Consider the following 143,448-nt stretch of genomic DNA (forward strand, 5'->3'; position numbering starts at 1 on the left):
GACTATACTTATGTTTCCAACACTTCCAATCGATTCTTCTACATATCCATCTGTTCTGCTGCTGATATATAGCAATTTAATTTTTTCTTTGAAAATAACACTTACAGCTCGTCCCTTCTTCTTACCCATCCTTTCCTTCTCGTTATTTCCTGGTGTGCGGGAGTCAAAGCCTGACACAGGGCAGGAAGGGATGTCACAGAGAGGCACATCAGCACTGTGTCCATCAGTGTCAAGGACACAGGGTGCTGAGGAAGGAGGAGGAGCAGTGGAGCCAGCATGCTTGCTGGCCCTCAAGGACATGGGACACTGGGTGTGGGGGGGACTCAGATGGCAGCTGAAGAAGTTGACATTTTAGGGAGATTGTTATATTGAGCAAATTAGTAAATTGACTAAGCATATAAGTAAATATATTGATATTAATGAAAACAAAAGGTATTTAAAAACATGGAATGAGGAAACAATAGAAAGAACTGAGATGTATTGGATTACAGTGGAAGTTATGTTACCATAGTGATACATACATTAACGTATAAATGTATACACACATACATAGGTATAGAAATAGTTATAGATATATGTATGTGAAGACACATGTATACATACATATATTCCCAGCTCTGCCCACTGAAAGGACCTAGAAGCAATGACGTCCCAGTAGCAATGAGCACACCCAGCACCCTATTTTGATTTCCAAATACCATACCCCACTTAAAGGAAGCAAGACACCTTGGAGAATAGTCTGACTCCAAGGGCTGAGGCAGGGGAAGTACAAAATAATTCTGGAACATTTTCTTGACCAGAAAATAAGGAAGTGCACAAAGAATGATGAGAACAAGTAAAAGGAAACAGGAACTGCCTAGAAGAAGCCTCAGCTGGTCAAAAATGGGACAAATTGAACATCAAATAAATAATGATAGTAATGGAGTAGAACCCAGTGAATAAAATAGCAATCTGTAAGTTCATACTTATATTAATTAATAAATTAGTAATAAACAAGATAGTAGAACACTTCCTTACAGTAGCAGGGCAACTAATAAATGGGGAAGTAATGATAGAAAAGGAAAATCACCATTTGGTAACTATCTCAGTTGTCTGAGATATTCAGACACGAGTTGTCTGAATTCAAACAGGATTTGTCAGTAGAAGCCAATGCAAGAGAGGAAAATTGAAATAGAAAAAGGATATTGGCAAAATATCTTCCCACAAAATGCTAATCAACTACAAAGGGAAAGATGGTGCCTTTGCCATGGAGACACCTGAAGGCCACCAACATGAGCAGGTGATGAAGGTTAAGGTCACCATGGGTGGGATGGGTCAACATCATGTGCCTTCTGATGTGATGCACTAAAGGAGCAGAGCGTCAATCCCATGATATTCCTGCCAAGAAACATCAGATGGACCCAGATCGAGGGCCGTCCTACAGACTGTAGGGCCTGCACTCTTTACAACTATCAAGGACATAAAAGGCAGGGAGAGACTAGGGAATCTCTCAGATTAGTAAATGCTAAAGAGACTTGATAACTAATGCAACCTGTGTTTCTGAGTGGTATCTGCAATGAAAATGAAGGAGACATTCGAGGAAGAGTTGGCAGAATCCTAATGGAGTCTGACGTCTGGACCGGAGAGTTATGTCAGAGTATTCTTGAATTAGTGGCGATGCAGAAAGATGTCTTTGTTTGTGAGAAATGCACATTGGCTTATTCAGGAGGGATGGGGCATCTTGTCTACAGCTTACTCTCAAATGGTTCAGAAAAAAGACTAATGAAAATGGGAGTAATAGAGATAGAGAGAGGGTGAGGAAGCAAATGCAGTGAGATGCTGATTGTGGGGATCTGTTTTAGGGCAATAGGAGAGTTCTCTCTGTAATTCTCATAACTTTTCTGTGAGTTTGAAATTATTTCAAAATAAATTATTTTTTAAAAAAATAACTGAAGTTATGCCTTCAGTGATTCTATTGTTCACCTTCAAGATTCTTACTAAAGTGTATTCTTATTAAGTGATTCTTATTAAATTGCAGGATTACTCTTTAAAATTAATCTGGAGTAATTAGGTAAATCCACAGAGACAGAAGCAGATTGGTGGGTGCCAGGGCCTGGTGGGGAGGGTGTAATAGAGATGGCCGCTTAATGGGAACAGGCTTTATTTAAGGATGATGGAAATGTTTTGGAAGTAGATAGAGGTGGTAGTTGCACAACTTCATGATTATACTAAATTCCACTGAATTACACACTTTAAAATGGTTTGTATAATATTTTATGTTATGTGAATTTCACCTCAATAAGAAAATTTCCAAAAACAAATTAATCTGAAGTGAGTTTCTGTTCCAGTTGTTGGTTTTGCTGGCCATCATGCTTATCATTTCATGTGTTGTAACTACAATTTACAGGTCCATTTGGAGTGGGATGTTGTATGCATCTCATGTCTCTGTCCCCCTCCCCTGACCCCTCCCCGTCCTCCAACCCCACGCTCCCCTCTCCAGTCTTAGTGGTTTCACAGTTGCCACCACGTGGCTCTTTCCTGGGCTCAGAGCCCAGAACCAATGGAACCCCCTGCAGAGACACTGGAGAAAGGGCAGATCTAGTCAGAGATCCAGGAGCGCCTGGGCTGTGACTGTGTCCTCTGCCTCCCACAGCAGTGGTGCCAGTTTCAGCTTAAGGATTTCATCAGCCTCCCTCAGCTAGTAGGAGGAGGTGGGTCGATGCACATCAGTCCCTGACTGGTTAGTTGGCTCCAGGCCCTTCCAGGGCGTCAGTTGGGGACACAAACATCAATGGGTGACCCTGAGCTTCACCCACTGGCCATTTTGGTTTCATCACCGTTTCCAGACCTTGGAAACATTGTTCTTCTATTTGAACCATAATGCGCTTTTGCTTTTTCCTATAGTCTCCATATTGCTGTGTGAATGCCACAGAGGTTTTCCCAGGAGGAGCTCAATGCAGCCTCTTCACCCAAAGTCAAAGGAGAGTTTCTCGAAGTGGCTGGAAAGCCACTTCTGTCAGAGTCACAGGTGGAGGAGTGAGGACTGTGAACCACCGCCCTTCACCAGGCCGACCAAAGAAGCTCCCGAGTGACTCTCAAGTTTGAAAACTACTTAGTTTCTAAAACAACTGAGACATGCTAAGTCTTGTGAGTATTATTGAGGAGTAGAGGAGGAAAATTTTTCTCCTACTGTCTTAGGTTCTCTGGCACAGCTTAAGCATTAACCTGAAATAAGGTATTAATAGGAGAAAAAAATGCATATTTTATTAAACTTTTTTACAGGTACCTGGGGGCCTTCACAAATAAATGAAGACTCAAAGAAGTGACCAGAGCAGAAAGCTTTATACCTTTCAGACAAAGAAACGACCCACTTAGGAAGAGATGACAAGACGAGGATTTGGGCAGGGGCAGTAAACTGCGGGGATGGGACTAGAAGCTGTATGGGGGAACGGGGGCCGAGAAGGGTTGGTTCAGTCAGTGTGTAAGCACAGATCCGTCTCAGCGCCCATCCCAGACTCTGGTGATGAGGACATGACTCTCTCCTGTGCAGGGAGGGCACCATTCTCATGGGAAACTTTATGGACTGTTTTTAGGAAGAAAAGGGAAAATCAGAGCCCTTCCTTGCATCTGCTGTTTCTCAAGTACTTTCAGCTCAAAAGCGTTGACATGCCGTTATCTGTGGCATACTTTGTGGTGATGTGTCCTGAACCCCTTCAAGGGGCAGTGTGTTCTCTGGCCTTCAAGGCCTCGACCTGAGATTCCAGGTCAGCGGAGTTCACTGTAGATGAGGTCCAATCCAGAGACGTCACTCAAAGTGACAGGGAGGTTTTAGGATTCTGCACCTGAGGCCTGCTGTCTGGCAAACCAGGATTTATATTTTCCCAAGCAGAGTTGATGGACACCCCAGGCGTGGGGAGACTTTCCTTTGCACCCCCAAAGACTAGTGCAGCCTCAGGGCCCAGGAAGGCAGCTGGAGATGGACTCAGTGTCCAGGTTGGGCTTTATTGTCACATAGGTTCTAGAGCATTTGTTGATTTCTAATTTACCAAGGAAAGAAATATCATCTAGTTTGGGGATGTTGACAGTGACAGGTAACTTTGTGGAGAGCTCCCCTATGCGGGGCCCTGAGCCTTGGTGTGTGTGGATTATCCTCCTGAACCTACAAGGTAGTTACTGCTAAGATTCTCATTTTACAGATGAATAGACTGAGGCTTGGGGAGAATAAATAGCTTGTCCAAAGCCACCCAGCTCTCACGACCCCAGGACTGTGACCCAGGGTTGTCTGATTCCTCAGCTGTGCTGTGCCCACTGCATCTTATCGGGAGGATGAGCCACAGTGCATGTCTACCATGGGAAGCCATGTGACCGCAGTCAGGTCTCTTGGATCCAAGTGCCGAACTCAAGTCCTTGATGTAGTGAAACTTCCATATAATTCAGATGGTTCATATCTCCTCAGTTGACAATTTTCTTCAGTCGGTTTTCTCCAACATCAAATTGAGCATTGATCTCATTACAGAATTTAGAAGAAATGTTCATGTCATATTAGGATGACTAACTGTCTTGCTTGGCCTGGACTGAGAGATTTCTTACAGGAAGGGACTTTTAGTGCTAAAACTGGGAAATTCTCCGGCTAATGGTGCACGTTGGTCACCCTTTACAAAGCTGCCCTCTCTGACTTGGCTCTAGACTGGGAACATTGTAATGTAACTGATTGGAATTGGAGAAGAAGCAGAAAGCCGCTGAGTGAGCAGTCCTTGAACGCTGAGTGCCAGACCTTCTTTCTGCCCTTCCCTATGTGTGACCAGGATTGTCCCCATGGACCAGGACAGCGACGCTGTCTCCTCTTCATGCTCAGCATCATCCCTTGGCAACAATGTGTGCATTTTCCATTCTCCAGCCTTGATCCAACAGTAATTTCCAGCTTGTCTTTGTTTTTTCTGTTTTTATTTCTTTTCAGTCACACTGGTTTCAACTGCATGGAAAGAAGGTAAATGCAGACAGTATTGTGTCCCCCTTTCCCCTCCTCACACAGAGATGGGCTATGGCGTTGGAGTCCCGATGGCTCTCCAGGAAATGAATGCATCAGGACATGGTCTTGACCAAAAGAACTAGAATTACTGACCCTGAGAGTACCTTCAGTCTTAACCATCCCTAAACTCCCCTCTCTCCTGACCCTTCAAGGCTCCTCCCTGTTCCTCCTCCCCACCCCACTGCAGCTCCTCCACAGCCCTGGGAGCCTCCTCCCTCCAGTCTGCACAGCCTCACTGCGCGTGGAGGGGAGCCACCTCTCCACAGACCCCCGGTCACAGGAGGATGGAGCCTCCTCTTAATGGCTGGAGTCTGGAGACCTGAGGCCTGCGCTGTCTTCAGGGTCAGAAATGAGAGCTTGGAAGGGAGGGGACACACTGCAGCATGAGGGATGTGGGTGGGAGGGAAGAAAGGTTTCCTCACTTGCAGGCTGTCTGTCGATTACTTTATTCACCTGGTAATTTCCAGGTGCTGAGTCTGGCTTAGTTTACAAAAAGAACTCATTGGATCTCAGAACACCCTGAGGAAGGTGCTATTTTTGTCCTCACAGATTCCGAGCCTGAGGCATCACTGCGCAGGCCCTGGAGTCCCTTCCCACATATCTTTATAAAGAGATGGATCCTCATTTGTCTGTAGGGTTAGTCCTCTCCGGGGCAGGAGAACTGCCAATTATCCATTTCTCAGGCCTGCACTTGGACAAGATCTTCAGGGAGGCAGAAATGAGGTGATGCCAACTTTGTGATCCTCAATGTGGCAATGCTGTTGAGGATAAAGAATGTTTTGGTGAAGAGGTGTTAAATTTCCTCTATTTTACACTGGTCAAAAACAAATTGTACCACAAATGGGTTGTGCCCTTTAAAAAGCTCTGAAAAGAGTAAAACAAAAAATCCACCTTGTTGGTGGGGTCATCAAACTTGGTCATCTGTGCCGGGTTGTGTCCTCAAGAACCAGGAAGTTAAGACTATCAACAACGCTGCAGACCCCTGGGATGCAGACCCCGCAAAGCCTGGTGCTACCCAGGACCCCTCATGTTCTCTTCTGTTTGCAGGGCCTGGCGACTGTGGGGACCACCTCACAGACGCTTCAGACAGGCTTCTCAACTCTTTCGGGCCCAAAGTTGTCTGTGTCCGGAGTGTCCGTTTGACGCCGTCAGAGAAAGTCCTTCAGGCACATCCTGTCCACAGGGGAGTGTGCAGGATTGAAGTTTGTTTGCTGATGTTGTCATTTTCCAGGAAGGAATCCATCTTGCCTCTTCCGGGTCACCCTCCACCCAACCCCCAGAGGCGTCTAAAACAAAATCTGACTCTTTCCTTTAATGGCATTGAAATATACGTAAACACAATTAACCATTTTGAAGTGTGCAATTCACTGGCGTTTATGACGCTGACACTGCTGCACAACCACGTCCACTCTTCAGTTTCAAAAATTTTTCATCACCCCAGAAGAACACCTCGTAGCCATTAAGTAATTGCTCCTCATTCTCCCTTCTCCCCATTCCCTGGCAACATCAATTCTGCTTTTTCTCTCTATGGATTTTCTATTCAGGATATCTCATAGAAATGGAATCAAACCATATACAGCCTTTGGTTTCTGGTTTCTTTCACTTAACAGTGTTTTCAAGGTTCACCCATGTTATATCATGTATCAGTACTTCATTCTTTTCATGTCTGAATAATATTCCATTGTGTCTATATGCAATAAACGATTCCCTTTAGGATTTCTTGTCGGGCAAGACTGCTAGCAGAGAACTACTTTGCTTTTTGTTTAACTGGAAATGTCTTAATTTCTCCTTCATTTTGATGGAAAATTTGGCTCGATACAGAATTCTTGTTTGACAGTTATCCTTTCAGCACTGTATCATCCCACTGCCTTCTGGTCTCCATGATTTATAATGAGAAATCCTCTTTTAATCTAGAGGATATTTTGTAATAACACGTTGCTTCTCTCATGCTGCTTTCAAAACCCTCTCTGTGTTTTGGACTTTCAACAGATTGATTATAATGTGTCTTGGTGGGAATCTCTTTGAGTTGGACCTTTTTGGAGTCCATTGAGCTTCTTGGATGTGTAGATACATGTTTTTCATCAAATTGAGAAATTTTCTCCTGTGATGTCTTCAAATATTTGCTTTCTCTTTTCTTCTTCAGAGACTCAGAGTGTGTATGTTGATATCCTCAAAGGGGTTTCACAGGTCCCTTGAACTCTGTTCACTTTTCTTCGTTCTTTTTTCTTCTGTTCCTTATATCGCGTACTTTCAATTTTGTTGTCTTCAAGTTCACTCATTCTTTTTGCTACCTGCTCAAATCTGCTTTTGATCACCTCTAGTGACCTTTTCATCTGCTATTGTTTTTTCACTCCAAAATTTCTCTTTCATTCCTTTTGTAATTTCTATGTCTTTACTGATATTTCTTACATGTTTCTTACATTGTTCTTGTGACTTCCGTTAATTCTCTGTCCATGGTTTCCTTTAGAACTTTCCATGTTTTTAAGAGTGTTATTTTTAAGTGTTTGTTAAGTAACCCCATTGCCTGGGCTACAACATGGATGGTTTCTGTAAATTTCTTTTTTTTTGCCTGTGAATGTGGCCATAATTTCCTCTTTCATCTCTGCTTCATAATTTTTTTGTTGAGTACTAGACATTTGGAATATTGTAAGGTGGTAACTATGGGTATTAGATACTCTCCTCCTCAGGATTACAGTTGTTTCTTATTGAGGCCTACAGTTATCCATTTGTTCAGTGACTTTTTCCAAAGTGTTTTTGCAAAGACTATATGCCTTGTCATGTGTGGTCACTGAAGCCTCTGTTCCATTTTCTCCACAGTCAGCCAGTGACTTAGAGAGTTTCATTAATTCCAGCCTCTTTCCTCATCAAGCACTCCCTGGATGTTGCAAGTTTATAATAGACTTCAGAGTTCTAACATAGTTGATTCTACTAGTTCTTACAAATTCAATGCTTTTTTAGCTGGAAGGACCAATTCCGATAGTTTCTCACACCCTCATCTTTATGATGTCGCTCTCCTGACTCGCATTTTCACTCCCTGCTGAAAACCCATCAATGATGCTATGCCATCAGATAGCGTCTACTCTACTTAGAATGACTTTGAATTATGCTTCATGGATTCACATTCATGGATTTCACCTCCCTTCTAATCACTTCTACCCCTCAGTCTCTCCTCTCTGTGCTTGAGCCATAGGAGACTCAATTTTCTTGAGCCGTAGTAGACACAAAATTATTTAGCAGGTCCAAATTTTGCTCTTACTATCCCTCTGCCTGAAATGCATCCTTCTATCCCTACCAGATTCATCTGCCCTATATTTAGAGGCCACTATTTGTATTTCATTATGCTATCCATGGGGTAACTCTTCCATGAAGTATTCCTGATTCCTTCCTCAGGTGGTCAGCTCTCTATGTCCTTTGTGCCTCTTTCCATACACTATAAAAATCTCTAGGTAGAATTTAAAGCATATATTGCCCTTGCTTATTTGTTTATCTCTAACAGAACGGTAGACCTATCTTCAGGATCAAAGAATATTTCTTGCATGAATGACTGAGGGAATATCTGCAGTAACGAGGCTACAAAAGGCATTTGTAAGGCAGGAATACCTTAGAGCATTTATACCTGAGGGCAGTCTTCAGATTTTAACATGGAGGCCACTTTTTCATCAATTCCAGATCAAAGTCAAACACAGCCCACAGTGGTGGATTACACAGATGTTGCAATCTTGTGACTAAGGGCCCCTGCCACTCCAGACCTGCTACAGAACTGGAACTGCCAGGAGGTTCCTTGTTGGATGAAGAACCGCCTAGAAAGTGCTGAATCAAAAATAGGCCTTGTTTCATTTACCAAAATCTTGTTCTGAGGCTTGTGAAAAAGGGAGTACAGAAGGGAAGACCGGGTTTGGGTACGCAATGAAGGAAAAGTTTTATGAGAGACTTAGAGATGAAACAAACAGGCATCTCCTGCATCATCATCCTTGCAAATGTAAGAGGGATGAACTATTCTGAAAATTTCTCTTGGTTGACCATTTATATGGTTTAAAGCTTGCTTTTCTGTTTGATTGTCCCTGGCACTAAGGAGACCTTGAGGCTAAGAGCAAAACTCATAGAAAGGGGCCTTATGTCTGTCCCTTGGTGGGTTTATTTCCTTCCTTTTCTTGTTATAACCCAAAGAACCCCTGGCCTCTTTCCTGTGTGCATGAAATAAGCTAGACACTAAGTGAGGAAGAGAGGTGGGAGATCAGGCGATGAAGTGTGGAGGGACCATGCAGGGAGGAAAGAGAAGTGGGTTGAGAGCATTCCACATGTATTTTGTCTCACACTAGGTAGAGATGGGCAGCCCTCTCCCCTCTGCCTTGTGTCAAGAAAGGCAAGCTTGAGCTTCTGGGCCAGACTGGTCACTTCACACCCAATCTTCCAGGGCAAAGGGAGGCAGAAACTGAGGAGTGACACAATCATGTCAGGGGTTTCTTTCCCTGACACAGTGGCCAGCCAAGGATACCCACCACTCGGTTGGCTGCATTTAGGTGTTTCTGGGGCCCCAAACACAACCTGATCTCAAAGACTAAAGTGCCTTTTCCAGAATCCCAGAATCATAAGCAGAGCTTCTTGGGAGACTTGGAAACCACAAGACCTGGAATCCCAGGGGGAGGAAAAGTCTTCTGGGGTGGAGCCGGGAAGGTTCCTGGGGTGACTGTCCTCTTTCAGAAGAACAGACTTTCCTTCCCTTGTCCACATCTGGCCTTTCACTTCTCATAAGCAAACCCAATGTGATCTAGTTTCAAGTCATTGGTGGAGGGAGGCTGTTGCTGAAGGTAGAGTGACTCCAAATGCTCATGCCTGACTTCTTCTCTGTCCCAACAGCCTCACCTGTATGAGTGAGAAGGTGGAAGCCCTGGATGGACCTCTCGGGTTCTATTTCCTTGGGAAATTTGGTCAAGTCATCTCTTTTGTCTATTGGCCAAATTCCAAATATCTAACTATTTCATACTCCCGAAGAGCCACACAACCACCTCTTCTCATTGATGCCTATTTCTATGGTTCTTCAAAAGTAGGTGTGTGGGGGGTACCTTCTGATCCTTCCCCATCCACCCAGTCATGGTTATGTGGCATGATGTGCATGGGGTAGTTTTTATGACTTTTGAAATAAGTTAGAGCAAATGTCCTGGTGCATTACCACAGGGTGTAGGAGAGTCAGTGTGCACCAGTGACCAGTTCCAGAAACATTCAGGGGTCCTATTTTTAGTGGAAACTTTCTTCCTGGCATTGTAACATAATAGATCTTTGGATGTGAATATACGTTTTATTAAAAGTATTTTCTGTACTGTGCCTTTCATCCATATGATGGACATATAGTCCGCCAAATATATAAATTTTATATTATTGATCTTATTACAGCCCTTTTGGATTTACTCGTATACGGTCATTTGTCACTTAATGATGGGGCTGTGTTCTTATAAATGTATTGTTAGGCTATTTCTTCATTCTGTGAACATTGTAGAGTGTACTTACACAAAACTGGATGGTATAGACTATTACACACCAAGGCTATATGGTCCTAATCTTAAGGGACCATTGTCACATATGTGGTCCATTATTGACTGAAATGTCGTTATGTGTATTTATATATGTTGTTGTTATAGATAGTGTATAGTATCCATAGTACTCTAGATAATCCATTAAGAAATTAGGCAGTAATTTCATTTTGAAATGAAATCTATGTGGTTGGTACTATTGACCTCACTTTACAGATGAGAAAACTGAGGTTTAAAGGAAACAAATAACTTTCCCAAGGCCACCCAATTACTAACTGCCAACGAGCACTCACATGCTAGATCTTCTAGATCTTAATCTGTGCCCACACACACTCCCTTAAATCCTGAGGACAAGCCACAGATGCATCTCAGCTGTGGGTGTCACGGGTTTGCATTGAGCTATTTGGATCTCAAGTACTCTTCTTGGGTCCCATAAAGGGTATAACATCCATAAGTTAAGATGGTTGATTGTCACCTAAAATTTTATTCAATCAGTTTACTTCAACATCAGATTGATCACTAATCTTGTTACAGAATTTACAACAGGATGTGTCAGGTCAGGCTGAGATGAGTACCTGTCCTCTTTGCACAAGAGAGAGCGTTTGCTGGGATGTGGGACTTTCAGGGCTAAAACTGGGAACATTGGTCCCCTGGTCAGAGCTGACCTCTCTGATGGGGTTCCAGAGTGGGAACATCGTACTGTAACTGAGTGGAATTGGAGAAGAAGGAGAAAGCAGCTGAATGAGACAGTTGTTGAATGCTGAGTGCCAGACCTTCTTTCTGCCCTTCCCTCTGTGTGACCAGAATTGCCCACAGGGACGAGGACAGCGATGCTCTCTCCTCCTCATGCTCAGCACCGTCCCTTGGCACTCAGGCTTCTCTTGGCAGTGTGTGTGTTTCCATCCTTATGCCTTGACCCAGCAGTACCTTCTAGCTTTTCACTTTGTTTTTCTGTCTAGGCACCTTTTCAGTGGCAATTCGTGTCCCTGGAAGAAAAAAAGCTAAATGTGGGCAGTATTATTTCACGTTTCCCTATCTTCACTCAGAGACTGCTTCTGGGTGAAGTACAAATTGCTCGCTGGGAATCGCATGCACCTGCGACACATTCTTGGCCAAAAAGTGTCATCTGTATTTTGCCACCTGCTTCAGCCTTCCCAATCGCTAAATCATCCTCTTTGGGAGAAATTCTCAAGACTCTCTCCCTGCTCCTCCTCCCCCTCCCCCTTCAACTCCTCCACAGTCCAGGGAGCCTTCCCAGAGGTCCAGTCTGCACAGCCTCACTGGGCAGGGAGAGGAGCCGCCTCTCCACAGAGCCCGGGTCAAAGGAGAATGGAGGCTCCTCCAAACCACTGGAGTCTGGAGAGCTGAGGGGTGTGTCCATCTTAATGAGGGCACTGAAGAGAGAGGGGCGACCACAGCATGAGGAATGTGGGTTAGAGGGAAGAGGGAAGAGGGAAGAGGGTTTCCTCACGATGCAGGAGACTTCAAATGTTTTAAGTTATCTGTGCTTGTGAGGGGCGATGTGTGGGGTAAGCCCTTTACCTGCCTGAGCACATTTGACCCTAGAACAGCCCTGCGGTGGGACAATCCTTATCCTGACAATGGTGAACGTCACCTGAGGCCTGTGACCCAGAAACACAGGGAAGTTAAAAGACCATCCTTCCCCATCTGACTCAGAGAAGACTCACAGACACCCCCTCGTTTTCCTAGGACAATCCAGACACGGTCTCTCAGATTCTCGCTCTGTCTCATCAATGATTAGCTAAACTGTTTTCCCCCACTTCTCAACTGGAACAAAATGCTTGTTAGGTTGTCTTAACCAAACTCTAATTAAGCTCTCTCCCCCCGCAGCACCCCATCTCTGACTCACCCCTGAGGGTACACAGGCATTGCAAACAGAGCCGCCTTCCGTGCAGACCCTTCTGGAATCGGCACCATGAGGAGAGACATTTCCTGGTCATCTGTCTGATCACACCTGGTCCTCCCCCTCCTCCTCTCCAGGCTCCTGTCCTCCTCCCTATAAAGGAAGGTCCTTTCTCCTGACCTTTGAGATACTTGCCCATCATGTGGTCGAGGCAGTCTACTTATTGCTGTAATTGTGTTGAATAAAGGCTCTCTTTTCCTAAGTCTGCATTTGGTTCTTCATTTGAAAATCCTCATTTCTCCGTGTTGGAGCCTCAGGCGTCACTGAGAGGGATTGAAGTCCCTCCCGACGGGGCTTTAAAATAAGATGGATTCTCATGTGTCCGAGGCCTGTCTTGGGGCAGGAGACGGCCTAGTTGGGCTGGCTTTCTGCTGACCTTTCCGGAAATGCTGTTGATGATCAAGAATATTTTGGGGAGGATGTGTTAAATTTCTTGTTTCCCACCAATCAACAACAAATTCTACTACACAAGCGTGTAGGTCTCTACAAAAGCTCTGAGAGAGTGAAACAAAAGGCCCACGATGTTCGTGGGGTCACCAGACTCGGGTTTTGATGCTGCATCTTGTCTGGACAACCAGGGAGTGAGGAGGATCAAAAAGGACACGGCCCCCTGAAAGGCACAGCCCTCACTGGCCTGCTGCCGTCCTTGGCGGCTCCGGGTCCTGTCCCTCTGTCTGTAGAGTCTGGGGCACGTGGGGGCCTCTTCACAGATCTTCCAGCATGTTCAGTTCCCTCGGGAACAACATTCCCTGTGTCTGGACCATCCTCATGAAGCCAAGTCATGCTGGGATTCCTTCCTCAATGAGTGCTCAGGATGTGGGTTTCTGTGCTGACGTCGATGTGGATTTTAGGCAGGCGTCCACCTTGGCCTCTTCCAGTTCACCCTCCTCCATCCAGCACAGGCATCTAAACACAATCCGACTCCACTTCCACCCTCGGTGAGAACCCTGCAATGGCTCCCTGCCTCCTGGATAGAGTTTACCCACCTTTCCGTAGTTTACAAAATCCTTCATGATCCGGCCCCTGGATCTCTCCTCGCCTCTAATCACTTCTCCCCTCTGCCCCTCTCCCCGTGATGAGCCCTCACACACTGAGTTTTATGGACACATCAGACCCTTTAGCAGCTCCACGCTTTTGTTCACTCTATTTCCTCCACCAGGAATACGTTCTTCCACGCCTCCCAGACTCAGCAGGTTTTTCCATCTGAACCACAGGACATGGGTTTCTTATTCCAGGCTTAGCTGTCTATGCAGTGGACCCAACACACACAGCCTCCCTCTGGCCTGGCTCACCACACTCTGCACCCAGGCTGCACACAGCCTCCCTCAGCCTGCACACACACAGACTAGGCCGCCTCTCCAGGTGCACACACACTGACACCTTGTGTCCCAGACAAACACACTCAGTGGGGAGGAGACTCTGAGGTCAAACCCATGCCCCCCTGGAGCAAATGACCATGAGCTGAGGCTGTCCCTGATTAGCTGGAATCCTCTCTGATGCCATCAAACCTGTTGGATAATGAGCCCCCACCTTGGCAGAACCCGATGCCGGACACTCCAGGGACAGGACTGGGGGGCAGGCTCTCAAGGATCTGCTGGATATCCTCTTTCACTTCGTGGTGGGTCTCCCGGGGCCCGTCTGGGCTGTATTGTAGATGGATGTAAAAGTCACAACAACCCACAAACCCCTCCTCATGCACCTTGTCCTCATTTGCAAGGGTTCCATACCCCACACAGCTGCAGACAGGAGAGCAGGATGCAGTAAGATGTGCAAAGACTAAATGAGGCCAGTCCCCTGGGATCCTGGTACCCTGGCACTGGTGACAGAGGACGGAGGAACGCCTGGCATTAGGAGTCCCCGGACAGGACTCCATGAGAGCTCCGTCTCTCCGTACCCCCGATATTGCCTGCGTTCTGTTCTGTCTCCTCTCTCTGAGCCTTGGTTTCCATCCCTGCAGGTGGGAACGATAACAACTGACCCACACAGCTGTCGGGGGACTGCATTTCACAACAGGTCCAAAGCGCCCCGCTGGTAAGAGATGCTTGTCAGCGTTTCCCCCATGCTGTGTTCTTACTGGTAGCACAGGTGTAGGCAATGCAGTTCCTCAAAATGAGGCACTTTAGGGAAGTGTCATTATGAGATAGTCTTTGGCGACTTGAGTCTAGTAGCTATTCCAAAAAGAAAGTGCCTCTTCGGAAACGCTCAGGGCAAGTCCCCTTGGCCCTATGCCCAGAGTCCTCCCATCTGTACAGCAGGGACCCTTCTCTCCTCTGCTCCTTCTCATGAGCAGGGCCCAACTGGCCTCTTCAGAGGGATGGAAGGAGTCCTAAGCCAGCAGTTCTCAACCTTGGCCACATGGGCACCCCCTGGAGATTTTAAATCTCAGATGTCAGACCCACCCCAGAGATTCTGATCTACGTGGTCCAGGAGCAGCCTGGCAGCAGAAGGTTTAAAGCCCCTGCCCAGGTCATCCTCATGTGCAGCCAGGGTTGAGCATCTCAGCCCTAAACCACAGTCTCAGCTGCTGGAAATCACGGCAGCCTGGTGTCAGCCCCACCCTGCCCAGGGTGATGTGGACGAGGGGGCCCTACTCCCACACCAGGCCAGCTTCTCGGAGACCCCTGTGCCTGGGCTGTGCCTCATCCCACAGCCTCTGTCCAGAGCCCTGTCACCCATGGCTGTGCCTTCCGCCTCTGCCTGTCACCTGGATCTCACTGTGTCTTGCTCGTAGACTCACCTGTACACGTTAGCCAGTCGCCTGCCTGGGCCCTGTAGACTGTCACCTACCCTCCTGCACCCCTGCCATGGCATTTGGCTCTGCCCACCCAAGCATGCTCCTCCCCTGAGCGGCAGAGTACCCCCTGAGACACCTGGTGGTTCTGTCTGCCCCTGTCATCTGCCCAGCCCTCCCCGGCTGGAGCCCCAGCATCCACTGAGAGACTGGTTCCCTGCTAGCCACATCCACACCGATTCACTGCTCATATACGGAGCCCAGCCTTGTGCTCAGAAAGGGCCATTTCCTCTTCCCTTGAATGGAGCCCATGGCCAGGAGCCAGTCTGGATATGGCGGTCATCTGTGAGGTATGGCTGCTTCCTGAGGGGGAGGGGGTATTCCCAATGACAGAGAAGATTCCAGATGGAGTCTGGTGGGTCCAAGTTTCTCTTTATAAAGGTAGGGCCATTTGTAACCCCTCTCTGTATCCCCAGAGCCAAGCACAGAGCCTGGCTTGGGGCCAGCATCTGATAGAATGAATGAATGAATGAATGAATGAATGAATTCAGGGATCTGTGTTGGTTCCCAGGCACTGGACATTCTTGCAGTTCTTAGATGACCAACCTGCTGCTTTGTTCCTCTGATGTATATTTCACAGCCACGTGTCAGCTCCAGATCGCAGCTTCTCCCACATCTGCTCAGATCCTGGGCCTGGTGCTTACGTTTCACTGCATTGTCATTGTCATAGGGACAGACTCGCTATCACGGGTGACCCTCAATGCTTTCCTGGATCATTCAGCCTGAGAGAGCTGGGTGAGTGCGGGCAATGATGGAGAGGATACTGGAAACAGCTAATGTCCCAGGGACCCTCGCTCCTCTGCCCCTGGCAGGACTCAGGGGTCACCCACACCCTGTGGAGGTTGAGATTTCTCACCGCAGCGCTTCCAGGCTCTCCGTCAGCCTTAGTCAGCTGACAGCTGTGGCCACGACCTTGTTGGAATTATCCATCCCCTCGTCCTGGGGGCTCCCCTGCAACTGCTGCCCTGATGGGTCTCACCCTGCTCAAGTCACACCTCCGGAAGTAGGCTCATCTCATCAGGCCCCTCCCAGTGCGGAGTCCTTAGCCTGAGTTGGAGGGGCAAACGTTGGCATTGCCAGGGCAGTGTGCAAAAGCTCCCATTCTTACCATGCCTGATCTAGGGGCCCACCATCTGGCTTCTGTCCCATTTTCTGGCAAATCCACAGCTCCTTAGAAATCACCTAATCCCTTTGTTTCTTCTGAGATCCTGGGGTCACCTGTCAATCCACTTCTCCCTGGAGACCACATGCAAACAGACCTCCTGGTGGCCCAGCCCAATACCCCAGAGTTCATGGGGGCCCTGAGGAGTCTGCTCTCTTCCCTAAACCCCCAGCCCATGGTTCTGGATATGATGTCAAAACCAGAAGGTGCACAGATTACTGGAGAAATGGAGGCAATCACCTTGAATTTTAAAATTACAATGCTGTTCGCATTCTGGTCTTTCTCGAGACTTCACCCCGCATTTCCTGTGTTGTGCAGAATCGAAACATGCCAAAGGACACCTTATCTAATCCCTAGAAGGTTCTGGAAGCCAGAAGGCAGAGCCCCTGCCCTTTGTCATTCCTTGTGACAGCCCACCCTACTTGTCAGCTTAATTTGAAGGGATCCAGTGCTTAGGTGAGCCACTGGAAACAATGACCAAATGGACACTTGATTGAAAAGAGTCCTTTATTCAGCTTGTGCTCTAAATGGAAAGGCTAAGATGTACACCACAGGCCTAAGAAGCTAGTTCATAAAGGTCAAAGGAGAACGTCTACCTAGAGAGAGCTCGGCTGCTACTAGTATCTGGCTCACGGCGGATGCAGGAGTTTAAACACCGGCACCTGCTTGCCTGACATTTTGTCTCAGCCCCGAACCTGTTTCTGGGAAATCCTGCCTCCATCTTTCTGCAATCCCACCTCAACCCCCCCCCACTGTGTGCCGGGCCAGAGTGAACAGAGTGGAGGTGCAGCTGGGTGCCAAGCTCTGGGCACGCATCTCTTCCTCCCTCACGGGTCCCGAAGCACACGGGGTCGATGTCTGAGCACTGTGTGCGTCCTCCTGGCTTCACATCTTAGAGCTCAGAGGCTGGTAACTGGCAGCGCGGGTGTTCCTCCCCAGGGTGAAGGCTGCCACAACCAGGACCATGACCAGGAAGACCCCAGCAGAGACGGCAGCGCTGTGGTAGCTCCCCTGTGTGCTGGCCTGCTCCTCCACGTTAGCCGGCAGGGCTGGGAAGGAGAGGGACCAGGAGAAGAGAGTCGGGATCAGGATGAGCCCAGGGGAGAAGATGAGGGACAAGTAAGGGTGGTGGTCCCAGGGCAGGTGATGCCAATAAGAACTGTTTGTAGGTAGGAGGGGACAAAGGAATGGGAGAGACAAGTGCTGAAGGGGAAACTGAGGCCAGACCCCAAAGGGCAGCTGAGGGTCAGGCCAGGGAGATTCAGTGTCTTGTCAGCCAACGGAGCCGGAGGAGGTTTCTCAGTGGGAAGTCAGAGTTGGGCTTTGGGAGATCAGAGCTGGCTTGTGGCTCCTGATGGGCAGGAGGGGAGATAGCTGGGGCACTGAGACCAGTTGGGGAAAGGGTACAGAGTCGCAGGCAAGAGGTCCCCAGCCCCCCAGCTCCTGCAGCGTCAATGGGGAGAGAAGGGAGAAGAGAGAAGCGAGCAGCGTCCCCGTCACCCATCACCTTGCCCCGCCGTCCTCCTCTCTGTAGCTCCCACTCCCAGCAGGGTTGCCGTGCACTCGACTTATTTGGCTTATTTCTGAATTGGGGCCCCTCCTGCTGGAATGGGAGCTCCACAGGGGCAAGGATTTTGATCTGTTTCTGTTTGTTTAGTCATTCGTCTCCTAGCACGTAACAGGCCTTCAATAAATACGCATGGAATGAATGAGCGAGGAAAGAGCCTAGATCACCCAGACGTGGGGATGAGCTGAATAAAGGACATGAGGAGAGAGAGCCATCAAAGATGCTCCATGGGATGGAGCCCTGTGATTGAAGGGAGGGTTTGTGACAACTACTGTTAGCCCACACCTGCCCCTGTCATCAGTGCCACCACGTCTCTTGACCTGGGCCCGGCCTAGACCGGAAATCCTGGGAATCACTCTGCAAACATTTCCTCACCCACACCCACAACAAAACAGCACAGCGGGAAAGATGATCCCCATCCTAAATGAGCACAATGAAGCAACCTGTCCAGTGTCTGGCCCTGTGAGCAGTCAGAATAGATCAACCCTGCCGACACCCCCACGGCCTCCCCGACCCTGATGTCATTACCCCTGGGACTCACTTGTTGTTATCATCATCATGAGTAATAATGTTATCACTAATGTTGTTAATATCAGCGACAATAACAATAGAAACAAAAACCACCATTCCTTGCACCCAATGCCTTGTACCAGGCAGAGGCCAAGGCCATTTAACGTTATTATTTGTAACTCTCTCAAGAGTCCTAAGAGGGAAGTGTTAACGTGTTTGCTTTACAGACGAGGAGCGTGAGGTTCTGGGAGTTCAGACCCAGAGGATGAAGGTATCAGCTGTGTCTGTGTCCCAGGTCAGAACTCTCAGGACAAAACCCTGCCACGCGGCTGCCCCACAGACCAGGAGCCCTTGGAACAGGGCGGGGATCAACTCCGTATCGCCCGGCAGAGCACAGCGTGCCTGGCACACAGTAGGTGTCCAATGTAAGGTGGAACACGACACCAACAGAAACACCCTGAGTCCCCATTGGGTCACAGGCCTGGGCCCTGGCTGGCAGTGGGGTGAGAGGGCGGCCACCTACCCAGGCTCCTCTCCTTGGTGTGCGGGCCCTGCAGTCGGATGGGCCCCAGGACGACGTCCACCTTCTCCTGGTAGGAGCCCACGTCCCTCTTGGCCCTCACCACACAGCCTCTGTGGCAGCGGGAAGAGGAGTCGTACGCCTTGCACACCACCATCTTACACTTCAGGTACAAGGAGGGGAAGCGGTTCACAAAGTGGAAGGAACTGAATTTGAAGCGGGCGATGCGGGGCGACGGCGGAGCGTAGGATTGGTAGGTTTCATCCTTCACACACCTGGAAGAGGAGCAAAGTAACCCATGAGCTCTCACCAACGCACTGCACTCCTCGTGACGTGGATGCGCCAGGAGTGGAACTTCACAGCGCGGCCTCGAGGCCACGCCTCCTGCTGCACCTCACCCTCCTTCCTTCAGGACGTGTGGTTCAGACATTGACTGCCAGCCCTGTGGGAAAATCCTGGCAGTTCTGGGACGTCAGCAGCGTCTTAAAGCAGCAAATCAGCCCAGGGTGTCCACACAGAGAGAAGGCCCCATAGCGCACAGTGGGTGCTCAGTGACCCTGTGCTCACTGGCCCCAGGTAACCCAGGTGAGTCAGAGGTAGCAGGGCCCAGAGAGAGGGCAGGAAGGATGACATTTCCTGCCCTTTCCTAGTCTCAGGGCCAGGCAAGGTAATGCTCAGCTGCTCTCTGGCGTCTTTGGTGCCCACCCTCTCCAGGGCTGTGTCTCCTGACCCACCTCCACCTGCCCTGTGCCCTGGGCAGCCGTACCTTCCCCATGGGCCGGAGTATCCTCCAGGACCCCACCTCCTCGTCCCCTCGGGCACCTCATCTCCACCGATGTTAAAAGGAAAATAACCTAAGAATCCACTGGAAGAGATTTCACTAAGCTATGGTGAAGGTGCATCTCCCAGCGACTCCCAGTGGAGAAAGCGGCTGGCGCTGGACTGTGTGCCTCTCTAATGGGAGGATTTCAGGTGATGCGGGAATGAGAAGAGCAAGGGAACTGGCCCATGGGGTTTGGGTGGAAAGTTTTTGTGGCGAATGGGAGCTGTCACCAGGGCAGCCTGGCTCTGCCCGGAAACGTGACGCAGGGTCCATCGCTGTCTTCCTTCTGCCTTCAAGAGCTTCCTTCCTCTACTCTCAACTCGCATTCAAATACCAAGCCTTTGTTCCCCAGCAGTCACTTTAGCAGCAATGGTGGAAGAGAAAGGACCCAGAGACCCATTAGGAGGTCGGGCAGTTGTCAGTGAGGCCAGGGGAACTCAGGGGCCGCAGTAACTGCATTTCCCATAAAACAGCACCAGTCAGGGCAGTCTCTGTAGCCAGAGCTCCGTAACCCCGGCTGCACTTCAGAGTCAGCCCAGGAAATTTTTAAGAACAGATGTCTGAGCCCCACCACAGGCCAGACAGACAGAACGTGCAGGTGGGCCCAGGCATGGCTGTGCTTGAAGCTCCAGGTTACTCTAATGGGCATCTGGTGGTGGAGGGCCAGGTGTAGCTAAGGAGTCCCTGTGCTCCAGGAGCAGTGGGACATAGCTACTCCCACAGGCACATCACCTTCCCCCAGAAAATTGCATTATCTCATGTACATATATATGCCAGAATTGACAAAAAGAATTCTTTCGCAAAGAACTAAACCACTCATTCATTTGCCTTAATCTCAATCATTTGACATGAATTCAGAAATCACCTTGTTACTGTTTGTAGAAAGAGGAGCTGAGTAAGCTTCTCCCCCATCTTTGCCGCCAAGGGGCTGCTGTAAATTGAACCAACTGCATAGACTGTGAAAAAGACAAGCCTCAACACCCAATTACTGAATTGACATATTCAAACCGTGCCTGGGAAGAAATGCTGTTTTTTGTGTCTCAGGGAGGTGTGAAATTTACCCTCCCAACCCTAATTCCGAGGAGAGCCCATTACCCTGTCAGTACAACTTCTACATGAGGCAATTGTTATGAGGTGCCAAGGTCAAATTACAAGCCAAGAAATGGTGTACACACCAATGGGCAGAGACGGAAGCGTAGGGATTACAGGTCCACACCCAGGGGCCCTAGGACCCTCCATGAGCTCAGAAGAGGACAGGACTCACCAGTCCAGTCATCCAGGGAAGCAGGACTATTGTGGAGCAGCCTTACCTGGCACCATTGACCCCAGCCTGGGCGCCACTGGCCTCACCTCTGCATCTCTTGATGGACCATGGACTCTGAGAACGTCCACTCTCAGCTGATAGAGGTCAAGGGACCTTCTGCTGCCTTCGATGCAACATTCCTTGTGGACCCCCGGTTGTGCATGCTCTTTGCCCAGGGCCTACCTACTCTTTCTCATTTGCTCCTCTCAACAGCTCATGATGTGGGCATCGCTATGCTCACTGGATGGGTGAAGAAACCGGTGCAGACAGGTGCGGTTGTCTGCCCTGAGTGATGCAGCTAAGGTGTGGCAGAGCTGGCATCTCCACCTCCATCAGCTCCAAAATCAATGCTTTTCCCACTACACGCGTGTCTTTTTAATACTAAGGCTTGCCTGGAGTTTGGTCACCCGGGGTCTCATCCCAGTTTACAGCTAACTTGATTGGTGACCACTTGAGTCATTCATTTCTCCAGACACTCATCCCCCTCTTGTTAACCGGAGATGATAACCTGACTGGTTAAGCTTCACCTACTGGGACCAAAATCTACATTCCTTGAGCCTTTGGGCTACCCGTGTTTGAGTTACCAGGTAAAGGTTGAAGTCCACCCCACGAAGACACTCCTTACCCGCTCCGGATTAGATCATAAGTCAGAGACGTAAAGTCATTGGAATATGGCGACGCCACACAGGTGTCCACAAATAAGTCCAGGGAGGCGTCAGAATGGAGGATTTCAGCCTGAAGGTACAAATTCTGGTTCAGGTCCACATAGTGTGGGCTGCTGGTCACGGGATACAAGAATAAAGAGGATGTGTAAAGGGAAATGTTCACGTCAAAATTGCCATACTGGACTTCCTCGACCTCGATGGTGTCATTAGCAATGTACATTGTGTCAACCCAGGTGTTCTCGAGCATTCTGCAGCTGACGTGAATGTGGAGGTCCTTGTTTCTCTTGATGATGCCCCTTGAAACTGCTGCTTTGAGGACGTTGGAATAGGTGATGGTATCATTATCTACCTGGGAGAGGCAGGCAGGAGAGCAGAGTCAGGCAAATGTCACCTGCTAAGGAAGTCTCATTGGTGATTTTGGTTAGAATGAAAGGGAAGTGACTCAACAAGACTTCAAAACCCTCCCAGAACCACACAGAGATGGCGTATGCCTACTGCCAGGGTTTCCATTGCCTGGGATGGTCACGCTGCTTAACTAGCAAGACTCCTGCCTTTCACACATCCCCTTTCCTCCATCATAGGAGAGAGACCACAGTGTGGGCCAGGTGTTGGGGCCTCCTGGGAGCTGCTGCTCATGGGAAGATGGGGGTGTCTGGACGATCCCTTGCCCTGCCGTATGACTAAACTCAGTTTGGACCACATGGCTCAGGCCCTTTCTTGCTTGTTCTGTTTCATCCTCACTGTTGTTGTGAGAAATCAGGGGAGGTGGTCATGTACTTGTGGGTGGGGCTGTTGGGAGTAGTTTTCACTGTGCTGTGTGGATGGGTCAGTCGCTATTGCAGCTTGGTGTCTGAAGACACTGGAGCTGGAAGCAACAGAGATCCAGTGTGATGGCTGTAGCAGGTCTCTGGCCTCTGGGGTAAGGACTTCCCCGGAGGCTCAAATGGACAAGCGGGTGGGCCACAGCAGCGCTGGAGCACTTCCTGTCACAATCTGCCTTTTCACTCCCCGGACCACGGCACCATTTGCTACTGTGCCTTTCACCAAATTCATAAGAATGTTGGTCTCTCACGCTGTTTGACGTGCCTACCATCTCATGAGTGACCTTTCTGGGGATGAGAGCCTGCTCCTGGTGGTCTGTGAGCATCACAAGGAAAGGATGATGTCTAAGCATCTCTCTTCTCCCAGAGCTTGGTATAGTGTCAACAACAGCGTCAGTAGCGTCAATAAATATCCATGGAATGGATGAAAGGTATAGGGGACAGAGGCCCCGCGAAAGCACTGTGATGAATGAAGGATTGAGCCAGGAGCAGCAATCCCAAATGCCAAGAGGATACAGGCGACCAAGGCCCCTGGAAGCTCCATGATCAAGATCATCTGGCCCCAAGTGAGGTGAACACAAGTGAGGCATCGCCAGGTGGAGACTGGGGGGATCTCTTTCCCTCCCACACGCTATGATGATCAGAAGCAAACCTCTCCTAGCCAGGTGCGAGTTCCCTCAAGCCATGGGTGCTTTTGTTAGAATGAGTACAAAATAACACCATAACATCCACATAGAAGTCCTAAAATGTAAGGCAATCTTATTAACAACAACAACAAAAAACACAGAGACATTTGTCAGTCACATTTAGTCCTGTATGCTGTCGAGAGCTAAACCCCATCCCTGGCCGTTTAGGAGATTAGACAATTTCTCTTCTGGAGCCACACCTGTGCAAGTGAAATACAGTTATCCTTCAGAACGGGGTGTGTTGGAGAGGCTTTCGCTTCATGTCTGCAGTTGCAGAACCCAACTCTGAATTTGTCTCTTCCAGAAAAACATGTGAAAAGAGAAAATTGTAACAAGTAGCTTAAAGTGGTTTTGTGAATCGTGGTCCTCTTCCCTTCTCTCTGATCACTGGCTTCCCTTTTCTCCCTTTCCAGGGCAGAAAGAGGTGCCTTCAGTCCCAGACCTGGGGCAGGGCCTGCCTGGCCGGCAGGGGGCGCCAGAGTCCACCCGTTGGACTCAGGTCTGGGAAGGACCTAGAATGGGCTCTATGCCCTCCATCTACTCATGGTAAGCACACTATATTTTCTGCCTTTATGTTTTCTTAAGAAAATTTTTGGTTTTATATTTGAGTGCCAATTGTTGTCACAATAAACCATATAAATGTTGGCACCTTGTTACTCATTCAAACACAAGCTGAGGTGCCTTCAATTTAACTCTGTACATTAACGAGTTTTCTTAGAATCCACGTCTCTATGGTTTCATGGACAAGCTAAATTCTGAATCCACTCCAAACAATGCATGGGGAGTTCAAGTTTACTTCTTGATCATAAGAAGCAGTTCCGATTTTAGATTAAAATTCCTTATTAGCCGTCTGCTCCGTTTGGAAGGAGCTCATTATGTCATGGGAAGACGTGCAGATAAGTCAACTGTTGTTCCCTTGGAGCCCTGGACTCTTCCACTCTGGCCTCCCTCTCATGTGGAGGGATACCTCATCTATTCAGCCACAGCAGCCAACATCTGTCGGACACCTGCTAAACAGGGCACCAGGAAAGTTCTGGCTACAGGTCATGCCATCCCGCCTTTGAATCCTGGCTCCACAGTTCAGGATCATGTGACCTTGGGCAAGTGGCTTAACTTTGTAAGCCTCCATTTCCTCAGGATTAAATGGGGATAAAAGTCACCCTGAGAATTCTGACAGTCACAGAACTCTTAGTTCAGTGCCTGGCATACACATTAACTGTTAATAATCTGAATATAAAGGCTTAGGCTCCACACCAGGGGACTGGGAGTGTCAAAGACGAATAAACTATTGGCCTTGCCCCTGAGGCACTCCGTTTGATAGGGGCTACAGGTATTTAAATAAACGGAGGAATAAGAATGTGGCATGTGCTGCCCATGACCAGCCAAGTTAGAAGAATCAGGCTGGGCACGTTGCTTTGGCGGCTCCTAATGGAGATGAGGGAACATAGATGGGGTGGCTCAGATGTCAGAGTCTCCAGGCTGCACATGTGGAACTAGGAGGGGTGATCACCTTTGGTAGACCAACTCCCACTGACTAAAGTCATGACAAACCAGAATCCAACACGATCAATTTACAGGGCCAAAGAGGAAAGCCAGGTTGAGTAGAACCTTTGCATGGTGTATGTACCTTCTCTGCACATGTGTGTCCCCCATTATATGTACTTGAGTATTTCATGTTGTGTACTTACTGCAGGCTTAAGCCAAATAAAAGGATTTGCATTGTGTCTGTGCCCTGACAGCAAAATCTGGAAATGACTACTAAGATGTCAGCCAAAAACGCAGAACTTAGAATGGATAATTTAAAATAACTTTACATAAAATGACGCGCAACCATTCTAAGTGTACCCTTCAGTGAGGTTGGACAATAATCACGCCCACGAGACACAGAACATTTCCATTCACGCAAAGGGCTCCCTCTGCCCCTTTGCATTCCATGCCTTCCACCAGGTCGACTGTCTGTCACTATCCATTTATTCTCCATTTCTAAATTTTACAGAAATGGAGTCCGCGAGCAGGTCCCCTGGTGCGTCTGCTTCTTTCACTCCGCGTGACGTTTCTGAGATTCTCAGAGTCTGGCGTCGGCTCTACCACTTCGTGGCTGAGCGGCCTTGGGTTTGACCCCTCGAAGCCCAGCCTCCGTATTTTTAAAGTGGGATGACAATGAGAGAGGACTTGGTGGGGTTTGGGGAGTGTGACATGGACTAATCCCACTGTCTGTTCACTTGTAGGGTGACCAGCATCCCAGTTTGCTCAAGATTGAGGAGTTTCCTGGGACACAAGACCTTTCCATGCTAAAATCTGCCAAGTCCCAGGCAAACCAAGGCAGTTGGTCACCCTACACGGTGACAGCTCAACAAATGGCAGCTGCAGAGGCCAATTTACTGTGAAGCTAGTGAAGCTTAAGCTTCAGCCCCCTCCCCGCAACGCGCACAGGTTCTTCCAAAGCAATCAGCGTATTGCACAGCCATGTGTTTTTGTAGGATTTATAAAAGTAAGATATGTTTGCATTCTTCTGCTTAATGAGGCACCCGCCTCTCTCATCCACCCCAACCCCAAAGTGTGTAAGCTTCAGGCCCTACAAAACCTGGAGCTGCCCCGGGAGCTGCTGTCACTTTTGCTGACATGAGTGGCCGCCTGCCAGGCACCCTCTGTGCTGGACAGTGCTGGAAAAGCTGCCTACTAACCTCCTTGCCTTCCTTCCCTCTCTTTGGAAGTGGCTGCAGCCACGTCATGGCACCAAGAAACAGATGTATATCCCCTCCCTATCATGCTTTGGTTATACCATAATCATGTCTTCTGGTCCCCAGAATTCAAGAAGCACAGCGCACATCACTATAGGAAAGCTTGCTCAGCGGGAGACAGGGTGGGAAGCCCCTGGCTTACCTGCTCGAGGGTGCCGCAGCCTGAGTAGGGAATTGTGAATGTCACCTGGCTCGACGTTATCTGGGGCCGACACTGGTAGCTCCCGTTCCAGCTGAGAATGACAAGGTCCCCGGCAGAATAGCCCAGGGATTGGAGGTAGCTTCTGCTCACGCTGGCTTGCATGTGATTCGACCGACAAAGCAGCTCTGGTGGCCGAGGCAGAGAGTGCAGTCAGTCAGCGCCCCCGAGTCCCAGCAAGTGCCACCAGGAGCTGCTCCCACATAAAGGCACAGAGATCAAGATGGCTGACAGTCCGCACCAGGATATGCATCCCCACTACCCCACAGTGGAAATATGGCTGAAGTCGGCCTCATTCTCATGAGAGCCCTGTGAGTGCACAGGGACTTAGGATCCCTCTGATGGGGGAATGGAGTCGGGAGGTGAGATGTTTTGCCCAGTTACCATTTATCCATAAAGTAAAGTAACACTCCAGTTGAATTGTGGGGATGTGAAATAAGGTCCTTTGGCTCCGGGAGCAGGGCAGTGCTCAAAATCCTGACTGCAGAAGGGAGCTTGGACACCACCTTGCCCAGTCCCTGCCCATTCTGCCAATCAGTACACTTAGTTCAAATCACAGCCGTTAGCCTCTGCTGGGGGTGGCTGAGTGACCAGCTCAGTTCATCTTCAGACAGCAGCCAAATGTGCTAGGCGTCAGGACATGGTCCAGCGTCCCACACTCTGGGAAGGTCACAGGCCTCAAGGTCACCTCTGCTCTTTGCACCATCTCACTATATGCTGAAAGCATCATCCTGCACCTTCTACTTAGTCTCTGATGACCACAGTAAGGCCAAACCCTGCACATCGGCTAGTTCTGGCCCTTGACCTCGTTTCTGGGCAGCCAGAGTCCCAAGACCCACTGCTCTCGGCCCCTTGGTGACCTGACAAGGCTGCTCTAGTTTCTTATTTCACAGCCACAGAACGGTTGAGCAGCAGAAGGCTCTCAGAGGTGCCCCTACTCCCAGGGAGCCCTCATGCGGGGGACTTACTGGTGCTGTCATTGGAAGGACTAGAGTAGAAGTCGGCCTGGAAGCCTCTCCTTGTGACACTGCCATCGCTGATGAAGCGAATAGACATGAAGTTTGACGACGAGGTGAAAGAGCCCCTTGACCCATCACAGACGCGTGCGATAAGAGGGGAACTGTGGTGGGGACCATCGAACACCTCGATGTAGTCGTAGTTACAGCCTCCTTCAAGCCTGCAGAGACAGAACACACAGCTCTGGCTTCACTCTTAACCGGGATTCGATGCAGGGGGCCAGATCTCAGGGAGGGGTCGCACCTCTGTGCCAGAAACTCTGACAAAAGTAAAAGGAAAAGGAATAGATTTTCTTAAATCTAGCAGAGATTCATCTTCCCATGACCTCCGTGCAGGGGTCTTAGTCCTACCTTTTAGGGTGCCACTTATGAAATCTACAGCCCCTCTCCTGACAGCCCTCTGTGTCATAAAAGGAAGGGATCACATGCTGCCTTAGGTGTTTTCTTCAATCAGCAAGACCCCAGTTTCCCAAAGAATAAAATAAATATCCAGGAATTCATAGTGATAGAAAAAAATACTTGAACAAATAAACATTGGGCAAGTCAAACAGCCTCCCTGAAGCTCCGGTTCCTTATTTTCAAAGGTGAAGTAATCCTATCCACACATACTGACGAGAGCTGGTGTGAGGCTCAAATGAAACAGTATATGGAAAAGGGCCTCATAAAATGTCACAAATGGTGGGGTCCTTGTTACTAAGATGTTGGCTAAAGTATCAGGTGTGGTCAACCTTCCTCCAGAGAATTTCATAAGTCATCAATCCTAAATGAACTATAATGATGTGGAGATTAAAATAATATTATATCTGTGCAAAGCCCCGAATGAATTCCTAAGGCAGAGACTCCCAAGGCCACTGCCACCAGAAATCAAGAGAGAAAACTATTTCGTTCAGTGATGGCTGTTAGAAGAGAAATTACGGTAACCACTTTCCAGGACCCTCGAGAACGCTGGTGCCTCTGCATGGTCACCCCCTCCTTGGACCGATCATGTATTAATGTGGCTTTGATGATGTCTCCTCTGCTTAAAACGATGGCCCCCGCTCTCCCTTGGATGAGGAACAGACACTAACCTCTGCAGCAGTGGTTTCCCCACCTCCGCCTGATCCCAGGAACTCCCCCCATAAAAGGAGGGAGTGGAGAGAAAAGCCACAAAAAACCTCGTGTGGCTGTCAATAGGCTTCTTTGCATTATTATTACACCGAATAATAATACCTCCTATTGGATAACATTTTCCAAGTATTTTCATATATTTCTCTCCTGTGACCTTCCCAGTGACCAGTGAGGGGAGGAAAGCAGGTACCTTATTCCCCTCTTTTGACTGAGGCTCAGGACAGTTAAGTGATTTCCTGTGGCCACTCAGCAAATTAGTGACAGAACTGGGACTTTAAACCAGGGCTCTTGTCCTGGCCCCACCTCCACGGGCGGCCTCTGTGTTAGGGCAAAAATTGAACCCACAAGAAAAAATGTCAACTCTGCAAACATCTCTCCTGGGTGTAGGTACCGTTTATTCACTCCTAAAATGTCACGAGGCCCCCACACGATCTGCTTTGCCCCCACACTCACTGGACATCTCTGAAGACAACAGTCACGCGGTAGGTGTTTTGGACTTCGATGTCCCACACACACTTGGCGTTGTTCGGATAGTTCCCAGGATAGAATGGGCTGGAGAGGTGCCCTGAAGGTTGGGACAGGAAGCCTCCGCAGGAATAATTTGCTGTCAGAACAAAATGGAAATGCTGATGCCCCCCAGAGCACACTGCACGGTCACCTGGGGGACATGTGTAAACAATTCCCAAGACAGAAACCCGACAGGAGGAGGCCTAGACCTGGACTGGCCACGGAGGGTCAGTGGGACGCCCTTCCCACCCTTAGGGAAGTCATCTCCTCATCATTCTCGTCATCCTCCCCCAGTGTCACTGCCACCGAGGGGAAGGCAGAGGGGATTTGTCAGGGAGCTCAGAACTTACTGGTTGGACGGGTGATGTACATGGGAACTGTTGACAAAGAGAAAAGACAATGATCAGTTTCTTGGCATCCTTGACACAATTATGACAAAAATACTTGAGTGCTTGCTTGTGCTGGGCCAGAAATGTGCCAACCCTGGGCTCACAGTGAGATGCTGGATACAGGCCATGCCCTCAGGGAGCTCACAGCCTGGAGAAGGGGACGGAAAAGAGCCAATCCCAATGTAGCGGGATTGTGTGTACCCAGCTTCAGTGATGAAGCAGGCCCCATCCAGCCCACAATGACCAGGGTCTAGCGCCCGAAGGGATAAGCAGCCTTGGGTTCCTGTCCTCTCCTAGGGACTGACCAGAGACCAGAATCTCATGCTGGCCAGGCTACTGAAGGACAAAGAGAATCCTAGAGAGAGGCCCAGCTCTCCTCGGGTTGTGATGTCAGCTACAGGGGATGCCACCTGTTAGAGAAGGCACAAGGACAAACACGCCCTGCACAGTCCAGAGGCCAGCAGCAGAGAAGGGCAGTCAGACGGTGAGATGGAAATCACGGGTACTCACCAGAGGTTGTTGTGTAGTTTCCTAAAAAGGAATAGAGGAAAAGCATCAGTCACTAAAGTGTGGCTGGAAGGAAGGGACGAGGCATGGACACACCCATGCGACTCATGGACTACCCCCTCAGTGAGTGCACCATGGTCCACTGAGTTCTTGCTGTGAGTCCTGTGTTACTAGGAGGAGGTCTAAGTGGTTTCTCCAGCTGTTCCCCCAGCCCCATCGTTGCTTGGGGGTCATCAGTGTCACAGTCAGGGATTACACCATCATTTATTCATCATTTCCTACTTGTCCAGCATTGTTCTAAGGTTTTACAACCATTACCCATTTAAATTCTCTGATCACAGTTGGAAGCAAGTACTATCGTGATCATTTCTTCTTAATAAACGAGGAGACAAATACAGAGAGGTTAACTCACTGCTAAAGGTCATAGAGCAAACGAGAGAGTAAGAACACACACAGCACACCAGCTGTGTGTCCAGCATAATAGTCTCAAGGCACAGAAGCCCACCAGAGAGAACGCAGCCCATGCATGGTCTCCTGGAGTGAGTAGGCCAAGGGGACAAGCTGACAAGCTCCTGCCTGTGCCCTCCCCAAACCGAGCCACAGATGCCATTAGCCGCCTGTCCTTAGCTCTCACATTGAGGCAGGTCAGAGGTGCAATGGGCCTTCCATGAATGACATCACGTGATACCTGAGCAAATGACTCCAGCATCTTCACGGTGGGCACAATTATGGGAGAACCAGCCTCGGTTCCGGCACTGCCAGAGAGTAGATTCCGTTCCTGAGCACACCACATCGTCCAGGGTGATGGGGCCAGAGCCATGGCCAAAATAGGCGTTTCCCAGGGCTGATACTGCATATCCACACCCCAGCTGTCTGCAGACCACCTGGGCATCCTGAATGTCCCAGGAATCATCACATATTGTCCCCCAGTGGCTGCCGTGATAAATTTCCACAAGCCCGGCACATGCACCAAAGGAGGAGTTGAAATTGACTAATCTCAAACTGGCATCTGAAAGACACATGCCATAAATATCATGGCCACGTCCCACAATACATCTCCAAGGCTGAATAACCCATGGGCCTGCCCTCATCCCCAAAGTCACCAAACGGCACCGATCAGGGTACGGACAGCTCCATGAGTGAGCTGGAAGGGTCTCCAGACATCACAGAGCTCAGACCCCTCACCCTCCAGAAGGGGAGGTGTTGGCACAGCAAGGTGAGTTACTAGGTCCCCCAGGGAGTTGGTGGCAAACCCAAGGCCAGGTGGGTTCCCTATTCTCCACAGCTCGCTGCCTTGGCTTACCACAGTCACAGCCAGAGATAAGGAGAGTGGGCAACGGGTCACTGAAACCCTTCTTGGATTTCCCGTGGGAACCATGATACACGCAGAAGAGGGGGCTGCATAAGTACATCGAGCCTCGAAGGTCAGGTCTAGTTTCCACTCACCTCCTGGAAAGGAGTTATACCAAGCAGAAAAGCCGGTGTTTTGGACACTGGCATCACTTCGGAATTGAACAATTATTCTGTTGTAAGAAGATGTGAATATTTGCCTGGTGCCATTACAGATTTTCCCCAGCAAATTATTGCTGTTCAGTGACCCATCAAAGATTTCAACATAATCATAATTGCAGCTACTGTGTAACTCCAACCTGTACGGGACAATGGATTCATGTCAACACTGAAGCTTCTATTGTTCCTATATTTTATAGAAAGTTTGGATTCACGTGTGATGCTATTGACTCTAAGATTTTCTTCTTGCTCTTCCTCCGTTAAATCAAAGCACTTCCCAACACTGCCTGATGCTCATGGTAGGGAGCAGAGCAAGCTGAAATCTAGTCCAGGGTACGTGAGAGCGAAAAACACCCCAGCCCAGGACACAAAGCAAACCACAGGGTGTGCAGTGGAGGACCCATCTTTCACCAGATGACCTGAGTGTTACTTACTGCAGGTGGTTGAAGCCCAGGTTTATGCGGTAGCCAGAATTCACTTCTATCTCCCAGACACACTTAGCATTGTTCGAGTAATATCCAGGGTAGGATGGGCTGGAAATTGTCCCACTGGCACTGAATAAGAAGCCACCACAATTTGAAGACGGTCCTATAGAGGAGAGAGAGAGGGACGTCCTCATTGTGGCGGGTCTTCAGATGCGTTGTGATGAGAAATTGTCTTCTGGGTACGAGTCCTCAGGTTTCATCCTCTGCACTTATAACACGACTCAAGTTTTCCTTGAGTAAGTCCCCTCTCTCAGGCCTGGCCCCAGGCCACCCCCCATCACGGGCCTTCATCTGAGTCTCTACTTCCCCCATACGGCCTAGAACAGTGATTCTCTGGCAAGAGGTGACCCAAGCTTCAGAAGGAGCGTGTATCGCCTTGCAGCAAAAATGCCAGGAAAGCAACAGAGTGACTGCTGTCGTTGTTCAGTCGATTACAGGGAGGGAGTTGGGGATAAATCCTGGCTGAGTGAAGTGCTGGCCCATGGAGAGCACTGTGTACTGTAACCATTCCCTCGTGTCTCCTGGGACACGAGGTTCTGCCACCTGGCAAGCAGCGACGTAGAGCGGGCTCAGGAGCAGGGCTTCTGCCACAGAAGGCCTGGGCTTGCATCTCGGCTCTGCTCTCATCAGCCCCAAGTCTTGAGCAAGTTACTTAAACTCTTTGCCTCAGTTTCCTCATCTGAAAAAGGGGGTGATAATAGCATCTGTCTCATCAGATTCTTATGCGTATCAAATGAGATAATACCTGTAAACCCTTAGAACAGCGCCCGGCGCATAATAATTAGCGCGCGACAATATTAGCTCTCATGATTTACCAGAGAGTGATAAATAGTATTAAGCGTTGAAACTTTTTGTTGGTTGGTTTATTTTAATAGATCATTTAAAAATGTTTTTGTACTCAGTGGTGATGTAAAGTAAAACTGATGTTCTTCCTTATTCATAACTCTTTTGGTTTATTTTTTCTGGAGTGTACAATTCAATGGTTTGTGGTATATTCAGAGCTCTGCAACCATCGCCGCAGTCAATTTTAGAACATTTTCATCACTCCAAAGAGAAACCCTGCCCCCATTAGCAGTCACTCTCCATTTTCCCTCAACACCCTCAGCCCCAGGCAACCACTAACCTACTTTCTGTCTCTACAGATTTGCCCATTCTGGACATTTCCTATAAATAGAATCATACAACATGTGACCTTTTGTGACTGGCTTCTTTCAGTTAACATAATGTTTTCCAAGTTCATCCATATTGTAGCATCTATCAGGACTTCATTTCTCTTCATTGCCAAGTAATATTCCATTGTATGGATATACCATATTTGCTTATCCGTTCACCATGGTGAACATTTGGGTTGTTTCCACGTTAGGGCTGTTAGAAATAATGCTGCTCTCTACGAACATTTGTATATAAGTGTCTGTGTAGACACATGCTGTCCTTTCTGCGTATACTCCTAGGAGTATAATTGCTGGGTATTTGGTAAACTCTACGTTTAACTTTTTGATGAAGTGTCAAACTGTCTTTCAAAGCAGCTGCACCACTGTACATTCCCACCAGCAGTGTCTGAGCGTTCCGAGCTCCCCACTGCCTCACCAACACTCGTTGTCATCTGACTTTCTGATTCCAGCCAACCTACTGGGTGGGAAGTGCTATATCTTTGTGGCTTTCATTTGCGTTTCCCTGATGACTAACGACGTTAGGTATATTTTCATGGGCTTGTTGACCAGTTGTGCGTCTTCTGTGGAGAAATACCTGTTCAGATCCTTTGCTCATTTTTTAATTGAGTTATTTGACTTTTTATTATTGGTAAAAGTTCTTTATATATTCTAGATGCAAGTCTCTTATCAGATGTATGATTTGCAAATATTTTCCATCATTCTTTGGGAAAACAGTGTTTCTTAAAGGTAATTGGGACTTTAGAATATGCCTACCCAGAAGTTCTATTTCTATGCTGGGAAATAATCCAGGATAAGGCCAAAGTTTTAGACACAAGGATATGCATACAGATTTCTAAAAATATAATAAAGACTATTATAAAATAAAATAAAAATCTTACTGTATGCAATTACCTAAGTATATAAGATATAATGCAAAAGAATCAATTCTTTTGTCCTACAATTAGTAATTGTTTAATAAATAATGGTATATCCATACAATGGAAAAATGTGCAGCCAGTAAACTTTATAGTGTAGAAATAATTTCAATGCCATAAAAATGCTAACTTTAAGGCCATGGAAAAACTACTTCTTATATACTCAAGTGAAAAGGGATGTTATAAAATAGGGTATAAGGCATGCTGTGATTTGTGCGTATGTGTCTATATGTGTATGTGGAATATACATCAAAATGGCGACAACAGTTATATACTCATCCATTCATTCATTTGCTCATTTATTCTTTCTACAAACATTTATGGAATGCCAGCCATGACACTGGAAAATAAGGATGCAATCAGGAAAAAGGCAGACATGGTTCCGGCCCTCAGGAACTGCACAGTTTGTCAGAAAAGACAAGCACGAGCTTTTGCAAACATACTTCTGAATTTGTAATTCCCCAGCTTAAAACTTTTCCACAGTTCCCTCTGCTCTTAGGATAAAGTCAGGAGTTTTAACCTGCGCACTAAGCTCTGAATGATCTGGCCCTCGCCCAGCTCTCTGACAGTCCCTCCTGCCACCACCTCTCACTCATTTGAAAAGCCAGGCTCCTTCCCACTCAGGCCTTCAACGCATTCCTTCCGGCTGGAAGGCATTTCGGCAAGTGACCCTGCTTCTCTTGTAACCCTCAGCACAAGCGTCACTTCCTAAAGAATGTCCCCAAATCTCTCGATCCAGTAAAGTCTCTACTAATATGGCCTCTTGGCACACTGAACTTTCCCTCTGAAGCACCTGTCACAACTGCAATTATATCAGTAAGTTGATATTAAGTATTTAATTCTATGAGCTACCCAAGGGAGGTCAGTTTCTCTTTTTCATCATTCTGTAATTTCACAACCATTCTTAAGGGCAATTTGACCATATGCCCAGTAAAGATCTTAAAATATTTAACATAAGAAGAGTTAGTATTGATTAAGTACTTTCTATGTACCAGGCACTATTTAACTTAGGTCCAGTAAATCTATCTCTGTCTTAAAGGGAAAATCGAGAAGGTACGCAAAGAGTTATTTATAAAAATTTTCTTCATCACAGGGTCATTTATAATAATAAAGAAATAGAAACAACTTAAATGCCCAACAATTGGGGATTAAATAATTTATGGTCATAGCTGCACAATGGAAACGATGCAGGCATTCAAAATGATGGGAAGAGAAGATTCAATGACATGAAAAAGTAGCCATATCATTTCCTAAGAGCAATGGAAAGCTCTTGAACCATGTCCATATCATGAGGTAAAAATTACTTGTAAAATCATGGTTCTTTGTGAAATTATCCATTTATAGTCTCCCTTCTTCCTCCCAAAGCTTTGGAGATAGGAGAAGAAATACAGCCTTTAATTCTATCCTTTAAGAATCACTTATCTCATTTGCTTAAAAGAAGGAGAGGTAGATCTCCTTAGTTCAAACAAGAGTCATCTACCTAGTGGGGGAGACATGAAAGTTGCCTGTGTGCAAGCCGGTGGCCGTGAGTGCAGGGTACGGTGGGGCAGCCTGGGTAGGCAGTGCATGCAGGCTGAGATGGGCTGTGCATTCTAGGCATCTGCTTCATGGACAGCCAAGCCTGGGCATAAGAAATCCATGCCCTATGGTCCAGGTGGGAAAAAGTGATACTTACCCTCAGTGGTTGTAGGGAATGGGTGCCGCCAATCTAGAAAGAAAATGAAGCAATTTTAGGATTTCAGTAGATAATTTTTTAATTCATGGTCATTAGTCTGATAGAGAAAGTTAAATCCTTTTCATACAGCAGGACTTCTCAGTGCCTTGACCATTCCAATTTGCACCGTAGATGGCCAAGAAGGGCCAGTGTATGTAGCACTTCCCAATATACTGTCACTGAAAACTTTCAACGGCATAGAGAACATTAAGGGGACTGTTCTCTCAACACTAAGGAATTCTTTAACAGACAGACATTTGTAGAGGTGTCATTGGCCATGTTTCTAAAATGGTCACAATTATCCATGGGATGACTTGGACAGTCATTTTCATCTGAAATAGGCAGAGGACCGAAACCTCTTCCCTCGCAGCCTCTCTGGAGCAGCGCTGGCAACAGGCAGAGGCAGGAGGCCAGACAGGCTCTCCAGGCTGAGCTCAGTGAGAACGGTGGTCCTGGGAACTCGGCTGGTCACCGTAACCAATTCCAGACCCTCCAGGAGAAATCACTCCTGAGGAGGAGCCTGCTCCTCTCCTACTTCTGGAAATCTGAGAGGGTGGCTTCCAGAGAGGACCCTTGCCTAGGGTGGCAGGACTCGCCAGGACTCCAAAGCAGACACTAGACCCTGGAGGAGGCCCATAGCTCAGCGTCTGGGCCAGCATCCCGCTGGAGACAGGCGGCCAGCCGCCCAGGATCAGACCTAGGACTTGTTCTCCAGGGACTCCTCCCTCTGCCCCACCCCACCCCTCCCCGCCCCGCCCACAGGGACAAGGAGCAAGGAAGGGCCCACCTCGAGCCTCCTCCTATCACTTTCGGACCCAAGATGGATCCAGAAGCAGAGAGTGGGCCCCAGGGAGCGTGGGCCCCAGGAATCTTTACCTGTCGCGGGCGCCACACCTGGGCTCGTGTTGGGCCAGGCGGCTGGAAGTGCAACAAAGGGAAGGCAGAGTTAGACGTCAGGGAGAGAAGGGTTCGAAGAAGGCTTGTGGCGGCACCACGACAGCGCTTCCACACGTGGATCCCGCCCCTTGCTCCCCGTGTGTGCTGCACCAGCCTCCTGCTCAGCTGCCTCCCTGGGGACGAAGGCCCTGCCGGAGATCAGCCTGCTCCCGCCGCCTCTCTGAGCCCGGCCCGCCCTCTCGTCCCTTGGAAAATCTTTGCCACCTCCCTCCTCTGAGCCACGGACTCACTGGCCCGTCCCAGGGGATGCCCAGACGCCGCGGCTCGCACAGAAAAGGCAGGCGCCGCCGGGCAGAGTGGACCAGGAGCCGATCGGGTCTCCCGGTCCCCGGAGCCCCACAATCACTCATTCCCCTCCCGTCCCCTGGGCACCGTCTCTGCCAGTCGTGGATGCGGAGGTGACCCTGCTGAACCTGAGGGTGCTGCAAGGAGTGAGGGATGGAGGGAATCCGGCCTGCTCCCAGAGCCCGTCAACAGAAGGTCGGTGGCGATCCACCTCCATCCTCCCACAAAAGTCTCCCCGGCCTGGGCCGGGCCAGGGCAAAGGTCAGGGAACGCGCGGCCCGTTGGCTGAGTTTCTGGGGACGCTGTCAATGCGCCCCGTGAAAGCTCACACTGACGTCAGGACGGGAAGACGCAAGCCTCGGGACTCCCAGGACTAGTTAGGAAGCGCGTGGCGTGCCGCGTGTCTCGGTGACAGAGGGCGAGAATGAGGCGACCCGTAGGTTCCGCACAGAGCAGCGGTTGGCCCGGAGTGAGGAGACAAGGGAGGGGGGGACAGGGAGCAGAGGGACTTCCCGAGGAAGTCGCTGGGTACTTACACGGCACGAGTGTGGACCGGGACCGCACGTCTGCGAGAAAGAGAAGGAAAGTCGGACGCAAAGCGCGCAGGGGCCCCAGCTGGTCTCCGAGGTGGAAGAGGCGCAGGGGCTCACGCCGAGCTGAGGCTGCTGGCGCGCCCGCTGCGCGCACACCGCCCCCCAGCGCCGCGAACCTGCGGGTCCTCCGGGAGCTCCGCCCTCTATCCCACCGCCAGTGCCTGCCTGCCTGGCTGGGCCTGGGGGCTTCCTCCTCTCCGGAATAGGACGGCCCCTTGGCACGCCCGGGACAGGCCGCCACGGCCACCGCCTCAACTCCCCTGCGTGGCAACAGCAAGGAGGGGTCCCAGCAGTTCCGGAGGAAGAGCCCATTCCGGCGGCCCCGGGGCAGGGAGTCTTAGACTAATCGGGCCGCCCCCGAGACCCTGCTGGGGATGGAGCTCCAGCCCCAGCGGCCTCGCTGGCTCATCAGCATTCCGGGCTTCAGCGACCCGCCACTGCCCACAGCCCGGCGGCCCCCTTCCCCACTGCTCTTCTCGCCCTCCCCGGTTCACGCCGGAGCCTGGAATCCTGTTCTCTGAGTCGGCTTCTGGGAAGACCCAAAGGAATGCACCCGTCAAGGGGTGAGGGTGGTATATTTTCCAATGGCACCCTCCAAAGCAGTGGGCGGAGAAGGAAGGAAGCCCCAGACAAAAGCGGGTGTGGACTGAGCGCTCGACCCTGCTGAGAAGGAAGAGGTTCCTTGTGTCTGCCTGCAGAACAACAGGAAACTGGCAGTGACTTTTCTTCTCAGAGCCCAGGCTGCCAGAACCTCAGGCTGTATTGACTGTACCACCTAGCTCTCTCAGTAGAGGCCCCAGTGGGGTGCACAGGTCCTCTGATGCCCACAGGCAGAAGGACCACAGTTCCTCCATGTTGAGAAGGAGCCAAGGTGGCCTAATATGGGCTCAGGAAAGGGCACAGGCAAGGATGCTGCCCCAGAACTTTTGCACTTGACTCTCCAGGCCCTGCAGCCAGAGACCCAGCACCCCAGCCTGGCCAGGCATCAGCATGCATCAGTGAGAACCAGAGGGGTGGGCACTGAGCATGGGCAACAGGATCTCCCTGGAGACAGGACACCCACCTCCACCTTGGAGCTCTTTGAAGATGCCTCTGCAGGTTGATTCCTTCCCAATCTCAGGGACATTGTCCGTGGAAAGGATACACATTCAGTCATGAGGCCTTGTTCAGAGAGCCTCCCCTTGGGAGCTGAGTACCCCCACCTCTTATAACTTCTGCACCTCTTCTGGATCAGAGATGAACCTATGGGTGCAGTAGGGTAATGAGCCCAGAGGGATTCCACATAACAAACATTACCTTCCACTGCAGTTGTCAGGGGTGCCTCCGTGGAAATCAAAGAACCTGCAAAGTGGAGAAAAGGAGAGGTCATTCCAGGAAGGCCCTCGTTCAAGGAGGGTTGGCCCTCTGCTTCCTCAACTCTGAAACAAGAGGTTGGATGCTGAGATCCAGAAGCCCCGCCCTCTCCTAAAAATCTATATTTCTTTCTTGTGAAACAGCACTCATCTCTCAGTCACTTTACTGGCCCTCATTCAATGCTGAGATGCCACCAGGGACACTCTTTGCTCCTGTCATCATCCTCCCACCTCCTCTATTCCTCTATTCCACAGTCTCCATCCAAAAAATCGCCCAGTTGATTAACAGCCCCACCTGATTCACAAGATTGTACTTCAAATACCAACTGCCTATTTCTATGGCTCAAACACACCCCTAAATGACAAATGTCTATCATCCCTGAGATATTCCTGAAAGGTGACACCATCCAGGAACACTGACAGTTTTCCAAGATGCATCCCTAAATGCTGTAATAAACTCTCCATCCCTGTGTTCTGAAGGGCAAACACTTGCTCTGTGGCCAAGCCAGCACTCAGCCTCAATTAGCCAACAGCAGCAGCAGCAGAACTGGCTGACCCTGCCAGTGAGCAAAGCCCAGGAAGACAAGTAAAGCAAAAAGGTCTTACCGTCGGAGGTAGCCTGGGGGTTCCACTGACCTAGAAAGAAACCACATTCACCTTAGAAAGGAGGTTCTGCTGTTTGTACATGATCTGCTACAGTCAGATACTGGCTTGAGCTTCACCTAACAGTCATGCCAGGGGGCGCTGTGGTTCAATCTTGGGTTTGTGTGTCGCTAGCATTCTTGCAGTGTTTGGGGTTTTGCAAGAGCAGATGAACACAAGTGGGTAGGATACGGGGGGCTCAATAATTTTAGGTGTAATAAAGTACATGTCTATTTACCAGGCTCCCTAACGCTACAGTCTCTAGTCACAGGATGTAATCTATGCTCAGAAAGGCAGGCTGGACCAGAGAAGGCAGTTTAAACTGGTTGTCAAGGATTGCGGGTGGCTGCTGAATCCACCCCCCAGTCTGAAATTGAGTAGAGTCAGCACTGGGAATTGCCACTCCAGGCCCCCTAATTAAGTAAATATTTTGGTGTCAGCTATCCTGTTCCTTCTGATACATACCCTGAGAAATTTTCACTCTATCTTGAAGAAAACCAAAATCTAGAGAACCCTGGATCTTCACCACCAGTGAGGCCAAGCTAAAGCTCTCCAGGCCCCCTTCAGGTTAACCCTCAGTGTACTGTCAGCGTCCATCGGACTCAGTTTCGTTTTTTGAGTCTCTTTTTTTGAGCAAGTCTAACTGTATTTGTGAAGATTGATATTTTATGATTTTTATATACTTTTAAAGGTCTTCCAAAGTGGAAAAAGAATATTTATTCATTAAAAATATAGGATAAAACTCATTCTATACTACAGTTACTATACGGATTCATTGGGTCCTTGTACAAATCCAAGATACATTTTGGGTTATAGTGATCTCATTTTTCCTATATCTTGAAACATTTTTCTACTTCATCATTCAACGAATTAGTTCCTCAGTTATTAGTTCATCAATTCTATTATGAAAAAGACATATAATAGGAATATGGAAGAATAGTGGCCTAGAAGGAACATAAAACAGTGAAATAAATCGTCACTCTTTAGTGCCCAAAATATTGCATTATCTTTCAAGAAGATATTTGTGTGTGTGTGTGTGAGGAAGATCAGCCCTGAGCTAACATCCGATGCCAATCTTCTTTTTTTCTGCTGAGGAATGTTGTCCCTGAGCTAACATCCATGCCCATCTTCCTCCACTTTACATGGGAGGCCGCCACAGCATGGCTTGATAAGCGGTGCATCGGTGCACCCTGGATCCAAACCTGCGAACCCAGGGCCGCGGAAGTGGAGTGTGCATACTTAACCACTTGCGCCACCGGGCCGGCCCCCAAGAAAAAATTTTTTTAAAAGACTGGAGACACTGTCTTTATAGCACACTTTTAGCTTTTATTAAATGTGGTTACAAATTCAGAATTTTTCATTTTCTATTGGCGATGGCAAAGAGAAGAAAATTAACAAAGGAAGATGTTTCACAATAATTAGATGAAACAGAAGAGGAATACAAAGAGACAAAGAACACTACCCTAGATGCTACAAATGATGGTGAAATTGATTGTACAATTGAAATCTCAGACTATGAGTCTTCAGAGGATGATATGCTAAATGAAATTCTGCAAATTCAAGAGACGAGGAGTCAGTAATATAATTCTAAGTGCAAAAAGAAAATATGATCCTGTCACTGACTTCAGTGGGAAGGATTTCATCCATGATATTTTGCAGCAAGAACTCGAACCATCTCATTTTGCTAAAAGGACTAGAGATACCGCCCTTTCATCTTTTATGAGGCTAATGGGCCCAAATCTACTTAATACAAAGAGATCTGCTATGTTTAAATTGTTATTAAAATTTCTAACAAGGTTGATTTCACCATCCCTTGTTTCTTACTTCATGATATAGGGAGGGTTAAGGCATCGGATAAACTTCCCAGATACTTTTTAAAGTCAAGTCCTCCCAGGAGCAGCCATCAGGGCTCAGAGACTTGAATTTCTCTGACAGAACCAACAGGCCAGTGAGGGTCCTTGATGTCAGAGAACTGCACCACTGGAACAGTCTCTCCACCTGGAATGTGGGGCCCACAAGGGACTCTTCCAGCTGCCCTGCCTGATGTTGTTGATGGCCCATTAAGAGGGCCAGTGAGGCCAAGTGGCTACACACCCCTGAAAATGAAGAAGCAATTCACAATAGGAACAGGCAGCCAGAGAATTCTTTCAACAGACACCACAGTACCAGGAAGGGTCTGCCCCAGCACATCCCCACCTCATTTCCGACATACCATCCCTACTCCCACATTCAAGGGCAAGCTGACAGACATGCCTGAGAGAATCCTCCATTCAGAACTCTGCTATTTGAACACGGTTCAGAGGACACCATGCGATTCCCACTGCCAGGCTCCAGGCATCTTGCTTAGTCACTAGGCAGTCAATGTCAGAATCTGCATCCAGCTCAGAAGCTCTGAGCTCCAGAGTCTTGACAGCACTTATCCACAGCACCAAACAGAACACTGAAGGTGTCTCTGCTTGGGCTGTGTCCATGCATTTTGAATGAATCCTCTTGCACAGACTTATTGAGACCAACTTGCACTCTTCCAACAATTAACCACATAGTTACAGATGATAGCGGCTGCAATTTTGGGAACGGTGGTAAATCGCCTGGAGAAAGAAGCTTCTACTTGTTTGTTTTCCAGGAAATGGAAACAGACTGTTCTCTAGCACTGGGGATCAGTGTTCAAGATAGCTAAGCTGTCAGATTGGACCAACTAGGAGCCACAAAGAGTTCTCTCAAGATATTCCCCAAAGGCCTACTCACTTCCCAAGGGAGCTGGTACCTGTTCATCTGGACTCAGCCATTGCCCCAAATCTCCCAAAGTACCTATTGTGTACATCTGGACATTGTGTACACTATTGCTCACCTGGAGGAAAAACTGAAGGACTTGAGCATAAAAAAAAGCAAAGTATCATCAAACAAGCCCACTTCTACCACATGGAACACTCCAGTTATTCTGGAAGAGAAGCCTAAGAAGATTGTATGGCGACTCCAATGGCACTCTGGAAAGTGCTCTGGAACTTAAGCAAATGTTTACTGAAGAGTTATTACATCTTCATAGTTTGTTGAAGACAATACCATGTGTTACTATTTATACGCACTATCTCTTTTAATCCATCCTCTAACCCTGTCATCGCGATTTACAGATGAGGACACTGAGGCACAGACGTTATAAAAGTTGCCCAAGGACACACAGACTCCAGCTCTACTGTGCATGCTTTTAGCTATCATCCCGAGCTGCCTTTTGTCACAGCCACTGCCTGCTACCAGCCCACTGCTTGTGGTTCTTGCAAGGAAGGTGGTCCAGGCCAACCTACCTTCCATACACCCGCCACAATTGGGTTTCCAACTGGCAGTCACCCAGCAGCCTTGACTAAGACTCCATAGTTTTTTCCCACTGATTTTACAGCACCATTCCAGGATAAGAACCTTTTTGATCATTGTGGTTTTCAATTTTAAGAAGGTTTTCATTTTTCATCTGTCACGAGCAACCAGGTTATTTCATTCTCTCAGGTACGATCTCTTCTCTGTCATACAGTCTCTCCCATGTAGTGGGTTTAAGGATTTTGTGGATGGGAGCCTTACCTTAGCCGTCTCCATGCAGTTTCAGTGTCCCCAAGCCAATGGCCAGCCTAAGGGGATGGTACAGAGGGACAGGATGCCTCAAGTGGAGATGGTCCCAGATTGCTCATTGCTTCATGGGTCAGTTCACGATGTGACCAAGGATGAGCGCCCCAGAGATTTACTCATGGATATATCTCTGGATTTGCCTCCACCATCTCCATCCAGATTTAGACAAGGACTTAGAAGGCAAATAAGAACTGGAACTGACTGCAGCTGTCTACACACAAGCTCCTCACCCATTTGCCGCAAAAGACAAAAGGGGTTCGACCACCAATGGCAGGCAATACTTCCAAAACTTCGTTGATCAGAAGTCTTTTTTTTCTAGAGCTTCAGAAAATGTGTCAAGGGCACAGGTTGGGAAATGGGACCTTGAGATAGCCTCCCATTGGGGCACTACTCTGGCTAGCTACAATATTAGGATGGCTAAGCCTGCAGGAGCGGGGGTATCTTACTGCTGGGGGAGGGTGGCTGCAGTCAACCTAAGTCTATATCTGTTCCCTCAAGTTCCTGACAGCAGCGACAGTGAATAACAGAGAAACACTCTTCCCTCCTGCTCTGTCTGGCTGACTCCTACACGGGCTCTGGACCTCAGTTCACCTGGGACTTTCTAGAGACCGCTCTCTCTCTGATGGCTTGAGCACGTCTCTCTTGCTGTGTGCCTCTTGCTCCAGCATTTATCACGGCTGTAATATTAACTGAATGGTCAGTTGATTAATGTCTATCTTGCCATTAGACCCTACGTCCCTGAAGGCAGGGAACATGTTCCCCTGAAACAACACAGAGAGATTCCATGCTGTGGTCTTTCCTGCTTAGAAGGGTCCTGGTAGGACTGGTTCTTGCCGCAAGAGGTGGCAAGGATATTAAGGCCATTATGAAAGGTATGTAAAAGTTTGATGCTAGCAATGCACCTTGGAAAAGTCTTTATATCAACAAGTCACACTTCTGATGTAGCCAAGAACCATCTGGGAAAATGTTAAAAACCTAAATTCACTTGACATTAAGTAAAATATAGACATTAAGAAAAAATAAGTAAAAATAGATAGTGCTTAAAATATATATACATATCTTCTGTCACTTCTCTTGGACATTCTTAGCAAAGTCATGCTTTCATAATTCTATTGCAAACACAAAAACTTAATTCAGTACTGGGCCATGCAGCATTGTTGCTCAATGTGTGGTCTGCAGGTCATCCTTATTTTTGGTTCTGTAAAAATGCAGATTCCTGAGCGCCACTCCAGGCCCTCCAAATCAGAGACTCTAGATGAGGGTAAGGCAAATTCTAAGGACCTCGCATTCAAACAAATAACCCAGTTGATTTGGATGTGCAGTGAAATTTGAGTCAATGGCAAAATAAAACAGAGGAAGAACATAACTGTATGACCACACGGTCCATTTATGCTAGACCTTAAAGATGTTTCTATTGCCTTTGTGTTTCTAGAAGGGACACAAATCACACTGTTGTGCAGACCTCATACCATTAATTAAAGTTCAGTGAGGCAGTACTTATTCTTAAGATTGAATGTGTAGAATGGAAAATAAATTATACACAAAATACAGCATATTCTTTTCAGTGTACTTACCAGGTGTGCTGAGAAGACCTGATGGGGAAACTATAAAGGAATAAAAGAAAAATCAGACACGCGTGTGGTTCATCCACAGGGATCCTGACCGAGAAATCCACCTTTGGACCCTTGCTTTTCTGACACTTGACTCTGAAATAGAGACATAGCAACTTCACGGGTATCAATGTCAACAGATCTATAACCTGTTTTTGAAATTTAATTCAAACCGATAAAGATTTCTGGAGTCTCTCGTGTGTGCACCACAACATGCCAAACGAGTCCCAGGAAATGTGGTGATTATAAAAAAGGGCTCTTGATACCTTAAAAACAAGTTCAATGAAACAACACTCTTTAAGATTTTGTGCATTTGTTTCCGCACATTTCCTGTTGCAGATATTTGCTTATTTCAGTAAAATAGAAATTAACCTTTCATCACTGTAGAAAAACAAATTATGCTTGTGCAAAAATGCAGACCCATTGCTTTTCTTATTTATGTGAGAAAAGTTAGCCTACGCAGCTTGTCTTAAAAGGCATGAGGAGTTGAGGTTGAGGGCTTTGATTTAATTTAGCAGTTCTCAACTAACTGAATGGAACGGCTAAAAGCACAGATTAGTAACTCTTTGGTCATTTAGCCCAAAAAGTTAAGTGATTTTGTGTTGACAGAGACAGTGGGAGATAAAAATCTCTCTCCTTTCCCATAAGATGACAGAGATGATATTTACTGAGACTTACTAGCCTTCATAGGGTTATTGGGAGAATTAAATGAGCAAATGCAGATAAAACGTTTATCGCCCGGACTGGTACATGGTCAGCACCCAACAATGTAGCTACTTCGGCAATGAGATTATGATGAACACTATGATTATACAATTTCAATCACTCGTTATCTTAAGTATTTCATTATCTCATTTGGTCCTCACGGCAACCCATGATGGAAGGGTTCCCTTATATTAAGAGAAGTAAAGTGAAGCACTTAGAGGTAAAATAAGTTGCCCAAGGTACCACTTTTATTTCCATTTTCCTGACAGAAACACCAAGGTTGGAGAAGGATAGGCATCCTTACTATTGTGCCTCTGCCCTGTGCTGCATCATTTGTACCACCTTTTGGAGGCCCACCTGAGCAGATGACGCTGGCGTCTTCCCCGTGGCCGCAGTTGTGCGAGAGCCAGCCGTTGTGGGGGCAGCTCCACAGGTAGGACTCGTGTCCCGAGCAGCCCACATTGTCCAAGACAATAGGCCCTGAGCCCTGACCAAAGTGGGCACTTCCTGGCGCTGACAGAGCTGGGCCACAGTCGAGCTGCCTGCACACCACGTTGGCGTCATGGGTGTCCCAGCCGTCATCACACACGGTGCCCCACGAGCCCCGGTACAGGACCTCCACCCGGCCCTGACACCGGCCCTCTCCGTTCACCAGCCTCAAGGCCACATCTAGAGGAAAGCACAGAGATTTCACTGTCTGTCCCTTCTGAGGGACAAGATGCCCGGCCTGCGTGAGATGCAGAGCCCTTCACAGTGAGCGGGGATCCAGAAAAGACTGGACAATCAAACGGATTCCTCGCCTTGTTTTTGTGTTTGAACTTAACAAGCTAAACATTCTGCCTCTTCAGTGGAGTTTGGGCAACCTTGTATCCTGAGGGGCTTTCGTGGTGACATCACTTTCAGTTCTCACTTCTGTCCCCGTCCTGACCTCTCAAGTCCAGTTCCAAGCATGAAAAGCTTGTCCTGCCCGTGGCACAGCCCTTTCCCCCCACCATGGGAGCACCCACCGTGTGCCCGGCACTGCCATGGGGACTGCTCCCCACTCAGAAAGTAGAGCAATAACATTCCGGCTGTCAGCGAGAGAGCCAGGCTTGCTTCTAAAAGGCCTGTGTCCCTGCACACTTGGGACATCTCTTCTCCTCCCTCACACACACCACACGGCGCGGAGTTTTAAAGTTTAATCATGGCAGACGGTTTTGAGCATTTCCTAAATGGGAACCTCTGCTCATATTCAAGAGCTTGATATACGTCATCTTAGTTCATCCTCAAAACAACCCTGTGGGGAAACTGAGGCTCAAGAAGGTGACCCCAGATCAACTGACTCGTGAGTGACAGGGGCAGGATACGTACTTAGGCCGTTGCTCTTAACCATTTCACCTTTCTGCCTCCTGATATTGTTTTTAACATTTGGACTATTTGGCCCAAGTCACGCTCTGTGCTTTGGCCCAAGCCGGCACACTCATGCACTCACAGGACTAAATGAGAGGAGGAAATAGTGAGCAGGAGAACGTATCACCTAAGGCAGAAGTATCCACCGTATGCCCATGATGTGATAAAAGTTCTAGAAAATGATATTAAAAAAAAGCGATTACATCCAGAGAGACTCGGTTAGATGCTGCTGTTCCAAACTGCCTCTGCTGCCCTCCTGAGTGGCTGTAACCCCTGCTGGACACCCAGTAGGGCTACCTGGGGTGCCGAGATCTTAGGAGGGGCGTGTGGCTATGCATAGGTGGGAGTGGAGATTTGGGACTTGGGTCCTGTCTCCTGGTCAGAGTGGAAACTCGCAAGGAAGGGCCTGAGGCCTCAGGGGGACCCCATCAGAGGAGGCCCTTCCTGTCCTGCATCTAAAACCCAGCAGGATTCTCTGCAGCGGTCCCTCCTGAGTCCTTGTGGCTGGCCTTGGGTCTCACAACCACCCTGTCCCAGCGTTTAATTACCAGTTGGCGTCTGCGTCTCCACAGAAGTGGTTTCCATGGTTGTTGCTGAAAATACAAAGAGAAAAAGGCCAAATGAGAGCTCTTCTGAAAACAAGCATTAAATCTGATCCCCTTGCTCGTTTGAGCAGAGAAGGGGGCTGCACCACACTTTACTTTGGAGGGTTAGCTGGGCCCGTCACTCATTAATTAATTCACTCAGTGAATATGGGCTAATCTCTGACCGCACATGAGACACTGCACTAAAAGTTGGGGAGAAAGAAGGGATCCACCAGAGAGGGTGAGGCTCAGACCTCTGGAGCTCAGAGGCTACTCAGCAGCTAGACTTGGTAAGCGGCCAAGAGGAGCAGAGAGTGGAGGGGGGCGGGACTCTCAGATGGAGCAATTTGTGGGCTTGGGAGAAGGGCAAGAGCAATCCAAAGAGGAACGGGCATTTCCTGGTGCAGACAGAGCTGGGCCACAGTTGAGCTGTCTAGGACCATGTTCACGTCACTGATGTACCAGCTGTCATCACACACCGTGCCCCGGGAACCCTGGTACATGACCTCACCCCGGCCCTGACACCAGTCACCTCTGTTCACCAGCCACAAAGCTAAACCCGATTTGGTCCCTAGAGGAAGGCACAGCATTTCTCTTGTATGTTCCTACTGAGATACCAGGTCTCCAGCCTCTAAAACATTCGTAATTCTTCCCAGTAGACAAAGATCCCTGAGAGAATCACTATCTGGGATTGAACCTTAAGAAGCATTGAGCTAGAGTTCTTCATGCTTCAAGTACAGTGACTGCTCTGCCAAAACCCAATCCATGAGACCCTCTGAATTAAAAATATACACGTCTCAGCTTGCATCCTGGAGAGGACCTAGAAACTATTGACATGTTTCTTCTCTAGCGTACCATGGGCAGAGCCCGAACTCCCCTGAACCTGGGACTCATGACTATCCATGGTAAAGAGTTGCCTGATGACCGCAGGATGTCCTAGCAGCAGCTCTGACACTCATTTGGGGCTTGAGGTTGGCTTGGAGAGCATTTGACTCTTGGTCCTCCTGGCCATACACTAGGTCTTTGGGGCCAGAATGGCCAGGGTCAGCACAGAGCTGTGCAGATGGGACAACTGGCACTGTGGACAAGAGACTGATCCCACGGCCATAGACCCAAAACATTCACGATCATGGAGACTCCATGTTCTGACTGACCCTTCCTCACCCACTGGAACAAAGACTGTGAAGGAGGCTCCCACTTAAGCCAGGTGATCTGGTTTACAAGGGACCTCCCTTTGCGCAACATGCTCACAACACTCTCTCTCACTCCATCCCCTAAAAGTTTTCCTGAATAAAAGTCAAACCCATAAATATACTCAGCATCATGACCTGCAGAGATGGACCCATATGAAATTATCCATTTCCTATTGCAGCAGTAGTCTCAGTATTTGTGATAGTAGTCTCTGCATATACAGATTGTAGAAGGAGAGAAAAGCAGAAACTCTAAAGTTAAATCTTCTCTGAGGAGACTCAAGGACTGAAATAAACTAGAATCTGCTGAAGACATGTCATTTTTGATCTTGAATGTGTCTTGCTGTGTGACTTTGGAAAAGTCAAGGAGTTGTCTAGTCTTCAGTTCTTCTACTCTAAAAGGCTATTTTTTGGAGGAAACATCTCTGCATAAACCTACTGACCCTGATTCTGATGTTCCCACATGTGACCTATGCAAGGCTCCAGGGGATAGATGCAAAAATGACTTTTCCCTTCCTGATGCTTCTAATTGATTATTCTTGTCTAATTGCATTGGCTACTACCAATGACTAGTACATCTGGTATTGACATATGTACCATCAGGATTCCCAACTGATCCATGCTGACTCCTGGGTGGGGGCCTTGGTGTGGAGGCTGTCCTTCCTCTAGTCCTAGGGCCAAAGTTTCCCATAGGAAATGGGCAGTGACTTTCCTTCCCAAAGCCCAGGCTGCCAGAACCTCAAGCTGTTTTGACTGCACCTCCCAGTTCTCTCACTAGACGCCCCAAGGGGGTGCACGGGTCCTCTGATGCACACAGGCTGAAGGACCATGGATCCTCTAATGTTGAGAAGGAGCCAAGGTGGCCTAATATGGGCTCACGGAAGGGCACAGGCAAGGATTCTACCCCAGAAGGTTTGGACTTGCCTCTCCATGCCCTGCAGCCAGAGACCCGGCACCCCAGCCTGGCCAGGGATCAGCATGTATTGTTGAGAACCATAGGAGTGGGCACTGAGCATGGGCAATAGGACCTCCCTGGAGACAGGGCACCCACCTCCACCCTGCAGGTCCTTGGAGATGCCTCTGCAGGTTGATTCCTTCCCAATCTCAGGGACATTGTCCATGGAAAGGATACCTATTCGGGCCTGAGATCTTGTTCAGATGGACCCCCCTTGGGAGCTGAGAGTCCCCAACTCTTATACCTTCTGACCCTCTTCTGGATCAGAGATGAACCTTTCGGTGCAGTAGGGTAACGAGCCCACAGGGATTCCACGTAACAAACATTACCTTCCACTGCAGTTGTCAGGTGTGCCTCCGTGGATAACAAAGAAGCTACAAAGTGGAGAAAAGGACAGGTCATTCCAGGTTGGCCCTCATTTGAGGAGGGTTGGCCGTCTGCTTCCTCAACTCTGAGACAAGAGGTTAGATGCAGAGATCCAGAAGCCCCGCCCTCTCCAAAAAGGCTATGGATCTTTCTTGTGAAACAGCACTCATCTCTCTGTCATTTTACTGGCCCTCATTCAATACTGAGATGCCACCAGAGACACTCTTTGCTCCTGTCATCCTCCTCCCACCTCCTCTATTCCTCTTTTCCACAGTCTCCATCCAAAAATCACCCAGTTGATTAACAGCCCCACATGATTCACTAGCTTGTATTTCAAATACCAACTGCCTACTTCTATGGCTCAAACACACCCCCAAAAGACAAATGTCTATGATCCCTGGGATATTCCTGTAAGGTGATGCCATCCAGGAAGAATGACAGTTTCCCAAGATGCACCCCCAAATGCTGAAATAAACTTGCTCCAAAGTGACAACTTGGAGGGTCACACTCTCTTCGGGAGCCCATACTCTTTTCGTGGTTGGATTACCAGAGTCACCTCCTGTGCGTAGTGGCATGTGCACACCCCAGGCCACATGGCAAATGCCAGAGGTAGCTCTAGAGGTGGATAATTTAACTAGAAACTCTGCCTTGGGGGACACACATGGACAGCATCTTCAGAGGTTTCTTTGTGGCTTCAAGAACCCCTTGTTGCTTGAACACCTACCAGCACTCAGTGAACACAGGAGGAATGGGGTGCTGGGATTCGCTAGGTCAAGTCAGGGAGAATTTCTCTCTTCCACTGAGAGTGTAAATCTCTTTTGCTTGTCATTTAATCCCCAATACAGAGAACATATTGGTTACTCCTCATTCTGATTTTGGTATAGACTTAAGTTTTAAAGACCAGAAGTTCTCAATCCTTCCCCCTTGCTTTTAAAAAGAGGAGAAAGCACCACTTAGGAAGGCATTTGGTAATCTCAGGCCAGGTACGGTCATCACGCTGCTCATCAGAAGGTGGGTTGACATCAGTGAGCTTTGAAGAGGACTGAGATGGAAACCCGCCTCTACTACCTCCACCTTTAGGACTTTATGCAAGTCACTTGGCCTCTCTGAGCCTCCATTTCTTTATCTGTGAAAAGGCACTGTAATACCTGCCCTCTAACCTCAAATAAGACATGACTTAGAGTAGAGCAGGTAAATTGCATGCGCCAAACGTTGAGAACAGCAGGAGCCCCATCCTCAAAGTAACACAAGTGACAGCACGATGCAACGTCTGCACCACCTGAACACAGGACTCTGGTATCTTCCCTGTGGCCACACTCCTGGTCGTAACACCTGCTGTGGGGGCAGTGGACAGGTAGGGCTCCCATCCAGAGCAGTACACTGCACCCAAGAGAATGTTCCCTGAGCCATGACCAAAGTGGGCCCTGCACGAGGACGACAGTGAATGGCCACAGCCGAGCTGCTGACAGACAACGTCTGCATCCTGGGTGTCCCAGCTGTCGTCACACACGGGGTCCCAGTAGCCTTGGTACAGGACTTACACCCGACCCTGACAGCGGTCACCTCCATTCACCAGCCTCAGAAGCAAACCTGCATCGACACGGTGGAAAGCCCTGTCTTCCCCTCCTGGCCCCCTGATTTTCACCCCCTAGCACTCTGTGTTCTCCTCCTTCCTCTGACCACTGCCCTGTCTCCTTTGCCAATTGTTTTCCTCTCTTGGGACCTTACATATCGCTGCTCTCCCAAGCACTATCTTAGCCCTCTTCTTACCCTGTCTTTTCCCCCTGAAGGACCTCACATACTCTGAGAGCTTCCCAGGAAGAGGACCCCTAATAAAACTCTCCAGTGCTGATCAGCCCTCATAACCCCACCCTTAAGCTCTAGACCAGTGTTTCCAGTGGCCTCCTGGATATCCCAGCCTACCATCCCATACTCAACACAGACTCTCCCCCCTCCAGTTGAATCGATGGGGTCACCATGCTCCACAACAACTGTGTTGGAAATTTGCTTGTCACATTTGATCCCTCCTTCTCCTCATCTCTTATATTGAAGGTCACCTTTCACCTTATCACCAAGGTCATCTTTACTTTTATTCCCACCACCATTTTGCTAGGTTAGACCTTCCTTCTCTTAAGCCTGGCCTGCTCCAGGGGCCTCACAGTGATCTCTGTACCCGTGCCCCTCCTTTCTCTGATCCATTCACATTCACTGATTCAACCAGCATTTATGGAGTGCCTACTTGGTGCCCATACCCATGCTGAGATGATTTATCTGTCTTCCCCAGACTGTCCCAAATTTGATCTTCAGAAAGTACAGATTTGATCAAGTCACTTTCCTGCTGAAAATGCCTCAAGGTACTCTCCACTCCCATAAGGATCAAGTCCAAGATGGTATTTGTCCAATACTGGGCCTTGACCTACCTTTTCAAGCCACCTAGGAGGGGCTCAGAGAGCCTGATTCCCACAATAAAGATGACCGCAACTTCGTTTACAGTGGGCACCATGTTCCTGCCTGACACGATCCTGCTAAGTCACCCACACTGATCATGCAGGGAAAACAGAGACGAGGTCCTGAGGGATCCAGCCCAACATCCTGACAGCAGGAGCCACATCCTGGGTGTGGCTTTTCAGTGGTTAGTTTGAGATGGTGAGAGATTTGTGGTCAGGGAGTGACCAGAGAGGCTAGAATTGGATGGAACAGACGGGGGCAGGTCGTTGCTGTGGTTATTGTAAGAGGAGGGGTCAGGGAAAGAGGGAGGGAAGGCAAATTGGACTATTTCTGGGGTATTCCCAAGGTGCATTTGGGCTTCCTCAGCCTTTCTTGCTGCCCCCTTCAGGTCACTCCTGTGAATGCAGAAGAGCCCTCCCTTTCCCTGCCTCAACAGGTCCCTTGCTGGGCGTCAATCACCAGAAAGCTGTCCCTCGAGTCCCTCCTAGGCATGCTCTCAGGGCATGCTCTGAAAGGGCAGGGATTGGCCTCAACTCACTGAGCCAACAACTCACTGGCAGGGTCAGCTGTCCTGAGTGAGCACTCAAAGGACCCTGACATGTCAAAGGGCACACACTCTCACTGTGGAGTAGGAGGAGAGATGGATACATTTACTGAGACTCATGGACAAAGGAAAAGGCACCTGTTCTGGGTTCAAATCTCTGCCTGGCCACTTACTCACCATGTGACCTTAGACATGTAACTATTGACAACTTACCTAACTGTGTCCCGTTTTCCCCATCTGCAAAAAGGGGGTAATTATGCTACTCACATCAGAGTGTTATTGGGAAGATTTCATGATGATAGCACTTGCTATGTACAATAGCTGAGCACTGATGTGTCAGGCAGTATTTTAAGTGCTTTTTGAATATATAAATTCATTTGATGTATGAAAATAATTTTGTGTAGGATACATAGCAAGCACTGGGAGAATGTTAGCTATCCTCAGGAAAAATGTCACGAAGGTGAGACGAGTCAGTGACTCTCTGATTTCTCCTGACACCAGACTGAAGCTAATCTCACGCAATGAATGAATGAATGAATGAATGTATGAGAGGCGAGAGTAGAAGGAAGGAGAATGAAAGATGGGCCTGGCTGACTGTGTGCCTGGGATGTGCACAGGGTCTTGGCACCCCTGGACCCCTCCCTCTCCATCCCTGTGCTCTCAAGGGCAGACACTTGCTCTGTGGCCAAGTCTGCACTCAGCCTCAGCTAGCCAACAGCCGCAGCAGCAGAACTGGCTGACCAGCTAGTGAGCAAAATCCTGGGAAGATAAATAAAGAAAAAAGGTCTTACCATTGGTGGTAGCCTCGGGGCTCCGCTGACCTAGCAAGAAACCACATTCACCTTAGAAAGGAGGTTCCGCTGTTTGTACATGATCTCCTACAGATATTGGCTTGAGCTTCACCTTACAGCCGTGCCAGGGGGTGCTGTGGTTCAATCTTGGGTTAGTGTGTCTCTGGCGTTCTTGCCGTGCTTGGGGTTATGCAAGAGCAGATTCAAAGTGGGCAGGATACAGGTTGCTCAATAATTTTAGGTGTAATAAAGTACATGTCTATTTACCAGGCTCCCTAACGCTACAGTCTCTAGTCACAGGATGTAACCTATGCTTAGAACGAAAGGCTAGACCAGAGAAGGCAGTTTAAACGGTTGTCAAGGAGTCTGCGTGGCTGTTGAATCCACCCTCCAGTCTGAAATTTGAGCAGAGTCAGCACCCCCAAGCCCCATAAATAAGTAAATATTTTGGTGTCAGATATCCTGTTCTTTCTGATACATACCCTGAGAGATTTTCAGTCTATCTTGAAGAAAACCAAAATCTAGAGGACCCTGGATCTTTACCACCAGTGGGGCCACACAAAAGCTCTCCATGCCCTCTTCACTTCAGGTTAACCCTCAGTGTACCGTCAGGGTCCGTTAGACTCAATTCTAGTTTTTGAGTTCCTTTTTTTGAATAGGTCTAACTATATTTCTGAAGATCGATATTTCATGACTTTTATATATTTTTAAAGACAAAAAACAATATTTATTCATTAAAAACATAGAATAAAATTCATTCTCTCCTACAGTCACTATATGTATTCATGGGATCCTTGCATAAATCCAAATACATTATGGGTTTTAGTGATCTCATTTTTTCCTATATCTTGAAACATTTTTCTACCTCATCATTCAAGGAATTCGTTTGTCAGTTATTATTTCATCCATTACAACAAAAGACATATCATAAGAACATGAGAGAATGACAGCATTGCCTAGAAGGAAATTAAACAGTGAAATAAATGACCATTCTTCAGTGGCCAAAATATTGCATTATCTTTCAAGAAGATATCTTTTTAAAAGAGTAGAGACACGGTGTATATAGCACATTTTTAGCTTTTATTAAATGCAGTTAAGAATTTAGAATTTTTCATTTTCTATTCGCGGTGGCAAAGAGAAGAAAATTAACAAAGGAAGATGTTTCACAATAACTAGATGAATCAGAAGAGGAACACAAAGACACAAAGAACAGTACCCTAGAGGCTACAAATGATGATGAAATTGATTGTACCATTGAAATCTCAGACTATGAGTCTTCAGATGACATCTTAGATGAATTTCCTCAAATTCAAGAGTCGAGGAGTCAGTAATGTAATTCTAAGTGCAAAAAGATAATATGGTCCTCTCATCCACCTCAGTGGGAAGGATTTCACCCATGAAATTTTGCAGCAAGAACTTGGACCATCTCATTTTGCTAAAAGGACATGGGATGTACGTTTTCATCATTTCTGAAGCTTATGTGACAAAATCTACTTAATATAAAGAGATCTGCAATGTTGGAGTTGGGGTCCTCTTCCTGGAAAGCTCTGAGTACATGAGATCCTTTACAAGGAAAAGACAGGATGAGAAGAGTGCTAAGACAGCCCTTGGGATAGCAGCGTTACGTAAGGTCCTGAGAAAGGAGAAAAATTGGTGAAGGAGAGGGGGCAGCGGTCAGAGGAAGGAGGAGAACAGGGAGTGCTGTGTGGTGAAAATCAGGGAATTGAGGCTTGGTTAGACGCTGCTGTCCGAACTGCCTCTACTGCGCTGCTGAGTGGCAGTAACCCCTGCGGGACACCCAGTGGGGCTGACTAGGGGGCAGAGATTTTAGGAAAGCAGTATGCAAGGCAGAGGCTGGCATGGAGACTCAGGGCCTGTCTTCTGGTCAGAGTAGAACCTCGCAAGGAAGGGGCAGAGGGCCCAGGTGGACCTCATCAGAGGAGATCCTTCCTGTCCTGCATCTAAAACCCAGCAGGATTCTCTGCAGCAGTCCCTCCTGAGTCCTTGGGGCTGGCCTTGGGTCCCACAACCTCCCAGTCCCAGAGTTTCATTACCTGTTGGCGTCTGTGTCTCCCAGTAAGTGGTTGCCATGGTTGTTGTTGCTGAAAATACAAAGAGAAAAAGGCCAAATGAGAGCTCCTCTGAAAACAAGCATTAAATCTGACCCCCTTCTCATTTGGGCAGAGAAGCGGGGCTACATCATACTTCACTTTGGAGGGTTAGCTGGGCTCGTCACTCATTTGTTAACTCACTCAGCGAATATGGACTAATCTCTGACCGCACACGAGGCACTGCGCTAAACGTCGGGGAGAAAGAAGGGATCCATCGTAGAGGGTGAGGCTCAGTCCTCTGGAGCTCAGAGACTACTCAGCAGCCAGACTTGGTCACCGGCCAAGGAGGAGCAGAGAGTGGGGGGGAGCGGGACTCTCAGAGGGAGCATTCTGTGGGCTTGGGAGAAGGTCAAGAGGAATTCTAAGAGGAACAGGCATTTCCTGGTGCTGACAGAGCTAGGCCACAGTCGAATTTCCTGCAGATCACGTTGTCGTAGTTGATGTCCCAGAAGTCATCACCCACCGTGCCCCAGGAGCCCTGGTACAAGACCTCAATCCGGCCCTGACACCAGTCACCTCCATTCACCAGCCTTAGGGCCAAACACGATTCGGTCCCTAGAGGAAGGCACAGCATTTCGCTTGTATGTTCCCACTGAGATACCAGGTCTCCAGCCTCTAAAACATTCGTAATTCTTCTCAGTAGACAAAGATCCCTGAGAGAATTACTACCCGGAATGGACTCTTAACAAGCCTTGAATAGAGTTCTTCATGCGTAAAGTACAGTGACTGCTCTGCCAAAACCCAGTCCACTAGAGCATCTGAATTAAAAATATACACGTCTCAGCTTGCATCCTGGAGAGGACCTAGAAACTGTTGACATGTTTCTTCTCTAGCGTACCATGGGCAGAGCCCCAACTCCCTTGAACCTGGGACTCATTACTCTCCATGTCGAAGAGTCACCTGGTGACCGCAGGATGTCCTAGCAGGAGCTCTGACACTCGTCTGGGGCTCTGAGGTGGGCTTGGAGAGCATCCTACACTTGGTCCTCCTGGCCGCACACCAGGTCTTTGAGTCCAGAATGGCCCGGGTCAGCACAGAGCTGTGCAGATGGGACAACTGGCACTGTGGACAAGAGACTGATCCCACTGGCCACAGACCCAAAACACTCACAATCCTGGAGACCCCCACTGACACTTCCTCACCCACTGGAACAAAGACTGTGAAGGAGGCTCCCACTTAAGCCAGGCGCTCTGGTTTACAAGGGACCTCCCTTTGCACAACATGCTCACAACACTCTCTCTCACTCCATCCCCTAAACGTTTTCCTGAATAAGAGTCAAACCCATAAATATACTCAGCATCCTGACCTGCAGAGAAGGACCCATATGAAATTATCCATTACCTATTGCAGCAGTAGTTTCAGTATTTGTGATAGTAGTCTCTGCATATACAGATTGTAGAAGGAGAGAAAAGCAGAAACTACAAAGTTAAGTCTTCTCTGAGGAGACTCAAGGGCTGAAAGTAAAGGAGAATCTGCTGAAGACATGTCATTTCTGATCTTGAAATTTGTCTTGCTGTGTGACTTCGGAAAAGTCAAGAAATTGTCTAGTCTTCAGTTCTTCTACTCTAAAAGGCTATTTTTTGGGGGAAACATCTTTGTATAAACCTACTGACCCTGATTCTGATGTTCCCACATGTGACCTATGCAAGGCTCCAGGGGATAGATGCAAAAATGACTTTTCCCTTCCTGATGCTTCTAATTGATTATTCTTGTCTAATTGCATTGGCTACTACCAATGACTAGTACATCTGGTATTGACATATGTACCATCAGGATTCCCAACTGATCCATGCTGACTCCTGGGTGGGGGCCTTGGTGTGGAGGCTGTCCTTCCTCTGGTCCTAGGGCCAAAGTTTCCCATAGGAAATGGGCAGTGACTTTCCTTCCCAAAGCCCAGGCTGCCAGAACCTCAAGCTGTTTTGACTGCACCTCCCAGCTCTCTCACTAGACGCCCCAAGGGGGTGCACGGGTCCTCTGATGCACACAGGCAGAAGGACCATGGATCCTCTATGTTGAGAAGGAGCCAAGGTGGCCTAATATGGGCTCACGGAAGGGCACAGGCAAGGATTCTACCCCAGAAGGTTTGGACTTGCCTCTCCATGCCCTGCAGCCAGAGACCCGGCACCCCAGCCTGGCCAGGGATCAGCATGTATTGTTGAGAACCATAGGAGTGGGCACTGAGCATGGGCAATAGGACCTCCCTGGAGACAGGGCACCCACCTCCACCCTGCAGGTCCTTGGAGATGCCTCTGCAGGTTGATTCCTTCCCAATCTCAGGGACATTGTCCATGGAAAGGATACCTATTCGGGCCTGAGATCTTGTTCAGATGGACCCCCCTTGGGAGCTGAGAGTCCCCAACTCTTATACCTTCTGACCCTCTTCTGGATCAGAGATGAACCTTTCGGTGCAGTAGGGTAACGAGCCCACAGGGATTCCACGTAACAAACATTACCTTCCACTGCAGTTGTCAGGTGTGCCTCCGTGGATAACAAAGAAGCTACAAAGTGAAGAAAAGGACAGGTCATTCCAGGTTGGCCCTCATTTGAGAAGGGTTGGCCCTCTGCTTCCTCAACTCTGAAACAAGAGGTTAGATGCAGAGATCCAGAAGCCCCGCCCTCTCCAAAAAGGCTATGGATCTTTCTTGTGAAACAGCACTCATCTCTCTGTTATTTTACTGGACCTCATTCAATGCTGAGATGCCACCAGAGACACTCTTTGCTCCTGTCATCATCCTCCCACCTCCTCTATTCCTCTATTCCACAGTCTCCATCCAAAAATCACCCAGTTGATTAACAGCCCCACCTGAATCACAAGCTTGTACTTCAAATACCAACTGCCTACTTCTATGGCTCAAACACACCCCCAAAGGACAAATGTCTCCGATCCCTGAGATATTCCTGTAAGGTGATGCCATCCAGAAGAATGACAATTTCCCAAGATGCACCCCCAAAAGCTGAAATAAACTCACTCCAAAGTGACAGCTTGGAGGGCCACACTCTCTTCGGGAGACCATACTCTTGTGGTGGTTGGATTACCAGGGTCACATCCTGTGCATGGCGGCATGTGCACACCCCAGGCCACATGGCAAATGCCAGAGGTTGCTCTAGAGGTGGATAATTTAACAAAAAACTACACCTTGGGGGACACACAACGGGCGGCACCCTCAGAGGTTTCTTTGTGGCTTTAAGGACCCCTTGGTGCTTGAACGCCTACCAGCTCTCAGTGAACACAGGAGGAATGCAGTGCTGGGATTCGCTAGGTCAAGTCAGGGAGAATTTCTCTCTTCCACTGAGGGTGTAAATCTCTTTTGCTTGTCATTTAATCCCCAATAAAGAGAACATGTTGGTTACTGGTCATTCTTTTTTTGGTATAGACTTAAGTTTTAAAGACCCGAAGTCTCCAATCCTTCCCCCTCGCTTTTAAAATGAGGAGAAAGAGCCACTTAAAAGATATTTAGTAATCTCAGGCCGGGGATGGAGATGATGCTGCTCATCGGAAAGTGTCCACTGAGTGGACATCAGCAAGCTCTGAAGGGGACTGAGATGGAAACTTGCCTATACCACCTCCACCTTTAGGACTTTATGCAAGTCACTTGGCCTCTCTGAGCCTCCATTTCTTTATCTGTGAAAAGGCACAGTAATACCTGCTCTCTAACCTCAAATAAGACATGACTTAGAGTCTGCATGCACGGAATGTTGAGGACAGCAGGAGCCCCTGTCTTCAGAGTGGCACAGGTGACAGCACGAGGCAATGTCTGCAGTACCTGAACACAGGAGTCTGCCGTCTTCCCTGTGGCCACATTCATGGTGGTACCAAGACCCCCCACTGCCTGTCTGTGGGGGCAGTGGACAGGCAGGGCTCCCATCCAGAGCAGTACACTGCACCCAAGAGAGTATTCCCAGAGCCCTGACCAAAGTGGGCCCCACCCAGGGCCGACACTTAATGGCCACAGCCCAGCTGCCACCAGATGACGTCTGTGTCCTGGGTCTCCCAGCTGTCATCACACAAGGTGCCCCAGTAGCCTTGGTACAGGACCTCCATCTGGCCCTGACAACGGTCACCTCCATTCACCAGCCTCAAAGGCAAACCCGCAGCGACACAGTGGAAAGCCCTGTCTTCTCCCCCTGATTTTCACCACCCAGCACTCAGAGTGCTCATCCTTCCTCTGTCCACTGCACTGTCTCTTTCACCAATTGTTCTGCTCTCTCCAGACCTTACATATCACTGCTCTCCCATGCGTTGTCTTAGACTTCTTCCCACCCTGTCTTTTCGCCCTGAAGGACTTCACGTACTCTGAGAGCTTTCTAGGAGGAAGACCTCAAGTAAAACTCTCCAGTGCTGATCAGCCTTCACAACCCCACGCTTAAGCTCTAGACAAATGTTTTCTATGGCCTCCTGGACATCCCATCCCACCATCCCATACTCAACACAGACTCTCTCCTCCATTTGAATCGATGGTGTCACCATGCTCCACAACAAATGTGTAGGAAATTTACTTGCATATTTGATCCCTCCTTCTCCTCACCTCCTAAATACAAGGTCACCTTTCACCTTAACATCATGATCATCTTTCCTTTTATTCTCACCGCCATTTTGCTGGGTTAGACCTTCCTTCTCTTGAGTGTGGCCAGCTCAAGGGGCCTACAAGTAATCTCTCTACCAGGGACCCAGCTATTGAATCCATTCATGTTCACTGCTTGAAACACCACTTATGGAGTGCCAACTTGGTGCCAATATCCATGCTGAGATGATTTAACTGTCACTCTCACAATGTCTCAAAATTGATCTTCTGAAAGTACAGATATGTTAAAGTCCCTATCCTGCCTAAAATCCTTCAGTGAAGTCTCTGCTCCCATTAGGATCAAGAACAAGTTGGTATTTGTTCAAGATGGGGCCTTGCCATGCCCTTTCAAGACACCGTGAGAGGCTTAGAGACCCAGATTCCCAAATAAACATGACAATAAAGGGGTGAGGGTCGTCCATTTTCGAACGGCACCCCCAAAAGCGGTGCGCCGAGAAGGAAGCCCCAGAGGAAACGCGGGTGTGGACTGAGCCCTCGACCCTGCTGAGGAGGAGGAGGCCCGTTCTGTCTGGCCGCGGAACAGTGGGGGCTCTCTGCGGCCCACTGTGCCGTCACGGCTCCAAAGCAGTTCTGCTTCCTCGCTGTTGGCCGAAGAGGGGAGGGGAGCTGACCCCGCGGATCCCCCCAACCTCGAGCTTTCGCTTTCAGGGCCAGCTGCCAGCGGGCCACCTTGGGAGGCACAGGATCTCTGGGAGGGGGTCGGGTGGGGGCCCCGGGAGGGCGGGAAGTGTGTGTCTGTTCTCAGCAAAGATGGTCCCCCCCCGCCCGGGAGGGGGTCCGGGGATCTCGGAGGCCCACCTGAGCAGACGACACCGGCATCCTCGTGGTGACCACAGTTGTGGCTGTTCCAGCCGTTGTGGCTGCAGCTCCACAGGTCGGACTCGTGTCCTGAGCAGCCCACGTTGTCCAGGAGAATCAGCCCTGAGCCCTGACCGAAGCGGGCACTTCCTGGGGCCGACGTGGCCCGGCCACAGCCCAGCTGCCTGCACACCACGTCGGCGTCGTTGGTGCCCCAGGCGTCGTCACACACGGTGCCCCACGAGCCTCGGTACAGGACCTCCACCCGGCCCTGACACCGGTCACCTCCGTTCACCAGCCGCACGGCCAAACTCGGTTCGGTCCCTAGGGGGAGCACAAGAACACCTCCTCCGTGTCTCTCCTGAGGTCCCAGGCCAGAGGCGTGTTCCAGACTCTGGGGCCATCGTCATGGCTCAGTTCCCTGGGCAAGCAGTCACCTTGGAACGTGCCCAGGGGTGAATCCGCTTCCCAGGGAAAGGAGCAGAGACACGCTATTCTGCCCAGGGCTAAGGATGCCCGGACGGAGGGAAGCAACCCTGGAGCCCCGACGGAGGTGAGCAGGAACGGGACCCCGACCCCCACTGGACACACTGAGCACCCCCAGGGTGGAGCTCCGTGGGGACCGCTGGCAGGCCCAGACCATCACCCTGTGGGGAGCTTGTTGGCCCCTGCGTGGTCCTGCCTGGGCTCTCCCACGTCCCAGCAGAGGATGGGACCTGGGCCCGACACGGGCGGTCCAGGCACTCTCCCGCCCTCCACCCGGGACAGCGGCCCGTCGCCTGGGAGCCAGGAGCCAGGTCCCGGCAGGACCCGCGAGGACTCCAGGGCGGACGCTGAGCCCCTGGAGGAGGCCCTTAGCTCAGCGTCTGGGCCAGCATCCCGCTGGAGACAGGCGGCCAGCCCCCCAGGATCAGACCTAGGACTTGTTCTCCAGGGACTCCTCCCTCTGCCCCACCCCTCCCCGCCCCGCCCACAGGGACAAGGAGCAAGGAAGGGCCCACCCCGAGCCTCCTCCTATCACTTTCGGACCCAAGATGGATCCAGAAGCAGAGCGTGGGCCCCAGGGAGCGTGGGCTCCAGGAATCTTTACCTGTCGCGGACGCCACACCTGGGCTCGTGTTGGGCCCGGCGGCTGGAAGTGCAACAAAGGGAAGGCAGAGTTAGACGTCAGGGAGAGAAGGGTTGGAAGAAGGCTTTTGGCGGCACCACGACAGCGCTTCCACACGTGGATCCCGCCCCTTGCTCCCCGTGTGTGCTGCACCAGCCTCCTGCTCAGCTGCCTCCCTGGGGACGAAGGCCCTGCCGGAGATCAGCCTGCTCCCGCCACCTCTCTGAGCCCGGCCCGCCCTCTCGTCCCTTGGAAAATCTTTGCCACCTCCCTCCTCTGAGCCACGGACTCACTGGCCCGTCCCAGGGGATGCCCAGACGCCGCGGCTCGCACAGAAAAGGCAGGCGCCGCCGGGCAGAGTGGACCAGGAGCCGATCGGGTCTCCCGGTCCCCGGAGCCCCACAATCACTCATTCCCCTCCCGTCCCCTGGGCACCGTCTCTGCCAGTCGTGGATGCGGAGGTGACCCTGCTGAACCTGAGGGTGCTGCAAGGAGTGAGGGATGGAGGGAATCCGGCCTGCTCCCAGAGCCCGTCAACAGAAGGTCGGTGGCGATCCACCTCCATCCTCCCACAAAAGTCTCCCCGGCCTGGACCGGGCCAGGGCAAAGGTCAGGGAACGCGCGGCCCGTTGGCTGAGTTTCTGGGGACGCTGTCAATGCGCCCCGTGAAAGCTCACACTGACGTCAGGACGGGAAGACGCAAGCCTCGGGACTCCCAGGACTAGTTAGGAAGCGCGTGGCGTGCCGCGTGTCTCGGTGACAGAGGGCGAGAATGAGGCGACCCGTAGGTTCCGCACAGAGCAGCGGTTGGCCCGGAGTGAGGAGACAAGGGAGGGGGGGACAGGGAGCAGAGGGACTTCCCGAGGAAGTCGCCGGGTACTTACACGGCACGAGTGTGGACCGGGCCCGCACGTCTGCGAGAAAGAGAAGGAAAGTCGGACCCAAAGCGCGCAGGGGCCCCAGCTGGTCTCCGAGGTGGAAGAGGCGCAGGGGCTCACGCCGAGCTGAGGCTGCTGGCGCGCCCGCTGCGCGCACACCGCCCCCCAGCGCCGCGAACCTGCGGGTCCTCCGGGAGCTCCGCCCTCTATCCCACCGCCAGTGCCTGCCTGCCTGGCTGGGCCTGGGGGCTTCCTCCTCTCCGGAATAGGACGGCCCCTTGGCACGCCCGGGACAGGCCGCCACGGCCACCGCCTCAACTCCCCTGCGTGGCAACAGCAAGGAGGGGTCCCAGCAGTTCCGGAGGAAGAGCCCATTCCGGCGGCCCCGGGGCAGGGAGTCTTAGACTAATCGGGCCGCCCCCGAGACCCTGCTGGGGATGGAGCTCCAGCCCCAGCGGCCTCGCTGGCTCATCAGCATTCCGGGCTTCAGCGACCCGCCACTGCCCACAGCCCGGCGGCCCCCTTCCCCACTGCTCTTCTCGCCCTCCCCAGTTCACGCCGGAGCCTGGACTCCTGTTCTCTGAGTCGGCTGCTGGGAAGACCCAAATGAAGGCACCCGTCGAGGGGTGAGGGTGACCCATTTTCCAACGGCACCCCCAAAAGCGGTGCGCTTAGAAGAAAGCCCCAGAGAAAAGCGGGTGTGGACTGAGCCCTCGACCCTGCTGAGAAGGAGGAGGCCCGTTCTGTCTGGCCGCAGAACGGTGGGCGCTCTCTGCGGCCCACTGTGCCGTCACGGCTCCAAAGCAGTTCTGCTTCCTCGCTGTTGGCCGAAGAGGGGAGGGGAGCTGACCCCGCCGCTCCCCCCCCCACCCCCTGAACCTCGAGCTTTCGCTTTCGGGGCCAGCTGCCCGCGGGCCACCTTGGGAGGCACAGGATCTCTGGGAGGGGCTCGGGTGGGGGCCCCGGGAGGGCGGGAAGTGTGTGTCTGTTCTCAGCAAAGATGGTCCCCCCCCCGCCCGGGAGGGGGTCCGGGGATCTCGGAGGCCCACCTGAGCAGACGACACCGGCATCCTCGTGGTGACCACAGTTGTGGCTGTTCCAGCCGTTGTGGCTGCAGCTCCACAGGTCGGACTCGTGTCCTGAGCAGCCCACGTTGTCCAGGAGAATCGGCCCCGAGCCCTGACTGAAGCGGGCACTTCCTGGGGCCGACGTGGCCCGGCCACAGCCCAGCTGCCTGCACACCACGTCGGCGTCGTTGGTGCCCCAGGCGTCGTCACACACGGTGCCCCACGAGCCTCGGTACAGGACCTCCACCCGGCCCTGACACCGGTCACCTCCGTTCACCAGCCGCACGGCCAAACTCGGTTCGGTCCCTAGGGGGAGCACAAGAACACCTCCTCCGTGTCTCTCCTGAGGTCCCAGGCCAGAGGCGTGTTCCAGACTCTGGGGCCATCGTCATGGCTCAGTTCCCTGGGCAAGCAGTCACCTTGGAACGTGCCCAGGGGTGAATCCGCTTCCCAGGGAAAGGAGCAGAGACACGCTATTCTGCCCAGGGCTAAGGATGCCCGGACGGAGGGAAGCAACCCTGGAGCCCCGACGGAGGTGAGCAGGAACGGGACCCCGACCCCCACTGGACACACTGGGCACCCCCAGGGTGGAGCTCCGTGGGGACCGCTGGCAGGCCCAGACCATCACCCTGTGGGGAGCTTGTTGGCCCCTGCGTGGTCCTGCCTGGGTTCTACCACGTCCCAGCAGAGGATGGGACCTGGGCCCGACACGGGCGGTCCAGGCACTCTCCCGCCCTCCACCCGGGACAGCGGCCCGTCGCCTGGGAGCCAGGAGCCAGGTCCCGGCAGGACCCGCGAGGACTCCAGGGCGGACGCTGAGCCCCTGGAGGAGGCCCTTAGCTCAGCGTCTGGGCCAGCATCCCGCTGGAGACAGGCGGCCAGCCCCCCAGGATCAGACCTAGGACTTGTTCTCCAGGGACTCCTCCCTCTGCCCCACCCCACCCCTCCCCGCCCCGCCCACAGGGACAAGGAGCAAGGAAGGGCCCACCCCGAGCCTCCTCCTATCACTTTCGGACCCAAGATGGATCCAGAAGCAGAGAGTGGGCCCCAGGGAGCGTGGGCCCCAGGAATCTTTACCTGTCGCGGGCGCCACACCTGGGCTCGTGTTGGGCCCGGCGGCTGGAAGTGCAACAAAGGGAAGGCAGAGTTAGACGTCAGGGAGAGAAGGGTTGGAAGAAGGCTTTTGGCGGCACCACGACAGCGCTTCCACACGTGGATCCCGCCCCTTGCTCCCCGTGTGTGCTGCACCAGCCTCCTGCTCAGCTGCCTCCCTGGGGACGAAGGCCCTGCCGGAGATCAGCCTGCTCCCGCCACCTCTCTGAGCCCGGCCCGCCCTCTCGTCCCTTGGAAAATCTTTGCCACCTCCCTCCTCTGAGCCACGGACTCACTGGCCCGTCCCAGGGGATGCCCAGACGCCGCGGCTCGCACAGAAAAGGCAGGCGCCGCCGGGCAGAGTGGACCAGGAGCCGATCGGGTCTCCCGGTCCCCGGAGCCCCACAATCACTCATTCCCCTCCCGTCCCCTGGGCACCGTCTCTGCCAGTCGTGGATGCGGAGGTGACCCTGCTGAACCTGAGGGTGCTGCAAGGAGTGAGGGATGGAGGGAATCCGGCCTGCTCCCAGAGCCCGTCAACAGAAGGTCGGTGGCGATCCACCTCCATCCTCCCACAAAAGTCTCCCCGGCCTGGACCGGGCCAGGGCAAAGGTCAGGGAACGCGCGGCCCGTTGGCTGAGTTTCTGGGGACGCTGTCAATGCGCCCCGTGAAAGCTCACACTGACGTCAGGACGGGAAGACGCAAGCCTCGGGACTCCCAGGACTAGTTAGGAAGCGCGTGGCGTGCCGCGTGTCTCGGTGACAGAGGGCGAGAATGAGGCGACCCGTAGGTTCCGCACAGAGCAGCGGTTGGCCCGGAGTGAGGAGACAAGGGAGGGGGGGACAGGGAGCAGAGGGACTTCCCGAGGAAGTCGCCGGGTACTTACACGGCAGGAGTGTGGACCGGGCCCGCACGTCTGCGAGAAAGAGAAGGAAAGTCGGACCCAAAGCGCGCAGGGGCCCCAGCTGGTCTCCGAGGTGGAAGAGGCGCAGGGGCTCACGCCGAGCTGAGGCTGCTGGCGCGCCCGCTGCGCGCACACCGCCCCCCAGCGCCGCGAACCTGCGGGTCCTCCGGGAGCTCCGCCCTCTATCCCACCGCCAGTGCCTGCCTGCCTGGCTGGGCCTGGGGGCTTCCTCCTCTCCGGAATAGGACGGCCCCTTGGCACGCCCGGGACAGGCCGCCACGGCCACCGCCTCAACTCCCCTGCGTGGCAACAGCAAGGAGGGGTCCCAGCAGTTCCGGAGGAAGAGCCCATTCCGGCGGCCCCGGGGCAGGGAGTCTTAGACTAATCGGGCCGCCCCCGAGACCCTGCTGGGGATGGAGCTCCAGCCCCAGCGGCCTCGCTGGCTCATCAGCATTCCGGGCTTCAGCGACCCGCCACTGCCCACAGCCCGGCGGCCCCCTTCCCCACTGCTCTTCTCGCCCTCCCCAGTTCACGCCGGAGCCTGGACTCCTGTTCTCTGAGTCGGCTGCTGGGAAGACCCAAATGAAGGCACCCGTCGAGGGGTGAGGGTGACCCATTTTCCAACGGCACCCCCAAAAGCGGTGCGCTTAGAAGAAAGCCCCAGAGAAAAGCGGGTGTGGACTGAGCCCTCGACCCTGCTGAGAAGGAGGAGGCCCGTTCTGTCTGGCCGCAGAACGGTGGGCGCTCTCTGCGGCCCACTGTGCCGTCACGGCTCCAAAGCAGTTCTGCTTCCTCGCTGTTGGCCGAAGAGGGGAGGGGAGCTGACCCCGCCGCTCCCCCCCCCACCCCCCGAACCTCGAGCTTTCGCTTTCGGGGCCAGCTGCCCGCGGGCCACCTTGGGAGGCACAGGATCTCTGGGAGGGGCTCGGGTGGGGGCCCCGGGAGGGCGGGAAGTGTGTGTCTGTTCTCAGCAAAGATGGTCCCCCCCTCGCCCGGGAGGGGGTCCGGGGATCTCGGAGGCCCACCTGAGCAGACGACACCGGCATCCTCGTGGTGACCACAGTTGTGGCTGTTCCAGCCGTTGTGGCTGCAGCTCCACAGGTCGGACTCGTGTCCTGAGCAGCCCACGTTGTCCAGGAGAATCGGCCCCGAGCCCTGACTGAAGCGGGCACTTCCTGGGGCCGACGTGGCCCGGCCACAGCCCAGCTGCCTGCACACCACGTCGGCGTCGTTGGTGCCCCAGGCGTCGTCACACACGGTGCCCCACGAGCCTCGGTACAGGACCTCCACCCGGCCCTGACACCGGTCACCTCCGTTCACCAGCCGCACGGCCAAACTCGGTTCGGTCCCTAGGGGGAGCACAAGAACACCTCCTCCGTGTCTCTCCTGAGGTCCCAGGCCAGAGGCGTGTTCCAGACTCTGGGGCCATCGTCATGGCTCAGTTCCCTGGGCAAGCAGTCACCTTGGAACGTGCCCAGGGGTGAATCCGCTTCCCAGGGAAAGGAGCAGAGACACGCTATTCTGCCCAGGGCTAAGGATGCCCGGACGGAGGGAAGCAACCCTGGAGCCCCGACGGAGGTGAGCAGGAACGGGACCCCGACCCCCACTGGACACACTGGGCACCCCCAGGGTGGAGCTCCGTGGGGACCGCTGGCAGGCCCAGACCATCACCCTGTGGGGAGCTTGTTGGCCCCTGCGTGGTCCTGCCTGGGCTCTCCCACGTCCCAGCAGAGGATGGGACCTGGGCCCGACACGGGCGGTCCAGGCACTCTCCCGCCCTCCACCCGGGACAGCGGCCCGTCGCCTGGGAGCCAGGAGCCAGGTCCCGGCAGGACCCGCGAGGACTCCAGGGCGGACGCTGAGCCCCTGGAGGAGGCCCTTAGCTCAGCGTCTGGGCCAGCATCCCGCTGGAGACAGGCGGCCAGCCCCCCAGGATCAGACCTAGGACTTGTTCTCCAGGGACTCCTCCCTCTGCCCCACCCCACCCCTCCCCGCCCCGCCCACAGGGACAAGGAGCAAGGAAGGGCCCACCCCGAGCCTCCTCCTATCACTTTCGGACCCAAGATGGATCCAGAAGCAGAGAGTGGGCCCCAGGGAGCGTGGGCCCCAGGAATCTTTACCTGTCGCGGGCGCCACACCTGGGCTCGTGTTGGGCCCGGTGGCTGGAAGTGCAACAAAGGGAAGGCAGAGTTAGACGTCAGGGAGAGAAGGGTTGGAAGAAGGCTTTTGGCGGCACCACGACAGCGCTTCCACACGTGGATCCCGCCCCTTGCTCCCCGTGTGTGCTGCACCAGCCTCCTGCTCAGCTGCCTCCCTGGGGACGAAGGCCCTGCCGGAGATCAGCCTGCTCCCGCCACCTCTCTGAGCCCGGCCCGCCCTCTCGTCCCTTGGAAAATCTTTGCCACCTCCCTCCTCTGAGCCACGGACTCACTGGCCCGTCCCAGGGGATGCCCAGACGCCGCGGCTCGCACAGAAAAGGCAGGCGCCGCCGGGCAGAGTGGACCAGGAGCCGATCGGGTCTCCCGGTCCCCGGAGCCCCACAATCACTCATTCCCCTCCCGTCCCCTGGGCACCGTCTCTGCCAGTCGTGGATGCGGAGGTGACCCTGCTGAACCTGAGGGTGCTGCAAGGAGTGAGGGATGGAGGGAATCCGGCCTGCTCCCAGAGCCCGTCAACAGAAGGTCGGTGGCGATCCACCTCCATCCTCCCACAAAAGTCTCCCCGGCCTGGACCGGGCCAGGGCAAAGGTCAGGGAACGCGCGGCCCGTTGGCTGAGTTTCTGGGGACGCTGTCAATGCGCCCCGTGAAAGCTCACACTGACGTCAGGACGGGAAGACGCAAGCCTCGGGACTCCCAGGACTAGTTAGGAAGCGCGTGGCGTGCCGCGTGTCTCGGTGACAGAGGGCGAGAATGAGGCGACCCGTAGGTTCCGCACAGAGCAGCGGTTGGCCCGGAGTGAGGAGACAAGGGAGGGGGGGACAGGGAGCAGAGGGACTTCCCGAGGAAGTCGCCGGGTACTTACACGGCAGGAGTGTGGACCGGGCCCGCACGTCTGCGAGAAAGAGAAGGAAAGTCGGACCCAAAGCGCGCAGGGGCCCCAGCTGGTCTCCGAGGTGGAAGAGGCGCAGGGGCTCACGCCGAGCTGAGGCTGCTGGCGCGCCCGCTGCGCGCACACCGCCCCCCAGCGCCGCGAACCTGCGGGTCCTCCGGGAGCTCCGCCCTCTATCCCACCGCCAGTGCCTGCCTGCCTGGCTGGGCCTGGGGGCTTCCTCCTCTCCGGAATAGGACGGCCCCTTGGCACGCCCGGGACAGGCCGCCACGGCCACCGCCTCAACTCCCCTGCGTGGCAACAGCAAGGAGGGGTCCCAGCAGTTCCGGAGGAAGAGCCCATTCCGGCGGCCCCGGGGCAGGGAGTCTTAGACTAATCGGGCCGCCCCCGAGACCCTGCTGGGGATGGAGCTCCAGCCCCAGCGGCCTCGCTGGCTCATCAGCATTCCGGGCTTCAGCGACCCGCCACTGCCCACAGCCCGGCGGCCCCCTTCCCCACTGCTCTTCTCGCCCTCCCCAGTTCACGCCGGAGCCTGGACTCCTGTTCTCTGAGTCGGCTGCTGGGAAGACCCAAATGAAGGCACCCGTCGAGGGGTGAGGGTGACCCATTTTCCAACGGCACCCCCAAAAGCGGTGCGCTTAGAAGAAAGCCCCAGAGAAAAGCGGGTGTGGACTGAGCCCTCGACCCTGCTGAGAAGGAGGAGGCCCGTTCTGTCTGGCCGCAGAACGGTGGGCGCTCTCTGCGGCCCACTGTGCCGTCACGGCTCCAAAGCAGTTCTGCTTCCTCGCTGTTGGCCGAAGAGGGGAGGGGAGCTGACCCCGCCGCTCCCCCCCCCACCCCCTGAACCTCGAGCTTTCGCTTTCGGGGCCAGCTGCCCGCGGGCCACCTTGGGAGGCACAGGATCTCTGGGAGGGGCTCGGGTGGGGGCCCCGGGAGGGCGGGAAGTGTGTGTCTGTTCTCAGCAAAGATGGTCCCCCCCTCGCCCGGGAGGGGGTCCGGGGATCTCGGAGGCCCACCTGAGCAGACGACACCGGCATCCTCGTGGTGACCACAGTTGTGGCTGTTCCAGCCGTTGTGGCTGCAGCTCCACAGGTCGGACTCGTGTCCTGAGCAGCCCACGTTGTCCAGGAGAATCGGCCCCGAGCCCTGACTGAAGCGGGCACTTCCTGGGGCCGACGTGGCCCGGCCACAGCCCAGCTGCCTGCACACCACGTCGGCGTCGTTGGTGCCCCAGGCGTCGTCACACACGGTGCCCCACGAGCCTCGGTACAGGACCTCCACCCGGCCCTGACACCGGTCACCTCCGTTCACCAGCCGCACGGCCAAACTCGGTTCGGTCCCTAGGGGGAGCACAAGAACACCTCCTCCGTGTCTCTCCTGAGGTCCCAGGCCAGAGGCGTGTTCCAGACTCTGGGGCCATCGTCATGGCTCAGTTCCCTGGGCAAGCAGTCACCTTGGAACGTGCCCAGGGGTGAATCCGCTTCCCAGGGAAAGGAGCAGAGACACGCTATTCTGCCCAGGGCTAAGGATGCCCGGACGGAGGGAAGCAACCCTGGAGCCCCGACGGAGGTGAGCAGGAACGGGACCCCGACCCCCACTGGACACACTGGGCACCCCCAGGGTGGAGCTCCGTGGGGACCGCTGGCAGGCCCAGACCATCACCCTGTGGGGAGCTTGTTGGCCCCTGCGTGGTCCTGCCTGGGCTCTCCCACGTCCCAGCAGAGGATGGGACCTGGGCCCGACACGGGCGGTCCAGGCACTCTCCCGCCCTCCACCCGGGACAGCGGCCCGTCGCCTGGGAGCCAGGAGCCAGGTCCCGGCAGGACCCGCGAGGACTCCAGGGCGGACGCTGAGCCCCTGGAGGAGGCCCTTAGCTCAGCGTCTGGGCCAGCATCCCGCTGGAGACAGGCGGCCAGCCCCCCAGGATCAGACCTAGGACTTGTTCTCCAGGGACTCCTCCCTCTGCCCCACCCCACCCCTCCCCGCCCCGCCCACAGGGACAAGGAGCAAGGAAGGGCCCACCCCGAGCCTCCTCCTATCACTTTCGGACCCAAGATGGATCCAGAAGCAGAGAGTGGGCCCCAGGGAGCGTGGGCCCCAGGAATCTTTACCTGTCGCGGGCGCCACACCTGGGCTCGTGTTGGGCCCGGCGGCTGGAAGTGCAACAAAGGGAAGGCAGAGTTAGACGTCAGGGAGAGAAGGGTTGGAAGAAGGCTTTTGGCGGCACCACGACAGCGCTTCCACACGTGGATCCCGCCCCTTGCTCCCCGTGTGTGCTGCACCAGCCTCCTGCTCAGCTGCCTCCCTGGGGACGAAGGCCCTGCCGGAGATCAGCCTGCTCCCGCCACCTCTCTGAGCCCGGCCCGCCCTCTCGTCCCTTGGAAAATCTTTGCCACCTCCCTCCTCTGAGCCACGGACTCACTGGCCCGTCCCAGGGGATGCCCAGACGCCGCGGCTCGCACAGAAAAGGCAGGCGCCGCCGGGCAGAGTGGACCAGGAGCCGATCGGGTCTCCCGGTCCCCGGAGCCCCACAATCACTCATTCCCCTCCCGTCCCCTGGGCACCGTCTCTGCCAGTCGTGGATGCGGAGGTGACCCTGCTGAACCTGAGGGTGCTGCAAGGAGTGAGGGATGGAGGGAATCCGGCCTGCTCCCAGAGCCCGTCAACAGAAGGTCGGTGGCGATCCACCTCCATCCTCCCACAAAAGTCTCCCCGGCCTGGACCGGGCCAGGGCAAAGGTCAGGGAACGCGCGGCCCGTTGGCTGAGTTTCTGGGGACGCTGTCAATGCGCCCCGTGAAAGCTCACACTGACGTCAGGACGGGAAGACGCAAGCCTCGGGACTCCCAGGACTAGTTAGGAAGCGCGTGGCGTGCCGCGTGTCTCGGTGACAGAGGGCGAGAATGAGGCGACCCGTAGGTTCCGCACAGAGCAGCGGTTGGCCCGGAGTGAGGAGACAAGGGAGGGGGGGACAGGGAGCAGAGGGACTTCCCGAGGAAGTCGCCGGGTACTTACACGGCAGGAGTGTGGACCGGGCCCGCACGTCTGCGAGAAAGAGAAGGAAAGTCGGACCCAAAGCGCGCAGGGGCCCCAGCTGGTCTCCGAGGTGGAAGAGGCGCAGGGGCTCACGCCGAGCTGAGGCTGCTGGCGCGCCCGCTGCGCGCACACCGCCCCCCAGCGCCGCGAACCTGCGGGTCCTCCGGGAGCTCCGCCCTCTATCCCACCGCCAGTGCCTGCCTGCCTGGCTGGGCCTGGGGGCTTCCTCCTCTCCGGAATAGGACGGCCCCTTGGCACGCCCGGGACAGGCCGCCACGGCCACCGCCTCAACTCCCCTGCGTGGCAACAGCAAGGAGGGGTCCCAGCAGTTCCGGAGGAAGAGCCCATTCCGGCGGCCCCGGGGCAGGGAGTCTTAGACTAATCGGGCCGCCCCCGAGACCCTGCTGGGGATGGAGCTCCAGCCCCAGCGGCCTCGCTGGCTCATCAGCATTCCGGGCTTCAGCGACCCGCCACTGCCCACAGCCCGGCGGCCCCCTTCCCCACTGCTCTTCTCGCCCTCCCCAGTTCACGCCGGAGCCTGGACTCCTGTTCTCTGAGTCGGCTGCTGGGAAGACCCAAATGAAGGCACCCGTCGAGGGGTGAGGGTGACCCATTTTCCAACGGCACCCCCAAAAGCGGTGCGCTTAGAAGAAAGCCCCAGAGAAAAGCGGGTGTGGACTGAGCCCTCGACCCTGCTGAGAAGGAGGAGGCCCGTTCTGTCTGGCCGCAGAACGGTGGGCGCTCTCTGCGGCCCACTGTGCCGTCACGGCTCCAAAGCAGTTCTGCTTCCTCGCTGTTGGCCGAAGAGGGGAGGGGAGCTGACCCCGCCGCTCCCCCCCCCACCCCCCGAACCTCGAGCTTTCGCTTTCGGGGCCAGCTGCCCGCGGGCCACCTTGGGAGGCACAGGATCTCTGGGAGGGGCTCGGGTGGGGGCCCCGGGAGGGCGGGAAGTGTGTGTCTGTTCTCAGCAAAGATGGTCCCCCCCTCGCCCGGGAGGGGGTCCGGGGATCTCGGAGGCCCACCTGAGCAGACGACACCGGCATCCTCGTGGTGACCACAGTTGTGGCTGTTCCAGCCGTTGTGGCTGCAGCTCCACAGGTCGGACTCGTGTCCTGAGCAGCCCACGTTGTCCAGGAGAATCGGCCCCGAGCCCTGACTGAAGCGGGCACTTCCTGGGGCCGACGTGGCCCGGCCACAGCCCAGCTGCCTGCACACCACGTCGGCGTCGTTGGTGCCCCAGGCGTCGTCACACACGGTGCCCCACGAGCCTCGGTACAGGACCTCCACCCGGCCCTGACACCGGTCACCTCCGTTCACCAGCCGCACGGCCAAACTCGGTTCGGTCCCTAGGGGGAGCACAAGAACACCTCCTCCGTGTCTCTCCTGAGGTCCCAGGCCAGAGGCGTGTTCCAGACTCTGGGGCCATCGTCATGGCTCAGTTCCCTGGGCAAGCAGTCACCTTGGAACGTGCCCAGGGGTGAATCCGCTTCCCAGGGAAAGGAGCAGAGACACGCTATTCTGCCCAGGGCTAAGGATGCCCGGACGGAGGGAAGCAACCCTGGAGCCCCGACGGAGGTGAGCAGGAACGGGACCCCGACCCCCACTGGACACACTGGGCACCCCCAGGGTGGAGCTCCGTGGGGACCGCTGGCAGGCCCAGACCATCACCCTGTGGGGAGCTTGTTGGCCCCTGCGTGGTCCTGCCTGGGTTCTACCACGTCCCAGCAGAGGATGGGACCTGGGCCCGACACGGGCGGTCCAGGCACTCTCCCGCCCTCCACCCGGGACAGCGGCCCGTCGCCTGGGAGCCAGGAGCCAGGTCCCGGCAGGACCTGCGAGGACTCCAGGGCGGACGCTGAGCCCCTGGAGGAGGCCCTTAGCTCAGCGTCTGGGCCAGCATCCCGCTGGAGACAGGCGGCCAGCCCCCCAGGATCAGACCTAGGACTTGTTCTCCAGGGACTCCTCCCTCTGCCCCACCCCACCCCTCCCCGCCCCGCCCACAGGGACAAGGAGCAAGGAAGGGCCCACCCCGAGCCTCCTCCTATCACTTTCGGACCCAAGATGGATCCAGAAGCAGAGAGTGGGCCCCAGGGAGCGTGGGCCCCAGGAATCTTTACCTGTCGCGGGCGCCACACCTGGGCTCGTGTTGGGCCCGGCGGCTGGAAGTGCAACAAAGGGAAGGCAGAGTTAGACGTCAGGGAGAGAAGGGTTGGAAGAAGGCTTTTGGCGGCACCACGACAGCGCTTCCACACGTGGATCCCGCCCCTTGCTCCCCGTGTGTGCTGCACCAGCCTCCTGCTCAGCTGCCTCCCTGGGGACGAAGGCCCTGCGGGAGATCAGCCTGCTCCCGCCACCTCTCTGAGCCCGGCCCGCCCTCTCGTCCCTTGGAAAATCTTTGCCACCTCCCTCCTCTGAGCCACGGACTCACTGGCCCGTCCCAGGGGATGCCCAGACGCCGCGGCTCGCACAGAAAAGGCAGGCGCCGCCGGGCAGAGTGGACCAGGAGCCGATCGGGTCTCCCGGTCCCCGGAGCCCCACAATCACTCATTCCCCTCCCGTCCCCTGGGCACCGTCTCTGCCAGTCGTGGATGCGGAGGTGACCCTGCTGAACCTGAGGGTGCTGCAAGGAGTGAGGGATGGAGGGAATCCGGCCTGCTCCCAGAGCCCGTCAACAGAAGGTCGGTGGCGATCCACCTCCATCCTCCCACAAAAGTCTCCCCGGCCTGGACCGGGCCAGGGCAAAGGTCAGGGAACGCGCGGCCCGTTGGCTGAGTTTCTGGGGGACGCTGTCAATGCGCCCCGTGAAAGCTCACACTGACGTCAGGACGGGAAGACGCAAGCCTCGGGACTCCCAGGACTGTTAGGAAGCGCGTGGCGTGCCGCGTGTCTCGGTGACAGAGGGCGAGAATGAGGCGACCCGTAGGTTCCGCACAGAGCAGCGGTTGGCCCGGAGTGAGGAGACAAGGGAGGGGGGGACAGGGAGCAGAGGGACTTCCCGAGGAAGTCGCCGGGTACTTACACGGCAGGAGTGTGGACCGGGCCCGCACGTCTGCGAGAAAGAGAAGGAAAGTCGGACCCAAAGCGCGCAGGGGCCCCAGCTGGTCTCCGAGGTGGAAGAGGCGCAGGGGCTCACGCCGAGCTGAGGCTGCTGGCGCGCCCGCTGCGCGCACACCGCCCCCCAGCGCCGCGAACCTGCGGGTCCTCCGGGAGCTCCGCCCTCTATCCCACCGCCAGTGCCTGCCTGCCTGGCTGGGCCTGGGGGCTTCCTCCTCTCCGGAATAGGACGGCCCCTTGGCACGCCCGGGACAGGCCGCCACGGCCACCGCCTCAACTCCCCTGCGTGGCAACAGCAAGGAGGGGTCCCAGCAGTTCCGGAGGAAGAGCCCATTCCGGCGGCCCCGGGGCAGGGAGTCTTAGACTAATCGGGCCGCCCCCGAGACCCTGCTGGGGATGGAGCTCCAGCCCCAGCGGCCTCGCTGGCTCATCAGCATTCCGGGCTTCAGCGACCCGCCACTGCCCACAGCCCGGCGGCCCCCTTCCCCACTGCTCTTCTCGCCCTCCCCAGTTCACGCCGGAGCCTGGACTCCTGTTCTCTGAGTCGGCTGCTGGGAAGACCCAAATGAAGGCACCCGTCGAGGGGTGAGGGTGACCCATTTTCCAACGGCACCCCCAAAAGCGGTGCGCTTAGAAGAAAGCCCCAGAGAAAAGCGGGTGTGGACTGAGCCCTCGACCCTGCTGAGAAGGAGGAGGCCCGTTCTGTCTGGCCGCAGAACGGTGGGCGCTCTCTGCGGCCCACTGTGCCGTCACGGCTCCAAAGCAGTTCTGCTTCCTCGCTGTTGGCCGAAGAGGGGAGGGGAGCTGACCCCGCCGCTCCCCCCCCCACCCCCCGAACCTCGAGCTTTCGCTTTCGGGGCCAGCTGCCCGCGGGCCACCTTGGGAGGCACAGGATCTCTGGGAGGGGCTCGGGTGGGGGCCCCGGGAGGGCGGGAAGTGTGTGTCTGTTCTCAGCAAAGATGGTCCCCCCCTCGCCCGGGAGGGGGTCCGGGGATCTCGGAGGCCCACCTGAGCAGACGACACCGGCATCCTCGTGGTGACCACAGTTGTGGCTGTTCCAGCCGTTGTGGCTGCAGCTCCACAGGTCGGACTCGTGTCCTGAGCAGCCCACGTTGTCCAGGAGAATCGGCCCCGAGCCCTGACTGAAGCGGGCACTTCCTGGGGCCGACGTGGCCCGGCCACAGCCCAGCTGCCTGCACACCACGTCGGCGTCGTTGGTGCCCCAGGCGTCGTCACACACGGTGCCCCACGAGCCTCGGTACAGGACCTCCACCCGGCCCTGACACCGGTCACCTCCGTTCACCAGCCGCACGGCCAAACTCGGTTCGGTCCCTAGGGGGAGCACAAGAACACCTCCTCCGTGTCTCTCCTGAGGTCCCAGGCCAGAGGCGTGTTCCAGACTCTGGGGCCATCGTCATGGCTCAGTTCCCTGGGCAAGCAGTCACCTTGGAACGTGCCCAGGGGTGAATCCGCTTCCCAGGGAAAGGAGCAGAGACACGCTATTCTGCCCAGGGCTAAGGATGCCCGGACGGAGGGAAGCAACCCTGGAGCCCCGACGGAGGTGAGCAGGAACGGGACCCCGACCCCCACTGGACACACTGGGCACCCCCAGGGTGGAGCTCCGTGGGGACCGCTGGCAGGCCCAGACCATCACCCTGTGGGGAGCTTGTTGGCCCCTGCGTGGTCCTGCCTGGGTTCTACCACGTCCCAGCAGAGGATGGGACCTGGGCCCGACACGGGCGGTCCAGGCACTCTCCCGCCCTCCACCCGGGACAGCGGCCCGTCGCCTGGGAGCCAGGAGCCAGGTCCCGGCAGGACCCGCGAGGACTCCAGGGCGGACGCTGAGCCCCTGGAGGAGGCCCTTAGCTCAGCGTCTGGGCCAGCATCCCGCTGGAGACAGGCGGCCAGCCCCCCAGGATCAGACCTAGGACTTGTTCTCCAGGGACTCCTCCCTCTGCCCCACCCCACCCCTCCCCGCCCCGCCCACAGGGACAAGGAGCAAGGAAGGGCCCACCCCGAGCCTCCTCCTATCACTTTCGGACCCAAGATGGATCCAGAAGCAGAGAGTGGGCCCCAGGGAGCGTGGGCCCCAGGAATCTTTACCTGTCGCGGGCGCCACACCTGGGCTCGTGTTGGGCCCGGCGGCTGGAAGTGCAACAAAGGGAAGGCAGAGTTAGACGTCAGGGAGAGAAGGGTTGGAAGAAGGCTTTTGGCGGCACCACGACAGCGCTTCCACACGTGGATCCCGCCCCTTGCTCCCCGTGTGTGCTGCACCAGCCTCCTGCTCAGCTGCCTCCCTGGGGACGAAGGCCCTGCCGGAGATCAGCCTGCTCCCGCCACCTCTCTGAGCCCGGCCCGCCCTCTCGTCCCTTGGAAAATCTTTGCCACCTCCCTCCTCTGAGCCACGGACTCACTGGCCCGTCCCAGGGGATGCCCAGACGCCGCGGCTCGCACAGAAAAGGCAGGCGCCGCCGGGCAGAGTGGACCAGGAGCCGATCGGGTCTCCCGGTCCCCGGAGCCCCACAATCACTCATTCCCCTCCCGTCCCCTGGGCACCGTCTCTGCCAGTCGTGGATGCGGAGGTGACCCTGCTGAACCTGAGGGTGCTGCAAGGAGTGAGGGATGGAGGGAATCCGGCCTGCTCCCAGAGCCCGTCAACAGAAGGTCGGTGGCGATCCACCTCCATCCTCCCACAAAAGTCTCCCCGGCCTGGACCGGGCCAGGGCAAAGGTCAGGGAACGCGCGGCCCGTTGGCTGAGTTTCTGGGGACGCTGTCAATGCGCCCCGTGAAAGCTCACACTGACGTCAGGACGGGAAGACGCAAGCCTCGGGACTCCCAGGACTAGTTAGGAAGCGCGTGGCGTGCCGCGTGTCTCGGTGACAGAGGGCGAGAATGAGGCGACCCGTAGGTTCCGCACAGAGCAGCGGTTGGCCCGGAGTGAGGAGACAAGGGAGGGGGGGACAGGGAGCAGAGGGACTTCCCGAGGAAGTCGCCGGGTACTTACACGGCAGGAGTGTGGACCGGGCCCGCACGTCTGCGAGAAAGAGAAGGAAAGTCGGACCCAAAGCGCGCAGGGGCCCCAGCTGGTCTCCGAGGTGGAAGAGGCGCAGGGGCTCACGCCGAGCTGAGGCTGCTGGCGCGCCCGCTGCGCGCACACCGCCCCCCAGCGCCGCGAACCTGCGGGTCCTCCGGGAGCTCCGCCCTCTATCCCACCGCCAGTGCCTGCCTGCCTGGCTGGGCCTGGGGGCTTCCTCCTCTCCGGAATAGGACGGCCCCTTGGCACGCCCGGGACAGGCCGCCACGGCCACCGCCTCAACTCCCCTGCGTGGCAACAGCAAGGAGGGGTCCCAGCAGTTCCGGAGGAAGAGCCCATTCCGGCGGCCCCGGGGCAGGGAGTCTTAGACTAATCGGGCCGCCCCCGAGACCCTGCTGGGGATGGAGCTCCAGCCCCAGCGGCCTCGCTGGCTCATCAGCATTCCGGGCTTCAGCGACCCGCCACTGCCCACAGCCCGGCGGCCCCCTTCCCCACTGCTCTTCTCGCCCTCCCCAGTTCACGCCGGAGCCTGGACTCCTGTTCTCTGAGTCGGCTGCTGGGAAGACCCAAATGAAGGCACCCGTCGAGGGGTGAGGGTGACCCATTTTCCAACGGCACCCCCAAAAGCGGTGCGCTTAGAAGAAAGCCCCAGAGAAAAGCGGGTGTGGACTGAGCCCTCGACCCTGCTGAGAAGGAGGAGGCCCGTTCTGTCTGGCCGCAGAACGGTGGGCGCTCTCTGCGGCCCACTGTGCCGTCACGGCTCCAAAGCAGTTCTGCTTCCTCGCTGTTGGCCGAAGAGGGGAGGGGAGCTGACCCCGCCGCTCCCCCCCCCACCCCCCGAACCTCGAGCTTTCGCTTTCGGGGCCAGCTGCCCGCGGGCCACCTTGGGAGGCACAGGATCTCTGGGAGGGGCTCGGGTGGGGGCCCCGGGAGGGCGGGAAGTGTGTGTCTGTTCTCAGCAAAGATGGTCCCCCCCTCGCCCGGGAGGGGGTCCGGGGATCTCGGAGGCCCACCTGAGCAGACGACACCGGCATCCTCGTGGTGACCACAGTTGTGGCTGTTCCAGCCGTTGTGGCTGCAGCTCCACAGGTCGGACTCGTGTCCTGAGCAGCCCACGTTGTCCAGGAGAATCGGCCCCGAGCCCTGACTGAAGCGGGCACTTCCTGGGGCCGACGTGGCCCGGCCACAGCCCAGCTGCCTGCACACCACGTCGGCGTCGTTGGTGCCCCAGGCGTCGTCACACACGGTGCCCCACGAGCCTCGGTACAGGACCTCCACCCGGCCCTGACACCGGTCACCTCCGTTCACCAGCCGCACGGCCAAACTCGGTTCGGTCCCTAGGGGGAGCACAAGAACACCTCCTCCGTGTCTCTCCTGAGGTCCCAGGCCAGAGGCGTGTTCCAGACTCTGGGGCCATCGTCATGGCTCAGTTCCCTGGGCAAGCAGTCACCTTGGAACGTGCCCAGGGGTGAATCCGCTTCCCAGGGAAAGGAGCAGAGACACGCTATTCTGCCCAGGGCTAAGGATGCCCGGACGGAGGGAAGCAACCCTGGAGCCCCGACGGAGGTGAGCAGGAACGGGACCCCGACCCCCACTGGACACACTGGGCACCCCCAGGGTGGAGCTCCGTGGGGACCGCTGGCAGGCCCAGACCATCACCCTGTGGGGAGCTTGTTGGCCCCTGCGTGGTCCTGCCTGGGTTCTACCACGTCCCAGCAGAGGATGGGACCTGGGCCCGACACGGGCGGTCCAGGCACTCTCCCGCCCTCCACCCGGGACAGCGGCCCGTCGCCTGGGAGCCAGGAGCCAGGTCCCGGCAGGACCTGCGAGGACTCCAGGGCGGACGCTGAGCCCCTGGAGGAGGCCCTTAGCTCAGCGTCTGGGCCAGCATCCCGCTGGAGACAGGCGGCCAGCCCCCCAGGATCAGACCTAGGACTTGTTCTCCAGGGACTCCTCCCTCTGCCCCACCCCACCCCTCCCCGCCCCGCCCACAGGGACAAGGAGCAAGGAAGGGCCCACCCCGAGCCTCCTCCTATCACTTTCGGACCCAAGATGGATCCAGAAGCAGAGAGTGGGCCCCAGGGAGCGTGGGCCCCAGGAATCTTTACCTGTCGCGGGCGCCACACCTGGGCTCGTGTTGGGCCCGGCGGCTGGAAGTGCAACAAAGGGAAGGCAGAGTTAGACGTCAGGGAGAGAAGGGTTGGAAGAAGGCTTTTGGCGGCACCACGACAGCGCTTCCACACGTGGATCCCGCCCCTTGCTCCCCGTGTGTGCTGCACCAGCCTCCTGCTCAGCTGCCTCCCTGGGGACGAAGGCCCTGCCGGAGATCAGCCTGCTCCCGCCACCTCTCTGAGCCCGGCCCGCCCTCTCGTCCCTTGGAAAATCTTTGCCACCTCCCTCCTCTGAGCCACGGACTCACTGGCCCGTCCCAGGGGATGCCCAGACGCCGCGGCTCGCACAGAAAAGGCAGGCGCCGCCGGGCAGAGTGGACCAGGAGCCGATCGGGTCTCCCGGTCCCCGGAGCCCCACAATCACTCATTCCCCTCCCGTCCCCTGGGCACCGTCTCTGCCAGTCGTGGATGCGGAGGTGACCCTGCTGAACCTGAGGGTGCTGCAAGGAGTGAGGGATGGAGGGAATCCGGCCTGCTCCCAGAGCCCGTCAACAGAAGGTCGGTGGCGATCCACCTCCATCCTCCCACAAAAGTCTCCCCGGCCTGGACCGGGCCAGGGCAAAGGTCAGGGAACGCGCGGCCCGTTGGCTGAGTTTCTGGGGACGCTGTCAATGCGCCCCGTGAAAGCTCACACTGACGTCAGGACGGGAAGACGCAAGCCTCGGGACTCCCAGGACTAGTTAGGAAGCGCGTGGCGTGCCGCGTGTCTCGGTGACAGAGGGCGAGAATGAGGCGACCCGTAGGTTCCGCACAGAGCAGCGGTTGGCCCGGAGTGAGGAGACAAGGGAGGGGGGGACAGGGAGCAGAGGGACTTCCCGAGGAAGTCGCCGGGTACTTACACGGCAGGAGTGTGGACCGGGCCCGCACGTCTGCGAGAAAGAGAAGGAAAGTCGGACCCAAAGCGCGCAGGGGCCCCAGCTGGTCTCCGAGGTGGAAGAGGCGCAGGGGCTCACGCCGAGCTGAGGCTGCTGGCGCGCCCGCTGCGCGCACACCGCCCCCCAGCGCCGCGAACCTGCGGGTCCTCCGGGAGCTCCGCCCTCTATCCCACCGCCAGTGCCTGCCTGCCTGGCTGGGCCTGGGGGCTTCCTCCTCTCCGGAATAGGACGGCCCCTTGGCACGCCCGGGACAGGCCGCCACGGCCACCGCCTCAACTCCCCTGCGTGGCAACAGCAAGGAGGGGTCCCAGCAGTTCCGGAGGAAGAGCCCATTCCGGCGGCCCCGGGGCAGGGAGTCTTAGACTAATCGGGCCGCCCCCGAGACCCTGCTGGGGATGGAGCTCCAGCCCCAGCGGCCTCGCTGGCTCATCAGCATTCCGGGCTTCAGCGACCCGCCACTGCCCACAGCCCGGCGGCCCCCTTCCCCACTGCTCTTCTCGCCCTCCCCAGTTCACGCCGGAGCCTGGACTCCTGTTCTCTGAGTCGGCTGCTGGGAAGACCCAAATGAAGGCACCCGTCGAGGGGTGAGGGTGACCCATTTTCCAACGGCACCCCCAAAAGCGGTGCGCTTAGAAGAAAGCCCCAGAGAAAAGCGGGTGTGGACTGAGCCCTCGACCCTGCTGAGAAGGAGGAGGCCCGTTCTGTCTGGCCGCAGAACGGTGGGCGCTCTCTGCGGCCCACTGTGCCGTCACGGCTCCAAAGCAGTTCTGCTTCCTCGCTGTTGGCCGAAGAGGGGAGGGGAGCTGACCCCGCCGCTCCCCCCCCCACCCCCCGAACCTCGAGCTTTCGCTTTCGGGGCCAGCTGCCCGCGGGCCACCTTGGGAGGCACAGGATCTCTGGGAGGGGCTCGGGTGGGGGCCCCGGGAGGGCGGGAAGTGTGTGTCTGTTCTCAGCAAAGATGGTCCCCCCCTCGCCCGGGAGGGGGTCCGGGGATCTCGGAGGCCCACCTGAGCAGACGACACCGGCATCCTCGTGGTGACCACAGTTGTGGCTGTTCCAGCCGTTGTGGCTGCAGCTCCACAGGTCGGACTCGTGTCCTGAGCAGCCCACGTTGTCCAGGAGAATCGGCCCCGAGCCCTGACTGAAGCGGGCACTTCCTGGGGCCGACGTGGCCCGGCCACAGCCCAGCTGCCTGCACACCACGTCGGCGTCGTTGGTGCCCCAGGCGTCGTCACACACGGTGCCCCACGAGCCTCGGTACAGGACCTCCACCCGGCCCTGACACCGGTCACCTCCGTTCACCAGCCGCACGGCCAAACTCGGTTCGGTCCCTAGGGGGAGCACAAGAACACCTCCTCCGTGTCTCTCCTGAGGTCCCAGGCCAGAGGCGTGTTCCAGACTCTGGGGCCATCGTCATGGCTCAGTTCCCTGGGCAAGCAGTCACCTTGGAACGTGCCCAGGGGTGAATCCGCTTCCCAGGGAAAGGAGCAGAGACACGCTATTCTGCCCAGGGCTAAGGATGCCCGGACGGAGGGAAGCAACCCTGGAGCCCCGACGGAGGTGAGCAGGAACGGGACCCCGACCCCCACTGGACACACTGGGCACCCCCAGGGTGGAGCTCCGTGGGGACCGCTGGCAGGCCCAGACCATCACCCTGTGGGGAGCTTGTTGGCCCCTGCGTGGTCCTGCCTGGGCTCTCCCACGTCCCAGCAGAGGATGGGACCTGGGCCCGACACGGGCGGTCCAGGCACTCTCCCGCCCTCCACCCGGGACAGCGGCCCGTCACCTGGGAGCCAGGAGCCAGGTCCCGGCAGGACCCGCGAGGACTCCAGGGCGGACGCTGAGCCCCTGGAGGAGGCCCTTAGCTCAGCGTCTGGGCCAGCATTCCGCTGGAGACAGGCGGCCAGCCCCCCAGGATCAGACCTAGGACTTGTTCTCCAGGGACTCCTCCCTCTGCCCCACCCCACCCCTCCCCGCCCCGCCCACAGGGACAAGGAGCAAGGAAGGGCCCACCCCGAGCCTCCTCCTATCACTTTCGGACCCAAGATGGATCCAGAAGCAGAGCGTGGGCCCCAGGGAGCGTGGGCCCCAGGAATCTTTACCTGTCGCGGGCGCCACACCTGGGCTCGTGTTGGGCCCGGCGGCTGGAAGTGCAACAAAGGGAAGGCAGAGTTAGACGTCAGGGAGAGAAGGGTTGGAAGAAGGCTTTTGGCGGCACCACGACAGCGCTTCCACACGTGGATCCCGCCCCTTGCTCCCCGTGTGTGCTGCACCAGCCTCCTGCTCAGCTGCCTCCCTGGGGACGAAGGCCCTGCCGGAGATCAGCCTGCTCCCGCCACCTCTCTGAGCCCGGCCCGCCCTCTCGTCCCTTGGAAAATCTTTGCCACCTCCCTCCTCTGAGCCACGGACTCACTGGCCCGTCCCAGGGGATGCCCAGACGCCGCGGCTCGCACAGAAAAGGCAGGCGCCGCCGGGCAGAGTGGACCAGGAGCCGATCGGGTCTCCCGGTCCCCGGAGCCCCACAATCACTCATTCCCCTCCCGTCCCCTGGGCACCGTCTCTGCCAGTCGTGGATGCGGAGGTGACCCTGCTGAACCTGAGGGTGCTGCAAGGAGTGAGGGATGGAGGGAATCCGGCCTGCTCCCAGAGCCCGTCAACAGAAGGTCGGTGGCGATCCACCTCCATCCTCCCACAAAAGTCTCCCCGGCCTGGACCGGGCCAGGGCAAAGGTCAGGGAACGCGCGGCCCGTTGGCTGAGTTTCTGGGGACGCTGTCAATGCGCCCCGTGAAAGCTCACACTGGCGTCAGGACGGGAAGACGCAAGCCTCGGGACTCCCAGGACTAGTTAGGAAGCGCGTGGCGTGCCGCGTGTCTCGGTGACAGAGGGCGAGAATGAGGCGACCCGTAGGTTCCGCACAGAGCAGCGGTTGGCCCGGAGTGAGGAGACAAGGGAGGGGGGGACAGGGAGCAGAGGGACTTCCCGAGGAAGTCGCTGGGTACTTACACGGCACGAGTGTGGACCGGGACCGCACGTCTGCGAGAAAGAGAAGGAAAGTCGGACGCAAAGCGCGCAGGGGCCCCAGCTGGTCTCCGAGGTGGAAGAGGCGCAGGGGCTCACGCCGAGCTGAGGCTGCTGGCGCGCCCGCTGCGCGCACACCGCCCCCCAGCGCCGCGAACCTGCGGGTCCTCCGGGAGCTCCGCCCTCTATCCCACCGCCAGTGCCTGCCTGCCTGGCTGGGCCTGGGGGCTTCCTCCTCTCCGGAATAGGACGGCCCCTTGGCACGCCCGGGACAGGCCGCCACGGCCACCGCCTCAACTCCCCTGCGTGGCAACAGCAAGCAGGGGTCCCAGCAGTTCTGGGGGAAGAGCCCATTCCGGCGGCCCCGGGGCAGGGAGTCCGAGACTAATCGGGCCGCCCCCGAGACCCTGCTGGGGATCGAGCTCCAGCCCCAGCGGCCTCGCTGGCTCATAAGCGCCCACAGCCCGGCGGCCCCCTTCCCCACTGCTCTTCTCGCCCTCCCCGGTTCACACCGGAGCCTGGAATCCTGTTCTCTGAGTCGGCTGCTGGGAAGACCCAAATGAAGGCACCCGTCGAGGGGTGAGGGTGACCCATTTTCCAACGGCACCCCCAAAAGCGGTGCGCCGAGAAGGAAGCCCCAGAGGAAACGCGGGTGTGGACTGAGCCCTCGACCCCGCCGAGAAGGAGGAGGCCCGTTCTGTCTGGCCGCAGAACGGTGGGCGCTCTCTGCGGCCCACTGTGCCGTCATGGCTCCAAAGCAGTTCTGCTTCCTCGCTGTTGGCCGAAGAGGGGAGGGGAGCTGACCCCGCCGCTCCCCCCCACCCCCACCCCCCGAACCTCGAGCTTTCGCTTTCGGGGCCAGCTGCCCGCGGGCCACCTCGGGAGGCTCAGGGTCTCTGGGAGGGGCTCGGAAGGGGGCCCCGGGCGGGCGGGAAGTGTGTGTCTGTTCTCAGCAAAGATGGTCCCCCCCCGCCGCCCGGGAGGGGGTCCGGGGATCTCGGAGGCCCACCTGAGCAGACGACACCGGCATCCTCGTGGTGACCACAGTTGTGGCTGTTCCAGCCGTTGTGGCTGCAGCTCCACAGGTCGGACTCGTGTCCTGAGCAGCCCACGTTGTCCAGGAGAATCGGCCCCGAGCCCTGACTGAAGCGGGCACTTCCTGGGGCCGACGTGGCCCGGCCACAGCCCAGCTGCCTGCACACCACGTCGGCGTCGTTGGTGCCCCAGGCGTCGTCACACACGGTGCCCCACGAGCCTCGGTACAGGACCTCCACCCGGCCCTGACACCGGTCACCTCCGTTCACCAGCCGCACGGCCAAACTCGTTTGGGTCCCTAGAAGAATGCACAGCATTTAATGTGTAAGTGCGCGTTAGTCTTGGTCTCAGCCCTCTAAAGCATTCACAATTCTTTTTGGTAGTCAACGATCCCTGAGAGAATCATGACCCACTTGGTCAACACGACCTTAACATCGGTCGTGTTACTGTTTTTCATTATGTAAGTATAGGTTCTGCTTTGCCAAAACGTAGTCCACTGAAGCTTAAGAATGAAAAAAATATCTCTCACCTAGCATTCTGGAGATGATCTAGAATTTTTTCACATGTTCCTTCTCTGGCATACCATGGGCACTGCTCCACCGCCCTTACATCTTGGACTCACGACTGCACATGCTGAAGATTTGCCCCATGACCCCAGTATGTCCCTGCAGGAACTGTGGCATTCGTCTGGGGCTCTGAAGTCGGCTTTTAAAGAGTTTTGTACTTTGTCCTCCTGGCCCCACACCAAGGTTTTTTGGGATAGGACGGCCAGGTTCAGCAGATAGCTGTCCAGATGAGAGAACTGGAACTGTGTGTAAGAGAGTGATCTCACTGGTGTCTGTTTGAAAACACACATGCTCCTGCAGGCCCCATGTTCTGAGTGACCCTTCCCACCCACCGGAACACGGAGAAGGAAAGAGGCTCCCATTCAAGCCAGGCACTCTGGTTCACAAGGGATCTCCCTCTGTACAACATGCTCACAGCCCTCTCTCTCACTCCATTCCGTAAATGTTTTCCTGAATAAGAGTCAAACCCATGGATATACTCAACATCGTGACCTGCAGAGAACGACCTATATGAAATTATTCATTTTCTATTGCAGCAGTAGTTTCAGTATTTGTGATAGTAGTCTCTGCATATACAGATTGTAGAAGGAGAGGATAACAGAAAATATAAAGTTAAGTCTTCTCTGAGGAGACTCAAGGACTGAAAGTAAACTAGAATCTGCTGAAGAGATGACACCTCTGATCTTGAATTTTATCTTGCTATGTGACCTTGGAAAGTTAAGAAATTTCATCCACGATATTTTACAGCAAGAACTTGGACCATCTCATTTTGCTAAAAGGACATGAGATACCGCCATTTCATCTTTTATGATGCTTAAGTACCAACATCTACTTAATCCAAAGAGATCTACTATGTTTAAATTCCTATTAAAATTTCTATCAAGGTTGCTTTCACCTTCTCTTGTTTCTTACTTCCTGATACAGGGAGGGCTAAGCGATCTGATAAACTTCTCAGATACTTTTTAAAGTTCAAGTCCTGCCCGGAGCAGCCGTCAGGGTTCAGAGACTTGAATTTCTCTGACAGAACCAACAGGCCAGTGAGGGTACTTGATGTCAGAGAATTGCACTACTGTAACCGTCTCTCCACCTTGAATGTGGGGTCCACAAGGGACTCTCCTAGCTGCCCTTCAGCATATTGTTGATGGCCTGTTAAGAGGGCCAGTGAGGTTATTTCATCCTCTCAAGTACTATCTCTTGTCTGTCATAGATTCTCTCCCATGTAGTGGGGTTTAAGGATTTTGTGGATGGGAGCCTTATCTGAGCGTTCTCCATGGAGTCTCATTGTCCCCAAGCAAATGGCCAGCCTACGGAGATGGTACAGAGGGACAGGATGCCGCAAGTGGAGGTGGTGCCAGATTGCTCATTGTTGTATGAATCAGTTCAAAACATGACCAAGGATGAGCGCCCCAGGGATTTACTCATGGATATATCTCTGGATTTGCCTCCGACATCTCCATCCAGACTTAGATAAGGACTTAGAAGGCAAGCAAGAACCAGGACTGAGTGCAGCTGTCCCCACAGCTGCTCTTCACCCGTTTGCTCCAAAGGACAAAAGGGGTTCGACCACCAACAGCAGGCAACACTTCCAAAACTTCGTTGATTAGAAGTCTGTTTTTCTAGAGCTTCAGAAAATGTGTCAAGGGCACTGTTTGGGAAATGGTAACTAGAGTAAACCTACCATCAGGGCACTACCCCGGGTAGCTACAATATTGGGATGGCTAAGCCTGCAGGAAGAGGAGTATCTGACAGCTGGGGGAGGGTGGCTACAGTCAACCTAAGTCTGCATCTGTTCCCTCAAGTTCCTGACAGCAGCGACAGTGAATAACAGAGAAACACTCTTCCCTCCTGCTCTGTCTGGCTGACTCCTACACCGGCTCTGGACCTCAGTTCACCTGGGACTTTCTGGAGACCGCTCTCTCTCTGATGGCTTGAGCACGTCTCTCTTGCCGAGTGCCTCTTACTCCAGCATTTATCACGGCTGTAATATTAACTGAATGGTCAGTCGATCAACGTTTATCTTGCCATTAGACCCTATGTCCCTGAAGGCAGGGAACACGTTCCCCCGAAACAACACAGAGAGAGTCCACGCTGTGGTCTTTCCTGCTTAGAAGGGTCCTGGTTGGATTGGTTCTTGCTGAATGAGGTGGAAAGGATGTTGAGGTCATTTTGAAAGGTATGTACAAGTTCAGTGCTAGCAATGCACCTGTGGAAAAGTCTTTATATCAACAAGTCACTCTCACGACATAGCCAAGAATCATTTGGGAAAATATTAAAAACGTAAATTCACTTGACATTATATAAAACATTGGACATTAAGATAAAGTAAAAATAGGTAGTGCTTAAAATATATGTACACATCATCTGTCTCTTCTTTTGGAAAATCTTAGGAAAGTCATGCTTCCATAATTATATTGCAAACACAAAAACTTAATTCAGTACTAGGCCATGCATCATGGTTACTCAATGTGTAGTCTGCAGATCATCCTTATTTTTGGTTATATAAAAATGCATATTCCTGAGCCCCACTCCAGGTCCTCCAAATCAGAGACTCTAGATGAGGGTAAGGCGAATTCCAAGGACCTCACAGTCAAACAAGTACCCTAGTTGATTCGGATGTGCACTGAAATTTGAGTCAAAGGCAAAATAAAATTGAGGAAGAACATAACTGTACGACCACACGCTCCATTTAGGCTATACCTTAAAGACGTTTCTATTGCCTTTGTGTTTCTAGAAGGGACAGAAATCATACTGTTGTGCAGACCTCATACCATTCATTAAAGTTCAGTAAGGCAGTACTTATTCTTAAGATATCAATAACTGTGTAGAATGAAAAATAAATTATAAACAAAATACAACATATTCTTTTCAGAGTAGTTACCAGGTGTTGTGAGAAGATCTGATTGGGAATCTATAAAGGAATAAAAGAAAAATCAGACAAGTGTGTGGTTCATCCACAGGGATCCTGACTGAGAAATCCACCTTTGAACCCTTGCTTTTCTTAGACTTGACTCTGAAGTAGAGACATAGCAACTTCGGGGAGATTGATGTCAACAGATCTATCATCTGATTTTGAAATTTAATTCTAATCGATAAAGATTTCTGGAGTCTCTTGTGTGTGCACCGCAAAATACTAAACTAGTCTCAGAAAATGTGGTCGTTAAAAAAAATGGCTCTGAATACCTTAAAAACAAGTTCAGTGAAATACTCTTTAATAATTTGTCCATTTGTTTCCACATATTTGCTGCTGCAGATATTTCTTTATTTCATTAAAATAGAAATTAACCTTTCATCACTGTAGAAAAGCAAATTAGGTTTGCACAAAAATGCGGACCCATAGCTTTACTTATTTCTTTGAGAAGTTAGCCTATGCAGCTTGTATTAAGATGCATGAGGAGTTGAGGTTGAGGGCTTTGATTTAATTTACCAGTTCTAAACTAACTGAACAGAATGGCTAAAAGCACAGACTAGTAACAGTTTGGACATTTAGTCCAAAAAGTTAAGTGATTTTGTGTTGACAGAGACAGTGGGAGATAAAAATGTCTCTTCTGTCCCATCAAATGACAGAGATGATCATTACTGAGACTTACTACCCTTCATAGGGTTATTGGGAGAATTAAATGAGAAAATCCAGGTAAAATGCTTATCGTGCTGATTGGCACATTGTTGGCACCCAAGTGTTGGCTTCTATGGCAATGAGATTATGATGATGACCATGATTATACAATTTCCATCACTTGTTGTCTTAAGTATTTCATTATCTCATTTGGCCTCATGGCAACCCTTGATGGAAGAGTTCCCTGGTCTTAAGAGAAGTAAACTGAAGCACTTAGAGGTAAAATAACTTGCCCAAGGTACCACTATTATTTCCATTTTCCCGATGGAGACACCAAGGTTGGAGAAGGATAGGCATCTTTACTATTGTGCCTCTGCCCTGTGCTACATCCTTTGTACCACCTCTTGGAGGCCCACCTGAGCAGATGACACTGGCGTCTTCCCCGTGGCCGCAATTGTGCGAGAGCAAGCCGTTGTGGGGACAGCTCCACAGGTAGGACTCGTTTCCAGAGCAGCCCACGTCGTCCAGGACAATAGACCCTGAGCCCTGACCAAAGTGGGCACTTCCTGGTGCTGACAGAGCTGGGCCACAGTCGAGCTGCCTGCACACCACGTTGGCGTCATTGGTGTCCCAGCCGTCGTCACACACGGTGCCCCACGAGCCCCGGTACAGGACCTCCACCCGGCCCTGACACCGGCCCTCTCCGTTCACCAGCCTCAAGGCCACATCTAGAGGAAAGCACAGAGATTTCACTGTCTGTCCCTTCTGAGGGACAAGATGCCCGGCCTGCGTGAGATGCAGAGCCCTTCACAGTGAGCGGGGATCCAGAAAAGACTGGACAATCAAACGGAGTCCTCACCCTGTTTCTGTGTTTGAAATTAAGAAGCTAAAGATTCTGCCTCTTCAGTGGAGTTTGGGCAACCTGTATCCTGAGAGGCTTTCGTGGTGACATCACTTTCAGTTCTCACTTCTGTTCCCGGCCTGACCTCTCAAGTCCAGTTCCAAGCATGAAAAGCTTGTCCTGCCCGTGGCACAGCCCTTTCCCCCCACCATGGGAGCACCCACCGTGTGCCCGGCACTGCCATGGGGACTGCTCCCCACTCAGAAAGTAGAGCAATAACATTCCGGCTGTCAGCGAGAGAGCCAGGCTTGCTTCTAAAAGGCCTGTGTCCCTGCACGCTTGGGACATCTCTTCTCCTCCCTCACACACCACACGGCACGGAGTTTTAAAGTTTAATCATGGCAGACGATTTTGAGCATTTCCTAAATGGGAACCTCTGCTCATATTCAAGAGCTTGACATACGTCATCTTAGTTCATCCTCAAAACAACCCTGTGGGGAAACTGAGGCTCAGGAAGGTGACCCCAGATCAATTGACTCGTGAGTGACAGGGGCAGGATACGTACTCCGGCAGTTGCTCTTAACCATTTCACCTTTCTGCCTCCTGATATTTTTTATTAACTTTTGAATTATTTGGCGCAAATCATGGTCTGTGCTTTTGCACAAGCTGGCACGCTCATGCACACACAGGACTATAATCAGATGAGGAATAGTGAGCAGAAGTTACCATTTAAGGCATCACCTGAGGCAGAAGTATCCACCGTATTCCCATGACGTGATAAAAGTTCTAGAAAAGGATATAAAAAATAAGTGATTACATCCAGAGAGATTCAGTTAGATGCTGCTGTTCCAAACTGCCCCTGCTGCCCTACTGAGTGGCTGTAACCCCTGCTGCACACCCAGTAGGGCCGCCTGGGGGGCAGAGATCTTAGGAAAGAGATGTGGTTACGTATAGGCAGGAGTGGAGACTTTGGGCCTCTCTCCTGGTCAGAGCGGAACCTCGCAAGGAAGGGGCTGAGGGCCCAGGTGGACCCCATCAGAGGAGGCCCTTCTTGTCCTGCATCTAAAACCCAGCAGGATTCTCTGCAGCAGGACTGTCCTGAGTCCTTGGGGCTGGCCTTGGGTCCTACAACCTCCCAGTCCCAGAGTTTAATTACCTGTTGGCGCCTGCGTCTCCCAGTAAGTGGTTACCGTGGTTGTTGCTGAAAATACAAAGAGAAAAAGGCCTAATGAGAGCTCCTCTGAAAACAAGCATTAAATCTGACCCCCTTGCTCATTTGAGCAGAGAAACGGGGCTACATCACACTTTACTTTGCAGAATTAGCTGGGCCCGTCACTCATTCGTTAATTCACTCAGCGAATATGGGCTAATCTCTGACCGCACACGAGGCACTGCGCTAAAAGTTGGGGAGAGAGAAGGGATCCATCAGAGAGGGTAAGGCTCAGTCCCCTGGAGCACAGAGGCTACTCAGCACCCAGACTTGGTCACCGGCCAAGGAGGAACAGAGAGTCGGGGGGAGTGGGACTTTCGGATGGAGCAAGTCGTGGGCTTGGGAGAAGGGTGGGAGGAATGCAGAACGGGGGGATACTTCAACTAGGCTTGGAAGAAGGTGTAGACATATGTCAAGAAAAAAACTCGTTAAAAGCATGTTTGCCCGATAAAATTCAGGAAACCCAGTTAAATTTGAACTTGAATACATCCTTAGTATAAGTATATCCAAAATATTACATAGATACACTGACACTTAGGAAAAATATGTTTTTATCTGAAATTTAAATTTAAGTGTGTATATTGCATTTTTATTTCCAATATCTGGCTACTCTGGATGAAAGGCATCCCACAGGGGACAGTAGACAAGAAGTTCTCTTCACTGACCTTCATGTAACCCCCTCGCCAGATCAACCGAGGCTCCCCGTCCTCTCTGTAAACCTTCTGAACACTTGGGCTCATAGGCTAACTTCTAGCCACTTGGCAACTTCTGCTCCAACCAACTAAGTCATGTGATCAACTAGAGGCACATATGAGTCCCAAATCTGTTTATGCCAATTGTACTTGGCATTAAATTAAATTAAATATTAAGTAAATTGATGAAAATGGGTACAAAAAGAAAGAAGTCTTTCTATGAAACTAAGGCCTAATGCTTTGGAAATAAAATCAAGTTGCCAAAAAGAAATCAGGCAGGTGAGACAGCAAAAAGTAGAAGAAAGATATGTCAAACAGTAGGAGAATTTCTGCATTCACACTGCTTTGCGAGTATTTTTCATTTCATGCTCCACTTTAGAGAAACTAAAACTCAAAATTATAGATATGCACAATCGGCGTGGGTTATGCAAGGAGACACTGCAGAACCACAGAAGACCCCTACTGAGAGACAGTCTACAGCAACAAATCGGTGAACCACAGTGTATTTATATGTTTTAAGTTAAAACAAAACATTTAAAATGTGTATGTTTCATATTTTATGATTCCCCATTTGAAACAACATTTTTGAGTAACCCACCGACTACCTGTGCCAGTCACACTAGAAAAGAGTTCTTTTAGAGCAATGGTTCTCAAAGCAGGTTCCATAAGTCAGCAGTGCCAGCCAGCACCTGGGAACTTGTTAAGAAGGCAAATTCTCAGGCCTCCCACAGACTTACAAATCAGGAGCTCTGGAAGTGGTGCCCAATAATGTGTGTTTTAACAAGCACTCCAGATGATTCTGATACACACTAAAGTTTGAAAACTGCTGTCCTGCACCAAGTGTAAAGGAATATGTGTAACAATGTGTAACAATAATTTCCACAGAGTGGTGAGGAACAATCCACTCAACAACCACTTATTGAGCACCTGCTGGATGCTCGACTCCACCAGGCACAGCAGCGGTGAGATTCCATGGGGCCCTCTCTGTCCTTCGGAAATTTGCTCCAGTGGCTGAGACGTCCAAGTTAGCAGTGAGAGAACAGGCACTAAGGGCTCTGATCGAGCGGCGTCCAGGAGTCTAGGGGAGGAGCACATGTGAGTGACACCCCACGGAAGCCAGGCCGAGGGGACGATGTGTGTCAAAATGGGCTCTGAGGAGGTAGAGACACTATGAATAAAGTGCATCTTCAAAATATTCTAATAAGAATAAAAATACAAACTCTGTGCAGAGCTTCTTGGCTGCCTCCTGGCAGCTGAGGAGATGAACCAGGTTTCTGGATGGAAGGACTGAATGTAGAAATGCCAGTTGCTCTAAACCAATTCATAGGTTTAGTGTAATTCCCATCTAAAGGTTGTTCTTTGATTGATTTGTTCTTTAAAAAATGATTTTAAAGTTCATCAGGAAAAATAGGCTAAAAATAACGGATAAGTTCTTGAAAAGGCAAAACTACTGATGGGGCAGGGGTTGGGGGGGCGGGAGTGGGGCTGGGAGGGTGACACGCCTGTGCACTTGGGAGGCGGGTGACGTGGGTTCAAATTCTAGCCCTGCTACTTGTTTGTTCTCTAAACTTGGGCAAGTCATGTAACCTCACTCAGTCGTAGTTTTCTCATCTGTAGGTACATTAACTACTTCGTAAGTTTATTGTGAAGACAAACTCAGAAAAAATACATCTAGTGCTTTGTATAGTAGTCGGCATTCAAAAAGTTACTATTAACCCCAAATATTCAAAATAAAGTATAAAAATTAAAATACAGAAAAAATATTTTAGATATTTACTTCATATCAGAAAGCAAAATAATTTTTAGAAGTAAATAACTAGATATCTTTTTAAACACACAGAAATAAGAAACTAGTTAAACATTTATCTGGTTTCTGTAAGAAGTTTCTGGAGCTAAAATTCACAGGAAAACAGCAACAAATTTAATTACATGAAAATATAAAATTTTTCAGAAAAAATCAAAATCCAAATTAAAAGGCCAACAGCAAACTGGGAAAATATTTGTCCTCAATATAATGAGCAAAGTAGTAATACCCAAATTACATAGAGAGTTTATATAAATCAACAAGGAAAACACTAAATTTCAAAAGAGGTTGGACAAGGGATATAAACACACAATTCAAGGAAAAAGAATATGAAGGGCTTAAAAATGTTCACCCTCACTATAAGCAAAGAAATGCAAATTAAAATAAATGTATACCATTTTTCATCCAGCAATTCAGCCAAGATTTTCATGCAATAATATTCAGAACTGGTGAAACTGTAGAAAGTTGCCACTCTTGCTTTTTATGATAGGAGAAAGAATTGGTATGTTTCTGGAAAATAAGTTATCAATATGTTTTAAAAGCCTTAAAAATGATCAAACCCTTTCCTGAGTAATTCCACTTCTAAGAATCTAGCCAAAGGAAATAATTTCTAGAATGTGAACAAAGATGCTGGGCAAATATGGTCTTCATAGTTGTATCTATTATAGAAAGAACCTGAAATGGGGAGGAGGAAACAGGGAGAGGTTGATAAAAGGGTACAAACTTTCAGCAATGAGATGAATAATGTCTCAGGATCTAGTGTAAAACACGATGACTGTAGTTGATAACACTGTATTGTACACCTGAATTTGCTAAGAAAGTAGAACTTAAATGTTCTCATTAAAAAAGATAAACACATGAGGTGATGGATGTGTTAATTAATGGGGTGGGGAGAATCCTTTCACATTGTAGACATCTATCAAATCATCAGGAGGTACACCTTAAATAGCTTACAATCTTATCTGTCAATTATACGTCAATAAAGCTGAAATTTTTTTTTAAAAAAGAAGAAAAGCTGAAACAACTTCAATGTCCAAAAATTGTGAATGGCCTGTTAAATGTTCAGAATATAAAGATAAATTATAGAAAAACTGTATATTAAATGATATCACTTACATAGATATATAACTTGAAAGAAATACATGTTTTAACAAGGGCAATCTCGGGTGATAGAATTGTGGGTGTTTTTACCTTTTCCCTGTATTTTTCTCTAGCTCCCACCTTTTGTACACTAACTATGCAGTAAAAGCCATGGTTTGGGCAGCCCCAAGGGCCTAGTGGTTAAGTTCAGCGTTCTCTGCTTCGGCAGCCCAGGTTCAATTCCCAGGCTTGGCCCTACAACACTCATCTATTAGGGGTCACACTGTGGTGGTGGCTCACGTACAAAATAGAGGAAGATTGGCGGCAGATGTTAGCTCAGGGCAAATCTTCCTCAGGGGGAATAAAAAGCAGTGGTTGGAAGCTGAAGGTGAGAGATGGTGTGGTAAGTGATGCAGGGGGCAGATTTGTCAGGGTGGGGAGGAATTTTGGTTGTAGGCTAAAGGAAAAGAACAAGGGTGAAAGGAAACTAGAAGATAAAGAAAGATAAGGAAGCTAATGGTAGAGACAGCAGAGAGGAAGACGGGGCGGGGCGGGGGGAGAGGGATGGAGAAGGAGAGGAGGAACCATTATTTTTGATGAATTACCACTCTCCAGGCATTGAGAAAGTTCTGTACGTGTCATATCTTATTTAATCTTCATAAAATCCCCTGTGGTAGAATTATTGCTCACCTCTATTCTAGGGATGAGAAATCCAAAGGTCAGAGAGGTGGAACAACTTGTCAAAGGTCACACAGCCACCAACTAGTGAAGCTCGTATCCGAGGTCAAGTGCACTGACCTCAGGGAATTGTGGGACGCAGCTCCAGCGTGCCGCCTCCCCAATTCAAGGTAAAACAATGAGATTCTCTTCCAATTTGTCAAAAAAGCAAAACATTCTGAAATACTAATACACAGTGGTGGAGAGGATGTGGTTAATACTGTCCCTGATGAAGTGTTTGGCTACCCATAAACTGTATACAGTCACACGTTGCTTAGCGACGGGCACACATCCTGAGACGTGTGGTTAGGCGATTTTGTCTTGGTGTGAACATCAGAGAGTGTGCTTACACACACCTCGATGGTACATCCTACTACACACCTAGGCTCTATGGCACTAAGCTCATGGGACCACCATCCTATATGCGGTCAGTCATAGACTGAAACGCCGTTATGCGGCAGTCTGGACGGCTCGCACCCTCCACCCCGCCGGGCCGGAGCCGAGCACTGCGGGGTTCAGGCTGCTCCATTACGCTCAGTGTGAGCCAGGCCCCCTGTTAGGCTCTTGGCCGTGCAAGGTGTTGTGCTGGGTACTAAGTGAGCAAGACCTGGTCCCCGCCCTCCAGGGACTCCCAGCATAGCAGGATCCCTAGAAAAGTCCACAGATAATTTGGTGCAGGAGTTAAGGTGCTATGGGAGAAGGAGGGTGGAACCACAGAATGACACATTGTATGTGTGTGTCTGTGTGTATATGTATGTATCAGTGTGTGGGTGTGTCTGTGTGTGTGTGTGTGAGTATGTATCAGTGTGTGGGTGTGTCTGTGTGTATGTATCAGTGTGTAGGTGTGTCTGTGTGTGTGTGTGAGTATGTATCTGTGTGTGGGTGTGTGTGTTGAGAGATTATGTCAGAGAGAGATTCCTAGAGGGGACAGTGTCCCAGGTATTTAAAAATGGCAGCTGGATGCAGCCAGGTGCAGGCGGGGGAAGGGAAGAATGACCGAGTTCCAGGTGGAGGGCACAGCACGAGCCGTCACTACGGCCAGAGGGTGGGTTTGGAGTGCGGGAATTTGCTTTGTACTACAAGATAGTGTGTGGGAAGGGGTCCCAGAAAACAGGCAGAACAAATAACATCGGGGGTGGGAAACAGCATGGGACTCGTGGGAAACGCAGCACAGGTGGGTGTGCCGGGCAGGGTGTGGAGAGACACGAGGCCTCGGGGTCGGGGATGCCGGGATGCCGGGCTGCGGTGCTTGGCCCCCTGGTGGACATTAAAGACATCCTCACAATGCCTAAGTCCCTCCGTTAGATTTTCTCCTTTATTTTAGGGCACTAGTCATTGCCAAAACCCCTGATAAACTGTGGGAAGGGTAAGCATGAAAATGAACAATTCGCTAGGAATTCGTTTGTAAGCAATTATTACTTTCTCATTTTGCGAAACATTGGCCTTGAAGAAATGGCATCAAGAGAAGTTAAATTAAAAACTTTGTTTGGAATAACTTTGTAGAGTTTTAAGTTGCAGAGCTAGCACTAATCCTCAGAGAGTCCCCATACACCCCTCACCCAATTTCCCCAAATGTTAACATGTTACGTTACCGTGGTGCATTCATCACAACTACCAAACCAACTCTGGCCCATTCCTGTTACCTAAACTCCAGGCTTTATTTGGATTTCACCAGTTTTTCATTTTCCTGTTCCAGGATCCAATTCAAGGTACCACCTTGCATTTAGGAAGTTATGTCACAATAAAATATTGGGGAAATGCCAGAAGAGTAACAATGACCCGTTCCTGGGCACCCTCTGTGTGCCAGACACTGCCTGGGTAACCTCATTTCTATACGACCCTATGAGGTTGGAATATAACCCCATTTTACAAATGAGTAAACTGAGGCTTGCAGAGGCCCCAGAGCTGGTAAATGGCAGAGCCAGAGAATGGCTGGGAGCAGCAGGGGTTCCATGGTCCCTCCTGCCCAGCACAAGCCTGGGTGCACTGCCTTTTTCTCAAGAGTTTGTGCAAAGAGCAGAGCTGAGAAGCGTGCCTGCTGCTGAGGTTCTCCCAGCACAGAGCTCCACCAGGGGCTCCAGTGCTGAGACAAAGCCCACAGTTCAGCTCCTCCGCTCTCTGCGAGGAAAAGCGAGGGTTAATGGCCAAAACTGCTACCCACCACCAGCGGACCTCCTCCAGGTTCAGATCATGGCCCAGGTGCTCACCAGCTGCTGACCTCGGACAAACCACGTAACCTCTCTGAGCCTCAGTTTCCTCACCTGCAATGTGGAAGTACTGATACCTGACTCTGGGCTTGTTAGCAGATCCAGACAAGCGAACACAGGTACACTGTCCGAGAGAGCACCTGGTACACAGTAAGCACTCTGCAGAGGGTGAATTCGCACCTCTACACTGCAAACACAGGCACACGTGTGCTTGTGTGCACATCTGTGTGAGCCCATACACATAACATCATGGTGAAACCACAAGTTCCCTCAAGCCGAGAGCACTGCTGCCATAAGCCCCACTGTAGATAAGGACGGGGCAGTCCTCTCCCTGTCCTTTAGGGGCTGACGTGAACCCCAGGTCACTTCTCAGAGCCAGTGTGAGGCCGGGATTATCTTTCTAAAGCTGGAGCTAAGAATGCTGCCTCTCATTTTCTAATATTTTGATGGAGACACAATCTCCAACCCCCAGACCGCCCAGCCAGTACCCGCTGACGTCCTCCTGACAAGAAGGGAAGGTGGAGGACCTGTCAGCAGGCCCACCAGCGTCACCATGACGCACACACACAACACACAATGCAGGCCTACTCCCCATCACCGGGGCTGCGAGCGCTTGGTTTGGGGGTGCTGCTTCTATGAAAGCAATTTCTCAAATGAACTTTTATCTTCAGAGTTTCCCCTAGGAAGCCTGGGGGTGGAGTGAGAGTTCTGGAAGTTATCTGGAAATTAGGATACTTCTGACCTGTCTTCCAAAATTCTTGAATACAGAAAAAGGTGACACCAAAGGAAAAGTTGGGGCGAGTGGAAGAGAAGAAGGAAGGAAGAAATGAATGAAGGGAGGGAGGGAGAGAGAGAGAGAAGGAAAGGAAGAGAAAAAAGAGGAACAGAGGGAGAGAGGGGGAGGAAGGAAAGGAGGAAGAGAGATGATGGATGCCAGATAGATGAGAGACAGAGAATCAGACAGACAGACAGACAGAGATAACAGGCAGACTGGCTAATTGTCTTGTTCATTTGGTATCTCGGTAAATGACATTGAGGTTCACACTGATTTGCCTTTCGCTCTTTCATGGACATTTTATCCCTTGCACTCTGAGAACACAAGGATACACTTGAGTTACCGAGATTCAAATGGTTTCTCTAAAGCAGTGGGTGACAGACACAAACTTGGAATCTTTATGATCTTGTCTGTGCTCAGCTACTTGACCTGATTTGGGTCAGTAGGTATTAATTATCAAGCCAGATACACCTGCAGAAAGAAGTCACATAATGAGCATTTACAGGCGCCATCTTTTCTGCCCATTTTATAGTACACAAACTATATGCTCAACCAATTATGGCAAAGTTTTAGGGCTTCTTAATGATAGACATACACTTTCCTTTTACTTCAAGAACTTTCCTAAGACCAGTCAATCATTTCTTCAGTTTAATAACTCACTGACAACACTGACATAATGATTGGCTTTTTCTAACTGCACCTATTGTATTTCTCAGCCAGAAACAAAATAAAAAAGAGCCATTCCTTCTAAATACTTGCAATTACAATTATTAACAAAGAATTGCCTCTTCTTGATACAAAACTCTCCTTGAGATACAACGTTTAGCAGCAAGGAACAATTAGATATAAGTTTAAATTAATGAATATAATAATCAGATATAATACCTGTAAATAGAACTTGACCCAATAAAAGACATATTTCAAGGATGACCATGGAGATCCCCATTTTGCTGGGTTCTTCTCAATTTGAATAAAAACATCTTGACATTTATAGTTTCCTAGCTAGAAGGAGGTGTGTTCTCTGGGGTTGTATATTTCTTTTGTGGTCATAAATCAATATAAACGAAGTGAGAGACTTTGATTACAGTTGATGGCTAATCTGTGGGAACAGCTTGGCTATGTTTGATTAACTGTCATATGAACCATCTGGCTAGTCCCCAACTGCAAAAACACTGACATTAGTGATACAATTTCCAGCTTCCTTCTAGGTCAACCTCGAAGACTCACAAGTGCTGAATAATCACAAGTGCTGAATACAGGCTTGATTTTAATCTTGGAGAATTTGAATTAACTTGTGAGAAGTCGGCCCCAAGGTTGGGGGCGGAGCAGGATGTGGGCTGCTGAGCAAATACAGGACATGGTGCCAAGCGGAAAAGCATCTCCGTGGAATGACTTGTCCTGGTAGGGCACGCTCTCGTTGGCCCCTTGCCTTGGAGAAACGAGGATGGCATTAGTGCAGGCAGGATTGAAGAGTCGAAGGCATGAGGGATGAGTCCGTGGATTCCGTGGGCCCGTCCCAACTTTGGCCCCCATCTTCAGGATCTCACACTCATTCCACAGAACAGGAGCTGAGAGACATGTGACCTCAACTGAACCACCTCCAACCATTTCACAGGCTCTGATTTCTTGCCCTTGGCATTCACATTGTGTGATGCCGGGAGCTTGGCAAACCCACAGAACCTGCCCCCGAACTCCTCCTACCTTGCACACAATCTCTCTCCTTTGATTTGTTCTGTAGATATCATTTTGCCTTTTGCGACCCCAGTCTTTATCACCAGAATCTGGTAACCCCCCATAATCTACCAAGAAGGTTGCCTGTCATTTATTTTTATCCAGCTGCTCTTGGTGGCAGTAACTCTTGGTTAGAAGCATACAGCTTTGCAGGACTTGCCTCTTATCCTGGCCTGGATGAGCGGTGTCTTGCCTCTCAGCTGAGACACCAAGGCTGTCAGATGACACCTGGGCTTCCTTGGCATGAGGTGTTAACACATAGTCTCCTGGTGCTTCATTCTGGAAGGATACCATGAACCATGCCTTGTATCAGCCACCAACCAGGATTTAGGGCTGGACGTCTGCATCTGTCTTCATCCAGATGAGAGTTATACTCAACCTCGGATTTCTTTTTTAATCCTACAACTCTTCCTGTTATTCCCAAGTTCCTCTTCTCCCCTTGACAAGAAGAGGCCCATTTCTGCAGGATAGCCTCAGTGTTTTTCATTCTTCTACTGTCGGTCCAACCATTGACAAGTATTGGGGGACAAGAGAACAGGGGTACACATCTGCTAGGGAATGCCTAGGACCAGACAGCACACCAGATTCCTCTCACAGGGGGTTATGATTGATTGGTTCCTAGAGTCCTGGACTGAGCATGATTATGAAGCCAGTCTGGGATCATCAAAAAAGAGTGCCATGATAGACTAGTAATGTCTGCCTTGAGCACAGCAGAGAGAAGTGACGGTAGGAAGACTAAACATCTGCAAGGAAGAAGAAGGTAAAAAGTGTCCTTGCCCCACAGAAGCACACTGTCTTATCTTAGAGACAGACCTGCATGGTGACAATTACCACAAGGGGTAGTAAGTATTAATACAATCTGCTATGGGAACATACAGAAAAAGCATCTAAATCAGATGGCAGAGGCAGGTTGTCAGAGAAGGTGACACCTCAATGGAGTCTTGAAATACAAGCAGGAGTCACCAGGTATCCAACAGTGGGAAGACTAGATGAGGATCAAGGAGTGACTTTCCAGGCCTCTGTGAGAATGGAGGCAGAGAGGGCTCCTGCCAGGAGACCATGGAGCAAGCCCCATCGATAGCTCAGCTCAGACCAGCATCATCCTTCTTGAGACCTCGGTGAGATTTTCCCAGCAGCACAGCTTCTCCGTTTTTGTGGTTTTGGTGACCCGGGCTTTCTCCCCTGTGGTTAGCAGCAAAGATCCTAACACAACAAGGGCTTGTAAGCTTTTTGATCAGAAGACACCAGGAAGAAGGAAGAGGAGGGAACCTGCCTGTCATTTCACAGCCACCTGGGAGGCACTCCAGGTGGGAAAATGGCTGATGTCAGTGGAGCAGGAAGGAGGTAGAGGTCCTGGACATGTGGGATGAAACAATGGGGCCGTGGGCCGCCTGCCACCACCATGTGGGTCCTTCGTCACCAGAAATTCCACTTTGTGCCAATGCCCTTGTCTGGCTTATAAGAGCTTGTTCAGAGAGCTCTTCATCCTGTGTGAGAGGGGGCTCTGGGGGGACACACCCCTCTAGCAGCATCTGCTCCCTCTCAGAGGACTCGCCTCTCCCCTGCCCACTGGCTAGAAGCATCTGTGTCAACAGCGTGTCTGGGTGGAAGACCAGAGCTACAGAGTTCCATTTACTAGGAAAAAACTGCCATTGAGAACAACAGGAAGAAGGAAAAGCCCACTAAAGCTCCGGGACTTGGCACCCAGGCCCGTTTCTCAAGGACTTTCCCCAAGCAAATGCGGTCCTGATGACCACCTGCTCTTGCAAACTCCAGAAGGCAGAGCCAGGCACTGGACCTCAGCCTGGAGACAGGACCTACACTGGGAAGAAACCCATACAGGGGTCGCACGTGCCTTGTTGTTGTTGTTTTTTTTTTTAAAGTGGCAGAACCCTTTATTAAATTTAAATTCACAGGGAAGCCCCAAACATAAAATGGGTCAGTAGAATCCCTCTGATTGTGGCGGGGGGGAGGGGGGTGGGTGGGTCCCCTGCCCCCTCAGCCAGCTCTTCTTTCTTTCTGTCCTCACCATCCTCTGGCTGCCCACCCCCCGCCCCCCGCATCTCCTACAGGGCAGCCTGTCACAGAGTTGAGAATTCCCTGATAGAGGCCAGCCCCTCCTTTTCAGGACAGGGAACTGAGAGGCCCAGCAAGGCTCCTGAGGTTGCCGGGGGCTCTGCCCTGATGGTGAGTTGGGGTCCCAGGCAGATACCCCAGAGCAAATGCTCTCAACTTAGGTTGTCTAAGCTCCTTTTTGCAGAGGTTGGCTCTACCCACAGCCGAGAGCTCTGCCTGCCACCCTGGGAGGCTGAGGCAACACAGGGCCCCCCACCTCTGCGGGGTCTCTGATCCCTGAGCCCTGGAACCCGTGACTTGGGACAGACCAAGGCGTGGAGCTGAGGGGGCCAGAGAGGACTGGGAGCCTCAGTGGGGAGGGTTGGGGAGCTGCGGCCTCTCCAGGCATCGCCATTTGCTCCCGGGCACTGGGTCCCAGATCTGTGTGACTGTGGCTCCCCTTCAGGTGTCAGGTTGACCCTCAAAATCTGATTTTTCCCTCGTTGACTAGCACACATTAATTGTTAGCCATTGTCACCATTGTAACAACCCATTGGGCACTGTGTATGTGATGTTTACAATGCACCCAGCTCTGCTCTCAGAAAACGTGGCTTCCCACCCAGCTTACAAGGGCCCCCCACCCGACCCCCACCCCGCCGTGATTTGAGGACCAAGCTGAGTCGCGTCGTCTCCTGCTGCTCCTCTGTATCCGCAGGGCTTCTCGCAGGACAGGCGCTTGGCAGGCATTGGCTGTTGAAGGTGGGTATCAAGAGCAGCCCCCCGCTCCTGCTTCCCAGGGTCACCAACATGCAGCCTCGAGCTGGAGACACTGAGGTCCAGAGAGGGGAAGCGACACGGAGAGCCGGGCCAGCATTCAGGACAGCACTCACAGCAGAAGCTGCCTCCCATCAGAAGGATGGAGAGCAGGAGGGCTGATGCAGCTCGGTGCTCATCAGGATGCAGTCCAACTGCAGAATCTTCTGGCAACAAACACAGCCCTCTAGTGACTCTTGAAAAACAGAAGTCTGATCGTGGTCCTCATCTTTCTCAGAGTAATGCTGAAAGCCCTCACCATGGTTTACAAGGCCCCACACAATCTGCCCCCATGGCCTCTCCCCTAGCCCACTCTAGAGACAGTCCAGCCTCAGGGCCTTGCACTTGCTGTTTCCTCTACCTGGAAGACATTTTCCCTAGAAATCTGTGAGTTTGCTCCCTCACCTCCTTCAGATTTTTTCTGACATATCATCTCCTCTATGCAGTCTTTCCGGACCACCCCTGCCCAGTGCTCCCTAGCCCCCTGGCTTAACATTCATTCTCCTACCACCTCTCACCATCTGGCCCCCTTACATGTTCCTTCTTTATTCTTTTGCCGGTCCACTCCCACTAAAATGCAAGCTCTACAAGTATCTATTTTGGTCACTGCTGTATCCCCAGAATCTAGAACAATGCTTAGCCCAGAGTAGGTGCTCAAGAAATATCTGCAGACTGAAGTGACTGAATGGTGAGCAGATCTTGAAGACGAGGACCAGGACTCTGCACAGCTGTTCCAGTGAGTTCTACATTAACCAGGTACCAACCACATGCTGAAGATTATGCCCTTCATTTGTCTGTTCATTCAGCAAATGTGTGCTGAGCAGCTGTGATGTGCCAGGCTCTGCTCCAGGTGGTGGGGCTGAAGACCAGAGATGGAAGGACACCATCACTGCCCTCATAGATATTATAAACCAGGGCGACACAGACAACAGACAAGAAATGTATAAGTAGGGAGAAGCATTTCAGATGGTGATAAGAATTATGGAGAAAATGAACAATAAAATAGAATAGAGAGTTTCTATGGTTGAGGGGGCTACTTTGGATAGAGTGGTCAAAATATCACATTAACCCAATAACTGCTTCAGGGATGAGGAATGAGGCTCAGAGAGGTTAAGTAACTTACTCAAAGTCACACAGCTAGAAAATGGCAGCGCCAGAGCTTGAACCGAAGTCTGACTCCAAAGCCTGGTATTTTTTAGCTATACCCTGAAGCCTTCCCCTTCCCCTTGGAAAGACTATGTTTCCATTCAAATGGTGGGCCTTGGGTTTGAGTGCCCCCCACCCAAGGGTGTCTTGCTCCTAGGAAACATTCTAAAGGAATGGGTGCAGAAGGAAAACTGGCTCTGAGGTCATCAGAACAAGTGCAGAATTATTTTTGACATATGCTCTACAAAAGATGCTAAGTGGCCTGTCCCCAGCAGTGAAGGGAGAATATGTTTAAAACAACACTAGATCTAGACCAACAGAGTTGGAAGTCACAAAGGCCGCCTGCAGTCCAGAGTCGGCTCACAGCCAAGTGGGAAAACAGAAGGTCGGAGCTGTGGCTCCCCAGTCCCTCTCTGCTCCCCTCCTGTCTCTCTCCCTGCACCCCCCGCAGACACCCAGGAGCCCTTTCTCCTTCGTCAACTAGTGCCATCCTCCCTGAGTTATGTACAATGCTTTCCCATAAGGCCCACGCATGGCCTCTCCTAGGGGGGTTTGTAACTGAGCAGGGAACCCCTGAGAGTGTGGGTCCAACGACAAAGTGAAGGATGCACAGGGCAGGGGGACAGAGGGGGTGGCCTCACATGAGAATGCAGGTCACGGAGTGTCAGCCTTTTCAATTCAACCCAGGGCGGTCAGGTTCTAGGAAGTGCTGTTACACTAAGTACACTCACCAGACACTAATTGGCAAGTCAGGAGGCCAATTCACTCATTTACAATAGGAGTATACTTTGGCTCCAGGGTGAGTCTGCCTGAGAAACCAAATTATATACGAGCAGTTTGCTTGAGCAGCAAAGAACGAGAACAAGGAAACTGGATGGCGTCCAAAAGAAACTCTTACCAAGACAATGGAGCCTCTCTCATGGTCCTTTGTTGGGAAGTCTCTGCATAAGAACTGGGTATCTATAAATGCTTTCGTCATGCCTGCCCTTCCAAATCCTAGACGTGGGGCCGCGGTGTATAAGACACACAGGAGACTCTGCAATAGGCCTCCTCCAACCAGAGCGCGGGTGAACCTGGGCCACAACCAGTTTGGTTCCTTTCATAATTATTCATGTTCAATTCAAGTTGCTTCAGAAGCGCAGCGTTTGGTGGTCTTTTTGCTAAATTAAGAGACTGGAGCTCAGTGACTTGAGGAGAAGTCTGTGGTCCAAAGGTGGCTGATGATGGGTCAGTGTCTGCCCAGAGGGCGTCCTGAGCTGTAGGATGAGTTCCTCATCCCCGTCCCCTCCAACGCCTTCACCCATGGCTGGGAAACGTCATAGAGGGAAGGATGAGCAGAAACCAAAATACCAGCAGTACACACGACAATCTAGAAAGACAGAGGGAACCAGCCAAACCCAACATGATTAAATGCACCCCAAATCAGACCTGTCCTTGAGTCTAAAAGTCAACTGCCCCCATCCTGGATGGTGGCAGCGGTGAGAGGGTTTCACCGAGCCTGCGTATACACAACTGCAGGGTTAGAATTGACCAGAAACCTAGTAGGAGCCTGGTAGAATAAGGTGCCGCTACAAGTGAACAGATGTAAGGGTGTCTTAATTGCTGCCCGGGTCCCTGAATGAGGGAGAACCCACCTCCCTCCGGATGGACCAGACCACGCCTTGAGTACGAGCTCAGGTTCATCCTGTTATTTGATGCAATAAACCACTGGTTCTCAAAGTGTGGTTCCTGGACCGCCAGCATCAGTGTCACCTGAGAACTTGTCAGAACTGCAAAATCTTAGGCTGCAGAGTGGGCCCTGCGATCTGTGTTTTGACAAGCCCTCCAGGTGACTCTGAGGCTCACTCAACATGGAGGACGTCTATACAAACTATACAAACTATACAAACCTGCGAGGAGCATGGCCTACGCGTCGGGCTGCTTTTCCATCTGGGGACACACAGGCGGGGAAAGGCCAGCCCTGCGCAGCAGGAAGGAAGCAGAGCCAGGGACAGTGGGGAAGGAGGTTTCAGAGATGACAGTAACTGAAGTCAGGAACGTAAGCGGGGGGCCAACAGGATATCAGGGGAGTAGGAACAAAGGAGACGAAGGAGCCTAGAATGACCAGCTCTGCTGAGTCATTGGGCCTCCAACTGAAGGAGCCAGCACACAGGACAGGGAACTCAGGAGGAAGGGTGGGCATGGGGCCATTGAGTGCTTTCCCGGCCTCTGCCCCAGCCTCTGCTCACTCTCCTCCTGATGGACTCTGTCTACCCCCATAGTTTCACAGACCTTGACACCCACCCCAGTTCTCTCTACCCAGCTCCTGCTTCCCCCTCGGTCCTCTAACTACCTGCTGGTCATCTCACCTGCACAAAACCTTCACCTGCACGTTCAGTCGATTTAGCCCTGGAGGGGGTGGCAGAGGGGCCCTGACAGAAGATATGTTGAAGGACTAACAAGCAGCCGGCCGTGGCTGAAATTGGGTCTCAAGAAAGAGGGGCCCAGGCCCACTCCACTGTGGTGTCCTCTCCACCCAGGGTAGGGGTCTGGAAGGCAGGTGAAACAGAAGGGCCATGGGTGCGATGACAGGAAAGAAGTGAAGCTGAGTGGGGGGTGGCTGATAAACCGGGGCGACGGGGTCAGAGGTACCAGTGAAATGAGGTCTGGATCTGTCACCGTCCCCATGGAGGCGATAAGGAGGGGAAATGGTGGGGCTCTGTGCTGAGAGGGGGGTCTGGCAGCAACAATCAGGCTGAGGTTCTGGAAGTTTCTGAGGTCCGGGGTGTGGCCATGGGGAATAAAGGGAAGGTCACTGGGCAGAGCGGGTCTGAGAACCGAGAGGCTCTGCTGGACTCCACACGTCAGGCATGACGTGGACCTGTTGTTTCCAAACATTTGATTTTACGAACCCATCAGTTTTCAAATAAACTTCATGTTGGAGAGTAACACAAGGCTGCCATCTTTTATTTGGCAAATAAAGATGTTTTTAAAGCCCAGTTTTCGTCACCACCATTTCGTAAACTAATGGACACTTAAGCAAAAAGAGATGGGAGTGACATAAGTTCAGATTCAAGGCCAGTCCTTCCTGAGAAGGGGCCTTGTTTGCTCGTTCTGCCACAGGCCAGTCCATCTTCATCCTAGTGGCGCTGCCCGTGGGCAGCATCTAGGGGTTAGTGGCAGAGACCAACGGGGGCATCCCCAGCTGAAAGGGGCCCGGGCCACGGCTGGCGAGCACCACCTCTCCACTGCACAGCCCCAGGGCCAGTTCCCCACCCAAGCCTGGCCTGGCCCCACAGCCCCTTCGGCCCCCTCCAATCCTTATCCACACAGAGCTGGAGTGACCTTCCAAATACACAAAACAGATCCCGTTGTTCTCTTGCTGAAACCCTAGGGGGCAATCCCAGGGTGCTCCCTGTAACGACCTCACTCCGCAGCAGAGCCTCTGGGCAGGGACCACTGTCCAGCTGTCCCGGGACAGTGGTCATGACTTATCCCAGGGCCGTGACTGCTGGAACATCCTTCCACTTACACCAGTGTCCTGGTTGGGATGATATGATGTGGTCACCTCCCTCTAAGGCCATTCCCTGTGCATGTGTGGCACCTGCTCACTGGCCTCCAGTTCTCTGGCCTCCAGCCTGGCTGGCCTTCCTTTCTCTCCTCTGCTGCACCATGCTTCCTTTCTCCTCGGCGTCTGGAACTCTCTGCCCACCTCCCTCTCTCACCTTTCAAGGCAGGGAAACAACACCGAAGCAGGGGAGGGAAAAGCCAAGAGAAAAGCAGTGTGGTCACCATGGGAGGGGCTGACGCTGGAGAAAAATGTCACGAGTGATCCAGATTCAAACCCAGCTGACCATCCCAGTGCTGCGGGTCATCACACTTCACTGTGTCTCAGGATTGCAGGGAAAACATGAGGGGAGCCCAGCTCGTAGCAGAGTGCAGCAGGGCCCCATCAGGCCCAAACCACTGCTCACCAGGCTTGGAGATGCCGCCTCTGCCCGGCCCCTCATTCTGCTTCTGAGGACGGAGGCAGTGGCTCTGAACTGCAGGCAAAGTGGCCAATGCAGCAGCTCGAAGGACATCTATCAATCACCCAAAAGGAAAGCTTTTTACTCAAAAAGAGGGGTTGTCTGTTGCCCACACTGGCTGAAGAGCCCGCTGTAGTGCCAAGTGAGCCCAGGCGGCAGGTGTGGCCCCGGGAACCTGGAAGGCATCCCCATGGCCCCTCTACTCTGGAGAGTTCACATCAGTTCACATCAGTTTTATGGAAGTGGTTCAAATCCACTGCTTTGTTCATCAGCAACCACCAAATAGTCTTAGTCGTGGCCACGACAGGTGGTGTTGAAAACCCCAATGGATACTATAACTCCCAGGAGACTGGAACAAAGGAGGAGTCGTAAATGCGTACGGGGCAATGACAAGCACCAACACGCAGCCAAGCCAAAGAAAACAAAAGAGCCACTCGTGTCACCAGAGCTTAAGAGCCACGCAGCCATAATGGGCGTCTTGTGCACGATCAGTGAAGAGGGAAATGGCGATTGATGGCCTCCACAAAGCCATCGCTGACTCTCCAGCTAGTTCCTTGAGTGAGAAATGTTTCGTTCGCATTTCCTTCTTCCTTATTACAACATGGGGCCCAGAGAGCCAGTGCAGGTGTGTGTGTGAATGTGTGAGTGTGTGCGAGCGTAAGTGTGTGTGAGTGTGGGCGCACATGGGCAGTAGTTCCCAGGAGACTCCTGACTGCCCATTTCTGTGGATGTAATTGGATTAACACGTTTTTTCTGTAGCCTTAAAGGGTGCTTGAGAGATTAGTACCAGGGGGTCCAGCCCAGCAGGGAGCTGGCCCCAGGACAAGAGAGCCAGCCCCGTGGGAGGAGCCGCTCTGGCCCAAGGTTAGGGTGGAGTAGCCGTGCCCTCCACCACCTCTGGGGTCACTCCCAAGACACTGGGAGCTCGGGCTCTGCGGGGGGTCGGACTGGGAGGGGTGCCAGCCTTCAACCCTTTCCTCCAACTCCTCGCAGGAAGTGCCAGGACATGGGGAGGGGACTTTAACCCTTTCTCCTTCTACCAGAAGAGACTTATTCAGAGTTCTCTTTCCTTCTCTGTCGCTGCTGTACCCATTCTCAGCAAAGAGGATTAATCCCTCTTGCCTCCCTCCATGAAGCCTTTTCTCTCTGATAGCTGAGCGCCCACCATGGCGTCACCCTCCCACCCTGGGTCTTCCTCTAGTCCTCATGCCATGTTGGGCGGGCCCTGATTATTTCATGCACTGTCATCGTGGGTCCTTCTGGTGAAATCAGGGCCCACAGTCTCTACTCCCCTAGCACCTCACACCCAGCAAGATCTCACACAGCACTTGAGGACGTATTGTAAAAACTACACACACTCAGCACCTGTACGTGACAACGGAGTTTCATATGGTCTCTTCAGGTGCGACTCAGCTTAGCAGCACAGCCACTGCTATCTCCACTTTATAGATGAAGAAAACTGAAGCTCACTCCATGAAGTACTTATGCCCAAGGTCATGGTTAATGAGAGAGGAAGGTTCAGGACACAAATCCACGACTGCCTGACTCAGATCCCTTAAGCTCCCTGGTGATACTCACTGCTCTTCTTGGCTGAAGGGATGTGATATTTTTCTCATAGTTTGTTTGCACCTTGTCTTGCTCCAAAACAATTTGATGCACTTTTCAAAACCACATACAATGCGACAACAAAGAAAGAAATGTTTCGCAAGACCAGGTAAATGGAAAACTAGTGGTAGGCTAGGAAAACAAAGCCAGGGTAAATTACAGCACAAAATTGAGGAATACCAGAAGGCCCTCCACTAGAGGACCTTAGATACTGGAGATCAACTGGAATTGGGGCTCTAAGCTTCCTAGCAGCCAAAGCAAAATAGGAAACAAGATCAGTATAAGATTTAACCCATCTGTTGTTCTTAGAGGCACTACTCTTCTTGTTTTCAAGACCTGAAAATAATGTCTCCCATATAGCCTCCTGGAGGGATTACCTGGGTGAAGGACAGTGGTTTCCAGTCCACATTCTCACATCCCTGAGGTGCCGTGGGTGTGATGAAGAGGAGGGTGAGGGGATTGGCCCTGCTCCTGCACCTTCCTCCTCCCCACCAACTTCAGCTCAGCAGAGCAGCCTCTTTTCTGGGTAACACAGAATGCTACGCTGGCCTGTGCAGCCCAGGGATAGGAAGCCACTGCATTTCAATTCATGGCTGAAGGAATTTCGACTTTAGTTTTATTAAAATCTTCCATCATGTCCTATTTTCTATCACCCAAAACTCCCGGGAGCCTTTCACCTTTCCATTCAGACAGACATACAAGAATCTCAATCACATACAAGATGCCACACATCTGTATCCCTTAGCTGGGCGAACAAACCCCATTGGAGGTAACTTTTCTTCTAACATTGTTATTGTCTCGATTCTCCTGTAGGGCTTTGTCTCTTCTCTGCTGAGAAAGCAAGGAGAAAGGGGAAAATCTACACACTCAACAGAGAGGGAAAGGCTGTGTCCTCCACATAAAATATATATGTATACAGAACCTCCTTGATTATAGTCTGTTGTGGATTGTGTGTAAGTCTCGCCATTGGACTAATAACCACGCTGAGAAAGAAGGAAGGAAGAAACAGCCCATTGAAAGTGTCTCAATTGCGAGACAATTTCAAATTTCAGAAATTTAAAAAACATATATGCTAGAATCAATAAGACAGATTTATTAGAAAGGATTGTTTTCTTACATATCTTCCCAACACAAAAGGAGAATTTAGAGGTCACATAATCAATGCCCCTTTTTTCCAAGGAGAAAATCGAGCCGCAAAAGGTTCTGTATTTTGCCCAGCTTGTCTGGAACCCAGTGTCCTGATCCCCTAGTCAGAGGTCTTCTGGTGCCACTGCTGCCTCTTTGTGGATTTCTAATGGTTTATCACCTTGCAGCTCCTGATAACGCGCTGCCTCTGCAGTAGCAAGCTGTGAAGAAAGCTATTAAATAAGTGGAGATATGAGAGCCAGAGTTTTCAAAGTTGGCTTCCTGGTTGAACCAGAAATCACCTTGCCTCCCACTGCCTTGTGGCCCAAAGGTGAGGAGGGCCCTCCCTGGGCATGGAGAGACAAGAAGCTGCTTCCTCCAGGTCCTACTGGAAGCTGCCTTGATTGAACCATGGAAACTGACACAGGGCAGGGACCTATTAAATTTCCATTCTGTGTTTTGATAGAGCTGCATGCAGTAGCAGGCTGATGAGGTGGCTCAGGACAGATTCCACAATCAGAGGCCACTGAGTTGTGCTGAGCGGCATAGAATTATCAGGGGGCACCAGTTGAAATACAGATGCCTGAGCCCACGCCCCGAGATTCTGATACACTACGTTTGGTTCCACCTGGAGATTTTACTGTTCAACTTCCCAGATGATTTTGATGCACACCAGGTGTGGGAACTGAGAGAGATCCACTCTGAGCATGGCCACCTGGCTGCAAACCCGGGAGGAAATTCAGAGTGGGGCAGCGGCAGATTCATTTGGGAATAGCAGAGAGGTGGTTTGGACTGCAAATTGGTAGTCCTAAAAGGCTTACAGAGGACTCTGTATTTAATTCAGTGGGAAATGGGGAGCCCTGGCACGGTTTTGAGGAGGAAAATGGTGAGAGATGGGTTTTATAAAGACAGACGATACAAGGAGAAATGACAGCGCGTCTGTATTGGCGTGCATGGAGGCGCACACATATTTACTGAACACGGCCAAGCGCGACACACTGTGCCAGGGGTCTGGACAGCTACGAGGAAGAATAAAATAGTCCCTGCCTGAAGGAACTGAGAATCCAGCTGGAGAGAAAAATCGCTGGCACCTCAGAAAACATCCGATGGAAACCACTCAGCCCCTTTAAGACCTCTGAATCAGAACTGATGCTAGAGACGTGTACTAGCATCAGAAGACGTTTGATTAGAAGGAGAAAGACAGTTGAGATCAAAGACCTTTATAAGCTTGAATCTGGGGAACAGATAACAGTTAGATGGTTAACAGTGAAAGATCTGTGAGATGGTACCTGGCGGTGCCTAGATATAAATAAGTTCGAATCTTTACATTATATATCATTGTTTTATAACTAGAAAGTCACCGGTTATTTTTGAATTATTATTTGTATAAATTTTTTTTATTTAAAAGGTAAAAATGAAGTCACTAGCAGTACGCACCCTGTTCTTGCTGTGTCCGGGGAGTTGTATGCGCCGGGGGGCTCTGCAGAAGCCAGCCTTCCACGGATTCGAGGGATCTGCCGGGACTTAGAGCAGTTTAGGGCTTCAGCTTGCTCCGCAGATGCTGTCAGGAGATCCTTGACAGTTCTGGGAGATGAGTCCTCAGATCTTGTAAGTGTCTGATCACAAACCACTTCAGAAAATGCTCATGTATTGACAGAACACAGCGAGCGTGAGTTAAAATAAGGTATAATTTGAGTCGTGAGTTACCATTTGTGCTTAGATTTAAAATGGTCTCATCAACCAATTGCTGCAACAAGTGATCACAATTTAATTTCCAGGTGTTTTTGATTTTATAATGGAAGAAAAAGTCCAATTTTTTAAATAAGGGTAAAATATTTCATTTCGTTAAAAAGGGCAAAATGTATGAAGATAAACTCTCTTTCACTTTACATTTGTGTAAAATACACCTTCCAAATAAATGTTTTTAAGAAGGATACTACATTTGTTTCTTTATCAGAAGCAAGGATGATAAATTGCCCCACAATATTCAGATGGAAGAAATTCCACATTAGTTTTTCTTAATCCAATCAAACCCTGCCACAAGCCTCCCATTCACAAATGTTGAAGAGAAGACCAACACCCATCGTTCCTTAGGGCTCCCAGGCTCTCCCAGGGTGGTCTCAAGTCCCCCGTCATCCCACCCTTCATCCCCACCCCTCATGTGATTAACTGATACTGTGTTAATTCTGGTCCTCCCCATCCACACATCACTGCAGCTTTGTAGAAGCAAGCCTTGCTTGACTAGCTGGCTCACACCATGTTGGGTGGCCCTAGCGTCCAGGCCCCTGGACTTAGCGCCCAGGCCTTCACTGGCCCCCAGGCAGTCAGCCCCAAAACTCTGGTTTGTGATTTAAAGTGACCATAGCACTCCATAGCACTTCTGAAGAAGGACCGGCCTAAGCTTTCTTCCTAGAACAGGGGAAGATACCACCACTGACTAAATTTTTAAGGGACAAAGAACAAAAAAAAATTATGTTTTTATTACTCATGGACTATGTTAATTCAAAGTATCAATTATACTAGCAAATTTCTAATGGAAAAATACAATTTTTACATAAGTTACGAAGTCATAAAATGAATGGCTTTCCATGGTACACAGGCTCCCATCTATTCCCAAAGGATTTGTCAGTCTCAAAATTAAGATCCTCAGAAAGGATCTTAATTACATTTTCTTATACAACAGAACTGCTCTTGAAACTTCATGAGCAGCATTGTGTGACTGGAACCCGATTTGCACTGGAACTAAGAAAACTGGCTATTTAAAGGAATCCATCAGGACCCATCTTGTACACTGAAAAATCATTCCTTGTGATTTGGGGGTTTAATCAGGCTTCTTAAGCATCGGGTTACTCAAAGGTTTAGTTTGCTAGTTGAGTTTTCTAGTTGAGTTCAACTTGTCTTTTCTAGTTGAGTTCACCTTGTCTTTCCATTTTGGCTGTGAAATGGAAATGAAAGGCAAATTGGCAGGTCTGCTAACAGGAGAGCAGGAACGCTCAGTCTTAAACCCATAGGAAGGCACGGCTCCCTCAAGTCTTCAAGTCCCTTCGCGTCCCTGCTTGGAAACTGCCGCACCAGGTCAAGGCTTCCCTAGTCACAGGATCCTAGAACTAGCAAGGACCTCAGCGAACAACCACAGTCCTTCTCCTTTCTCCCATTTTACAGATGAGAAAATAGAGCTTCTGGGAGGGCAAACTACACGTCCAAATTCAAAGGAGTGGGTCCAACCCCTCCTGCCTCCACTGGTCACTCTGCCTCTGAAAAGGCCTCCCAGGAAGAGGCTGCTGCAGGCTGGGGCAGAGAGCTGCTTGTCCTCCAGAGGGTTCAACTGGGGATGCAGGTGACAGGAAGGTGAGGACAAACAAGGCCACTGAGGAGGAAGGGAGCATCTCACGCAGCTTCTGAGGTGTCATTTGCAGGTTAGCATGTTCTGGGAGCAGGACTGAGCAAACTCTCTATTAATGAGTATCCACTGCAGCCCCCACTCCACCCCGGAAGCCCGGGTAAAAGGGACAGATTATCTCTGTGCTCCTTGTGTGGCAGTGACAGTGGCAGAGCTTGCCAAGGAATTGGGGGCAGCTTCCTGTTCATGTTGCCAGCACAGATTGCCCAACTCCCCTCTGTCACTTCAGCTCTGTCACCTCGCATAGTCGGTGCCCACAGCCTGTTTTTCCACGCTGCAGGGCCTCGATCTTTTCCAACCTCTTCCCGGTCAGTCTCCTTCTTTCTTTTTGACATGCTCTTCTGGAGCCAACACAGCACTATGATTACAAAGAGCCTGTAGCTATCCCCTTTGCTGTTCAAAGGGAATCAGCCCAATGCCTGATTCCAGTAGTCCCAAAAGGTGTCTCCAGCAAAATCCGATTTAAAAAAAAAGAGAGAGAAATCCAGACAGGTTCCCATGATCCCACAGTGCTAGGAGCTCTGATGCCTGGTGCATGCATATTTCAAAGAACCATTGTACATCTTGATTACAGGTAATAGATGGACATAATAGTCTCTGTCGACTCTTTTCAGGTCTAGCCATTTAATTATAGACTGCTCAATGGTGAGAAACCCAAGCTCCCCACCCCCTGTCAAGATTGCTTTGCTGAAGTTTATAAATCAACTCAATTCAACCATAACCTACCTAGCAGCTTCCACTCACAGGGCAGTAGGGCAGGCAACTGTGGGAGGGAAGATGGTCACAAAGATGAATAAAACATTTCATTATCCCTCCTGGCAACAAACAAGGATGCAGGATACATTTTATGTAATCAATACAGTCCTAAAAATAAGATACAAATCATTGCTTTAAATGTTTCAAGGGGTCGGATTGAAGAATGATAACAATGATGATCATTGCTGTCACCTCCATTTAACAAGAACCAACACCGGGGCTGGCATGTTACATGTGATGTCTTAAAACCCCACAACAATTCTATGAGCAGATTTGATTGGCCCATTTTAGAGATGAAGTAAAGTTGAGAAAATTGCCCAGTGGCACAGAGCTAACAACTAAGGGGCTGAGTGAGAGCTTGAATCCAATTCTGTTTGACTCCAAAGCCTGGCCTCCTTCCCACTGGCTCCTGCTGTAAACAGTTGGCTACAATGTGAATGCACTTTCTGGTTTATCTGTTCTTGTACTTGGTCTTCCAAGGAGCATATTCAAAATAATTTTTAAAATGCCGTGTAATTCTAGATTTGAATACCATGCAACATGGGTCCGTGATCTCGGAACAGTTATGGCCTACATGCTGACTTTCCTTTACAACATCATTTTCAACAAGTCTACCGTTCACCATTTCCCATTCATTTTATCATGAGTAACTCACACCTTTGATGCCGGCCTTGATATTAGTTCCCCTACCTTAAACCCAGGACATATGGGGTGAAAACCAAAAGCACTCGTCTCCTTTCCCTGCTTCTCTAAGTTACATTCACATGTAAATATCATTTTTTTTAACCTTTGTATCCCTGAATTTCACAAGGCAAATGGTGGAAATTACAAATTGTTAAAGCCCAGGTGGCCTCACGCTGGCCTCACACTGAAGTTTGGCTAGTTATGGGTCCTTTGAACTTTTGTTACAGGGAAACTGATACTCAGAGAGTATCAAGAAGATGAGGCTTCCCAGACCGCAACTCTTTGGCTTCCTGGCACTGAAATCCACCATTCACCATGGAGACAGACAACCAAAGACACCCACCTGTGTTCCCCCTATCTCACCATCCTCCTCCCTGCAAACAGCTTTACAAGGCCAAATGCAGGCTGATGGGAAGGCGCTGACCTACAAAGCCACAGCTCCCCCTCCCCTGTCTAAAACCACCCAGAACACATTCTTTCCCATGGATTTACCTTTAAAAACCCTAGCTATTAGCACTTCAGGAGGACTGTGGGTTTTGTGGCACGAGCCAACCACAGCCTCATTTTGCTAGCAAAATCAAATTCAGGGTTTTCCTGAATCCCTTGTCATTGTGTTCATTGATTAAGCTACAGTGATAAGGTCCCAGTTTTCCGGCGACAGAAACTGGCAAGCCAGCCAGGAGGTCCATCGGTGAGCCACCTCCCCAAGGGAGAACGGGACGGTCCCAGTGGTGGCCAGAGCTCTTTTCACTCTGGGGAAACTCCTCTTCTCTCACTGTGGGGATATAGCCACCACCGGTCTACATTCTTGAGGAAAAGAAATGGTTTTTGGAAACACTGCAGGACCTTGACCAGCTTGGGAAGACCCCCCAATGTGCACGCCGAAACTCTTGATTCTGCACTTTTGGGGCTGTTTCCTCCTTTTGAGCTCCATAAGTAGCATTTGTGGTGCCAGTCAGTGTGGAAGTCACAGTTAAGTGGGGCAGGGGAATTTTTGCATAGTTCAGTTCCCCGTTTGTCTTCAGGGTTGCTGGCTCCCATTTGGATTGTTGGCCTTGGTTTTTGTGGTCCAAATGTGGTGGTGGATCTCCTTGGCATTCATTGTCTTCTTTTTGTCGCTTGTCTATTTGTGTTACTGTGAGCCATTTCCCAGAAAGGAGTTGGTTTGTCCTTGTTGGGTATAGTTTAGTTGTCTGTCTCATTTGTTACATATTTTTTAGTCTTAAGGATGTGGGGTGCTGCGTCTATACCTTCTGAGAGCCACGGGGGCCACATTCTAGCTGAATAGTCTAGTTATAGTCATAAGGCAATGTCTAAAAAGAGATGATTTTCTTTTGTAACACCACATGGCCATAATATTCTTTAGACTCCAGAAAAAAAAATGGCCAAACAATGCATCTTTAAGTTAGAAAAACTTTAGAGAGCTCTCATCATAAACAGCTATTTTATTGGTACCTATGAAAAGACCAAATTAAAAGGAAAATACAATGACTCATCTTAAGAACGTAATCAAATTCGGGGTCTCAGCTTCTTCTCAGGGTCTTACAGATGCTAATGACAATGTCAGCAAAAGAGCAAAGAGAAGCTGAGGAAAGATAAAGGGACTCTTCAACAAGGCGGAAATTTTTAAAGGAGTTTTTTTTAAATAATAATAAAAAAAGTAAATAAGACAAAAATTAAAAGGAAAAAACAGAAATCAAAAAGGGAAGAGTCACAGGACTCATCCCAACAGGAAGGAAATCTTTAGCCAGTTATTAAAAAGGAAAATGGGATAAATAGAACAGACACGAATGAAGTTAAAACAAAGGGTTTTAATAAAACACTGCCTAAGGCTTGGTGGGCTAAAGGACCTCCTACTGCCTCCCCTCCCCCCACATTAAAGAACCTTGGACAAGCCTGTTCTATTCACCCCAGTTTGAAAAAATTTAAAAAGCCAGAGGGCAGAAATCACAATGAGAACCTGATCAACAATTATTTGGGGCAACAGTTAGGCTACTCAGGTTGATAACACCTTAAAGATTAAAATGTTTGAGCTATTATTATATGAAGAGGTTATGTCAACTTTGTCTAAATGGTTTTTTTTTTGGAAATGAATGTTATATCTGGCTGGAATGTTTCACCTACACAGTATTGTAATATGGAAACTTGTTAATGAAATTCTAATAAAAGTTATAATTAGAGGTATGAGTTAATAAAATTAAGGTAAAGTTTTTTAAAGATTAGTATATTTAAATGGGCTTTATGTAAAGTGATTACATCTCTGCCTAATTGTATTATAGATTGTATTGTGGGGACAAACATTGTTTCTCACTGGGGAACATTTCCCCTGCCTGATATTGTAAGAACATATAAATCCACCCTTCAGGCAATGTTAATTAAATGTGCTAAAGGAGATCTCACTTTAAAATGGCCACAATGGGACAATTTCAGTTTACCCGAACTGGTGTATTTGCTTATGCAATTAAGAAAGGCTGGCTAGGGGCCAGCCCGGTGGCGCAAGTGGTTAAGTGTGTGCGCTCCGCTGTGGCGGCCCTGCGTTCGCCGCTTCGGATCCTGGGCGCACACCAATGCACCGCTTGGCAGGCCATGCTGTGGCGGCGTCCCATATAAAATGGAGGAAGATGGGCACAAATGTTAGCCCAGGGCCAGTCTTCCTCAGCAAAAAAAAAGAGGAGGATTGGCAGATGTTAGCACAGGGCTGATCTTCCTCACACACACACAAAAAAAGGAAGGCTGGCTACAAAGTTAAACAACAAATGGGCACCCTGTTTCAATTTTTTTGAGGCTTCTAAATGAAATCAGAAATACTGTAAAATGAAATCAGAAATACTGTACTGCCCCTATAAAAGAAAATAATTAAATAATTAAGCAAGCCAGCAGACGAGGCCAAATCTGCTGCTCCTCTCTTCTCTCTCACTAAGCTTCCCCACTTCTCCTCCCTCAAAAGTCCTGATCTAAAATCAAGCAAATAAAAATAAATAAACTTTTGAGATAATTTGGAATTGTAATGGCCATTCTGGGGAACCTCTATTTCAGATGAGCCCACCTTAAATGTCACCCTTAAAAAAAATATTCAAAACCTCTAATAATGGAACACAGTCTTTTATTAATATGCAGGAACTTCTAAAAGACAAAGTTATTTAACATAATATAAAATGATCTTCGGAAAATGAAAGCCTATTTAAGTTTGTCGCTTTGATTAAAATAAATATGTTTTCAGAGTTATCAACATTGGATATGATGCAGACATGTTATCTTTGTTACAGTTTTGTCAGCAAAAGTAATAACAGAATAATAACTGATTTTGCTTGATGTCTCATGAGGTTTTATAGACGATCTACATATAATTGTTGAAGACAGATAAACCAAATAGATGTATTATGGAATATGTACTTAAAACAACTTCCAAATTCTTTTTGATAACTTAAACCTTTAGAGTTTTGCTAAATTAAATTAAGTAATAAAAATTCATTGGGTATTTAGATCTTTTTCAAATAAGATAAGATAGTAGACATTGATTATTAAATATAAGTTTATCTACTTTTGACTTATTACAAAAAAACTAAAAGGTGTTTAAGGTCTATTGGTAAACATGTTTTGTGTTTTGTTAAAAGATTGTACTATAAAGTAACGTTTTGAGAATTACAAAAAGTGTTTATAAATTTGACAAGCCACAAAATGCTAATGTAAAAAACAGTTCGTAATTGCTTGTTTACTTAGTTTTTACTTAAAAATTAAGGTTTCTAAGGATTAAAAATTCTAATATGTGGTTAAAGTTACTAAAAATTAAAGAGAATTCAAGTAAAGTAAGGTATATAATTTCAGTAAAGAAAGTGTGAGGAATGAAAATGTTTGGTCAAGAAAGATAAATTTGTCCTAAAGTAGTAGGAGAAAAGAAAGAAGACACGGGACAAATTCTAAATGTAAAAAGAAAGTTACAAAAGGTTTGTGGAAGAGGAATTCTAAAAAAGAGTTTTTGTACATCGTCAAGTTGGCTAAGGTTAAAATGAATCTAATTAAGTAAATGAGTTTTAATGTCAAAAGTAAGCTGGTGCAAAATTAAAATTTGGTCTTCTTTCTCTTAAAAGGATAATTTGCTGGAACTTTTAATCTGCTCTTAGTAAAGACATTGTGAAAGGTTTCTTCTTTGAGTAGTCTACTAGAAGGATAAAAATTTTGTGTTTTATCAAAATAAATTTCCTCTGTTGTTTTTTATCAGGTCTTTACTCATAGGTGCTAAGGTTTTTCATACAGCCATTTAATTTTCTACATTTGCCTAAAAATCTTTAATTGTCACCATGGTTAAATGGATAACTAAACATTGTTTCATAGGGAGCTACGATAGTATGCAGGTAAATGTTATTGATGTGAGTGTTCTTAAAATTATATACCATTCCTAGAATTCTGATCTGTCCTGGTTATCAGTCATAATTCTAGTTATTATTGAAGTGTTTTATGTCACAGATATTAACCAAATTTCTTTGTCAATTGCCATTTTTAAATCTTTTGTTGTTGACAGATAATTATTGTTTTACTTTGATACTTTTACAAAATATGTTTCATCTTCAGAGAAACTCATGGAAAGGACTCTGACATTTACTTGAATGCAGGTTTCTGACAAACTTTCACATTATAATACCAGACTGTGTAAGAAATTACAGAATTCTAACTAAAAAACTGATAACTTCATGAAACTACTAACAAGATCAAGAATAAAAATAGATTACACAGGACTAAATGAACTAATGAGGATAATTATAATTTTTATGACTTTTGTTTAAAATATTGCTGATATAAAAAAGTTGTTTTTTTTTTATTTAAGAAAACCTTTTTCTCTTTTCTCTTGAGTTAGCTATAACTTATGGCAGTTTATAAAAATTATACCTTTGTAAACAGAGTTAAAACTTTTTCTCCCTACCTGAGTCCTTCAAAATTTGGAAACTCTTAGTGAGTGAATATTGTTATTTTCATGGCAATATAATTGTTTACATAAATTCAATATGAATTTGTTCTTCTTATAACAGGACACAATTGGAAACATTGGTTATATTACCACAGCTTTGTCTGGAATATCATATTTAAAAAAAATGTAGGTTCAGATATGATGAAACAGCTTTTGAGGAATAAAGGTTGACTTACTGGAATAAAGCCACTTGAAAATATTGGCCTGATACCTTGCTAACAAAGTTCCAAGAAATCTTACCCAGATGAGTAAGGAATGTCACTTACCTGGCAGATGCATGGAATCTCAATATTTTGGGGGACCTCAAGAAGAGAGGAATTCACCCAAACCTCTAGGTATTGCAGGCGGAGTCTGATGACACATTCTTGGCTTGGCTTTCCTGGCCTCGAGAGACCTTTGAAGTTCAATCTGAGATTCCTTATAAAAAGTTCCAGCAAAGCAGATTTAAAAGAGCCTATATGATCAATTACTATTCTTGCTGTACTTATGTAAATGATTGGGCCAAGTTTATTAAAACTAGACTTTACAAACCAATGGGTCTAATTTGGCTATCTTTGGTAAAAATGAAAGTGATTTTAGAGAGAAAAATTATGTTTCAATAGAAACTATAATATACATTAGTGGATGTTGGATTTTGGTTCTGTTAATTGTCTTGAGGTTTTTGTTATATCTGTTAACTGGACTAGATCATGAATTCTTCTAGTCTCCGGAAATATCTGGTACATATCTCCAAACTAACGTTTTCAATTTTTTTCATCATTTTCATTTGAAATCATTGAGAACTGAAACGGCTATTTTCCCTGAAGCGTTGCAAACTGAAGCTTGAGGACTTGATATAAATTTAATAGAGATTCACATCTGTTGCTGTGTAAGCCACTCAGAAAGACCTAACTTTGGGAGCCCACCTGCATCACCGCCTTCCTAAGAGACTGGTTCAATGGGATAAAACAACTTATACCCCTTATTGACAGGTATCTCCAAAGGTACCAGGTCTAAACTGATTTCCAGGACTGTTTTCTTGGATTTCCCAAGGGATTAAGTCTCTTTTTCAGGGACTGTGAAAATTTGGGTTGTCTATACTTCTTATCCTTTTGGTCAGATACTTAATGTGCCTTTAGATGTTCCAAACTGTTGAGCCAGGTACAGAATTTCTAAAAATACAAAATGTCAACCTAAAACTGGGAAGTTTGAGGAATGAACATAAAACAGGGGGGGGAATTGATGCCAGCCCTGATATCAGTTCCCCTACGTTAAACTCAGCACATACGTGGTTAAAACCAAAAGCACTCATCTCCTTTCCCTGCTACTCTAAGTTACACTCACATGCAAATATCAGTTTTTTTTAACCTTTGTATCCCTGAATTTCACAAAACAAATGGAAGTTACAAATTGTTAAAGCCCAGGTGGCCTCACGCTGGGCTCACACTGAAGTTTGGCTAGTTATGGGTCCTTTGAACTTTTGTTACAGGGAAACTGATACTCAGAGAGGATCAAGAAGATGAGGCTTCCCAGACCCCAACTCCTTAACTTCCTGGTGCCAAAAATCCACCATTCATCACAGAGACAGACAACAAAGGACACCCACCTGTGTTCCCACCTCTCACCATCCTCCTCCCTGCAAGGAGCCTCACAAGGCCAAATGCAGGCTGATGGGAAGGTGCCGACCTACAAAGCCACAGCTCCCCCTCCCCTATCTAAAACTTCCTACAACACATTCTTTGCCGTGGATTTACCTTTAAAAACCCTAGCTATTAGCACTTCACGAGGACTGTGAATTTGGTGGCACGAGCCCACCACAGCCTCATTTTGCTAGCAAAATTAAAAGTTACTCTTTTTTTTTCGTCAATCGCTTGTCATTGTGTTCATTGATTCAGCTCTGGTGACAAGGTCCTGGATTTCAGGCAACACCTTCAACCACAAGCCCAGGGCTGGTGCTCCAGCAGCCTAACTCATCTGGAGCTGCCTGGCACTCCTGAGCACACTGGTTTCCTCTGCATGAAAATGAACATGAGAAATTGTATCAGCCTCCTAGCATCCAATGCAGGGACATTATCCAGTGTGTCCATCTTTACACTGCAGTTAATCATTTACAGCATTTGATCACAGCTTAGACAGTGCCAGTAATGTACAGCATGAAAATATTCTACCAGAAAACTTAGTTTTTATTGCTCCATTGTGTTATAAAACAACCAAATTGCTGACATTTAGGTTATCAAGCACTTGGTTTGTAGAAAATCACCTTGTCCCAAGAGTGGCTTTATCATTATGAATAACTCTGATTCACAAAAATTTTCTAGGCAAAGTGCACGATCCTCTGTTTTTCAAACATCAAGCTTCTGAGAGCCACATACCATACTGTCAAGTAGTATACTGATCTGATATGACATATTCATTAGGTAGAATAACAAATTTTCATTTAGGGAAACTGACGTATGCTGGAGATGCCATAAGATGCCTACTGTTGTTATTCCTAATAATTGTTAATAGAGGACAATTATAAGATATCTTTTATCCAAACTATTCTGTGCTCTACAAATATCTAAAAGGAAAATCAACCACAAGAATCAATTGATCTGACCAGGCATACTTCATTCCCAAACTTCATACTAATTAAATTCATAAAATTGCTAAGATTGTTGATATTTTGAAAATTTTGTTTAATAAACAGAAAAGTCACATTGTTCTCAGATCGTAGGTAAGATCAGAATCAAGGGGTCTGGGGGGCTTAGAAACCCTCATATGTGCTCAGGTAATTCTGATACAAGCGATCTTTCAGAATTGCACATTGAAGGGTGTAGTTGATCTATCGGGGTACAGGGTGACCCAATCCCCTGGCAGCACGCCCATCAGCAATGTCCTGGGGCTGACCCACACCCTGGAGTAGGGAGCAGTAATGCTAACAGTTCCAGTCCTTGCTCTCCACTATGCTTCTCAGAGGTGAGGGCTGAGGTGTAAGGAAAAGGAGCATTTTAACCCTGGGGAGGGTGGCTAGCTGTTTAGTCAGCAATTCAAAGACGGGGACATGTGGCTAAAAGTCACAGAGGCAGGTGTGATTAGAGTGGTTTACCCAGCCCTCCCTGATTCCAGAACCTCCCAGCCTCAACATACCCCAGAGCCTCACCTTATTCCTCCCTCCAGCCTCTCGCCAACTCTCCCTGTCCTCTGTGTCTCCGAGGCTCCGCTGTCTCCCTTTCTCCTTGTTCTTTGTCATCTGGAGTTAAATTAAGTTTAAAGAAATTTTTATCTTCAGTGCTGCTCATTTAAAAATCAGAGGACCCCTATTTCTAGTTGCTTTTATAAAATCTTACTAAATTTATTTGCGTTTTCTTTTGCATTATCCTGTTTTTTTAATTTGTATGATGGGGACCCTCAGGCACAAGCTAGTTACTACTCATCTCTTGTTTTGACCTGGAACTTCTAAAAATGCAAAGATTTTAGTTGTGGTTTTCCTGAGGGCAGAGACATGTTTAACGCGTGTCTGTGTTCCTTTCCACAGAGGCACTATGCTCAAAATATAGCGAGTGCTCAAAATATTGCTACTGAATTAAGTGGTTCCAGGCTTCAGAAACTTACCTCCTGGCTGAGGAGGTGGATATAGGTGCAGGGAAAAGAAATCACAACATAGACTGTATTCGTTTCTTCTTGCTCCTGTAACATATTATCAACAAACTGGGTAGTTTAAAACAACACAAATTTATTATCTTACAGTTCTGGAGGTCAGAAGTAAAACACGGGTCTTGCAGGCCAAAATGAAGGTGTCTGTAGGACTGTGTTCCTTCTGGAGGCTCTAGGGGAGAATCCATTTCTTTGCCTTTTCTAGTTTTTAGAGGCTGCCTGCATTCTTTGCCTCATGGCTCCTTCCTCTATCTTCCAAGTGCATTAGTCCAACTTCTGCTGCTGTCGTCACATCTCCTTTCTCTCCTTCTTACCCTCCTGCCTCCCTCTTATATGGACCCTTGTGATTACGCTGGGCCCACCCAGATAGTCCAGAATCATCTCCACACATCAAGATCCTTAATTTAGTCACATCTGCAAAGTCCCTTTATAAGATAACATATTCACAGGTTTCAGGGACTAGGATGAGGACATCGGCGGGAAGGAGAATTATTCTGCCTACCTCAGACAAGCACAGATCTAGGAATCCAGGAAACAGGGTTGTGGGAGGGGAGCCCCTCAGATGGGAGTGGTAGGGTTGGCTTTCTAGAAGAAAAGGCTTTCCAGCTCAGCCATGAAGGATAGGTCAAGATGGTGAGTAAGAGCACAAGTTTTAGAGTCAGGCACACCTGAAGCCTCAGTTTCCTTACATGTATGTTCATATAATATCTATTTCATAGGGTTATGGGAAGATAAACAAGATAATGTATGCAAAGTGCCTGGCCCGCGGTGAGCATGCCATGTGACTAACATATAGGACATAGAAAGACAGAGGACTTTGGAAACATCAGAAATGTTTCCTCAGCTCAACTGCTCTTAGGGACTATTCCCCTCCAGGCTGAAAGGACAGAGCAACAGAGAAATTGTCAGTGAAAAATGTAACGTCCTAAGAGCGACAAAGAAAACATCTTACGGTGCCACTGTCCTTCCCAGAAGTTAAAAATTCCACATCCAGTGGTCAAGTTTCCTGCCAAATTCCTTGGCTACTTCCGTCCAGAATAAAAAGAAGTTGGGAGTAAGGTTGAGACGAAGGAGATGCCCAGAGGTCCAATGGAAACTGTTTCCATGGCAACCCAGCCCCGCGCAGCCACCGTCTTTGGCTGTACCTGAGGTGCTAGCTCTTGTCCTCACCAACCGCGAAGGAAATGCTCCTTTCTTGGGTATCCTCAGACAAGATTTTCTCTTAAAACATTGGGTTGGGTTTGTGAGAAAAGTAAGCCTGATGGGGACTATTAGGGGGATGATCCTAACGGTGGGCGGCTGCCTTCTGAACGTGCAGAGCCGGTGAGTTCGGGGTTTGGCGCTAATCAGGAAGAGCAGGGAAGCTCCCATTCTCCCTGTCTGCAGCCAGAACCCTGCTCCGGGAGGGAATAAGACACAGGAACAGGAAAGTCACGGATAGACACCCACCGCCCTCGGGATGCGCTATGCAGGTGACGTCAGAACAAGGGAGGGAAATTGGAAAGCAGAGGTGACAGCTCAGGAAGGGCTGAGAAACCAGACGGCAGGGGCCTGTGCATCCTCCAGTCCTTCAGCTTTATAGTCACCGAGGTCTCTACTATTTAAATATAAAAAGTTCACACTCCCAAGCCACCTATGGAGGGCATCAGCACAGTCCCCACGATTTCTGTACCTCATACTCAAAATCATGGTTGGCTCCAGCTTCTTGCACCTGCTGAGCCCTGTGGCTGGTCTCACCGCCTCATCTGTTTGCTCCTCTCTGCCAAGCATTGGTCTGAAGTTTCATCAGCAGATCTTTACCCAAGTTTGGGGGTAATGAAGGGAGTTTATAGAAGAGCCAGAACTTCAAGTATAGACACGTCCCTCAGTTTTTCCCGCCTTTGAGAATCTCCCATTGGCTTCCTGTTGTGCTCTCTGCCTATTTCCCCCTCTGCCCTTGTTTTTTCTGGGCCTGTTAACCTCTTTCTCACGGCTGCCCAGGAAAAATCCAAATTCTCTCGTCTTCTTCCATAAAGCGGTTCAGCCATCTCCTCCTTCTGCCTTCTCCTTCTAGACCAGGAGTTTGGCCTGAGTTGGAGTCTTCACCTTTTCAAACCCAAAAGCATCCAAAGTCTCCCCCAAAACAAAGAACTATCTGCTGAGGTGTGAGTAAGGCCATTCATCAGGGTGCATAGCAGCTGCAGACAGCTCTAGATTCAACAGCAGTGTCCTCTCTTCCCTCCAGAGCTATAAAAACCCCACTTGCTCTGAGTCACTGGTGTTGTTTTAAAGAGCATGCACCTGCACTTGTGAGCCAGCTCGATGCCGCCTTCCAGTTGAACATGGCTCCTGGAAGAAGGAAACGTGTGTCTCACTGACCTTGGAGTCAGAAGAGACCTGGAGTCAACTCCCCACTCTTACTAGCTGAGCATCCCAGGACAAGCTAGGTAGCACATCTGAGCCTCACTTTGCTCATCTCTAAAACAGAGATGATAGCACATACACTGCATGGTGTTAGAGGATTAAATACGAGAATTGACACACTTCCATGTTCAACAAATGGTAGCCATTCTTGTCATTATTATTACTACTTGGCAAAAACTCTTTCTCCCATTTTTTTTTTATTTCATCCTCTCAAAACTCTGAGATAGGATTCATTAGACTGATAAAAACACACACACAGAATTAAAGGTTCCCTGGCCAAGGGGACCCAGCTCATAAGCGGCTGACCTCAGAGCAGAACCAAGGTGTCCCACCTCCTCCTGGCAGAGCTGCTTGTGCACAGTGTCTAAAATCACCCTGGGTGGCTGGAAGTGGGGCAGGGAGGGGAGTGGACTTCCTTCCCAGGTAATGCAATTTTTCCAGCAACTGGGTATGGCTGATGTGGAAGCCCACCCAGACATCAGTGCATTTCCTGAAGCCTCAGGCTGGATAGTTCTCCTCGTTGCATAAACTGCAAGATCAGTTACAAGCACGGGTGTTTCCCATCTGTGAGCGGCTTTTTTTCTCTCTGGACGAGATGAAGTGGTGGAGTGGGGTCCCTAACAAAGTCCAGACGGGCCCTTCTAACAGGGAGTTTCCTCTTTGGCCCCTATGTTTCACTGATTCTAGTGCCGTACCCTACTGCCTTCCAAGGCAACAGAGGTGGCTTAGGAAAAAAACCCATTACAAAAGTAGACATTTGAGGACCCCAGACTAGAGGCCACGGGGAGTGGGGCGATGAAGGAGCAGGTGTGGCTCTGGAGTGGGTCACATGGCCGGCTGGGCAATGGCGTTGGCTTGGCTTCATGTTTGCATGAATCAAGACTCTTGTGGTTGCAAGAAACAAACTTAATTGGAACTGGCTCACGCAAAGAGGAAGATTCATCGTGAGCATCCAGGCTGTCGTGATCTCTGTAGAGGAGGAAGAAATATTCCTCTACTCTTCTAGGTCCTTCTGGTTGGTCTAAAAATTAGATTGACATGAGACAGAATAACAAGAGAAAATCCAACAAATTTAATAATGTGTATACATGAGAGAAACCCAGGAAAACCGAGTAACTCGCCAAAATGGCCAAAGCCACCATGTAAATACCATCTTCAGCTAAAGACAAAGGAGGGTGTTGGGGGTAGTGGTTTGAGACTTCAAAGGGGAGGCAGGAAATTCACATGGAGGTGGAAAAACAAGTGCTTGGTAAACAAATGTTGCCAAAACGTGCAAAGACGATGAGGCGTGGAGAGGACGTGGATCAAATGGGCCTTGCTAGCTTCCTCCCTGTCCACCCCACCTAGCTCATCTTACACTGTGGTCATCGTAGGACAGCTCCTTCCTGGAATAGGCTTCTGTTTTAAATTCTTTCAGGCAGTGGAAGGGAAGATCCAAGTTTCTTCCCAAGTCTTCTGTTCCTAAAAATAATCAAGCCCAGCCAGCCCTGATAGCCTAGTGGTTAAAGTTCAGCACGCTCCACTTCGGCGGCCCAGGTTCGGTTCCCAGGCCAGCACCACACCACTCGTCTGTTGGTAGCCATGCTGTGGCAGCGGCTCACACAGAGAATTACAAGGACCTACAACTAGAATATACAGCTATGTACCAGGGCTTTGGGGAGAAAGAAGAAAAAAGAGAGAGAGAGGAAGATTGGCAACAGACGGTAGCTCAGGGTGACTCTTTCTCAGCAAAAAGAAAAAAAAAAAAAAAGCCTAGTTGTTACGTCTCTGTACTTCAGGGTTTCCTTTAAAACAAATAACAATAATAATAACCAAGGCAAAAATACACCTTTTGGGGTGGCTAATTCTGATCCCCTACATCTCCCAGGGCCAGGACACTGCTGGTGCACAGGGGTGGATGGGAACCAGGGGCTTAGACTCCTCAGGACTTTCTGCTCCCCTCCCCTCTGCTCCGTCAGTGCCCTCTCGCTCTCCTTTTGCTCTCAATCCCTCTTCTGTTCTCTCTTGCGGAGTTTTCTTTGCTTCTCAAGAAAACCTCAGGCTGCCAGCAGCTCTCTAATTTGCATCTGTTGCTTTAAAGAGACCCACAACCTTGAGCTAGAATCTCTTAGTTCCAACCTCAGAGGCCAACAAGTGAGAACGCCGTGTATGACACTGCAGTTCACCTAAGGCCGAGAGCCACTTGTCTCCACCAAAGAATGGGGCCCACAGCCATGGAGATTAGAGGACTGGGGAAGGAGGGGTGTGGAGGCCTTAGCCACCTCTCAGAGCTGCAGCATCCTGGTCTTCTCACTGTGCCAGGAGACAGGGCCACACTGGTAAAATGGCTGCCTGGAGGCCCCTTGCAGTTTCCATGTGAACTGGATGAAGGGAGAGTTCCAAGAAAAGTTGTGACGGGGCGAGGGTAGCGGGCAGAAAAGCCAGCACATGCTCAGTACAATGCTGTTTGTACTTAAGGCAAAAGGCGTCCACAGGGGTACCTCATACTCGTCTCAGGTGTCTGCTGCAGTCCCAGCCTTTCAGCAGGAACTCAACCCACCCAGGAATTGATCACGTATGGCTGGAACAAGAGCCCACTCAGAGGATGACCAGGATGGCAAGGGAGGGAGGACGCATCCCAGTAAGGCTGTGTTTCCTTTTTAAATTGTGGAAGCTTAGCCTAGAGAATGAAAGGCAGAGATCGGGATGGGCATACCTGCTGCCCCTAAATATGCACCATGCTGTGTGCCAGACGGGTGGGACGGCTTCTGCACGACCCCCGCAGCAGAACTGGGGCAAAAAGGCGAACTTACCAGGACACAGAATTTTGACCCAATATAAGACTGAGCTGCCTTTGGGGAAGGAGGTTCCCCACTCCTGGAGGTGTGCACGCAGGGGTGGACAGCCCACGGTGGTACCTTGTGGAGGAAACAGGGTTAGATGACTACTAAAATTTCTTTCATATTAAAGTGGAACCCCCAGGGCTGACCCTATTCACTGGGTCAAAAGCCCTCCTTTTATGCGGCCAACCAGAAAGGCTGCCATTGCTGGACATTGGGGAAGACATTGGACACAGCGTGTCCTGCAACAGCACTCATCCTGGCGCTGGAAAGCCACTCCCTGTGGTAGGTCTCGAGAAGGTTCTGTGGTCAATTGCCATGTGGGTTACCTTCACCTGTGGCCCCTCACACAGCTCCACAATGTGTGAGAAGGGTGATTCCCACTTGACAGATGGAGACACTGAACCCCAAACCGAAAAGGTCCATCATTCAGGAAACAGGAAAATTAACTGTGGCATATTGATATGATGAGTTACTAAAATGGAGCAAAATATAAATACGTATGTATACATACATATATCAACAGGATAGATCTCAAAAAACAAAGTTGAGTAAAAACAAAGTTATAGAATAACACTCACTAAGATATCATTAATGAAATTCTTAAAGCCCCCGTAAACCAATACATACTGCCCCAGTTTTATATGTAATATATAGATGTATGAAAAAATGACACATCAAATTAATAACAACTGGGGTGAAGAGGCAGGAAGAAAGGGATTGGGTAAAAGTGGTCAAAGGGAAGTTCAGATATATTTGTAGCACATTTCTTTTTTATTTATTAAAAATTTTGCAAATATAGCAAAGTGTGAACAACTGTTAAATCTGGTTAGTTGGAAGATGGATGTTTGCTCTACTGAGAGGAAAAGACAGGAACAAATTGAGGCCCCAGCTGATTGAATAACTTTTCCAGGATCACCCAGGATATTGGCTAAAATGCACTCTCCAGGCTGTGTACCCAGCAGCAAGTGGATTCTGACCCAGTTTGGCTCAGCGCCCCCCTCTGCCTCACTCTGGCCTGGAACCTTCATGCTTAACGGCCCCTCTTCCTCACTTGCCCTCATCTCTCCCCAAGTCCATTGCCTGGAACCCCAGCAGCCTCAACCTTTAGTAACAAGGAGAGCTCAAGGGGTCCAGGGAGGGTGAATCACCTGCTCACCACCCCTGAAAGGAGTCAGTGACTCGCATCCGAGCCTGAGAAAACCTTGGTGATGGGAGAGTCCTGGGCCTGGAGGGGGTGTGGGAACAGCGGAAGGCAGAAATAGTGGCTGTAAATCAACGTTCTCAGCCTGACAATTTGCTACCCTGGATAAACCTGACTTATCGCCTTGGTTCCCAGCATTTCTTGCTGGGAGGAATGGGCCCACCGTGAGAGGGAAGCAGATCTGATCTCCCCAGGCCGGGGCACTCAGCTAGCGTGCCTGTTAGCAGGCAGGTTCCCAGGCTCTGCTCCAGGTGGTTCTGTGGGGTCAGGAATCCACAGTGAAGGGGATCAGACCAGATGTGTCCCCTGAACAAATACACAGTGGTTTAAACCAGATCCCAGCCCAGTGCCACGGGGAGACTAATCCTGCGAATCTTCAAAAATGGGAGAAATGCTCAGCAGTAAAGAGAGCTATGACCGGAGAAGATAAAACAGCAGGAGAGGAAAGAAGTCACCCAAATTAAAGATCAAAGAGATGCTCCCAGTCCTAAGTGGTGCTGCCTCACCCCTTAGGTCTTAAAATAGTCCCAAATTTCAAAGTGCAGGAAGCCAGAGGCCGCAGGAAGCTTCCTGCAAATACCTGAGAGTACTACAGACATTTCTCTACAGCCACTCGTTTTTCATCCATTTCTCGACTGTTTGTTTTCTGCGACCTGCTCCGCTTTGTACGCGGTGCTGGAGAGTCTGTGCGTAAGGTCTCTACTCACACAGGGCTTATATTTGAGCAGGACAAACAAGCAATCAACAAGGAAGCAAGTGAACGGGGTCGGTGTGTCCCTGTAAGAGAAGGGGCTGGTGTGGCCGGAGCGTAGAAGGGACTTGGGAGACAGAGGCTGTGGGCTCAGAGCCGCTCCCCAGGCCTGACACCTGCCACATCTGCAATGGGCTCACAGGTTCATCCTCTGTCCTCTCTCAGTTGCTTCCTCCAGGCTTCCTTCCCTTTCACATCCATGTCCCCTGACACCTCCCCGGAGTTTCATGAGGTCAGTTCACCCCCTAGTGGAGACACCACCATCATCACAGCCACAGTGTTGAAGGGGACTTTCCTTCTTTCCTAGCCCAGGAGTACACAGTTTAAGTGTGCTGGAGCTCAGATGCAATATGCCAGCTTCACGGATAAAGAAGAGGTTATAAAACGAACCAGTGGGAGGAGGGGGCCCTGCCTGAGCAGAGACCAGGGACCAGGGACCAGAAGGCCCCAGACCTAGTAGCGCAACACAGCTAAGCAGGCTTGGCGGAGGGAACACGTGAAGGGAAAAGAGCACGTCAGCCAGGCAGGCGCACCTGGGGCAGGTGGACGGCGGCTTCGTGGAGAAGAGGCAGCTCTGGGCATCAAAAGCCTCCTCCATCCCACCTGGGACCCGAGGGATTTTGTCACAGGACAGGTCACGGCCACAGGAGAGAGGTCTGCTCCCAGGGTGTAGAAACACACACGAAGGAGGCCTGCCTGGATTGCCATGTGGTGCTGTAGGATCCCAAAAAGGAAACCCCAACTCCAGTCTCGGGAAGGCGCGGACCCACAGACACAGAAGACCGAGCTTGATGCAAACGCAAGAGGTTTATTAAGCGGAGCTCCGGGTCGACACGTATCTCTCGCAGGAGACAGAGGAGTCGACCCCGGACCTTAAAGGGCAAATTCTTATATAGGGTTTGGGAGCACAAAGTGGGAAAAGGTTGGCGCAGTCTTACATGATTGGCTAATTTAAAACATTTAAACAGTTACATTTTATGGCGCGAATTGCTATGGCGCGAAGCGATTATCAGGTTACACACACGCGTCCCCATCTGGACCCCCTCCACCCCGACCCTCCCAAACTTATCCCTCTGGAGCACTCTCTTGTTCTCAGTTCTTCCCCGAACAGTTTAGGGTGGGTCTTTCATGAATAGAGTCAGTCAGGATCGATAAACGTTCCCCCTTATACCAGGAATCCTTAGGGCGTGGAGGTGCCTGTCTCTAAGGTAGTAACTTTTTAATTTTTAATATAATTTTTACTTCCTTCATTCCCCACTTCTTTTGTCCCTAGTTCTAATCTTAGAACTTAGTTTTCGGTGTCTATTATCAGTGGCTCATTGCGTGGGAGAGCTTGGTAATGGCGTTGGAGCATCATAGCATGCACTGCATTGACCCTTTTTCTTATAAAAGCAGTAATTCTATTGAAAACACATGGTCCGAAAACTAAGAGTAGACAATGAATCAGCAAGGGTCCTGCTAGGGAGGATAGTAAGGTTGTCATCCAGGGGGACTTAGTGAACCAGGATTCAAACCAGCTCTGTTGCGCCTCCCTGCTTTGCTGCCTCATGTCTAATCTTTTCTTTAATTTTTGCATTGAATCTCGGACTACCCCTGTGTGATCTGCATAGAAACAGCAGTCTTCTTTAAGGGCCGCACAAAGTCCTCCATTTCTTAAAAACAGCAGGTCTAATCCTCTTCTATTCTGGAGCACTACTTCAGACAGGGAGGTGAGGGACTCCTCTAATTTAGAGATGGACTGTTCTAAAGTCCTGAGGTCTTCATCTATAGCATTGCTCAAGGCAGTTAATCCCCTTTCTCCCGTGACTAAGGCCGTAGTGCCAGTCCCTACGCCCGCGGCAACTCCCAGTCCCAGGAGTACAGCCAGGGTGAGGGATACTGGTTCTCTTTTCCATAATCTGGATCTCTGGTCAAATTCATCCTCGAAACTATTGGCAGTATGATAATAAATTCTAGGCACCAACTGCACAAGCACGCAAAAATCTTGTGACGAATTGAATACGCCAGTTGAGATGCAGGGGGTCAGGCCCGTGGAGCAGGCCCACCACCTATTGGGCCCTGGTATCAAAAAATAACCAGGAGTGGTCGGAAGGCTGACTTCAGTCTTATTACATAGAGCCTGGTAGCCTGGGGGAATTTTCCCTAAGCATAGTCCTGAACCGGTCCCCGACACATCCGTTAGGGTTAGCCGCCCTTCTTTGCCCTAAAGACAAGTCGTGTGGTCTGTGGTGTTATTATAGACCCCCATGGTGGCAATTCCTTCATAATAAGGGGGGCTGACCGCTAGGCATAGCCAGCAAGCTTCAGTCATTTCAGGGTTGGAGCCATTTAAGGCGTAGTAAGCTCCCCGTACTAAGTTAAACAGTCTGTGCCATCTTTGCCCAGTAGGTACTGCGGGAGGTGGCGTAGATGGTGGTCGCAGGGCAGATTTGGTGACCGTATCTATGGTCCCATTTAGGGTTATGGACTTTGCCTGGGGGGGTTTGGGGCTATTTAACCCTATCGGTCTGCTGGCGGGGGATTTTTGGGACAGAGGGGGCCTCCGATCCGCTAGGATCCCGTTTGGTCCTATTGGTCTGCTGGCGGGAGGTTCTATTTTTAATCTAATAGAGAAGGTCAGGCCATCATCATATCGTTCTTCGTATAATCTTATTCCCCATGAATGACCATTCCCGGTCCAGGTTTTAATTGTTTTTCCTTTTTCTGTGAACTGAATGGTTAAGGGGTGGCACCAGGTATTGCATTCTGGGCCCCAATTAATTGTTCGTCCTCCCTTCCATGTCCACTGACTTATCTGGTGGCTGTAATTTGCTCTAACCCTGATTAAATCCCAAGAAGAGGAGGGTTTCCAGTAAGTAGTCCCACTGGTTTCACATCCCCAGTTCTTACAGTAGAAGTCTTCCTTGCCCCCGCACCGGGAGTTAATTGAACGAGGTCTGTGGTAACTGGGGCACACGTAAAAGGGCACTGCCTTTAGTCTACTCCGGCGATCGGGGGTGCCGCACCCTCCGGCTTGTCTCGCCGACCCATGGCGTCCCGGAGGGGATGGGGCCCTACCGTTATCTGTGAACCTTTCTAAGTCCCAACCGGGGGCTCCAATAACTAGTTTACAAAGGTCAGGGTGTAAGTCTGGCCACCATGTCCAAGGGGGAGCAGTTTTTTGGATTGACCAGGTTATATCTCCTACCTGGGAGACGACCTGCCACGTGAGCAGTTGAGGAGCGTGGGGGTTAGGATTGGACAAGCTGCTCGCCGTTCCCACGACGCAAACGCAGCTTAAGAGGGTTATCAGTCTTTTCCACCTTCCAGAGATCTGCTGCATTCTGGGGTGCCTTCTTTACGTGTGTGGCGTGAACCCAAGAGGTTATACCGTCCACCTTGACTGCTGTGGGCGTAGTGAGGAGCACCACGTAGGGCCCCTTCCAACGTGGCTCTAATGACCCCGTCCGATGTCTTCTCACAAGGACAGAGTCCCCAACCTGGAATTGGTGCGGGATGAGCAGATCACCAGGCTGGTAGGCCTCTTTTAGCTGGTTCCAGATGTCGCGCCTGACGGCCTCAAGTGCTTTCAAGCGGGCTGACAAAGGTATAGAAGGTACAATGTCAGGGTCATGTATCCCTATTTGTGCCAAAGGGGGAGGGGTTCCATAGAGGATCTCAAAGGGTGTAAGTTTTAAGGGCCCTTGTGGGGTGTTCCGGGCGCGGAACAGGGCAAAGGGCAGGAGGGCTGTCCAGTCATCACCGCCGGTCTCTATGGACAATTTAGTTAGGGTCTCTTTAATTGTTCTATTCATCCTTTCTACCTGGCCTGAGCTCTGGGGTCTATAAGCACAACGTAATTTCCAATTGATCCCCAGTTGACTGGCCAGTCCCTGACTTACCTGGGCAACGAATGCAGGACCATTGTCAGATCCAATTACCTTTGGGATCCCGAATCTCGGGAGGATTTCTTCCAATATCTTCTTGGCTACTACAGAGGCAGTCTCTTTTCGGGTGGGGAAAGCCTCTACCCATCCCGAGAAGGTATCTACAAATACTAGAAGATACTTATTTCCATACCGGGCCGGTTTGACTTCAGTAAAGTCTATCTCCCAAAAGGTTCCGGGCCTATCTCCCCGGAGTCTGTGTCCCGTGCGGTATTTGGTAACTGCAGCATTTGTGAGAGCGCAAGCCCTACAATCTTTATAAATTTCTTCAGCCGCCTTTCTCAAATCTAGTACCTGGTACGGGGAGGCCTCAATAATTTTAATTAGTTTCTGAGGGCTTAAGTGGGTTAGCCGGTGTAGATGTGATAGATATTCTCTCCCTTCTGCAACGGACAGGACTTTCTCTTCTTTAGTTAGTTCCCCATCGGAGGCAGTTTTGTTGACCTTAGCTCCCTGGAGAGCCAGGACCATAGGTCCTAGTGCCGCCCGCTTGGCTTCCAAATCCGCTAAGCGGTTCCCTTGAGCTATGGGGTCGGTGCCTTTCTGATGACCTGGGCAATGGATGATTGCCACCTTTTTAGGCAAATGTATAGCCTCTAGGAGGCCCAGAATCTCTTTTCTATTTTTGATATCTTTTCCAGCCGAGGTAAGCAGCCCTCTTTGTTTATAAATAGCCCCATGAACATGGGCAGTAGCAAAGGCATACCTGCTGTCCGTGTATATATTTACAGTCTTATTCTCAGCTAACCTCAACGCCTGTGTCAGGGCGATAAGCTCAGCCTTTTGTGCAGAAGTCCCTTCCGGCAAGCTGCTTGCCCACAGAGTTTTTTTTCCGTTTACCACGGCGGCCCCAGCCATCCTCTTACCTTCTGCCATAAAGCTGCTGCCGTCGTTGTACCAATTAGGGGCCCCAGCCCATGGCTTATCTGGCAAATCGGGTCGGGTCCCCGTCTCTGATGCCAGGATGTCGCCGCATTGGTGAACGGGTATTTCGTCATCCGTTTCGGGCAGCAGTGTGGCCGGGTTTAAGATGGCCGGTGGGGCAAAGGTGATTCTTTCAGTTAGGAGCAGACTCTGGTAGTGAGTCATCCGGGCGTTGGTCATCCATCGATCTGGAGGCTGTCTGATAATGCTTTCTAAGGCATGGGGGGCTACTACAGTTATCTGTTGGCCCAGAGTTAGCTTATCTGCATCTTTCACCAGCTGGGCGGTGGCGGCGATCGCCCTTAAGCAGGAGGGCCATCCGCTGGCTACCGGGTCCAGTTTTTTTGATAAATATGCGACTGGGCGCTTCCAGGACCCAAGGGCTTGAGTTAGGACTCCCCGGGCGATTCCCTTTCTTTCATCTACATACAAGGTGAAAGGCTTGGTCAAGTCTGGTAGGGCCAACGCGAGTGCTTCTAATAATGCCCGTTTTAGAGTCTCAAAAGCCTTCTGGTGCTCTAAAGTCCAGACAAAGTTCCCACTTTCCTTAGTCAATGGGTACAGTGGAGCAGCCAGGGTAGCAAACCCAGGGATCCACAATCGGCAGAAGCCGGCTGTCCCCAGGAATTCCCTTACCTGGCGAGTGGAGGTTGGCGCAGGAATCTGGGTCACAGTCTTTTTCCGTGCGTCGGTTAACCACCTTTGGCCGTCCTTTAGTGTGTAGCCTAAGTAGACTACTTTTTCCTGGCACAACTGTGCCTTTTTTTTCGACGCCCGGTATCCCAACTCACCCAACTCGGCCAGGAGGCGCTTGGTCCCTTCTTCACAGTCTCCCTGGGTTTCTGCCGCCAATAGTAGATCATCTACATACTGTAAAAGAGTCACTTGAGGGTTTTTAACCCTATAATCAGTCAAGTCCCTGTGGAGGGCTTCATCAAACAGGGTAGGGGAGTTTTTAAAACCTTGAGGTAGTCTCGTCCAAGTCAGTTGTCCAACGATCCCCATATCAGAGTCGCGCCACTCGAAAGCAAAAAGTAATTGGCTTTTTGGGTGAAGCCGTAGGCAGAAGAATGCATCTTTCAGGTCCAAGACAGTGTACCATTTTCGTGATGGGGGGAGGGAGCTGAGTAGGTTATATGGGTTTGGCACGGTAGGGTGTGAATCCTGCACTCTTTTATTTACCTCTCTCAAATCCTGGACCGGCCTATAATCATTAGTTCCGGGCTTTTTTACAGGCAGGAGGGGGGTGTTCCAAGGAGACTGGCAAGGAACCAAGATTCCTTGTTGGAGCAACCTTTGAATGTGGGGGCGGATTCCTTCTCTGGCTTCTTTGCTTATTGGGTATTGACGCACCCTTATTGGGAGGGCTCCGGCCTTAAGATCTATCACGACTGGGGGAATTCTCGTAGCCGTCCCCAGTCCCCCGGTTTCAGCCCATGCCGTTGGAAATTCGGTCAGCCACTTATCGGTATTGAGCCGAGCTCTAGGCTTAGGCCGCTGATGGAGCCGATATTCTTCCTCTAGCTCTAGGGCCAGTATCATGGTGGTAGGTGCGGACCAGGATACTGTAGGCCGAGGTTGAGCAAAATCTATTTGAGCTTTCAGCTTGGTTAAAAGGTCTCGACCTAGCAACGGGGTCGGGCATTCAGGAATCACTAGGAAGGAGTGAGACACCCTTCCTTTCCCCAAGTCCACTGTCCGGGAAGTGGTCCATGAGTATTGTTTCTGCCCAGTGGCTCCAACAACCAGAGTCTTTTTAGTTTTTAATTTCCCTAAAGGTTGCTTCAGTACTGAATACTCAGCTCCCGTATCGATCAGAAAACTCATAGGGGTCCCCTCAACAGTTAGGGTTACCCTAGGCTCGGGGAGGGGGCCCGAGCCCCGTCCCCGCTATTCTTCGTCTTTTTCTAAAGACAACACCTTGGGTGTGGCCTTTTTTTGGGGGCATTCCCTTGCCCAGTGTCCTCTCTCCTTACAATAGGCACATTGGTCTTTGTCCAAGGGTTGCCGTCTGCGTGAGCCCGGTCGTGGGGCGCTGCCCAGGTTCCCTGACTGTCTGTGATCTGGCCCTGTCGACTCTCTTTCTTTTTCTCTTATCACTGCGGCCAGTATTTTAGTTAGATTTTTTTCTCGTCTCCTGTCTCTCCTGTCTTCCCTCTCCTCAGCCTCCCTTCTCTCTCTCTCCCGCTTTTCCTCTTCACTCTCCCTTTTATGATATACCTCTTCGGCCTCCTTTATTACGTCCCGCAGGTCGTAGTCTTGCAGCCCCTCTAGTCTTTGCAATCTCCTCTTTATATCTGGGGCTGACTGTCCAATAAAGGCCATAATGACAGAGGCCTTCTGCCCTTCCGAGGACGGATCAAAGGGCGTGTACCTGCGATAAGCCTCCATCAATCGTTCCAGAAAAACGGAGGGGGGTTCAGTGGGTCCTTGCTGAATCTCTCTTACCTTAGCCAAATTGGTGGGCCGCCTCGCGGCTCCCCGGAGACCCGCCACTAGAGCCCGGCGATAAACGGACAGCGCCTCCCTACCTTCAGCTGTGTTATAGTCCCAGTTGGGTCAATTGTGCGGAAACCCTTCTTCCGCCTCAGCTATCGTTGCCGGCTGCCCGTTGGTGCCCCTGATGTTCTTTCTTGCTTCCTGTGTGATTCTCTTTCTCTCCTCCGTGGTGAAGAGCGCCTGTAAGAGCTGTTGACAGTCATCCCAAGTGGGCTGATGGGAAAACATTAGGGACTCTATCAGGGCGGTTAATCCGGCGGGGTTTTCTGAAAAGGGGGGATGGTTATTTTTCCAGTTATACAGGTCTGAGGAAGAGAAAGGCCAGTACTGGAGGGGTGACAGCTGGTTGGGTCCCGCAGGAGCTCCGCACTCTCTTAGCGGGAGCACCACCGTGGTATCAGGCCCGTCCGGAGTGGCTCCGCGGCGGCTTCGGGTTCCAGCGGAGGCACCCGAGCCAGTTGTCCTCTGTCCTGATTGCGGGCCTGGGGGGGGGGTAAGGGGGGGGCGAGAAAGGGGGCCATTCGGGAGGAGGCTCAATCTCAGGGTAGACCCCCCGGGGGGGGGGGCGAAGGGGTCTCCGACTCCGCTGTTCGAGTCGATTTCGATTTTTTCCGTGTCTCCGCATCTTGTAGCGCCAGGACTCTGGGGCCTAGTTTTTCCACTTTTACCCGTGGCTTAACCCACGGGAGTGGGTTCTGCACTAGATCCTGCCACACTGTAATATATGGTTGTTGGTCAGGATGGGACCCCGGTCTCTCCTGGAAAACAATAGCCCTCACCGCGAGAATAACAGTTAGATTAAACGTTCCCTCAGGGGGCCAACCCACATTGAGGGTGGGCCACTCAGAGGTGCAAAAAGTCTGCCAACGCCCTTTTTTTATTTCTACCGACAAATCGTGCGCTCTCGCTCTCACTTCAGTCCAGTGGTCTAAGGTCAAGGAGAGGGGGGTCGTCATAGTCTGTCCCATCCCGTCAAATGAGGTCCACGTGACAAACAAAAACAGAACAACGAACACCAAAGACACACCAAAACATAAACAACCTTGCCCGGTTGGCGTCTCTACAAGCCAACCGAAGGCGGCTTCAGACTGGAGGGGTTTTCGTGTCCTCCCTGGGAAAAAGAGTGCCGTTTCTTTTTCCACCTGAAGGGGGGTGGTCAGGCTTTCCTGACTCCCCTTGTCCCTTGGGGCGTCCCCCAGGGTTGCAGCCTGCAGTTCCCAGCACGTCTGCCACTGCAGCCGCTCGGCCCTCACGGCCCGAAGCGGCGGCTGCCCCGATACCGAAACAAAACAATGCTTCGCGGCGTCGCACACACTCACACACCCAGTCACTCAGGCTTACCTCCAAGGGGTCTTCGGAGTCTGGGGTGACCGCGTAGATCCCGGACGAGCCCCCAAATGTAGGATCCCAAAAAGGAAACCCCAACTCCAGTCTCGGGAAGGCGCGGACCCACAGACACAGAAGACCGAGCTTGATGCAAACGCAAGAGGTTTATTAAGCGGAGCTCCGGGCCGACACGTATCTCTCGCAGGAGACAGAGGAGTCGACCCCGGACCTTAAAGGGCAAATTCTTATATAGGGTTTGGGAGCACAAAGTGGGAAAAGGTTGGCGCAGTCTTACATGATTGGCTAATTTAAAACATTTAAACAGTTACATTTTATGGCGCGAATTGCTATGGCGCGAAGCGATTATCAGGTTACACACACGCGTCCCCATCTGGACCCCCTCCACCCCGACCCTCCCAAACTTATCCCTCTGGAGCACTCTCTTGTTCTCAGTTCTTCCCCGAACAGTTTAGGGTGGGTCTTTCATGAATAGAGTCAGTCAGGATCGATAAACGTTCCCCCTTATACCAGGAATCCTTAGGGCGTGGAGGTGCCTGTCTCTAAGGTAGTAACTTTTTAATTTTTAATATAATTTTTACTTCCTTCAGTGCCACACGGGCCCAAGGCACACTGCCCCCAGGCCTCACTAGTGAAGAGCAGATCGTCTTCCGTCAGAACACGTGTTTCCATCATGGGCAAACGAAGCGTCGGGAAGCACTGGCAGGGCAGGCTGCAAGGAGCAGGGCTTGGAGCCACGTGGGGGCCACGAGGGAACCAGCCGCCACTGCTAGCAATTGCAATTGGGTTGTTGATTTTTATTTCAGTGTTGACTCTGCAGGCTTGAACCTGCTGGGAGAGTCCCATCCTTTGGCAAGTTCTTCTCAAAAGAACTCTCTCCTCTCGCCTTTGCCCAGAACATCTGTCTTAGATCTGCATCCTGGACCAGGGGAAGCAGAATGGGGCTGCTGCTGGAAGCATTAGGAGTGAGTGGAACCTGATGTATTTTTCTGGGTCAGACAGATGCTTCCTTTGGCCCTAGGCTTGATTGTGAGCCTCCTATTGTTCAGAAGTTTGTTTTTTAATTTTAGTTAATGGACTTCATGTTTTAGAGCAGTTTTAGGTTCACAGCCAAACTAAGCAGAAAGTACAGAGTTCCCATATACCTCTGCCCCCTACCCATAGCCTCCTCCGGTTATCAACATCGCCACCAGAGTGGTACGTTTGTTACAACTGATGAACCGACATCGACACATCATTGTCACCAGAATCCATCGTTTACACTAGAATTCACTCCTGGTGTTGTACATTCTGTGGGTTTGGACAAATGTATGTACCCATCATGTAGTACCACATAGAATAGTTTCATTGCCCTAAAAATCCTCTGTGCTCCACCTCTTCATCCCTCTCTCCCCCTAACTCCAGGCAGCCACTGATTTTTTTACCATCTCCATAGTTTTGCTTTTTCCAGAATGTCATGTAGTTGGAATCATACATTATGTAGCCTTTACAAATTCCCTTCTTTCACTTAGTAACATGCATTGAAAGTTCCTCCATGTCTTTCTGTGGCTTGGTGGCTCATTTCTTATTAGCACTGGATAATATTCCATTGTCTGAGTGTACCACAGTTTATTTATCCATTGAACTACTGCAGGACATCTCGGTTGCTTCCAAGTTTTGGCAGTTATGAAGAAAGCTGCTATAAACATCTGCAGGTTTTATGTGTGGACATAAGTTTTCTTTCCAGATAATTTTAAGTGTTTTCACTCTTTGTGGATTTTCAGCTAAACACACTTCAAGTAATTTTTACTGATGAGAAAACTGTGGCTGACAATTGTTTACCCCTTTCGCCACCCAAATCTAAGATAGGGACTAGGCTTGGGGCTCCAGACCACCTAGCCAGCCAGGACAAGACTTTGCTGATGCCACTGGAAGGATGCACTGTGGCCGCTGTGGTGCGAACCAGCACAAGGGCTTCAGGAGGTGGGCAGCCCAGTTTCAACCATCTGTTCTGACTTTAGTCACTGTGTGTCACTGAACAAGGAAAGCTGCCCCTCTGAGCTTCAGTTTCTTCCTCTAAAAGGAGGGGTAGCAACGGTGACTAAGGCACCGTCCGAATTCCCTGGGATGGTGCTGTGAAGCTTTAGCCCAGCGCCGGGCACAGAACCAGTGCTGGCTGCACAGGGACAGGTATGTGACCAAGACTAAAAGTAGAAACTAATGTGACAAGCCTTGAATTCAGCAGCCGTACGTTGAGAGGATTTTCTTCAAACCTCCGTCCACTTTGATCTTAATATAAGAGAGTGTTACTGCACCAGGTCTGTTTTTGCCCCCCAGCACTGAAAGCCAAACACCGAGACAACGAGATTGCAGCAGAGAGAGAGGGTTTATTAATCACAAGCAGCCAAGTGAGGAAACAGGAGAATGAATCTCAAATCAACTTCCCCGAAAATAGGGACTCAGGGATATTGACGGGTGAAGGGGCAAGGTGGTCTGAAATGATTGGAGGTGAGGGGAGATGAGGTAATTGATGATCTGCACAAGTGTAATCAGGCTTCATGCCTCTTCGTAGGAGGCATGTTCACAGAATGACAGCATTAGCATGCCCTGAGGGTGCAGTTTTAACTTCTTAATGTCAAAAGGTCGCTTATGGGACATATGTCTGCATGGGCCCAGTTGATAGGTTGGTGGTCTCCACAGGCCTGAAGTGGACAAGTGGTTCTGTCGGGAGAGAGGGAGAATCTCCCTCTGCCCTTTTCCTTAAGGTTCTTCTGGCTGGCCAAATAATCAACAAGACAGGTTAGCAGGAGAAAATAATACCAAGTTTAATAACATGTATACATGGGAGA

General features: G+C 51.1%; 1 protein-coding gene across 1 annotated transcript; it reads right to left on the reverse strand.

The window, feature by feature from the left end:
* Positions 1–17,298: 17,298 nt before the first annotated feature.
* On the reverse strand, positions 17,299–99,796 carry LOC131407628 (deleted in malignant brain tumors 1 protein-like). Its single transcript, XM_058544386.1, is given in 49 exon segments — positions 17,299–17,462; positions 19,014–19,285; positions 21,762–22,150; positions 26,192–26,376; positions 27,217–27,425; positions 28,825–28,975; positions 29,229–29,255; positions 29,778–29,798; positions 30,463–30,783; positions 31,221–31,423; positions 31,718–31,871; positions 35,530–35,562; positions 36,445–36,486; positions 37,347–37,376; positions 45,682–45,993; positions 48,785–48,793; positions 51,085–51,159; positions 51,162–51,398; positions 55,217–55,224; positions 55,646–55,693; positions 56,095–56,232; positions 59,581–59,818; positions 60,715–60,765; positions 61,084–61,481; positions 61,730–61,965; positions 62,485–62,708; positions 63,076–63,392; positions 63,788–64,530; positions 65,230–65,255; positions 67,159–67,556; positions 67,805–68,040; positions 68,254–68,295; positions 68,565–68,788; positions 69,156–69,472; positions 69,868–70,599; positions 70,845–71,080; positions 71,294–71,335; positions 71,605–71,828; positions 72,196–72,512; positions 72,908–73,583; positions 76,246–76,602; positions 79,319–79,663; positions 82,326–82,759; positions 83,005–83,137; positions 83,454–83,495; positions 84,356–85,144; positions 85,380–85,703; positions 89,941–90,252; positions 99,736–99,796. Coding segments are annotated over 49 exon segments (11,502 nt in total).
* Positions 99,797–143,448: the final 43,652 nt, after the last annotated feature.

The sequence above is a fragment of the Diceros bicornis genome, chromosome 6, assembly GCF_020826845.1.
Source record: "Diceros bicornis minor isolate mBicDic1 chromosome 6, mDicBic1.mat.cur, whole genome shotgun sequence".
Lineage (NCBI taxonomy): Eukaryota > Metazoa > Chordata > Mammalia > Perissodactyla > Rhinocerotidae > Diceros > Diceros bicornis.